Source organism: Sphaerodactylus townsendi, linkage group LG08 (assembly GCF_021028975.2).
Source record: "Sphaerodactylus townsendi isolate TG3544 linkage group LG08, MPM_Stown_v2.3, whole genome shotgun sequence".
Classification (NCBI taxonomy): Eukaryota; Metazoa; Chordata; class Lepidosauria; order Squamata; family Sphaerodactylidae; genus Sphaerodactylus; species Sphaerodactylus townsendi.
The window spans coordinates 11,261,274-11,371,930 of NC_059432.1; the positions used below are offsets into that span (position 1 = coordinate 11,261,274).

The window sequence follows — 110,657 nt, forward strand, 5'->3', positions numbered from 1 at the left end:
GATTTTTGCCTGAGTTACGCCCCTCCTCTCAGCAGTAGCGCGCAGAACTTGAAGCAGTCTAGCAGGAGGTGCACCGGCGCATGTGGCAGCCTCCGCCTGCGTGCATTTGTTTCTCGCTCAAGGACCCGGTGCAGCGGCTGCGTCCTTGCCACATCCCTGCCCAGGAATGCCCCACCCCCAGAATGCCTGGCCACACCCCCGTTGTGCCACACCCAGCCACAGTTTGAATCCCACCACCATGGGAACCTGTTACTAAATTTTTTTGATCCCACCACTGTTCGCAGGCATACAGAAATGAACCCCTGCAGTCATGCTGATTGTCCCACAATCCAATCGGCTGCACCTGTGTAACTGTGCATGTTAAACACACAAAGGGGGGGGGAAGGGACCTCCTTGCAACAGCTAGGCGTTAATGAGAGTGTAGCTGTAGATTGGTCGTACTCACTGCTACGGGGAGAAAATGTGCTTCGGGGACTTTGTACACTATCAGGTTCTCAGAGAATCCGCCCACAACCTACTGGGTGACCGACACAGAATGGCGGGTGGAGGGAGTCTCCTTGACAGTAGATGATGCGGAACCTAAAGTGCATGAGTAAAATGGAGGAAATGAAGCATCTCCTGCCTGTTGTGTTCGTGCGGGAGCGCCTCCAACTCGAGATTTTTGCAAAAGGATTGCTGGCTAGAGATTTTCAAAAATCTTGAGTTGAGAGGGGTAATACAGGCCAAACTCATTTGGGAATAGGACCGGCATGAAGACCCACCCCACCCCCGCGCAACCCCACCCCCAATTTATACAATGTCCTATACCTGTTATATTTGGCTCGTGCGGAATCCACCAATGTAGGATTATCAGACAATCAAGTGCAAGGTAAGTAGATACTTCAGGAAGTTACAGAGGTATGGCTGGGCTGATTGATATAAGTAAGATTTTCGAGATTTTAATGGCTACAGTCCATGAGCAATCCAAGGTCACTGTGAACACCTGGGAGTTAAATGACCTTAAACTTAGGAATTAATTCCACTTCATGGATTTTGTGTTTGCCTTTCCCTTTGAAGTTCCTTTGTATGTCGCAAAAGTTTATTGTTGGCCATGGGACATCACAATTCATAAAATACACCCTAAAAACCATAAGTTCGCTAAAATAATAACAATGCCAGTTTCATAATACAACCATAACATCACTCATTGTAGGAAAACAGTATCAAGGCCAGCCAAATTATAACTTTTAGATGAATGACCGAATTCCTTGGAAGATTAAGATATTCACCAGTTAGGTATAATGTGGCTTTGGTGTGAGTGGAATATTAAGCATGGATACGCAGGAGTAAATTCAGTTGAATTCAGTGTGTACTTAAGTGGAAGTTAGCCCTGCTGTTTTCATTGAAGTTTACTCCCGTGTAAGTGAACTCTTGACCATTTGATTCAGTTGAGAGACTGCAGTCCTAACACTTTTGCATTTGCATTATGCAGACATGAAATATGGCTCAACGTTGGTCAGCTAAAATAAGCTCCCTTCTTTTTTTAAAAAAATATTTATTCAGTAAGTCATCAGTTTTCTGTTGATTTAGCTTCCTAATTTAAAATTCAGTCCTATTGGCTGATGCCAAATTCTGTAATGTCTGAAACAAAATAGGCTATCTTCACTTGGTTCAAAATAAAGTCAGGCTTTCTTAAGGTCGAGTAAGAGTCCGAGGAGATAAATTGAGACACAGGGCCTTTCCCCACTTTTCCCTCGGCCGCCGTCACTGCGCGCAATTCCCAGCACGTGGCATCCCTGGCGCATGCCCGGGCGTCCCCACAACCCCACGCTCTGCGCGGGGTCATCAAAAGGCGCCCTTTGCAAGAGCGCCAGGGATGCCTCACGCTGAGGGGGCGCGACAGCGGCAGCGTTGGGGCTGCTGCGCTGTCGCCGCCCCTCTCGTGGGGAGTGCCGAGGGACCCCGCACTACTCTCCTCAAGTAGCGCGGGGCTTAAGGTAAGTGGAGAAAGGCCCAAAGATGTCTCAGTGCCTTTTAAAGGTGTATTTCAGGGGAAAAGTGAAGACATATGGAGAAAGGAGTGAAGGGAATCCAGTAGTTTTAAAAACTACTACTGGCATAACTCTTCCTCTGACTTGCCCCCTCCTTGTAAACTTTTATACTGCTGGTTTTATCAGTTATTGTTTTGCTGCCAGAAATTGTGATTAATCCTTTACAATTCCTTGAAATTAATTGTGTTATTTATTGTTCTGTTTTGTGTTGTCAACTGCTTTGGGTAGAATTTTTTTGGGGGGGGGGGGTGGCATCTGCTGTCTATTAAAGGAGCTTTTTAGCCTTGTCTGCGCTTTGCTCGTCTAATGATAAATAAATATGACAAAATTGCCATACGTCATGGGTGCTTTCTCATCCAAAAAAACCCAGACCCAATAATATTGTCTCAGAAGCTTCTCGTTGCTTGAGAAAGAGGATTCCCACAATGGTGGATTCCACACAGATCAAATATGATGGGGGGGGGGACGGGGGACACAGGTCCCATTCCCAAAATGAGTTCAGCTGGTTTTATTCCCCTCCGCCCAGGATTTTCGAACATTGCTAAACGAGTGATCGTTTTGCACAGTCCTGGATTGGAGGTGCTCCCATGTGAATGCAACAGGCAGGAGGTGTTTTATTTCCCTCCCTTCCACCTGTTCACTTTAGCTTCTGTGCTGTCCAATATCAGGGAGAATCCATCTGCCTGCCATACTGTGCAGCTCACCCAACAGGTCGCAGGCAGAATTTATTGAGTGCTCGCCAGTGTACAAAGTCCCCCAAGCACGTTATCTCCCCACGGCAGCCAGTACGCCTATCCACAGCAACACGTTCATTATTGCCCACCAGTTGCAAGGAGGTCTCTTTTTCTTTCTTTTGTGTGTTGCAGATGGGCAACTATGGGATTGTGGGACAATCAGCAGGGCTGCGGGGGTTCATTTCTTCATGCCTGCACAGCTACGCATGTGTTGCAGGAAATAAAACAAAAAGAGATGTCTCTCCAAGGTCGAATCCCCACTACCGTCTTAGCCAGGTTTCAGAACACAAACTAACCAGGTTTGAGGGACGACCTCCCCATTGCTTGCGTGGCACATTCCGTTTCTGGCGCTCGTTCTCCCCGTTAATCCCATTAACCCCCATTAACACGGTTCAGAGCTGATCCGAGGGGAGGGATGAGGGTTGCAACCCTGACTCGTTTCCCACCCTGGAGTGTGACATGGAATTCGGGCAACCAATCAGCGCTGTGATGCACGCGCAGCCTTTCCTTGGTTTCATTTCCGCTTTTGCGATCGGCCAGCAGAAGGGGAGGCAAACATTAAACAGTCAAACGCATAACTTTGAATCGTTCATGGTTTACACAGGTAACTGTTTGCACAGTTAAACAGTTAAACGTTAAACTTTTACACACTGGTTTTTTTTTAATCATAACCCAACAATGTACGTTTCCACAGTGGGAAAAGGTCCCGCCCCATCAAGGCACGCCAGCCAATCAGGGGAGTCCATTTAAAAGTCTAACTGAGGTTTTATTATCAGAAGTATTACTGAAGAGATGTGATTTGTCTCTGTGCTGCTCAGCTACTTGATTCACGTTGCCCTTTGGAGAGCAGCCATGTGTAGGAATAGCAGCTGCTGCTTGAAGCAATCCTTTCTTCTTGGCGCACCAAAATACCCTCGGGGCAGGCTAGGTGAATCTATTCGCCTCGGCAAAGGTCTGCCTTCAACTTTGCCTGTTGTAGAAGAACAGCAAAGTTGATCTTATCAGGTTTTGCCTGATATTAATGTCAGCATAAAATACGAGGAGTTAACCCACAACACAAGTCTTTCTTTGTGCCCTGTGGTCTGGGCAAGTACACTGTATTTCGTTTTGGACATGGCCCATGGCTTCACCAGGAGACAAAGGTAACACAAATAAACAGCAATTGAAAAGAAAGGTTTGTTCCAGCTCAATCCCTCATGGGTTTCATGATGACACAATCAAAGCACCACACTAAAATAATGGTTGATTTGTCAATGAAAAAAAAAACCCTTGTCAAAAGAGTTCTCCGACAACTTCAGAGAGAGTTGTGACTGGTCTAAGGTCACCCACAGGCTTCATGTTGAGTAGGGAAGTAAACTCAATTCTCCACATTAGAGTCCTGCCACTCTTAGGCCCTTTCCGCACGAGCCAAATACAGTGCCCTGGGGATGGCAAAAACGCCGTCCCCAGGGAGCTGTTCGCATGGGGGGCGCAGCTGCTTCGCAGCCGTGCTGCCCTCGCTCCTCCCCAGCGGCGTGAAGCCGCTATTTTCCCACCTCGCTCCCCGAGTGAGGTTTTTGGAAAACGGCAGCTTCCAGCCGCTGCTGTGCGAACATTATGGATTTATATGGACTTAGATATACTGACTGGGAAACTGCAACACAAGGACACACAAAAAGACTGGACATTACTGAAGCAATTCTTTGGGACAACTTTCCAAGTATATTAAAAGAACTGAGCATGAATGCATTTTCTGTATTTCTGTAAACCTATTCTTCTTTTATATTTCCTGTTCTGTAAAAAGAGTGAAAACAGTGATATGAGTTAATTAAGTATACAAAAATAGGCTAGTATTTGACATTCGATTTGTGTTTTGAGATACAAAATAACGATCGGTTGAAGCCCAAGCTTGATAGGTGGATGTTGAGTTAGTGTATTAAGACAATTCCCAAGTAGGGGAACGTATTAAAAAAACTTTTCAACTGTCTTTTTAAACAAAAATGTTACCTTTTTTCGTTTGTGTATGATATGAAAAAGTTAATAAATATTATATTTTTTTTAAAAAGAAAATGCCTTGCAAACATCTTCATTGACTTGTGCAGAAATGGCCCACAGTGTACAGTGTGCAAGGATCATTCCTCAGAGGGAATGATCAAAATCAACTACTCATGATCGGCAATCTTAGCTGCCTGCAACCTTTCATTGGATGGAAAATCTTAGCCCCGGCAGCAATAAATTGTATAGAATTTCAACTTTCATCGTCCATCAACTTTCAACTAGTTTTGATTTCAGTGGATTTAGAGCAGGGGTCTGCAACCTGCGGCTCTCCAGATATTCATGGACTACAATTCCCAATTGGCCACGGTGGCAGGGGCTGGTGGGAATTGTAGTCCATGAACATCTGGAGAGCCACAGGGTGCAGATCTCTGATTTAGAGGGTATCAGTGTTCTGCTGCAGTTTTCGTAATCCAATCATGGTTATGGGTTATACTGCCAGCTAGTGGCTAAGCTCAACTATTGCTGCTTCGGTCGCATTGGAATCATAGAGTTGGAAGAAACCCATCAAGTCCATCCCTTTGCAATGCAGGAACACACAATCAATGCACTCCCGACATATGTTCATCCAATTTCTGTTTTAAAACCTCCAAAGAAGAAGACTCCACCACTCTCTGAGGCAGTGAATTCCACTGAAAGCTGAAAGTTCTTCCTAATCCACTGAAAGTTCTTCCTAAGTTCTTCCTGAGAGCAGCAGTGGCGTAGGAGGTTAAGAGCTCGTGTATCTAATCTGGAGGAACCGGGTTTGATTCCCAGCTCTGCCGCCTGAGCTGTGGAGGCTTATCTGAGGAATTCAGATTAGCCTGTGTGCTCCCACACATGCCAGCTGGGTGACCTTGGGCTAGTCACAGCTTCTCGAAGCTCTCTCAGCCCCGCCTACCTCACAGGGTGTTTGTTGTGAGGGGGGAAGGGCAAGGAGATTGTCAGCCCCTTTGAGTCTCCTGCAGGAGAGAAAGGGGGGATATAAATCCAAACTCCTCCTCCTCCTCCTCCTCCTCTTCTTCTTCTTCTTCTTCTTCTTCTTCTTCTTCTTCTTCTTCTTCTGCTGTTTAGGTGGAATCTCTTTTTCTGCACCTTGAATCCATTACTCCGTGTCCTAGTCTCTGAGGCAGCAGAAAACAAGCTTGCTCCCTCTTCGACATGGCATCCCTTCAGATATTTAAACATAGCTATCATGTCCCCCCTTAACCGTCACTTCTCCAGACTAAACAATGTCAGTTCCTTAAGCCTCTCTTCATAGGCCATGGGATCCAGACCTTTTACCATTTTTTGTTGCCCTCCTCTGGACCCAGCCCAGCTCAGCAGTATCCTTCTTGAATTGCAGTGCCCAGAACTGTACACAATATTCCAGGTGATATTGAAACATTGGCCCGTATCCTACTACTCTGCTCAGCCAAGTTTGAAGCCTTCCTCCAACTTGATTCCTCAGAATTGCCAGTTGCTAGACATTTTGGGTGTAGCCTGTGGCAGGTGGGGTTTGGCGAGAAGAGAAACCTAAGTGGGATATACAGTCCATTCTCCAAAGCGGCCATTTCCCCCAGGGGAAGTAATCCAGGGGCGTAATGCCCATTGGGCAAGGTGGGCAGCTGCCCAGGGCACCACCTTGTGGGGGACATCAAAATGCAGGGTTCGTTTTTGGGTATTTTTAGTGGTTTTCAATTTTTGGTCTGCAGGGGGCGCATTTTTTAGGCTAGCGGCACCAAAATTTCAGCGTATCATCAGGAGACTGTCCTTATGCTGCCTCCCACGTTTGGTGATGTTTGGTTCAGGGAGTCCAAAGTTATGGACTCCCAAAGGGGGTGCCCCCATCCCCCATTGTTTCCAATGGGAGCTAATAGGATTCATCTCTGTCTTCTGGAACCAGTTGTAATTCCAGGGAATCTCCAGGTGTCACCTGTAGGCAGTGGTGGGATCCAAAAATTTTAATAACAGGTTCCGACGGTGGTGGGATTCAATCAATGGCGCCGCTGCACACACGCACCTCCAGTCCCTGTTGGGCAGGGAGGGTTGCTTTAGTAACCCCGTCTCGGCACTCAGAAAAAATTAGTAACCAGTTCTAGAGAAGTGGTAAGAACTGGTTGGATCCCACCTCTGCCTGTAGGTTGGCAACCCTTCCTCCAGAACAGCCACTTCGTGGAAGATTTGGGAGATTTGGTTCCCAGTGTGTGGGAGATTTGGTTCCAAGGAGAAGAAGAAGAGTTTGGATTTATATCCCCCCTTTCTCTCCTGTAGGAGACTCAAAGGGGCTGACAATCTCCTTGCCCTTCCCCCCTCACAATAAACACCCTGTGAGGTAGGTGGGGCTGAGAGAGCTCCGAGAAGCTGTGACTACCCCAAGGTCACCCAGCTGGCGTGTGTGGGAGTGCACAGGCTTATCTGAATTCCCCAGGTAAGCCTCCACAACTCAAGTGGCAGAGCAGGGAATCAAACCCGGTTCCTCCAGATCAGAGTGCACCTGCTCTTAGCCACTACGCCACTGCGTACTATCCTTCCCCTTCTGTAAGTGGCCCATCCATCCATCAGGGTGGGGAGTGGTTCAGGGGTAGAACATACGTTCAGAATGTTCCAAATTCAATTCCCAGCATCTCCAATCAAAAGAATTAGGCAGAATGTAATGTGAAAGATCTTTTCCTGAGACACTGGAGAACTGCAGCCAGTCTGAGGAGAATATATTGTCGAAGGCTTTCACGGCCAGATTCAACTGGTTCTGGTGGGTTTCCCGGGCTGTGTGGCCATGGTCTGGTGGATCTTGTTCCTAACGTTCGCCGGCATCTGTGGCCGGCATCTTCAGAGGTGTATCACAGAGAGAAGTTTGTTACACACTGTGTCCAGAGAGAAGTGAATGTTTGGAGTATATACGTTAGGAACAAGATCCACCAGACCATGGCCACACAGCCCGGGAAACCCACCAGAACCAGTCTGAGGAGACAGTACCAGTTTTGATAAGCCATGGATTTGACTCTGCATAAGGCAGGTGTTGGAATAATATGGACATCAGAAGGTGCAGCATTGTTCTAGATATGAATATGTGTTATCCATAGGAAAGAGGACGGCTTTGAATTTTGCTGGCCAGAGGGTCTCCGCTGGTTCGAACCCAGTGATATATGAGCACGTTCCCTGTTTACCAGAAAGATCAGATCCCACCCCACCTGCACCCTCAGAAATGCCATCAGAAAAATAGGCGGTCATCTTAAATTCACATGCAACCACAGGGACATACAGTAATATGTTTTGTGTATAATCACGGGTAAGGGGGTTTCTTGCATTCGGAACTGTCTTCCAGAAGTACGTGGTTCCATGGCTGCACAGCCATGCCTTGCATTTTAATGTGGTTTAACGATATGCATATTGGGGTGCTGTGTGGTTTCCGGGCTGTATGGCCGTGTTCTAGCAGCATTCTCTCCTGATGTTTTGCCTGCATCTGTGGCTGGCATCTTCAGAGGATATGATGGTAGGAATGGAAAGCAAGTGGAGTATATATAGCTGCATTGGCTCCCAGTAGAGTTCCGGATCATCTTCAAGGTGCTGGTGTTGACCTTTAAGGTCATACGCGGCCTGGGACCATCGTATCTTTGAGACCGCATCACCCTATTTGTCCCTACACGGCCTCTCCGATCGGCGGAGGCCAATTTACTGGTGGTCCCTGGCCCTTCAGTGATGCGGCTGGCCTCCACACAGGCCAGGACCTTTACAGCCCTGGCCCCGGCCTGGTGGAACGCTCTTCCTCCAGCTGTCTGGGCCCTGCGGAACCTTGGGGAGTTCCGCAGGGCCTGTAAGACGGAGCTGTTCCACCGGGCCTTTGGAGGAACCAGCCGCTAATAGTTTTTTTTTTAATTTTTTATTGTATCATTTGAATTTTACAATTTATGATAATAATTTCTTTCTTCATACATTTTCAAACAATACATTTTTCCCCTTTTCTCCCACCCCCCATTGCTTCTTCTTAGTTTTTTCACACAAACAGCAGTAAGTTCATTCTTTGTAGCCTCTTCTCCCATTTTCCTTCAATGACTCGAACTTCTTTCATCCAGTCCATGTATAATATCCATATTTCTTTCAAAAAATTCCCTCATCTCTGGTTTTGATCTCTTGCCGACTGCCTCCTTTATTTTTTTTTGGATTGGTATATCTAGAAAATATCCAAATGTCACTTGTTCCCAAATATATTCTAACCATTTCTGAATTGTCCATTTTTTCTTTTCTTTCCAGCCCAAGGCTATTGTTGCATGGGCTGCTTTAATCATTATTTTGTATATATAACTATATTGTTTTTCCACCCTTCTGTCTTCCATTACTCCCATAAACATTAAGTCATTATTTAAATCAATCTTTATCTTCACCAGTTTCTCGATATATATTAATACAGTTGTCCAAAATTTTTTTTACTTCTGAACATTCTATCCACATATGGCTATAATATGCCTCTTGGTCTCCACAGTGCCAGCATTTTGAACTAAGTCCTTTTATCATGTAGGCTAGTTGTTTTGGTGTTCTATACCATTTTAATATCACTTTTCTTTCTAACTCCATATAATTCTCAATCTTTATATTTTTCCAACTGTCTATTAATTTTTCAATATTTCCAGTATCTAGAGATCCTTCCTTCTCCCATTTTTGTTCCAGTGTTCTTATCATAAAATCCTTATCATCTACCATATGATTGTATATGTGCCCCAAAATTTTCCCTTTATATTTTCCATATAATTCCAAACATTTCGACATTATACATTCTCCTTTTATCCGTGAAGCCTTAATCCTTTCCCAAATGCCTCTCAAAACCAACCAGTTCTCATTTCCCCCTATCTCTATAAAATTTTGTAGTGTTATAATTTCTCCTCCTTCCCTGATTAAATTTGCCACAGTTTGAATTCCTTTTCTTTTCAATATTTTTATAACTTTTTTTCCTTCTTTGCCAACCACACTCCCCAAGGGTGCCACATCCAGGGTGCCAGGCATCCATTTACCTCTCCATTTTTCCCATATATCTAGTAAGACCTTTCTTGGTCCTATTGCTTTTTGATTTCCTTTCTTCAACTCTATATTGAAGATACCATGTACGCCAACTCCTTCATTTATTTCATTTTCAAACTTAATCCATTTTTCGACATTATCCTCGTTTATACTCATCAGACTCTTAATCTGGAACGCCTCATAGTATTCTTGCATTTTTGGGATCCCCCAACCTAGAGAATTTTTTGACATATATATAATCTTATTCATGATTCTTGGTTTTTTATTATTAAACACCCAAGCTTTCAGCTTTCTATCCCATTCCTCAAATTGTTTCCTCTTAATTTCCAATGGAAGAGTTCGAAATAAATAGAACATTTTCGGCATTATACACATTTTTAATGCTTTGATTTTCCCTGTGATCGATAAGGTCTTCTTATCCCATTCTTTTATTTGTTTTAATATTTTTTTCCACCTTACTTCATAGTTATATTTTTCATTCTGAACTTGACTAAATAATTCTTTATAAAATTCTTCAAATGTCTTTCTTATTGCTTTATTTTCTGTTATATATTTGTTACTGCCATCTTTTATCCCTTTTATTCTCTGTTTCTCTTTCCTCTTTTTCAGATAGTTAGCCAGTCTTTTCATTGAATTTATATTTGATCTTTGAAATTGGTTTTTAACCCATATTTCCTTTTTCCACATTTCTACTTTATCTAAATCATCTAGCTGTGCTTGTAACTTATTTAATTCATTTTTTATTCCTTTATCATATTTATCTTGAAGTTGAATCCTTCTAATTTTAATCCCTTCTATTAAATCTTTCCTTTCCCTGTTTATTTCTTTATTCCATCTTACTTCTCTAGCTATACAATACCCTCTAATTACTGCCTTAGATGCGTCCCAGAGAATATCGTCTTTGACTGTTCCTTTATTCTCTGAAAAATAATGTCTTATTTTTTCTTTCAAATCTTTACTATCTTTCTCATTTTTCCATACAATGTTTTTGTATCTCCATCTATATTGTTTTTCCTCTCTCTCCACCCTGAATGTGGCAACCAACGGGGCATGATCTGAAACCCATTCCTTGTGCGTCTCTATTTTCTCACTGTGAAGGTTACTCATATTTTTAATAAAAATATAGTCTATGTATGTAAATTTGCTGTGTCTATTTGAGAAGTAGGTTGGCTGTTGAGATTCATCCAGTTCACTATACATATTTGATATGTTCCATTTCTTTAACATTTCATGTCCCCTTAAATCCATATTACAATCTCCCGTAATTAACGTATCACCTGAAAATAATCCTTGACGTTTCCCAAATAGTTTTCCCAAGAACGTCTTTTGTTTTTTATTTGGGGCATACACATTCATAATTGTTAACTGAAATCCATATAAGTTCCCTTTGACAATGATCCAACGACCGTTCTGATCTCTAGTTAACTCTTCTAACTGAAAATCCACATTCTCTCGCATTAAAATGACAACTCCATTTCTTTTTGCACTGCATCTAGATTCACCTATAATTTTCCACCCTGGCACTTTTATTAAGTCTCTCTCATCTGTCTTCTTTTTGTGAGATTCTTGAAGGCAGATAATTTCTGGACGTACTTGTTTGATAAATCTGGCAAGTTTATATCTTTTCGAGTCAGAGTTTAGACCATTTACATTAATTGAAGCTATTTTTATCTTATTACCTGCCATAAGGTTTTTTGTAGACTTGATTTGTCAGAACTCTGCTGTTTGTGAAGTTTCAATTTCTTATTTCCCCTTTTCCCTTTCTTCCCCCCTCCCTTTCTCCAACTGGTCTTGTGGAGGCAAACTCCTCCCTCCATGTTGGAGTATTTCTGTTGGCCCTTACGCACCCCAATCCCTCCCAGCATACACATACATCATAATTTTTTGTAGTACATTACCAACTATATAAAAAACTTTTCTCTAGCTGTTTATTCACTAAAACCGGCCCTTGTATCAATTGTTATTGTTTACCATTATTTTATGTTTTTACAGATTATGTTATTCTTCTTTCCGAGTCTTCTGGGCAACCGGCCAATATCTATGTTTAGTCTAAACCACAGCTGGTGTTATTTTAGCAATTAATTCGTTAGAAAACATAACACACCAAGTTAGATTGTTAGACATGTCTGTTAATATAGTTTTAAGTTGTTAATAATAGAGTGAAAAAGTTAATATAGACATATATAGCTTTTAAACTAGGAAGAAGTCTTTAACTGGCTATTTCTGCTTTCTTGTTTCATCTTTTCCTTTTTCTTATCATGCCGGCCTTGATTAGTGTTGTCTATGTGACTGCTCCAGCCTCCATTGCAATACTCTGCTTCTGGATTTCTTGTATCGGAGTCTGCAATTCTGCCTTCTGTAGAAAAGTTTTTGCTTGTTCAGTCTTTTGGGTGCTTAATTTCTTTTTCTCTTTGAGATGTTCGGATCTCTCAGCTTCCCCTGTTTTCTTTATTTTTTTCAGAACTGACTTCTCAGCCAGTCCGCTTTCTGCTTGTAGGGTTTTTTGAGAGTCCCATCTCATCTTATCATCTTTTTCATTAGCTTCTCCCGGGATCTGATCCATTTGATCTCTCATCATTTCTAAGCTTTGCCCAAAAGCACTGAAATTCAAAGTTACTGTCTTTAAAAAGACCTTCATTATCTCCTTTATTTGTTTTCGGAAGTCTGCCCAGTCCCGTTAAGTGACCGGCTTGTTATTCTGCGTCATGTTCATTCTTTCTAGTTAATTGGCTTTTTAATGAATTATAAATCACTCACCGGCTTACTTCTTGCTTGGATAGATGCCCAGTGTCTTCTTGTTATTGGGGTTTCCAAGTATTTCCTTTGATTCAGCTATTTTTCCATTCTTTTTGCAATGTTTATTTTTGTTCTGCCGGGAGGATTTCGGCTTGTGACTTAATCTGAGTCACGCATGCGCAAAAGCCCACCAGCCGCTAATAGTGCCCCTTCTGCTGGCCCTTGACACCTGGGCCACCTGTCATCCAACGAGACTCGCCATGCCTCCCTCTCTGAGGGGGGAGGGATTTTTATTACTGGAATGCTGGACGCCATTTTAACTTGCTGAGTTTTTATAATTGGAATAGGAACTCATAATTTTTATCGCTGCCTTAAATGGTTACTTATATTATTTTATATTGTATTTTATATGTTGTGCACCGCCCAGAGCCCTTCGGGGATGGGGCGGTATAAAAGTCCAATAAAATAAATAAATAAAATAAATAAATAAATATACTGTGAGGTCAAAAGGTGAGGCCCTCTGAATAGAGTAGCCTGGCATGTGAGTCACAAAGAAGTCTGTAGCCTGGGAGTAACAATGAAGATAGCAAGGTCAATAGGTGAATGCATCTGAATAGAAGTATCCTGGTCTTTGTTCCCTTTGATTGCTATTGTCTATCGTTGTCCTGTGTTTGTGTGGAGCTGATTAGTCACTGTCTTGATTCTAGAGTTTTTCAACACTGGCAGCCAAATTCTGTTCATATTCATGGTTTCATGATATGCATATTGAGCAGTGGGGACAGTACAACAGATCATTCGCGTGATTTTATTTCATTTGTTTTTGAGATTGTATCAAAACAAACACCCTGTGCTGTGCGCACACAGGGGAAGCAGCGGTAGTACAATCACTTTTGCTTAGTGCAAGCAGGCAGCCAGGAGCAATTTCAGTGCTTGCCCAAGGGGTCTTCGTGCACTTGGAAATCTGCCACAATTCAGAGGTCTTAAACCAAGTGCAATTTGCCTGTGACATAAATGAGCTTCAGAGTCTGACGTTGCACGTATCCTTCCCTTCATCCATGGAACTGTAACTGAAGACACTATGTATTGTCAAAGGCTTTCACGGCCGGAATCACTGGGGTGCTGTGTGGTTTCCGGGCTGTATGGCCATGTTCTAGCTGTCAGGTCCATGCCTGTCAGTGCCTAGATGTCTTGCTGTGTGGGAATTGCAAATGTTTCCGGTAAATGCTTTCCTGTTTCCCGCTCCCCGCCCTGGCAATTCCCTGGTGCCAGCCCTCCTGCAGGAAGGTGCGAACGTTCCCAGGTTTCTTGAAGCTCTGTAGTGCAAATGTTATACACTTTGTGAAACACATTTGGTGGGAATCAAATGGGGGGGATTGAAGGATATAATCTCTGGATCTAAGCGGGAGAGCTTAGATTCAGCTTTCTCTGTTACTCTACGCGTTGTAGAAATAAACTGCTTTAGGACTTTCCTACGGTCTATGTTACTTCCACGTTCGAGAGCCTGACACTAGCAGCATTCTCTCCGGACGTTTCGCCTGCATCTGTGGCTGGCATTCAGATCCTCTGAAGATGCCAGCCATAGATGCAGGCGAAATGTCAGGAGAGAATGCTGCTAGAACACAGCCATACAGCCCAGAAACCACACAGCACCCCAGTGAAGACACTATGGATCATAAAACTGTCAATCTAACTCCAATAGGTTATAACGTCTCAGTGCTGGCTCTTTAACCAATAGATTTGCTTCTTGCCCGCAGACCAAGTTTCCAAACCACTGTTCAATCCAGGTATAAAATATGGTGGCTGGAAAACGCACTTAACCCCTTAATTTGTTCAGAGGTTTGTATTGAAACGTCACAGCAAGTTGACGTTAGACTGAAAACTTCAAAACAATTAAGTCATCCATTGCAACTCTATGAGCAGAGGTGGGAGAGAGAAGGGGAGAAGGCACAAACATAAAAATCTGCAAATCATCTGCTTCACAAATGAATTGTTCGTGACATTGGAAGGCAGTCAGATTTTGAGATGAAATTGACAGTTAACGGAATGCGTTTCATTACCGCAAAATGACATTCCAGTGTCTATCATGACGCGTTCGACTGAAATGGTTTTTCAAGCCTGCAATAACAGTGGGAGGAACGCTTTTGGTGAAGAAAAGACATTTGGCTTGCAAATGGTCGCTGTCATCACAGGAGAGAGGAGAATGGAGGACATACATGGAAGGGGGTGGGGGGAATCGTTGGAATCTGTTACAAAGAGGCGTGTGGACAAAAGGCACTGTTTGGACAACCCGTTTCCCAAGTTTGAGTTCACAATACTGAGACTAGCCCTTTCCGCAACGTTAAGTGCCAGCAGGGTATCCTGATGAATCATTTATACAGTGCCATCATTTCACGTGGTGTCCCACAGAGTAAATTCTGAGCAAAGACTCTGGCCCCTTCCGCACATGCAGAATAAAACACTTCTAATGCATTTTGCAGCTGGATTTTACTGTGCAGAATAGCAAAATCCACTTGCAAACAATTGTGAAAGTGGATTGAAAGTTAGTGTGACCAGACATCCCGCTTTTGGCGGGACAGTCCCGCTTTTGACTAATTTGTCCCGCGTGGTTTTTAAAATGTCCCGATTTTTGGAAGGCTGCCGCACTGCCTTCTGGGGCATTCCCCTTTTCCCGCACTGCCTTCTGGGGCGCTCCCCTGTAACAGGGCGGGAAACAGGGGGCGCCCCAGAAGGCAGTGCGCTCCTGCGGCTGTGTGCGCGAATGCGCATGTGTGCGCACTCCCTCCCCCCAATGGTGTCCCACTTTTAAAAGGTGAAAATCTGGTCACCTTATTGAAAGTACATTAGTCTGCATGTGCGGAAGGGGCCTTTGATATGCTGAAGTGTCAAGGCCCATTTCAGACTGTCTATGCCTCTTGAAAATGTTTGTTGTGAGAGGGGAACTGAACCCCCTCTCGCAGTGACCCAACTAAAGGCCAAAAAAATGCAGGCCTGCAACCCAAAATGTGGCTGGGAATTTCCAGTTAATGAGAAATTCAGAGCCCCGGTCACCATACTCCTCTCAGTTCTCTACCCTACTGGCACCTGGCTCACAGCCACCTATCATCTCAACCATCTCACCACCCCATGGGATTCCTGTCCAGAGACAGCAGCGATGGCTCAGTGGTCAAATCCTTGGTTATAAAACCCAATTGGGTCTCGCCACACAGGTTCAAACCCTGTTCGTTGTGCAAACTGTAGAGGTCACATTTTTGGGGAGGGGCTGTGGCTCACTGAAAGAGCATGGGCTTGGCTTGTGGAAGGCCCCAGGTCTAATCTCAGGCATCTTCAGGAAAAAGGATTAAGCAGGAAGTGATGTGAAAGACTCCAGAGAGCAACTGCCACCAGTTTGAGGAAATCGTACTGATCTTGATAGACCAATGGCCTGATACAATCTAAGGCTCATTCCGCACATGCAGAATAATGCACTTTCAAACTGCTTTCAGTGCTCTTTGAAGCTGTGTGGAATAGCAAAATCTGCTTGCAAACAGTTCTGAAAGTGGTTTGAAAACGCATTATTTTGCGTGTGTGGAAGGGGCCTAAGTCAGCTTCATATGTTTGTGTGTATTCATGTTTCCTCTATAGTCCTTTATTGGTCTGGTATTCTAGCAATTCCTTGCTCTTTTTCTTCCCCACCAACCCTATTTGTTCCCTGTTTTCCAGCTTGCTGTTTTGCATGGCCCACAGCCTTCAAATATCTGTCTCTGGACCAATCCCATTTCCCAACCCTCAGTCTCCGTAGACACCATCATTCCTCCTCGCCTATATTGTACAGATTTTCCTGCCCTCCACAGGTCGATTTTCTCCTGTCAAACTCCCCTTTCAACCCCACTCTGAGAATGTTCCAGTAATAGTGATTCGTTCTCCCTTAAACCATCAGAATGTCAGGAACGGTTCATTACATCACAGCAGCTTATCCAATAGGGGGAGGACATGTCACAGGTATGTATCACTCGCTCACCACAGGGTTTTAGCTTTTTATGCATAAGACAGACTTGTCTGGCATGGGCTCCGGCAACTTTAACAACACGCAAGCGCAAAAATAGAAGGCACCAAAAAGACGTTCCATTTTGTCACAAGACTTCAGCCTCCCCCAAAGGCTACAGAACCTGAGAGAGAAGCTTAAAAATGGGACAATTTTTGTTTTGTCAAAGATGGCAATTGGGGAGAGGTAAATACCCCTTCTCCACCCCAAGAGCCCAGCAATAATTTTCAGTACTAGTTCCCATCAGGAAACAGTACCCCAGAATTTCCCATTTATCCAGTCACAGTGAGAAAGCTTATTGAACCAAAGGGAATCCTCCTTTCCCTTGGAATATAGCCAAGTGGTTTGAAGGCAAAGGTTGTTTTCTTTGTGTTTCTCCCAAGTCGTAAGTTGTCTTGGTAAGTGGAACTCCTTCCCCACCCCCCAAAATAGCAGCAATATTTTTTTAAAAAAGAACCAGAAAAACGGTATCCAGCCTTTTTCTTTCTTCCGTTTTGTGCCGAGATGTTGAGAATACGAAATACGGTGGTTTCCATGAAAATGTCTTCTGTTCATTTTCCCAGCTGAGAGAGTGGTAAGTGGAAGCACCTTTTTGTAGTGAAATCCTGTCTCAGTCAAGCTTAAGGGGGTGTCCCAACAACGGTTAAAATACCAGTTTCTTTGGAACCTCCCAAGAGAATTCCTTTCGGCCAAAGTGGCCATAGCAGGCTGTCTTCTGGTAGATTGGCTTCTTTAAATCCAAAACCCTAATGGTTCAATGAAACAAAAGCAAAAAGGGTGTTTGTGAGTCTTTCTATATTTTTCTTTTCTTCCTAGCATAGTATAAAACTGTAACTGGCTAATGTTCTCTTTGCTAGCTCAATGCCAACAATGCTTTGTATGAAGAAGAAGAAGAAGAAGAAGAAGAAGAAGAAGAAGAAGAAGAAGAAGAAGAAGAAGAAGAAGAAGAAGAAGAAGAAGAAGAAGAAGAAGAAGAAGAAGGAGAAGGAGAAGGAGAAGGAGAAGGAGAAGGAGAAGGAGAAGGAGAAGGAGAAGGAGAAGGAGAAGGAGAAGGAGAAGGAGAAGGAGAAGGAGAAGGAGAAGGAGAAGGAGAAGGAGAAGGAGAAGGAGAAGGAGGAGAAGAAGGAGGAGAAGGAGGAGAAGGAGAAGGAGGAGTAGGAGGAGGAGGAGAAGGAGAAGGAGAAGGAGAAGAAGGAGAAGGAGAAGGAGAAGAAAAAGAAGAGGAAGAAGAAGAAGAGGAGGAGGAGGAGTTTGGATTTATATCCCATCCTCTCCTGTAAGGAGACTCAAGGTGGCTTACAAGCTGCTTTCCCTTCCTCTCCCCACAACAGACACCTTGTGAGGTAGGTGGGGCTGAGAGAGTTCCGAAGAGCTGTGACTAGCCCAAGGTCACCCAGCAGGAATGTAGGAGTGCGGAAACACATCTGGTTCACCAGATAAGCCTCTGCCAGGTGGAGGAGTGGGGAATCAAACCTGGTACTGACATATTGAGATCCTTCATGAACCACTGGAAGTTCAGATTAAAAAGAAAGCTACAAGGGTCAGTGCTATCAGTCACAGACCAGGAAAGGGATTTGGGTGTCTTAGTTGATAGTTCCATGGGAATGTCAACTCAATGCATGGCAGCTGTGAAAAAGGCAAACTCTATGCTGGGGATCATTAGGAAAGGAATTGATAATAAAACTGCAAAGATTGTCATGCCCTTATATAAAGCAGTGGTGCGACCGCACTTGGAGTACTATGTCCAGTTCTGGTCGCCGCATCTCAAAAAGGATATTGAGGAGATAGAAAAAGTGCAGAGAAGGGCAACAAGGATGACTGAGGGACTGGAGCACCTTCCCTATGAGGAGAGGCTGCAGCATTTGGGACTCTTTAGTTTGGAGAGGAGACGGCTGAGGGGGGATATGATTGAAGTCTATAAAATTATGCATGGGGTAGAAAATGTTGACAGAGAGAAATTTCTCTCTCTTTCTCACAATACTAGAACCAGGGGGCATTCATTGAAAATGCTGGGGGGAAGAATTAGGACTAATAAAAGGAAACACTTCTTCACGCAACGTGTGATTGGTGTTTGGAATATGCTGCCACAGGAGGTGGTGATGGCCACTAACCTGGATAGCTTTAAAAGGGGCTTGGACAGATTTATGGAAAAGAAGTCGATTTTGTCATTTCAGTCCAGAGGACGTGAGTAGCCCCAATTCAGCAGAAGAGTATTTACCTGACAATGACTCCCGGTCGGAGGTCAAAATTCTGGTGTACGATGTTCAGCAATTCATTCTCGGGTCTTACGCAGGTGCCATAGGTAAACAGTGAGACTGAGAGAGGCTCGGCGACGCCGATGGCATAGGAAACCTTTTTGTTTTTTTTAAAAAAGAAAAAGGCACAACATTTAGAGCCATTCACAAGTCTGTATGTCTTTACAGCGATGGCGCTCAATGACTTGGCGTGACCGAATCAGCTGGCGTGACCGAATCAGCTGACGCGCATGCCCCTTTCTGTTGGAATAGTACCAGAACTGGGGCACGTAGCCAAATATCTTGAACTATTAACTGAACCCCAACAGAGATGGATTACTACAAGGGCCAGATGCAATACTTTCCCATCGGCCATTACAAAGGGTCGCTACCTATCTATCCCTCTTTAGGATCGGGTCTGTCCACACTGTAAAAACCAAGTGGAGACTCTTGCTCACATTATTCTTGACTGTCCGAGATATGTGGGTATTAGGAATTTCTCTCCTGGGCGGATCTTAGACATATCTGAAAGAGACTCTGACAACTCTGTTGAGGAGCTTTTGTTAAATAACACAGTGGAAAAAGTAGCAAAATTTCTTTTACAAGTGACAGAATTTTCTAAGTAACGTCCAATGCTAGATATAGTTTATCTGTCTGTGTTTTGAATGTACTTTTGATTTGTACTTCAGAAATGTCTGTAACGTTCTGGAGCCTATTTTAATATGCCTAATAAAGGTTGTTGTATTGTATTGTATTGTACAAATGTGTTAAGTGCCAGCTACGTAGAAAGACAGGGCGAGGACTGTTTTAAAAGGAAAATAGGCAGACAGGAAGGTGAGTCATTTATCACGGGGAATATAATAAATCTAGGAACGAGTTAATTTTTCTGCCTATTGTAGAAATGAAAGTAATCCTATTGTTCCTCTAAACCTCACATAAGGGTTCCGTTGTTTGTAAACATTCCATATTTCTGGAGCTGTTTGATTATACAGTGTGGGAGGCAAGACAGGATCACTAATGTAAGTTCTTATGAGACTTCCATCTTTTTTAAAAAAGTTCCTAACATGCGACTGCAGAAATATGCAAAACAAAAAGTATGCCAAAATGATACAAGACAATAGTTTAAAACCCTGTATTTATTCTGTTGAGTCCTGTGTCCCCACAGCTCTATCTATATCTTCCTTTCTAAACTTGAGTATCATCAGTATTTTTGGAGGCCTGGAAAGCATGATGAAAACTATATTTCCAGATTAGCAATGCAGTAAAATAAAAGACCTGTGTGTTCAATTCATAGATATCACATGAGGCTATAGTTAAGGCAGGAAACCAAAATATGTGGATTGGAGATGGTCAATTTCCAGTTAACTGCTACACCACACTGGCTCCCAAGCTGCCTTACAATGTAAATAAAACAATTATTTGTTTAAAAAATGATATAAAATGTCTCAATTTAAAATCTCAATCAGGACTGCCAATAAATAAAAACTGAAGTAGTCAAATGTCGTCTTCAACTGCTTTCTGAAGATCAAAAGCGATGGGGTAGGTGCAGTGGTGGGATCCAAAAATTTTAGTAACAGGTTCCCATGGTGGTGGGATTCAAACAGTGGCGTAGCGCCAATAGGGCTAGGCGGGGCACGACGGGGGCGTGGCCGGCCATTCTGGAGGCGGGGCATTAATAATTTCTCTGTTACTGTAAAAAATTCTTACTGTAAAAAAAAAGTTCCTAATTTCCAGCTGGTATCTTTCTGTCCATAATTTAAACTCATCATAGCAAGTCCTATCGTCTACTGCCAACAGAAACAACTGCTTCTCCTCTAATTGACTGCCTGTCAAATACTTAATACTTTCAAATACTTCATTTTGTTTCTAGAAATCAAAAGAAGGATACTTTCCTTAAACAAGGAACTTTACCATATTTCTAAAACATGTTTTTAAAACAGCCCAACAGGGAGAATTATCCCGTTTTCTACCTTCGCTAACCAGCCACATAGGAAACAACAGGACTTTATGATTTTTGGACCTAATGGAATTTCTAACGGAAAAGCGGACCCAATTAGTAACCCCCTCTCGGCACACGCAAATAATGAGTAACCCACTCTCGGGAACTGGTGAGAACCTGCTGGATCCCACCTCTGGGTAGGTGCATCTCCCGGGGACGGGGGGAGGTTATTCCACCAAAGTGGGGTTGCCACCCATAAGGTGCTCTCTCATGTGCCCACCAGAAGAGCTTCTTTAGTTGGCGGGACAGTCAAGAGGGACTCTGTCTGAGATCTTAGCTCCCGGGCAGGAAAAACTAGAACTGGCAAAGAGTAAGGAAACGTGGCTGTTCATTTTGGCACACTCCACAGAGTCGACTCCCTGTTTATGGTTACAAGAGAACTTACCTGGACCAGAACCCGGCGGCACAGGCCTGCTTTCACCAAGGATTTGGCCACCCAGCGGGCCGCGTATGCCGCTGACCGATCCACCTTTGTGTAGTCTTTGCCTGAAAAAGCCCCACCTCCGTGAGCGCCCCATCCGCCATAAGTATCCACAATGATCTTCCGGCCGGTAACTCCAGCATCGCCCTGTGATGTCACAATAGCAAACATCACTCTTTGTGTTTTCATTGGATGTTACACTACAAAGAGCAGTAAGTGCCCTGCAAAGGTACAGAGGTACCAAAAACTTCCTTCCGTCAGTCAAGGGTACATCTTCAGTCTCACATTATGGCCCTTTCCGCAAAAGCCTTTGAAAACGTTTTGAGGTAAGAAATAAAAGGAGAGCTCCCCCTACTGGGTGGCTGCCCAATCTGCATGGCACCGACATAGTGTCTGCACAGCTTGCAGGGAACGTTACCCCAGGTTTGTTTGTTTGTTTGTTTGTTTGTTTATTGTTTAGTTTTATATACCACCCTATCCCCGAAGGGCTCTGGGCGATGTACAACAAAATCAAATCATAATACAACTAAACACAATCAAAACTAAACAATTAAATTTCAGTACAAATAAGTTACTAAATCCCCTTTTAAAAACAGTGGTTAGTACAAAATTTAAAATTGAAGTTGAAGGTTCAATTCGCAGCATCTTTAGTTTGAAGGGTGTGGCAATAGGTGATGTGAAATACCCTGGAGGACCACGGCCAGTGTGAGTAGACAATACTGACTTGTATTGTTGAAGGCTTTCACGGCCAAAATCACTAGGGTGTTGTGGGTTTTCCGGGTTGTATGGCCGTGTTCCAGTAGCATTTTTTCTTGATGTTTCACCAGCATCTGTGGCTGGCAGATCTTCTGAAGATGCCAGCCACAGATGTAGGCGAAATATCAGGAGAAACATCAGGAGAAAATGCTACTGGAACATGGCCATACAACCAGTGGTGGGATCCAAAAATTTTAGTAACAGGTTCCCATGGTGGTGGGATTCAAACTGTGGCGTAGCACCAATGGGCTGGGCGGGGAACGATGAGGGCGTGGCCAGGCATTCCAGGGTGGGGCATTCCTGGGCGGGGCTGTGGCAAAGACACTGCCACTGCACCGGTCCTTGGGCAGGAAACGGATGCACGCAGGCGCAGGCTGCCACGCACGCCGGTGCACCTCCTGCTAGACTGCTTCAAGTTCTGCGCGCTACTGCTGAGAGGAGGAGCGTAACTAAGGCAAAAATCATGTGGCAAAATCACCAATTAGTAACCCCCTCTCGGCACACACAAATAATTAGTAACCTACTCTCGGGAACCTGTGAGAACCTGCCGGATCCCACCTCTGCATACAACCCAGAAAACCCACAACATCCTAATACTGATTTGGTTGGATCTGGCTCAGGATCAGGCAGGTCCATACTTTCACACACCTGGGGGCCGCCAATGACGAACCGACCACTGGGCTGAAGATGGTAAATGGTGTCCGCATCCAAGTATTTGGCAGGAACCACAGACTTGATGATACGCTCCCGCAGAGCCTTGCGCATGGCCTCCAGAGAGATGGTTTCATCATGTTGCACAGAGATCACAATGGTGTGGACCCGAATAGGGATAACGGTGCTGTCTTTTTGGAGATACTGGACTGTGACCTAAGGACAGACAAAAGAAAACGATTAATGACCATGGGATAAGAAGGCAAGACGAGACTTTTTCCTTACTATCTACCAGAAGAGGAAGAGGAGTAATAGTTTGGATTTATACACCATCTTTCTCTCCTTTCAGAAGTCTCAAAATGGCTTACAAACTCCTTTCTCTTCCTCTTTCCACAACAGGCACCTTGTGAGGTAAAAGGGGGTCAAGAGTGTTCGGAGAGAACTGTGACTAGCCCAAGATCACCCTGCTGGCTTGACCCTGGGAAACAAATCCAGTTCACCAGATAAAAGTTGGCCGCTCATGTGGAGGAGTGGAGAATCAAGTCTGGTCCTCCAGATTAGAGTCCACCAGTGGCGTAGTGGCTAAGAGCAGTGGCTAAAAGCAGGTGCACTCTGATCTGGAGGAACCGGGTTTGATTCCCAGCTCTGCCGCTTGAGTTGTGGAGGCTTATCTGTGGAATTCAGATTAGCCTGTGCACTCCCACACACGCCAGCTGGGTGACCTTGGGCTAGTCACAGCTTCTCGGAGCTCTCTCAGCCCCACCTACCTCACAGGGTGTTTGTTGTGAGGGGGGAAGGGCAAGGAGATTGTCAGCCCCTTTGAGTCTCCTGCAGGAGAGAAAGGGGGGATATAAATCCAAACTCTTCTTCTTCTTAACGACTACGCTACACTGGCTCTCTTTTTGTTTTTGTGAAGGAGCAGGGAAACAATTCCAATTCACCAGATAAGAGTTTGTCACTTGGTTATATTGTTTCAATTGCTTGCTGGTATTGTTTTTATTGTGAGCTATTTGGTGAGGTTGTTGTTGTTGTTGTTGTTGTTGTTGTTATTATTATTATTACTATTATTATTATTATTATTATTTATTGGGTTTATAGACCGCCCTCCCCCGAAGGGTTCTTAACAATAATATCCACACAATTACTACATTGATACATCACAGTGTCCTGGGCCTCTGGGTGAGGCTCGAGTTGTAATAAAAGGCTAAAGGCTGAGCCCTCCAGGGGAGGGCGGTATATAAGCCTAATAAATGAATGAATGAATGAATGAATGAATGAATGAATGAATGAATGAATGAATGAATGAAAGCTAAAGAATTGGCAGCTGTAATAGTAAACACAATTTAATCATAATAACAACAACAACAACAACGACTGCGCGAATGCTACGCCGATACATTACAATGTCCTGGGCCTCTGGGTGAAGCTTGAATTGTAAAGAAAGGCCCACAATCAGCTAAAGAACTGGTAGCTGTGCTAGTAAACACAATAGGCACATATTTCACTGGACATCACAGTGATCAAGGACAAGAAAGTGACCATCATCAGCATAGCAATACCTGGTGACAGTAGGGTCGTTTAAATAAAGCATGAGAAGGTCACTAAATACCACAACTTGAAAATATAGATTCAGCGACTATGGCACAAACCAGCTGAGGTCATGCAAGTGGTAATTGGCACTCTGGCGCCATTCTGAAAACACTTAGGGCGGCACTTGAAACATCTTCAAATCGACAAAATCAACATCTGTCAGATTCAGAAGGCAGCCCTGCTGGGATCCGCACAAATACTACACCGACACATTACAGTGTCCTAGGCCTTTGGGTGGGGTTCAAATTGTAATGAAAGGCCAGCAACCAGCTGAAGAACTGGCAGCTGTGATGGTAATCAAAATTAAATAATAATAATAATAATGATGATGATGATGATGATGATGATGATGATGATGATGATGATGATGATGATGATGATGATGATGATGATGATGATGATGATGATGAAGGCCAACAACCAGCTAAAGATCTGGCAGCTGTGAAATCTACAATACTAATACTAATACTAATAACAACAACAACAACAACAACAACAACAACAATATAACACTAGCTTAACTAATAAGGGGTTGGCAAAAGAATCTTTATGAAAGTTACAGGGTGTCTTTTTGTTTCTAAATTTCTCTGACCTTGATGGCCCAGGCTAGCCCGATCTCATCAGATCGGGGAAACTAAGCAGGTTTGGCCGCAGTGAGCATTTGGATGGGAGACCATCAGCAAAGTCAAGGGTTGCTAAGCAGAGGCAGGCAACGGCTGACCACCTCTGTCTGTCTCTCGCCTGGAATGCCCATGGATCCATTGTGACTCAGCAGCACATTCTTCTTTATATCCTGATCTGGATGGCTCAGGTTAGCCTGACATTGTCTGATCTTGGAAGCTAAGCTGGGAAGTCCCTGGTTAATATTTGGATGGAGAGACCAGCAGGGAAGTCCAGGTTCACTACACAGAGGCAGGTAATGGCAAATCAGCTCTAATAGTTTCTTGCCTTGGAAACCCTACGGCTTGGGTGGCCAACCTATGGTGCTCCAGATGTTCATGGACTACAATTCCCATCAGCCCCTGTCAGCATGTCCAATTGGTTAATGGACATCTGGAGCACCATAGGTTGGCCACGCCTACCCTACGGGGTCATCATGAGTTACCTGAGACTTAATGGCACTTTCTGCCACCAGCATCATTTCTAAATTATAGGCATCAGGTTTGGATTCCTCCAAGACTCAGGAATAAGAGACTTGTTCTGACCACTCATCTCACAATTTTTTTGAAAAGAGGGTTTTGTTTTTACACAGACATTTTTGGCCAAGAAATTCACCATTAGTCAACTGACCAGTGTCGCAGTTATCCCGATGTAGAGCTCTAATTTCTCCACCCCTGCTGGTGACTCCCCACTTTCCCCACAATTAGGGTCCAACTCCAAACTGACCTGGGTTTTGGAGTCGGGTCTGAGCCACGGGAGTTCCCCATTGCGCCTCAGCTCGGCCAGTTTGGCATTCAGTTTGTGAGCCAATACAATGGTCAGCGGCATGCACTCTTCTGTTTCATCCGTCGCGTAGCCAAACATCAGTCCCTGCAGTGGGAAGGAAAGGATTGACGTTCATAGCATAGAGGCCTTTCTGTTCTCCATTCTCTTCCACAGGCATAGACAGCTTTAAAGGGGGATTAGACAGATTTGTGGAGGACAGGTCTACCAGTGGCTAACAGCCATGGTGGCTAAAGCTAGAAGTAAACCTCTGAATATCAGCGGCATGAGGCAATATCAGAAGAAGCCTTTGGACTCCATGCCCCGTTGTTGACCCTCCAGAAAAACTGGTTGGCCACTGTGCGAGGCAGGATACTGGAGTAGGTCTGATCCAGTAGGCCTCTTCTGATGTTCTAATGAAGGCCTCAGCATCGATGCCCCATTGTTGACCCTCCAGAAAAACTGGTTGGCCACTGTGCGAGGCAGGATACTGGGCTAGGTCTGATCCGGTAGGGCTCTTCTGATGTTCTAATGAAGGCCTCAGCATCGATGCCCTGTTGTTGGTCCTCCAGAACTAGTTGGCCACTGTGTGAATTAAGTACCTAAAAGGTCAAGAAATTGTTTAAAAGACCACAAAAATGAAACTACTAAATATCGAAAACACAGATATATTTAGTGGGCAGGAGAAGGACACACAGGTAAGTGGGAGGCAGGCAGGTAGGTATGAGTGAAGGACAGCATGTGTGGAAATCTGTTGGGGGTAGAGGAGAGGAGAGAATTATGGGAACTATTTCCCCGGGCTCCTCAAAGCCTAGAACAGGCCTTGACAAAAGCCCCCCCCCCGCCCCTCCCATAACCTGCACCTGCACATTTCTATGGGTGTGGGGTAGGAGAGAGCAGATGCATTATTCTGCTGCATGATCCGGTATCCACTGCTATGGACACCTTTGGAGTTTTGATGCAGTGTGATGGGTGTGATTGAAATATGGTCACCATGGAAGGCGGAGCCAGCCACAGAAATGGCCACTGCAGGAGGTGGAGCTATAAGCAGAGAAAGTGCAAAGGATAAAAGCAGTGATTTTTAAAAAATACACTGGGAAACAGGAGCATGAGAGAGGTTTGAGAGCTGCCGCCAAAACAATTCTATTTTAAATTGCCCAGCCAACCTGATCTCCAGGGGCCAAGCAGCAGTGGGCAAGAGCCACACTTAGCCCCACCCACTTTCTAAAAATGCTTGAGAGGGTACCATAGCACCTATAGGCATCATGTTAGAATCATAGAATCATAGAAGAAAAAGAAGAAGAAGAAGAAGAAGAAGAAGAAGAAGAAGAAGAAGAAGAAGAAGAAGAAGAAAGAAAGAAAGAAAGAAGAAGAGAAGAGAAAGAAGAAGAGAAAGAAAGAAGAAGACGAAGACAAGACTAAGAAGAAGAAGACCTAAGAAGACCTTAAGAAGACGAAGAAGACGAAGAAGACGAAGAAGAGGAGGAGGAGGAGGAGGAGGAGGAGTTTGGATTTATATCCCCCCTTTCTCTCCTGCAGGAGACTCAAAGGGGCTTACAATCTCCCTGCCCTTCCCCCCTCACAACAAACACCCTGTGAGGTAGGTGGGGCTGAGAGAGCTCCGAGAAGCTGTGACTAGCCCAAGGTCACCCAGCTGGCATGTGTGGGAGTGTACAGGCTAATCTCAACTCCCCAGATAAGCCTCCACAGCTCAGGTGGCAGAGCTAGGAATCAAACCCGGTTCTTCCAGATTAGATACACCAGCTCTTAACCTCCTATGCCCCTGCTGCTCCTAGAATCATAGAGTTGGAAGAGACCGCAAGGGCCATCAAGTCCAATCCCCTGAAATGCAGGAACACACAATCAAAGCGCTCCCGAAATATGCTGACCCAGCCTTTGTTTAAAAACCTCCAAAGAAGGAGACTCCACCACTCTCTCCGAGGCAGTGAATTCCACTGTCAAACAGCCCTGACGGTCAGGAAGTTCTTCCTAATGTTTAGGTGGAATCTCTTTTTCCTTCACCTTGAATCCATTACTCCGTGTCCCAGACTCTGAGGCTTAAAGACCCCTGAAAAACCAGTACAATGAAGACAGAATGTATTTTAAATTCTGGAGCCCTTAAAATGGTGAGGGTTTTTTGTTTTTACCTGGTCCCCAGCTCCCACTTCTTCTTCGGCCCTGTGCAGGTGAACGCCCTGAGCAATATCGGGGGATTGTTGTTCCAGTGCCACAAGAACGTTACAGGTCTTGTAGTCGAACCCTGTGGAATGGAGTTCCAAATCGTGAACGGCCTTGAGCTTATTTCCCCTTCAAATCACAATTTGCAAGACAACGGGGGACCGCTTTTATGGGATCCCCAGGATCCCAAGTCTATACAATTATGCATGGGATAGAAAACGTTGACAGAAATTTTTCTCTCTTTCTCACAATACTAGAACCAGGAGGCATCCATTGAAAATGCTGGGGGGAAGAATTAGGACTAATGAAAGGAAACACTTCTGCACGCAAGGTGTGATTGGTGTTTGGAATATGCTGCCACAGGAGGTGGTGATGGCCACTAACCTGGATAGCTTTGAAAGGGGCTTGGACAGATTTATGGAGGAGAAGTCGATGTATGGCTCCCAATCTTGATCCTCCTTGATCTCAGATTGCAAATGCCTCAGCAGACCAGGTGCTCGGGAGCAAAAGCCGCAGAAGGCCATTGCTCTCACATCCTGCAGGTGAGCTCCCAAAGGCACCTGGTGGGCCACTGCAAGTAGCAGAGAGCTGGACTAGATGGGCTCTGGTCTGATCCAGCTGGCTTGTTCTTATGTTCTTATGTTCTTACTTCTCCGGACCAGGGTTTTTGCATCTGAGTTCTTCTAGAGAAGATGTAAGAGGCCAGGAAAGGATAACAAAAGCACACTCCTCTTTCTAGGACAAGTGAAAAGTTGTGGGATTTCAGTCCACATGAGAAGAGAACTACGTATCAGGGTCACAGGGGGAGTGGAATATTTCCCAAGGGAGATGAAAACCAGTGGCGTTCCTGCCTAGGGACATGGGGTACCCTATGTCCCCGGGCGCCCCTCATTTGGTCACGTGGGGGGGCGCCAACATTTCAGGGACGTTTGTGGTTTTTTAAAAATTTTAAGTGTTTTTTCATGTTCCGGCCTGCAGGGGGCGCATTTTTAAGGCTAGCAACACCAAAATTTCAGGGTACCATCCAGAGACTGTCCTGATGATACCACCCATATTTGGAGATGTTTGGTTTAGGGGCAGCAAAGTTATAGACCCCCAAATGGAATGCCCCCATCCCCATCCCCCCCCCCCATTGTTTTCTTTAACAATGGGAGCTAACCTGAGATGGGGCTACCCATTTGAGGGACCATAACTTTGGTCCCCCTGAACATGTAACTTCACCTCAAACCTGGGTGACATCATAAGAATAGTTAACAGATGATAATTCCTGAGAATTTTGGTGTCACTTAGCTTTTAAAAAATACACACCTCTCCAGGCACCCCAAGAAATGTGCCCAAGATTCTTTTTGTTTTGGCAGTGACTTTGGCTCCATTGTAGCCAATGGGGAATTTCTGATGTGTATGGGCAGGCTGCACATTTTTTTTTAAGAACAGAGGCACCTAGACTTTCAGGGTGGCTCCAGGAGGGCAACTTCTGGCAATAGCATCCAGGTTTGGAGGCCTTTGCTTCTGGGGGGTTCAATTTGATGGGCCAGCTCCCAAAAGCGCTTATTTTGTTTCCCCGCATCTCCTGCACACATGAAAAGCCTGTAACCCGAGTTCTCTCAGAACTCTCTCTCAACTCCTGCTCCCCCCCCCCATTCCAGAAGCAAAAGCTCACCAAGCTTGGATGCTATTACCAGGAGACCCTCCCGGAGCCACCTGCAAAGTCTGGAGCCTCTATCTTCAAAAAAAATGTGCAGCCTGCCTCAGAAATTCCTCATTAGCTAGCTACAATGGAGCAAAGTCACTGCAAAAAACAAAGAATCTTGGGCAACTTTCTTTGGGTTGCCTGGAAGGGGTGTATTTTAAAGCTAGTGACACCTCAAAATTTCCACGGGGGTATCATCTGTTAACTATGTCTTATGATGCTACCCAAGTTTTTTTGGTGAAGTCATGTTCAGGGTATCCAGCATGGTCCTCAAACGGGTCCCTCAAGCCCCATCTCAGGTTAGCTCCCATTGAAAACACTAATGGGGATGGGGCATTCCATTTGGGTAATGGCTGTGAACTTTTTTCTGCCCCTGAACCAAAACATCGACGCCAAACTCAGGTGGTGGTATCATCAGAGCAGTCTCTAGATGATGCCCTTGAAATCATGGTGCCAAGCTAGCTTTAAAAATGTAACTCCCTGCAGGCTCTAAAACACCAAAAATACCCCCCCCCCCCAACCCAAAAACCTTTGCATTCTCAAGCATTTGTTCATATTTGCTAGGACGGGACCGGACAATTTTTGTCCTGAATGTGCCTAACAATTTGCCCAGATTCCAGCCGAATCTGCTATTTGTTTCATCTGAATCTCCAACCCTCAAAAGTGATGCTGTTTCAGGGTGGGGAGAATCCACCTTTTTACATCACTTTCAATTTTGTTTTAACCGGGACCCCAGATTCTCCCTTTAAGGTAGGCTCAAGAAGAATCTGAGCTCCCTAGTTTAAACACCATTGAAAGTGATGCTGTTTGGGGGTGGATTCCACTGGAGGTGTTTTGTGAGAGATGATGCTGACATTTGTTTGGTAAATGTTTTGCTGGGTGATTTGTGAGAGATTTACATGCTTAATACCCACTTGCACTGGCTTGGAGTTGTTTTCTCAAAGCTTTCAACAACTCACCTCATAGGGTTGTTGTGATTAGGAAATTAGGAAAAGAGTTGGTGGGGAGAGAGCCATGTAAGTTTTGATGGGAGTGGGAGGTGTTTTGTGAGCTGGTACAAAAAATCATTGTTTGGTCATGATGGGGGGGGGTGGCAGCCCATACGCCGGGCAGGGAGGGGGGCGCCAAACTCAGGTTTTGTCCCCGGGCGCCAGTTTGCCTAGGTACGCCCCTGATGAAAACCATGTACCTTGAGCAGACAAAAAGCTTAAAAATCATTTGTGTAACAAACTGAGAGTGAGTTGCATGGAGTGAAAATGGTCTGAGACAACAGGAATGTATGTGAGTTTATGTCACTCCCTCTACACAGTGTTCTAAAGTAAAAATTAGACCAACTCACACTTTGTATCTCTGGCCCTCTGAAGTTGTGCTAAACCTAAAATACACATTACTTTCAAATGGATTTTCACATCTTTTAAGTATGTGTGTGGAAGGGTTGCCAATTTGTGGCACAGCAGTTAGTGGGCGGGTCTAGGGTGTGTGGAAGATACAGTTTTAGATCCCCAACTCTGCCATGAAGCTCGCTGGGTGTCCTTGGCCTATTTACTTGCTCAGCTTAACCTACCTCACAACATTGTTGTGAAGGTAAAATGGGGTGAATCATGTAATTCCTTGGAAGAAGGAAGGAATGAAAATGAATTGGACTGATTGTTCCACGCAAAGGAGAGACCAAGCGGGGAAACCAGAGGAAAAAGGGGGATTCTAGAGAACATAATAGATGGCTTTAAAATGGGGTTAACAGATTCATGGAGGAGAGGTTGTCTGTCAGTGGGTGTTTCCCCACTTACCTGGGTGAGTGGTTGCTGCGCGCTACTCCCAGTGTGCGTCATTTCTGGCGTGCTCCCGGACTTTCCCACGAGCGCCGGGTCATCGTGCTACCGCTTGAGGAGCACAGAATGACGACGCTGAGGGGGGCGCTGACAGGGGAAGGCCACGGGCTGCATTGTCGCCGCCTCTGTAGTGGGAGGCCGTAGACCCGCGCTACTTGCGGACAGTAGCGTGCAGCAGCAGGTAAGTGGGGAAACGACCGGTGACTACTAGCCGTTGTGACTAAAGGGAACCTCCTCCTCGTTCAGAGGCAATCAACCTCCAAATCCCAGTGCCAGGAGGCAACATCAGGAAAAGCCCCTCCACAGAGGCAAATAATGGGCTGGCTCAACCATGTCTGGCTGAGGAGAGCTGGGCCACTTTGAAGCAGGTTTCCACCCACCTTTTGCGGAATCATCGTAGCCGATGTGACTTATCGTGTCTCGCACAACTCGCTGATAATCCACCACAGCGCGGGAGGTGATTTCTCCACAGAGTAGCACCATTCCTGTTTTGCACACGGTCTCTAAATGAAAAGAAGCGGGGAACTTATTAGCCTGACTGAAGGATTCCCTAAAAATAAGCCCGTCTCATTGTTCCCGGATACCCGTCGCTCACAAGCGCTGCTTTAAATCCCCGACAGCCCTTTCACTTTGTACGTGAAACATGTTGAGGTAACATTTTATTTCCTCTTCTTTCATCCAACTGGCAATGTACAGGTCTCCCAGAGCTAATTCTGAAGTGGGATTCCAAGTCTGAAGATAACTAAATCTGCAGACAGGGAGCACACTCACCCCTAGATCTGCAGGAAAAAAATGAACTTAAAAACGGGTTCTTAATCCACCATTCATGGCTGCCTTCAACACCCACCAACCCAGTTGGGGATGGGGAGTACAGCCATTGTATTGTTGCTTCGGCAGAGCCCAGGAGTCACTCTGGGCCAGAGGTGGGATCCAGCAGGTTCTCACCAGTTCCCAAGAGTGGGTTACTAATTCTTTGTGTGTGCCAAGAGGGGGTTACTAATTGGGTCTGCTTTTCCATTAGAAGTTCCATTAGGTCCAAAACTCAAAAAGCCCTGTTGTTTCTTATGTGGCTGGTTAGCGAAGGTAGAAAACGGGATCATTCTCCCTGTTGGGCTGTTTCAAAAACATGTTTTAGAAATATGGTAAAGTTCCTTGTTTAAGGAAAGTATCCTTCTTTTGATTTCTAGAAACAAAATTAAGTATTTGAAAGTATTAAGTATTTGACAGGCAGTCAGTTAGAGGAGAAGTAGTTGTTTCTGTTGGCAGTAGACGATAGGACTTGCTATGATGAGTTTAAATTATGGACAGAAAGATACCAGCGGGAAATTAGGAACTTTTTTTTTACAGTAACAGAGAAATTATTAATGCCAAGCCCCCGGAATGCCCGGCCACGCCCCCGTTGTGCCCCGCCCTGCCCCATTGGCTCTACGCCACTGTTTGAATCCCACCACTATGGGAACCTGTTATTAAAAGTTTTGGATCCCACCACTGCTCTGAGCCCATCTGCGGCAGCGTCCAGGACTTGCTGGCAGACTGGTCCGGATGCAGACAGGTTGGAAGGTCAGCAGGAGTGGTGGGGGGATGGGATTCTTTCCAACATTATTCAGCTCATAGAGGGTCCTTTTAAGTTCTACGGCACGGTGTAAATAAGGTGCCACAAGACATGGTTGGGAGATGTGTGAACCTTTCCCCTCACTCTCTAGATTCCTGCCAAGAATCTCAGCAGTAGACGCCTCCCTTCCAGACGTCACAATGATAGAGATTTTGCTAGGAAGTGCAAATGGCAGAATGGCTCTCGGCTGAGACGAAAAGGGGTGGATTTCTTACCACAAGCCACCTTGGCATTCGGATCTTGGCTCAGATGGGCATCGAGCACCGCATCGCTGATCTGATCGCATATCTTGTCTGAAAGAGACGACCGTGGAAACCAATGTTAGCATGTGGCACACGACCATGAAAAGGGAAAGCTGGCGTGTTTATACTTTTGAGGACATGGAAATCGATGGTCCCTCAGAAGAAGCAAGGGACCCAATGCCAAAGAGAAGCCGGACCCCAGAAAGCGAGAAAGCAAAGTCTGAATTGAATGGAAGGTTAATTGCAAGGTTTTTTAACAAGGCAACTGTGCGTGGACATCTTTTTAGATAGTTAGAAACCCCTTACAGATGCTTATCCGTAGAATTGCCACCATCGTGGCTGTATTTTTATGTCTTTTATGTTTGAGGGTTGCAATTCCTTTATATATATAGTTGCTTAAAAATAATTACTAATAATTACTACTAATAATAAAAATAATTAAAAATAATTACTAAAATAATTACTACTAATAAATAATTTCTAACTACCGTATATACTCGCGTATAAGTCGACCCGCATATAAGTCGAGGCACCTAATTTTACCACAAAAACTGGGAAAACTTATTGACTCACGTATAAGTCGAGGGTGGGAAATGCAGCTGCTGGTAAATTTCAAAAATAAAAATAGATGCCAATAAAATTACATCAATTGAGGCATCAGTAGGCTAAAATGTTTTGAATATTTATTTCAAAGAAAAAAAAACAGTAAACTGGCTCCTGTAGAGGTGGAAAAAGAGGGTCCAACAAGAAACGTAATATGGTCTCTGAACAATAACTTTAAAAGTACAAAAAACCTTTAGCTCAAATCCTTGCAGCAAACTTCAAGCTTAAAACACAAGAGTTAAAATCCTCCAAAACTGGATTCCTCATCATCATCTGTATGTCCAAATGTAACCCAACTTAGATTTTAAGAGGGATACATTATCAGAAATGGAAAATCTACAATTAGCTTCCTCATTGTAAACACAATGGGGATGGGGCATCCCCTTTGGGGGTCAATAACTTGCTGGATCCCCTGGCCCAAACTTCCGCCAGACCTGGCTGGTATCATAAAGAGATTCCTCCTGATGAGGACCAGCCAGGTTTAGGGGAAGACTTGGGTTCTAGAGGGTCCAAAGTTATGGACCCTCAAAAGGTCCCCATCTACTAATAGCTCCCATTGAAAACAATGGGGAATGGGCGCACCTCATTTGGGGGTCCATAACTTTGGACCCCCTGAACCAAACTTTACCAAACTTGGCTGGTATCATCAGGAGTGTCTTCTGAGGGTACTCTGAAATTTTGGTGCCGCCAGCATAAAAACTGCGCCCCCCTGCTGGCCGGCAAAGTAAAACACACACAAAAATTTAATGACCCGCATATAAGTCGAGGGAAGCTTTTTCAGCATTAAAAATGTGCTGAAAAATTCGACTTATACATGAGTATATACGGTATCTAAAAAGATGTCCACACACAGTTGCTTTGTTTATATACATAATATATGCTCCTCCACTGAAACTCCAATGAGGGGTCTGCCTGCTGCGTGTCGCACCAGCTTTAACTTCAGGATCAGACTCAAGGGTAGGCCCGCGTAGAGCGAGTTACAGTAATGAAAACCTAAACCAGCAGCTGAGGCTCTTGGAAATACCAGCCATTCACAAAGATGCTTGGCACCCTCCCCTTGGATCAGAGCCCTCTCCAAACACATGTGCGTGTACCCATGCTGCAGATGGTGTTACTCAAGATGATTGACCAATATTAACCACCTGACCCATGACTTCTCATCTGACTCTACGGTCAGAAATAGGAAATGCTCCTAGAAGCTACCCTTCTCCTGGGCTTCTGTTTCCCACCTGCTATGTACCACACTGGAGTGTCTACGTAATCCCCTACGTGACAACTCTGGTTCAACTCAAGTTAGTTTAACACTTGATCCCTCCAGCAAAGTTGAGCTTTGTAATGTGTTTTTTTTTCTTGTGCTGCAAATGGCCAAATGCGACTGAGCTTTCTGGCCAATGCCGTCACAGACCAATTAAAGCATAAAAGGTGTGAAATTATCCTGAGCTATTTCTTGCCATGTACTATACGGTGACCAGATGTCCCACTTTTGGAGGGACAGTCACGCTTTTGAGCAATTTGTCCCGCGGGGTTTTTTAATTTTCCCGATTTTTTTTGACTGCCTGGGCTTCCTCCCTTCCAATCCTGTCACAGAGCGGGAAACAGGGGAGTGGCCCAGAAGGCAGCGCAGCCTCCTCACGACGTACGCAGGAGCGACTGCCTTGGGGCGCTTCCCTGTTTCCCCGCCCCTGTCACCGAGCGCCAATAAAAGGCAGTGCGCCTCCCGCGGCTGTGTACTGCCTCGTCCCACGTTACAAAGGTGAAAATCTGGTCACCTTAATGTACTATCATGTACTGCCGGTCTTAGAAGAATGATTTGTTAGGTCTGTAATTCCTGCGCCTGTCAAAGTTCATGGATTCATAATTTATCAGTTCTCTGCCAGCATGGCCAATTGGCCATGCTGGCAGGGGCTGATGGGATTTGTAGTCCATGAACATCTGGAGAGCCGCAGGTTGCAGACCCCTGCACTAGATGCCAATTTGCTACTGAGCCCAATTCAAGGTTTTATCTTTGATTTATAAAGCCCTAAATGGCTTGCGTCCCAAATATCTAAAGGAACACCTTCTCCCATATCAACCAGCCCATGTCCTAAGATTAGCCCACGAAGCCCATCTGCTGGCTGCCACCACCTTCAGTGGTAAAAAAGGTGGAGACTCAAGGTAGGGCTTTTCCAGTGGAAGTCCAGTGGCTGTGAAATGATCTTCCCACCGATGTGGGTCAAGCATCTTCTCTACATGTATCTAGAAAACTAGTAAAGACGCACCTAATTTCCCTGGCCTTTTGCTGAAGAGATGGTTTCTCCCTTCTGGTGATATGAATTTCCAAATAAGTTGTATGAACGTTTAAATGGGGGTTTTTTTAAATAATTTTAATAAGTTTCATGAATTTTGATAGGTTGTAATAAGTTTTATGGATTTTAAAAGAGTTTTATTGTTATGTCATTGTACATTCCAATTGTTATACATTGTAAACATTAGGAAGAACTTCCTGACGGTAAGGGCTGTTCGACAGTGGAATACGCTACGCTACCTCGGAGGGTGGTGGAGTCGCCTTCTTTGGAGGTTTTTAAACAGAGGCTGGATGGCCATCTGTCGAGAGTGGTTCAGTTGTGTATTCCTGCATGGCAGGGGGTTGGACTCGATGGCCCTTGTGGTCTCTTCCAACTCTATGGTTGATTCCCCACTGAGGACTAGATGCGTGCTCATCACACAAAATATCCAGGTTTCCAGCAGAACTCTCCACTGCACCAGTGCCGAACATGCTTTCATCCCGTTTCTGGCACACACACACACACACACCCCTCAGCACATGTTATTTTAGAACCTGGAAGAAAGTAGATCTTTTCAAAAACGCATGGGCAATCTGGAGTGATGGGGAAGTTGTGGGGGTGAATCCGGATTCGTTTTTCCTGCTGCTGGTAGTGATGTGGAGCCTCCCATCCAATGAGAACGTAGTGAATCCAATGCAGAGAAGAGCCCTCACACTTGCTCGCTTCAATGTTTTCCCCTCCGCTTTATTGCGTGGCAGATTTAACAACTTGGAAATGAGCGAAAGGGTATGCTCTTGTGGTGAACAGCAAATTGAAACATTGGCACATCAACTGCTTTGCTGCCCTAAATTTGCTAATATCAGATCAAAATATTCCCATATTCTTTCCAGGATACCTAGTGAAATGGGAGAATCAGGTAGACTTCCTTTCCTTCTGGACAATTCTGACAATGAAACTTGTGAATTGGTAGCACGATTTTTACTGGAGGTGATGCACAATCAATAATTTATATTCTATCTTAAACCTATGCCAAATAAAGGCTTATTATTATTATTATTTCGCAGACTGGAGATCCATGTGGCTATGAAGCAACATGGGGCTGGTTTTGACTGATTGACTGAGTAGAAGGCAATACAAAGTTGTGCTACACGTCGTATCCACATGGATCCGTCTACATGGAGGTGCTCAGAAACAGGGCTTTGCTTTAATCGCCTGTTTCTTCGACTCCAGGTAGAGTCGTTCTGCGCATGCTCGCGCAGACGTGGATCCCCAAGGTTAAAAATAAAAAAATCCTGCCCCAACACAATGCAGCAGCCAATCAGGATAGCCCCTGAGCGGATCGCGTGTTCAAACCGCCTCAGTGGGGAATCCTTCATTGCTGCTGCGTTTCTGGGAACAAGGATCATTTGTGGGGAAGAAGCTGTAGTGGGGACGCTGAAGCCGTGCTCAAAAGGTCCTGGTTTTTCCCCAAACCGGTTAGTATCTACATTCATTTTTCCAGTGGGGAATCGACCAATGATTCTATGAACTCATCAGTTGTTTTTATCACGCATGTGATCTTGTTCAACAGGGAAATGACTGGCATCTCTGCTGAAATTCAGATGAAGATGAAGATCTTGAGGAGGAGGAGGAGGAGGAGGAGGAAGAGGAAGAGGAGGAGGAGATAACGATTTAAATGGAATTGTGCTAGATATTAAAACACACCAACTTGGCATCGTCAAAGCAAAAGGGGAGGGTACTGAACCGTCACTTATGGGAACTAACTTGTCTGAACTAGAATGTCTGCCCAAAACTTGTGTGCTTTTCCCAGCAGTTGCGCAACTGGGATATGTGTGAGTCAGATTCTCACACAAACCCTTCCAACTCTGAACTGTCAAAGGACTACACTATGCATGTTGGCTACTGGATGGGGGAACAAATTAATATAACCGCAAAAGCAAATGCGGATAATACGATTCTCGTGCCACACAATTATAGGTAACGAACATGGAGCCCAGATCCAACTGATGGAGGGTTTCACAAAAATGACCTATTGAGTTGTTTTGTTGTGATCCAGAAGCCTGACAACACAAATTGAGACAGGGCCGCCATGATATACAGGTAGCTAAAAGTGCCAGGTGAGGATCTGCGAAATGCAAGTTTATATCCCTGCTCTGCTTTGTGACTTTAGATCAGAGGGGAGAATGATGTGATCTGTTTTGGGTTTTCCCAACGGCCAGAAAAATAGAATAAATGTCTAAATAAACAGAGCTGGTTTCACTGGGCTGAGAGTAACTGGGGATAATTGTGTTGTAAATTGGGCTAAAGTGTGTTCGAGGCAGCATTATTCACACTGGGGTTTTATAATATAAGAACATTTTTATAATGTTCTTATATCCAACAGCAGGTTTAAATATTCCAACAGCAGGTTTAAATATTCCCCAATAGGGAAAAAGATCCTTGCACAGACTAAGGTCGTTTCCCCACTTACCTGCTGCTGCGCGCTACTCTCCCCAAGTAGAGTGGGGTCCCCCGGCACTCCCCACTACAGGGACGGCGACAACGCAGCCGCCCCGATGCTGCCGCTGTCACGCCCCCTCAGCGTGTGTCATTCCTGGCGCCCCTCGAAACGAGCACGGGGTCGTGGGGAAACCCGGGAGCGTGCCAGAAATGACGCGGGCTGGGAGTTGCGCGCAGCAACTTTGGGGCGAGGTAAGTAAGGAAACGCCCCCAAATAGCTCATTTGAGAAAAAGGGCAGGATAAAAACGTGCCACATAAATCCCACGCCACTTTCAGCCTGCCGTGGTACAGTCCAGAACTAGCTTTGCCACTCGTGTGAACTGGCCCCGAATTTGTGGTTGAAATACGTAAATTGTAAACTGGACAGTCCAGAGGGATGACTGTCCTTAGCTGTGACATCCTGATGGCTCACCATAGATTAAAAAGATTCTGGAGAAATGAAAAATGCAACTGCATGTTCCTTCTGCTTAGTGTACTGCAGAAACATAGAAATCAGCAACTGGATGTCTCTTGGACCAAATCTGGTCCCTCAAGCAACGGAGATACATGGGAGACGGGGTGGACCCAGCAATGCTTCTTGCTGGCAGTCTAGTTTAAAGCATAGGGTTACTCATATCAAGGACGTAGGTAAGGGGAGGGTTTCTCGGGTTTATTACAAGTCCGAACCTCCACCCCCCGTTTGTGGGGGGTTTTGTGTTTTTTGTGTTTTTTCAGTTTTTTGCCTGCAGGAGGCACAGTTTTTAGGCTAGCAGCACCAAACTGTCAGGGATTTGTTGGGAGACTCACCTGATGGTACCACCTAGGTTTGGTGAGGTTTGGTTCAGGGGGTCCAAAGTTATGGACTTCCAATGGGAGCTAATAGATGACGGGGGCTACACCTTTGAAAGTCCACAACTTTGGACCCCCTGAACCAAACTTCACCAAACCTGGGTGGTATCATCAGGAGAGTCTTTTAAAGATGCCCTGAAAGTTTGGTGCTGCTAGCTGAACAATTGCACCCCTGACAGCAGGCACCCTCCCAAATTTCCCCAGATTCTCCTTTTAAATCCACCTTAAAGGGAGAATCTTGATGTCCCCAGTTTAAACATTGAAAGTGATGCTGTTTCAGAGTGGGGGATAATCCACCCCAAAGCAGCATCACTTTCAATTTTGTTTTAACTGGAGACCCCAGATTTCTCCCTTTAAGGTTGATTTAAAAGGGAAATCTGGGCTGCCTAGTTTAAACACCATTGAAAGTGATGCTGTTTGGGGTGGATTCCAGCATCACAGCAGCCGCCCATGGCGGGGGGGGCACAAAATTCAGATTCTGCACCGGGCTCCATTTTCCTTAGCTACATCTCTGCCCGGAGGGGAGGGCAGAAGAGACTGCCAGCTAGAAGCCCAGCCGGTGAGGCTGACGGCGGGGCTTGGGGAGGTGTGACCACGCCCCCGGGGTGGGTGGGGCCCCACCTCCTGAACCCCCCCATAAAAATCTATACCTACGTCATGGCTCATAACCCTTCTGTTAAACCAGTTGCTAAACTGGGGGAAGCATGGAGGAATTGGCATAATACCAGGTACAGACCTTTCAGTGGTATGTCAGAGATGCCTGCAATCATGCCCTGACCTGTGTTTAAGTATGTAGAACTGGCAGGTCCTAAAGGTGGTTTTGCGTATTGCCTCACCCCGCTACATTATCACAATGTAAATGGATGTCTAGAGACATCAGTGTTTTCATAGATGGTTACCCCTCCCGCCCTTCAGGTCTGGAACGGGGTGTGTTCAGAATGCTTGGAGTTCCATTGGCTTTCCAGCTGCCAGAGTAGCCGGGGGCCACCTTTCAATCCCAACTCACAGGCAAGGCGCCTTCATTTTTGTTGCTACTGTTAAAAATCCCTTGTACATATGGCGCTCGGTCTGCCAAAGTTATGTTCATAACATAAGCGCCATCAAATCGCAGCTGACTTATGGCGATCCTAGCAAGGGGCTTTCAAGGCAAGTGAGCAGAGGTGGTTTGCCATTGCCTTCTTCTGCAGAGCCTTCCTTGGTGGTCTCCCATCCAAGTAACCCTAATTAGCCTCCAATGCATGGCGATCCTAGCAAGGGGCTTTCAAGGCAAGTGAGCAGAGGTGGTTTGCCGTTGCCCTCTTCTGCAGAGCCTTCCTTGGTGGTCTCCCATCCAAGTACTGACCCTAATTAGCCTCCAATGCATGGTGAACCTAGCTAGGGGCTTTCAAGGCAAGTGAGCAGAGGTGGTTTGCCATTGCCCTCTTCTGCAGAGTCTTCCTTGGTGGTCTCCCATCCAAGTACTGACCCCTAGTGCTTTCTCCAATGCATGGTGATCCTAGCAAAGGGGCTTTCAAAGGCAAAGTGAGAGCAGAGGTGGTTTTGCCATTGCCTTCCCTCTGCAGAGCCTTCCCTTGGTGGTCTACTTTATCCAAGTACTGACCCTAATTAGCCTCTCTGCAATGGTAATAATGGCCGGAGGCCTGGCTAGGGGCTTTCAAGGAGCAAAGAGTGAGAAGCAGAGGTGGTTTGCCGTTTCTGCCTTCTTCTGGCAGGAGTCTTCCTTGGTGGTCTCCCATCCAAGTACTGGGACCCTAATTAGCCTCCAAATGCATGGCCAGAGGAGCCCTAGTTAGAAAGGGACTTTCAGAAGTAAAGTGAGCAAAGGAGGTGGACTTTGCCATTGCCTCTTTCTTCTGCAGAAGGCTGCTTCCTTGAGTGGTCTCCCACATGCAAGTACTGAACCCTAATTAGCCTCCACGTATGCATTTGCAGATCCTAGCAAGGGGCTTTCAAGGCAAGTGAGCAGAGGTGGTTTGCCATTGCCTTCTTCTGCAGAGCCTTCCTTGGTGGTCTCCCATCCAAGTACTGACCCTAATTAGCCTCCAATGCATGGCGATCCTAGCAAGGGGCTTTCAAGGCAAGTGAGCAGAGGTGGTTTGCCATTGCCTTCTTCTGCAGAGCCTTCCTTGGTGGTCTCCCATCCAAGTACTGACCCTAATTAGCCTCCAATGCATGGCGAGCCTAGCTAGGGGCTTTCAAGGCAAGTGAGAAGCAGAGGTGGTTTGCCATTGCCTTCCTCTGCAGAGTCTTCCTTAGTGATCTCCCATCTAAGTAGTGACTCTAATTAGCTTCCAACTTATGGCAACCCCAGAAAGAGGCTTTCAAGGCAGGTGAAAAGCAGAGGTGGTTTGCCATTGCCTTCCACTGCAGAGTTTTCCTTGGTGGTCTCCCATCCAAGTACAGACCCTGCTCAGCTTCCCAGATTTGAGGAGAGTTGCCTATTCCCGTGGTGGCGTACCTTTGGCACTCCAGATGTTATGGACTACAATTCTCATCAGCCCCTGCCAGCATGGTCAATTGGCCATGCTGGCAGGGGCTGATGGGAATTGTAGTCCATAACATCTGGAGTGCCAAAGGTTCGCCATTCCATGCCACCTCCCCCCACCCCTGCAGCCAAAATTATATGTCTTGAAAAAAATGTTAATCTTGAAGGAACATTGGTCACATGCATAGCGTGGCCTACCAGATTCAGTCAGACGGCATTGGCTCAACTGACCCTCTGAGTGCTTTATCTAATCCCAAATTTCCAAGAAGAATGGAACATTTTCACTACCACATGAAAATCTACAATGGATTCAGTAAGGAAATGCGCCGGCCTGAACAATCTATATATATAAAAAGCTAACAGTGGTTTTGTTGATGATAGTATACCTCAGTAACTGCTGGGCCAATTCCTCTGAAAATTCCCAGCCCACTATAGTCAGCCAGGCGAGAGTGTTTTTAGATGTTCACATACCTGATATTTCACACCTGGCCCAGGTAAAACGCCCTTTTCCTGGCGCTCCATGGTGAAGGACATGCTGGCCTCTGCAATTGATTTGCGGCTACTGTTCCTTTCCCATTTCACCACAATAAGCCACAGCAACGCGTGGCCGGGCCCCGCTAGTCTTTTATATTATTATTATTCAATGGCTTCAGTAGTGACCGCATGTGAAATTACAGACTAATATTAACTCCTTATCTTCCTTTAAGCCCTCCCCCCCACCCGTGTGTTGGCTCTTTTACAAGATTCAGCCGCCTGTAGCAGAATAAACATCCTTAACTTTTCCACAGACGTGCCCTGCTTAGAGAGTTGGAAAAATATGTGCATCCAGTATATTCCATGCTGCGACAGCTATACATGGGGCGGGGGGGGGGGGGGATACCGGGGGAGGGAACACCCTATGGAATGAGGGGGAATGTACTAAATTAAGGCCACCCTGGGGATGCCAGGGAAGTAATTGGATCTTTAGAGAAGCATGTGGATTCGGAGAACGGACAAGAGAGCGGCGCAGTTCTTTGGCCAAGCCAAGGAGCTGACCGGAGCGGTTCCGCTATGAAAATAAAGGCTGTTATCCGTGTGTAAATGGACTGGTCAGAGATCTCGTGCTAGAGGTAAAACTTCACTCTCCCCTCATCCCCTGCCCACTTGCCTGTTCAATTAATTGCCACGAAATCAAGGTTTGCACAACTAAACCGGGATTGAATCACAGACTTGGTATGCCCCCCAGACTTGGCATGTCCCCTTTTGAGACAGAAGCTCTGTTTAACAAGACACTTTTTAATTTGCACAGTCCCTGCCCTCATTGTCAAAATACTTGGTGGGCACCAAGAAAAGTGACAAGCGCCGTGATGCCCAGGGGCATAGTGCTATGGACCTGTTGTCTGCAGCCCTTTAGGGATCGGGCGGTATAAAAATCGAAGAAATGAATGAATGAATGAATGAATGAATGAATGAATGAATGAATGAATGAATGAATGAATGAATGAATGAATGAATGAATGAATGAATGAAGTCAGCATCTTGGCACCCAGACCCCAGAATAAAACCACTGATGGAAGCACTGTGAACTGCCTTAGCCTAAGACCTCAGAAGAGTTTTGGATTTATATCTCCCCCTTTCTCTCCTTGGATTTATATCTCCCCCTTTCTCTCTTTCTTCTCTTACAATCTCCTTTCCCTCCCCTCCTCACAACAAACACCCTGTGAGGTAGGTGGGGCTGAGAGAGCTCCAAATAACTGTGACCAGCCCAACGTCACCCAGCTGGCATGTGTTGGGGTGCACAAGCTAATCTAGTTCCCCAGATCAGCTGCCACAGCTCGAGTGGCAGAGCGGGGGCATCAAACCTGGTTCCCTCGATTAGGGTGCACCTGCTTTTAACCACGACACCACACTCAGCTGCTCCAGACCCACTTAGCACAAAGTGCACAACAGGAACACCATGATGACCTCACTGTGGTCTGGGACAGGATTCCAAGCTGCAGTGAGCAGCAGTGGCATAGTGGTTAAGAGCAGGTGTACTCTAATCCGGAGGAACCGGGTTTGATTCCCCGCTCTGCTGCTTGAGCTGTGGAGGCTTATCTGGGGAATTCAGATTAGCCTGTGCACTCCCACACACGCCAGCTGGGTGACCTTGGGCTAGTCACAGCTTCTCGGAGCTCTCTCAGCCCCACCTACCTCACAGGGTGTTTGTTGTGAGGGGGGAAGGGCAAGGAGATTGTCAGCCCCTTTGAGTCTCCTACAGGAGAGAAAGGGGGGATATCAATCCAAACTCTTCTTCTTCAGAGTACATGAGAAAGTCAAGGATAGGGATCAAAATGTGTATTGTAGAGAGAAACAAGACAAGGCCCAAAGCCACAGAGGAATCATTTCCACAGCTTTACTTCCCATCCTGCCGCTCTTCTGAGCACACATGCAAAGAAACACAGGAGGTGGGGCAGCCACCTCCTTTTCACGTGTGCACATTAACAATGTGGAGTCTCCAAAAAGCAGGAGAAGAGCAGTGGTGTAGTGGCTAAGAGCAGGTGCACTCTGATCTGGAGGAACCGGGTTTGATTCCCCACTCTGCCGCCTGAGCTGTGGAGGCTTATCTGGGGAGTTCAGATTAGCCTATGCACTCCCACACACGCCAGCTGGGTGACCTTGGGCTAGTCACAGCTTCTCGGAGCTCTCTCAGCCCCACCTACCTCACAGGGTGTTTGTTGTGAGGGGGGAAGGGCAAGGAGATTGTAAGCCCCTTTGAGCCTCCTATAGGAGAGAAAGGGGGGATATAAATCCAAACTCTTCTTCTTCTTCTCTATCATCTGTGGCAAAGCGGTTAAGGCAGTGGTCGCGAACCTATGGCACGGGTGCCAGAGGTGGCACTCAGAGCCCTTTCTGTGGGCACACAAGCACAGAGTTCATCATGTGGGGGTGGTGTGGAAAATTACCCCACAATAATAATAACACAATAACATCTAGGCTAGCCTGGACACTCGATCCTTTACCTGGGGAGTAAAGAAGCTCAGTTGCTGGCAATGGCTGCTTGCTTCTGAGTAAACCCCCTCTAGAATTAAGTCGAATTACCCATTCGAAGCTGGTTGCACAGGTTGCTTCCACCATAAGCTTTACTCCCGAGTAACGCAAGTGGGCAGCTGGAAGGGAAGCCAACCGTTTTTTCTAACCTAAAACCTCAGTATTCAGGTTAAATTGCCGTGTTGGCACTTTGCGATAAATCAGTGGGTTTGGGGTTGCAATTTGGGCACTCGGTCTTGAAAAGGTTCGCCATCGCTGGGTTAAGGTGTCAGACTAGGATTTGGGAGACTCAGGTGCGAATCCCCACTCCGCCACGAAAACTTGCTTGGGTGACCCTGGGCCAGCCATGTGCTTTCAGCGTCAGCCCTGGGATGTATTTAAATGGGAGGCCCCCAAGTAATACATGGGGCATGATGCAGAGGCAGGCAATGGCAAACCGCTTCCGAATGTCTCGTGCCTCGAAAACTCCACGGGGTTACCTTAAGCCAGCTGTGACTTGATGGCAAAAAAAAAAATATTTCAGCGGTGGTCCTATGAGACAAGAACATGGTCCAAAGCAGTGATTCCCAACCAGGGTTCCGTGGTACCCTGAGTTACCATGAGCACGTCCCAGGGGTAACCATGACAATGCTACCACCTGCCCCCCCCCGGAATCAAATGGATTTTGAAGGGGGGGGGGGTGGAAGCCTCATGGGCTCCCTTTAAACAACACTGAAAAACAGCATTGTTTTATTTGCCTACATTTGGTGTGGATTGGGAAGGGGGTTAGTTTTAAAGGGAGGTCTCCCTTTAAACCCCCCCCCCATCCATGCCAAATTTAGGCAAATAAAACAATGCGGCTGTCAACTCTGCTTTCCCCCTCCCCCCTCCCCTCCCCCTGCTTGCCACTCCCCCCCACCTACAGGCCAAAAACGGAAAACCCCTACAAAATGTACAAAGAAAATCAAACAAACCTCAAAGGGTACCCTGGGATATGAAGAGCGAGGTCAAGGGTGCCGCGATGTTGAAAAGGTTGGGAAACACTGGTCCAAAGACTGGATTGTAACATGGCACCATAATATCATCTGCTATTAACTGGGGAGGGGGGGGCTCTTCTATTTGGTGGAGTGCGATAGGTTTATCCTAAAGGGCAAATGTCACGCAGCCTTCAGTTAATGCCTTGGAAAGAGGGTGCCAAGTTAAACTATGCACAAACACCGGCATGACCTTCCCTGAGCAACAAGATTCAGTTTTACTTTCTAATAGCTCAGGGGTAGGGAACCTGCGGCTCGAGAGCCGCATGCGGCTCTTCTGCCCTTGCACTGCGGCTCCACGAGCCGAGCCGCCAGCTTCATCCTTGCCCGCCCTACAGGCAGCAGGGCGGGCGCACCAATTGCCCGCAGCCGGCTGGGCCGCGCCATGCCGCGGGCTTCCCCTCTCGCCCGCCCCGTTGGAGCGGGGCGGGCGCTTTCCCAGCATCCGGCGAGGCTGAGCCGCCGGCTTCATCCTTGCCCACCCTGCAGGCAGCAGGGCAGGCGCACCAAATGCCCGCGGCCGGCTGGGCCGCACCGTGGGCTTCGCCTCTCTCCCACCCCATTTGAGGCCGAGCTGCTGGCCCCATCCTTGCCCGCCCTGCAGGCAGCAGACAGACGCATCCATGCGCTTCTCTGAATGAGCGGAGTAAAAGGTAAAAAAACCCCCAATATATACAGTATTATCTTTATTTTAAATGTCAAAAATTATTTGCGGCTGCAAGTGTTTCTTTTCCCGTGGAAAACGGGTCCAAATGGCTCTTTGAGTGGTAAAGGTTCCCTACCCCTGTAATAGCTAAACCTGTCCTCTTTTTTAAACAAATCTGCTCGCTGTTACACAACATGATGCAATCTTTCCAGATGCTCAGAACACAACTGGGCCCATCAGAACAGCTCTAACAGTCCCTCCGGCCTTGTCCAAAAGAACGTTTGTCTCTCTCCACCTGCTGGGAATATGCAACTTGTGTTCAGGTAAGGACCAGGTAAAATTAACCTGCCCTGTGTCAACAGCACACAGAACCTCTCTAATAGCTGTCACGTCGCCTGGTTAAGCAACACCACGCTTAACCCTTTCTTTTGCTGATGAAATTCAGGAAATAAAATTGCTGTGCTGACATATGGCTGCCTCCCAGCCCTGTGCGGTTTCCCCAGAACCGGGAGACAGGGTATCTCCTCGTAACTGCTAGGCCCAGCTGTTACGAGCGATGATTTACCGTTTTGTGATATAGATAGCAGGCGGATGAATTCCAGAAGGGGAGCCTGGCATGCATCTCAGAAGATAAATGCGGCCCTCCTCCAAAACTCCAAAAGGAAGCCAGACCTCTGAACGAGCTCGGTTTTGAATGGAGAGAAACATGCAGGCTTCTGAGTTATGCAGGAATTTTCGTCAGGAAGGGCTTTGACCGATGAAGGGTTCTGTGTCACTCAAAAGCTTGCAGGCTCCTGATAAAAGGCATCATTTAACCAATTTAAAATACCCCCCCCACACACACACTCACACAAATATCTATCTGTTTTTTGGTTCTCTAAGATTTGTTGCAACAAATCCAGCTATTACATGTGTCAATTGCCATCAAGTCGCGGGCAACTTATGTTGACCTCGGCAAGGGGCTTTCGAGGCACGTGAGAAGCAGAGGTGGTTTGCCATTGCCTTCCTCCACAGAGTCTCCCTCGTTGGTCTCCCTTCTGAGCATGGAACCCACTTCGCTCCTGAGATCCGACGAGATCAGCCTCTTTCATACCACTCCATATGCCAATCCGGCCATTATCCACAACTTTAAACAAACAAAAAAACTCCCGGGCTGCTTTCCTCATCATCAGCGCCAGCTTACGGACCCAACCGCACGCCAGTGCTACGGTCGTGAAAACGTTTACGAAAGCCACTAGCTCGGCAACTGACGCTCACTTCTTGTTTCGGCTGGCACTACTTCTGATGCCCCCCCAGCTTCGACGGGTGAGGGGATTCAGTCACATGTACTCGGGCTGCGATTCAACACATATGGCGTGGGGACCAAGCTCCTCTGAACTCACTGGGGACTCTGGCTAACAGAGGGGTGTCCAACTCTGGCTCCCCAGATATTCATGGACTACGATTCCCATCAGTCCCTGCCAGCATGGCCAATTGGCAGGGGCTGATTGGTAGTCCATGAACATCTGGGGTGCCAGAGTTGGACGCCCCTGGGCTAGCAGATACACTGTTGGGCTTAATGGGATCAAGAGCAGCCCCTTGTCTGGATCCTGCCCACCAGGGCCAAACCCAGAGCGCTCAGATCTTCTCCAAACCATGTTTCTAATAATGCACCATTGGAAGGGGGGGGGTCTTACCGGCGCCCATGGATCTGGGGGAAGGTCCCGATCCTTCGGCCGCGCAGCGTTTGGCTGGGCTGAGACCCCGGGGCTTTGAATCCCGCCCTCCAGGTGCCCAGAGTTGGGACCACCCTCTGCGCCCCCAGATCACCCCTCTCCAAGGCGCCTACCTGGGTGCCCTTCTCCCACCGACTCCGAAGTAAACATGAACACCGATCCGTCATTCAGCGCCTGGCCGCACAGGCTCTCCGGCGTCCCGTTCATGGCTCCCGAGCCCTCTTGAGCCGCAGCCTCCCGAGGGCGATCCCCTTTTCCTCCGCCCCGAAAAGGCTCCGCGTCTGGGCCAAGATTGCGCGCCGCAGCCGTGCGCAACGAGAACGCACCAGCCGCTGCCTCTGCCCGGCGCCGACACTCGGCCGGGAGGCCTTTATATGGCAAGGCGCAAGTGCCTCCGGGACCGGGGGAGGCCGGGGGAAGAGGCCGGCCCCGCACAGGAGCGGGGGGAAGAGCCTGCGATGCAAACGAGGAGGGCATTCAACCCCCCCCCCCCGCCCCTTCGCCTGGTGGGACCGGCGCCATAAACGCAGCCCGGCTCACCCAGTGCTTTCCCTTGGCAAGAGTCTTGATTCGGTTTCCTCGCAGGCCGGCGGGCCTGACCAGATTTCACCGTGTATGTTCCCATTACGGCCCTTTAAAAAAAATTTCATTTATCTAATGAATAAACCCTTTGGGGGTGAGCGGTATAAAAGTCTATTAAATAATAATAAATAATAATAATAACATTTTTAGCAAAAAAAGCAGTTCATTTCTTTTTTTATCATCTATCTATCTATCTATCTATCTATCTATCTATCTATCTATCTATCTATCTATCTATCTATCTATCTATCTATCTATCCCTATCCTATCATCTATATCTATCCGGTATCTATATCCAGTGGCATTGTTAGGAGGGTGAAGAGCAGGTTATTGCTCTAATCTGGGAAGAACCGGGTTTGGGATTCCCAGCTCTGCGCCCGCTACAGGCTGTGGGAGGCTTCTCTGGGGAATTCAGATTAGCCTGTGCACTCCCACACACGCCAGCTGGGTGACCTTGGGCTAGTCACAGCTTCTCGGAGCTCTCAGCCCCACCTACCTCACAGGGTGTTTGTTGTGAGGGGGGAAGGGCAAGGAGATTGTAAGCCCCTTGGAGTCTCCTGCAGGAGAGAAAGGGGGGCTAAAAATCGAAACTCCTCCTCCTCCTCCTCTTCTTCTTCTTCTTCTTCTTCTTCATCTATCTATCTATCTATCTATCTATCTATCTATCTATCTATCTATCTATCTATCTATCTATCTATCTATCTATCTATCTATCTATCTATCTATCTATCTATCTATCTAATTCCACCCTATCCCCTATTTTTGCTATAAAGGGTAGGTTACAACATTAAAACTGAAAACAATCAATTCAGCTTTAAGATGCAACATTCCGATATAAAACAGTTAAAACCAGTTCAACAACAGTACTGAATGCAAAACACGAATAGAAGAAGAGGAGGAGGAGGAGAAGTTTGGATTTACATCCCCTCTTTCTCTTCTGTAGGAGACTCCAAAGGGCTTACAATCTCCTTGCCCTTCCCCCCTCACAACAAACACCCTGGGAGCTAGATGGGACTGAGAAAGCTCCGAAGAACTGTGACTAGCCCAAGGTCACCCAGCTGGCGTGTGTGGGAGTGCACAGGCTAATCTCAACTCTCCAGATAAGCCTCCACAGCTCAAGCGGCAGAGCGGGGAATCAAACCCAGTTCCTCCAGATTAGAATGCACCTGCTCTTAACCACTATGCCACTGCTGCTCCTCGGAGACCTAAACAAATAAGAACATAAGAACAAGCCAGCTGGATCAGACCAGAGTCCATCAAGTCCAGCTCTCTGCTACTTGCAGTGGCCCACCAGGTGCCTTTGGGAGCTCACATGCAGGAGGTAAAAGCAAGGGCCTTCTGCGGCTGTTGCTCCCGAGCACCCGGTCTGTTAAGGCATTTGCAATCTCAGATCAAACAGGATCAAGATTGGCAGCCATAAATCGACTTCTCCATAAATCTATCCAAGCCCCTTTTAAAGCTATCCAGGTTAGTGGCCATCACCACCACCTGTGGCAGCATATTCCAAACACCAATCACACGTTGCATGAAGAAGTGTTTCCTTTTATTAGTCCTAATTCTTCCCCCCAGCATTTTCAATGGATGCCCCCTGGTTCTAGTATTGTGATCTGTAACAGTCAATCTTGTAGCTAGGATTGGGCAATAGACAAATGCAATTTTTCAGTCACATGTTAAATGACCACAAGGGAACGATGCACGTTAAAAATGTTCAACCTCATTGTTTCAAATGTTTCAGGTGAGAATGTTTTTCTGATTTTTTGTCTTTTTTTTGCCACGGTGCCCTTTTTTCACTTGCCCGGGCCCTGCCCTTTCCCCTCGGTGCCAGAAAGCACGTGCTTGTTATGCTTAATGGTTAACGGTTAATCCACAGCCCCTTCAACGTACAGCTTGTGGATTCACGACGACGACAACAACAAAAATAGCTCTAACCTGAATGCAGTGCAACTATATTGAAACAAAAGCCATAGGGTGCGGGTGCGCAAGTACACAATAAATCTTGTTGACTGAGTTGATTCACAAATCGTACAATCTGCGATGGCTAGCCACGTTGTGTGCAAATATTTGCTTGTATGATTAATCTAGGGCTGCCCCAGCAGGCCCACAACCGCAGTGGGGCAAAGGGGGCATCTAGCCCCACCAATCATTGGCCATGCACCTCCAACCAGCACTAGGTGTGAAACCCGTCACGAGTCTCTCATACAAAAATTCTCCATGTGAACAAAAAAGGAAAGAGCTCAGGGAAAAGGTGTGAATCCGATCACAAATCTTCCAAATGTGAATTTTCTATTCAATTGGCTACAAAAGAATTAGTGTCCTAATTTTAAAAGCTGGAGGGGGGGGGGCACAACATAGGGCACCTGAAACTTTTTTTTGCTTTCCTAATTTTTGCAATCCTAATTCTATTGCATTGCTTATTAGATCTCTCATGCTATTCAATGACGTTGCTTTGCCGGATGTTTCCACCTTGGGTGAAAAAATAATAAAACATAAAGAATAAAGAAAAAAATGATGGCTTGTTCCTGCATTGCAGGGGGTTGGACTTGATGCCCCTTGGGGTCTCTTCCAACTCAATCATTTTATACATAGTTGAAGCAGAATGAGAGGAAAGATTTTGGACAATAACAGGACATACCACTTGCCTTGAAGTCTTGTCCAAAGTCGGTTTACATCTAAACACCAGCTAGGTTTAGTGGGTGCGCCTATCTGTAAAGAGAAAATAATCCTTAATGAGGAATTTTCATCACCTTAGAATTTGTCCAGTGTACTGAGTTTCTTGAACAGGTTGCTTGAAAGAGTAGGATTTTCAGACAGCACCATTAGTACGCTTTTGAAGCTTTTGTGCATATGTCTGTAAATATATTATATGGCCCCCAAGAATGTTTGGGTCTTGTCTGTATACTTTTAAAACTTTTCTCACCTGATAAACATTTCTCAGCTGACACAGCTATTGCTGCTAGCCGTGCTCTGTGCACTTTCTCTGTTTGCATTTCCTTCTACCTGGAATTTGGCAACTCTAGATCCATACATGACTGATAACCTGACATGTGCACCACAGACTCTCCAATCAAATTTTGTGAACTTGAGCCTCCCATAGCAAAAGCCGACTGACCTCCAACCGGGTACAATAATAAAACCAGCCCACTGGTTCGGGAGAAGTTTCATGGGCACAGACTAGTTTGGCATGATCATTTGTTGCTGACTCAGAAGCTAGGTAACAAAATGTTTACTTTGGCCTGGACTGTTCCATTTGTAAAATGGGTCAAGTCGGCATTCCCCCACGATGTTAATTGTCATGGTCATTCCTGAAGATGCAGGCTCTGATATTGGAATAATCTTATTGCTGCCTTTTTAGTCTGCGATCCTCCAAAGGAGTCAGAGCAGTTGTACAACTTTCTCTGCTCGATTTTATCTTCGCAGTGCTCCTGGAATTTCTTCCATGGAACAACAACCCTGTAAGGTTGGTTAGGCCAAAAGAGCATGTCAGTCCCAAAGGAGCAGCAGTGGCGTAGGAGGTTAAGAGCTCGTGTATCTAAACTGGAGGAACCGGGTTTGATTGTCTGCTCTGCCCTCTGAGCTGTGGAGGCTTATCTGGGGAGTTGAGATTAGCCTGTCACTCCCACACATGCCAGCTGGGTGACCTTGGGCTAGTCACAGCTTCTCAGAGCTCTCTCAGCCCCACCTACCTCACAGGGTGTTTGTTGTGAGGGGGGAAGGGCAAGGAGATTGTAAGCCCATTTGAGGCTCCTGCAGGAGAGAAAGGGGGGATATCAATCCAAACTCCTCCTCCTCCTCCTCCTCCTCCTCCTCCTCCTCCTCCTCTTCTTCTTCTTCTTCTTCTTCTTCTTCTTCTTCTTCTTCTTCTTCTTCTTCTTCTTCTTTATTGCCCAGTGAAGAATAAAATTTGTGTTTCCTCCAGTTAGAAACTGAAGTCTTCTGGGAGCTCTGCTAAGTGTACTTTCTTTCCTTTAAAGTAACCTGCTACATGTGACCATCTGTTTTCCCCCACGGGACAAATAACAGTAGGGTGGAGCGATTTAAATAGGAGGAAATGATTGGGGAAGGAAGGGCCAAATGTCAACACTGTGGTTCCAACCATGAATGCCCCCACAGCTTTTCTGGCTGAACAAAAGTGTCAGTAGGGCTGATATATAAGGGAGAGCTGGGTGGTACCAATCTCTACCAACTTCTCCTTCAGGACTTGGGAAGCTCCTCCCTCCCCATCGAAGTGCTTGCACTGCCACTCACACGGGTCAGGAGTTCAAGCCTAGGCTGACCAGACGTCCCGCTTTTGGCGGGACAGTCCCACCTTAAAACAACTTGTCCCGCGTCCCGCGGGTTTTTTCAAGTGTCCCGGTTTTGGGAAGGCTGCCGCACTGCCTTCTGGGGCGCAAGGCAGTGCGGCAGCCTCCCGCGCGCGGCCGCAGGAGTGCATGGCCTTCTGGGGTGCTCCCTGTGACCCTAACCCTGTGACAGGGTGGGAAACGGGAGCGCCCCAGAAGGCAGTGCGCTCCTGCGGCTGCACATGCATGTCCGTGCGCGCAGCCGCCCGCCCATCCCGGTTCACAAAGGTGACCATCTGGTCACCTTATTCAAGCCCCCTGTGGGTCAGATATCCTGGCAGCTGGCTCATGGTCAACTCAGCCATCCATCCATTCTTTGGTCGGTAAATGAGTACCTAGCACACAGCTAGGGGGTAAAGAACAGCCGGGGAAAGCAATGGCAAACTACCCCACAAAAACGGCTTGCCTATTAAATCACTGCTTGCAGTGGTACCCCAGGGTCGGACACGACTGAAGGGGAAACTTGACTTTACTAGTACTTTCACCAAAAAAGCTATGGATCTTCACCTGTCTGCCCACCCACACGCTCTACCACTAGCACTGCTGATTAACTCCTGCAGAAGGCCTTGATACTTCGTCGCTGTGAATGTCATATTATTATTGCAAATGTAATATGCTAAATGCAGAATTCAGTGCAGACTAGCCCTATAGTTCTGCTTTCGTCCAATTTGTCTTTTCAGACAACTCCTGGAGTTTGGGTCTTACCTTTAACATTTCTCTTTGCTTTGGTCCACATTACTGCTCCGGCTAAAGTGCTAAATGACTCCTTTTTATGCGCAGATTGAGCTTAAAAAATTGTTTCTGAATGTCTGATTCAGCTTAGAAAGGGCACATGGCCCCCTTCCGCACAGGCAGAATAATGCATTTTCAATTCACTTTCAATGCACTTTATAGCTGGATTTTACTGTTCAAAATAGCAAAATCCACTTGGAAACAATTGCGAAAGTGGATTGAAAGCAGTGGTGGGATCCAAAAATTTTAGTAACAAGTTCCCTCGCCAGCCCCCCCCCCCGCCTCAGCAAAGGGGGCAGAGGCGTACCGAGGCAAACCTGAGCCCTGGGCAAAACCTGAGTTGGATAATCCCCCCCATGGGCAGCCACCCCACCACGACCCCAAAAAATTTTTTTGCACCAGGTCATTTCTAAACCATCATCCCATTATAGAAAATGCCCCAACTCACAAATCTGAACACAGCAATGGTGAAACACACAGGTTCTTTGATAGAGACTGGTGAGATAAAAGGTACGAAAGGCTGAGAATCAATGAATTGTGGTACCTGAAAGGGATTAACCCAGTTCAGGGAGTGACATTATTAGTCGCAATTGCTATATGGAACCTTCACGTTCAAAGGCAGTGTGCCTCTCGGGGAGGCATGGAAAAGCGGACCCAATTAGTAACCCCCTCTCGGCACACACAAATAATTAGTAACCCACTCTCGGGAACTGGTGAGAACCTGCTGGATCCCACCTCTGATTGAAAGTGCATTATTCTGCATGTGCGGAAGGGGCCTTGGTCTGCCACACATTTGCCTACTATGTTTTTATACCACCCTCTCTTCCAAGGAGTGGAAGGCGGCATACGTGGTTCTCCCTCTTCCATTTTATTCTGACAACAGCCCTCCAAGGTAAGAGTAGGCTGAGAAAAAGCGACCAGCCCAACATCACTCAGCAAGCTTCATGGCAGTCAGGATTTGAACCGGGGTCTCATTAATCCAACACTAACCGTTGCTCAATTATTCCACCAGGCATTTGGAGGGGGGTAGCCGTTGACAGTGCGCCACCCCTGTAATTCTGTTTTATCCTGCCCTTATTGTATTCTGGGGTTGTTCCACCTGGACTAGCCCCGTGGAACGAAATGCTGTTCGCCATCGGAAGACTTTGTGCCCTGTTTTACTATACAAATAGAAGAAGAAGAAGAAGAAGAAGAAGAAGAAGAAGAAGAAGAAGAAGAAGAAGAAGAGGAGGAGGAGGAGGAGGAGGAGGAGTTTGGATTTATATCCCCCCTTTCTCTCCTGCAGGAGACTCAAAGGGGCTTACAATCTCCTTGCCCTTCCCCCCTCACAACAAACACCCTGTGAGGTGGGTGGGGCTGAGAGAGCTCCGAGAAGCTGTGACTCGCCCAAGATCACCCAGCTGGCATGTGTGGGAGTGTACAGGCTAACCTGAATTCCCCAGATAAACCTCCACAGCTCAGGCGGCAGAGCTGGGAATCAAACCCGGTTCCTCCAGATTAGATACACGAGCTCTTAACCTCCTACGCCACTGCTGCTCCAGTGGAACAGTTTTATGCTATTTTATAAGGTTTTATATTATGATGTTTTAGTATACTATTGTACACCGCCCAGAGCCCTTCGGGGGTGGACTGTCTAGTAAATAGAACGAATAAATAAATAAATAACTATCGGCCTTTCTGTCCTGCATGCACCTAACTCACTGTTGCGTGAAACTCTCCCAGTCAGGTATTTGCCCGGCTTCCTCTTTGTCCCACTGTAGGAAATGATTAAACTCATTTTCTTGCTTTTTTCCCCTTGTAACTTGCCCATCAGTCACCATGTAGGATTCATTCCACTTTGGTTGGTGCCAATGAGTTTTGGGATAACCCTTCCAACTGTAAGAGCCGTATTTAGGCAGGTGCGGATGTTGGGGGTGGGATAGCGGAAGATGGGGGGGGGGATTTCAGAGGATAACCCTGCCGGTCTATGGTAAAACTGTTAGATTTGAATCCAATAACACCTTCGAAATCAACAAAAAGTTTCGGTGGGGCAGGGGGAAGGGAGAGAGAAGCTTACTTAGAGGTGGGATCCAGCAGGTTCTCACCAGTTCCCAAGAGTGGGTTACTACTTATTTGTGTGTGCTGAGAGGGGGTTACTAATTGGGTCCGCTTTTCCATTAGAAATCCCATTAGGTCCAAAAATCGTAAAGTCCTGTTGTTTCCTATGTGGCTGGTTAGCGAAGGTAGAAAACAGGATCATTCTCCCTGTTGGGCTGTTTTAAAAACATGTTTTAGAAATATGGTAAAATCCCTTGTTTAAGGAAAGTCTCCTTCTTTTGATTTCTAGAAACAAAATTGAGTATTTGAAAGTATTAAGTATTTGACAGGCAGTCAATTAGAGGAGAAGTAGTTGTTTCTGTTGGCTGTAGACGATGGGACTTGCTATAATGAGTTTAAATTATGGACGGAAAGATACCAGCTGGAAATTAGGAACTGGTTTTTTTACAGTAACAGAGAAATTATTAATGCCTCGCCCCCAGAATGCCCGGCCACGCCTCCATCGTGCCCCGCCCAGCCCCATTGTCGCTACGCCACTGTTTGAATCCCACCACCATGGGAACCTGTTACTAAAATTTTTGGATCCCACCACTGAGCTTACTGGATAGTAAACAGGCAGCCAGGCAGTAAGGAGGCCGAAACAGGTGTGTGTAAGAGGGCAATTGATCTCTAGGCAACCAAGTCAGTTCCCGTGGAAGAAATGGCTGCTTTGGTGAGTTGGTTCTAGGGCAGTGGTGGCAAACCTATGGCACGGGTGCCAGAGGTGGCACTCAGAGCCCTCTCTGTGGGCACACGCAAACAGAGTCGCTCCCACCCCCCCACACACATCTAGGCTGGCCTGGGGCACTGGGCTCGATTATTAGCATTAAACCTAAGACCTATTTTGGAGAAGCAGTGTAGGCAACCCTGTTAAGCGCTGTTAAAACCCCCTGATTTTCATGCGAAGAACTAAAGCGTGATCCTTTATCTGGGAGTAAGCTCGGTTGCTGGCAATGCGGCTCGCTTCTGAGTAAACCCTCGTAGGGTCGTGATTCACCTGTTGGAAGAGTTGCACGGTTGCTTCAAAACAAAGCCACCAACTACCACCAAGCCTACTCTTGAGTAACGCACGCCTCGGAGCCAAATGTTTTTTTCTAAACTAAAACTTCAGTATTTGGATTAAATTGCTGTGTTGGCACTTTGTGATAAAGAAGTGGGTTTTGGGTTGCAGTTTGGGCACTCGGTCTCGAAAAGGTTCGCTATCACTGCTCTAGGACATTATATCCTTGCTGAGGCTCCTCCCCAGAGGTGGGATCCAGCAGGTTCTCACAGGTTCCCGAGAGTAGGTTACTAATTATTTGTGTGTGCCGAGAGGGGGTTACTAATTGGTGATTTTGCCACATGATTTTTGCCTTAGCTACGCCCCTCCTCTCAGCAGTAGCACGCAGAACTTGAAGCAGCCTAGCAGGAGGTGCACCAGCGTGTGTGGCAGCCTGCGCCAGCATGTATTCGTTTCCCGCCCAAGGACCGGCGCAGTGGCTGTGTCCTTGCCACAGCCCCTCCCAGCAATGCCCCGCCCCAGAATGCCTGGTCACGCCCCCGTCGTGCCCCGCCCAGCCCCATTGGTGCTATGCCACAGTTTGAATCCCACCACCATGGGAACCTGTTACTAAAAATTTTGGATCCCACCACTGCTCTTCCCCTTCCCAAACTCTCACCTCCCCAGGCCCCACCCCCAACATCTCAAAGCATTTCCCGAACGAAAGTTGGAGGAGGTTAACGCCATGGAAGGCAACAGAAGGAAGCGTGGGATGAAGCTTCTCCTTTGCCTGTGTCGTAGTCCTAAACTGCATCATGGAAAGAGAGTGAGGAAAAGCCCTCAACTTGGAGTTCTGCTCTCTCTCCCAAAAGGTGGGAACCCTCAGATGTAGCCTGTCAATCTTCAGTGTGTGAATCAATGTCCCGTTGGGCAAGGAGGCATGGCCTAGAGGGTCACATGAATTCATGAAGCTGTCTTAGACCAAATCAGACTCTTGGGGCATGGAGGCCCATCCCGTCCACTCAGACGGGCACCGTCTCAGGCAGAGCTTTTTAACTGGAGATGCTGGGGCCTGAACCAGCGATCTTCCTGCGTGCCACATGAATGCTTTCACTAATGAGTCACAGTCCCCTCCGCTTTTCTCCCCCTGTGCCACCTGATGTTTCATGCTCCCCGCTTGCTTATTTATTATTCAGCAGGAGAATAAGAGATTTCAAATATCCAGCATGCAACTAAACATAAGAACATAAGAACAAGCCAGCTGGATCACACCAGAGTCCATCTAGTCCAGCTCTCTGCTACTCGCAGTGGCCCACCAGGTGCCTTTGGGAGCTCACATGCAGGATGTAAAATGGCCTTCTGCGGCTGTTGCTCCCGAGCACGTGGACTGTTAAGGCATTTGCAATCTCAGATCAAAGAGGATCAAGATTGGTCGCCATAAACCGACTTCTCCTCCATAAATCTGCCCAAGCCCCTTTGAAAGCTATCCAGGTGAGTGGCCATCACCCCCTCCTGTGGCAGCATATTCCAAACGCCAATCACACGTTGCGTGAAGAAGTGTTTCCTTTTATTAGTCCCAATTCTTCCCCCCAGTATTTTCAATGTGTGCCCCCTGGTTCTAGTATTGTGAGAAGGAGAGAAGAATTTCTCTCTGTCCAAATTTTCTACCCCATGCATAATTTTATAGACTTCAATCATATCCCCCCTCAGAAGGTGGACGGTCGTTCTGTGGGGTGTCTTTAATCCCCTAAATGACCCCTTGCGTTGGCTTACAGCTGCTGCTAGACATCATCCTCCCCTTCGACCTAACTTGTATGTTCTGCCGGGGGAACTTGAGTATCCTCCAAAACAAGCCAGGGCATTGAGAAACAGCTGGCAAAGAGCTCTGGAGGAGGGCACAGTTATCACCTAAGTAAAGAAATCCACCCACGGTGTTCTGGTATGGGTGCAGGTCTCTCCACCGCACATGTCCGAGTGGCAAAAAACAACAACTGTTGAAGAAAAGAATGAACCCAAGAGGTGTGTCTGCCCTGCAGCCAATCATCTCAGTGCGAGAGAGACTGCTCGGGAGGTGGGGAAAAGCGGAGGGGCGTGATTGGGTAGCCAATTGCCACACGCCCAGAAAACGTTTATGAGACACAGCTGCAGGGAATGGGCATTGCTTAGCGTCAAGATGCCAATTAATTCAGCACGATCAGCGTTTCCAGCTCGCCTGGGGCCCTGCATTCCCCTGGCAGTGTCTCCTTGGCACATCTGCCCTCGATCAAAGTCTCCTGCCTCCACCCTGGCACACGTCGCTTCTTAAAACAGAAGCCTGGCGGCCTCTTTGAGGCTAACAAAATTGATTCCGGGCTGAGGTTCCAGATGCCTTTACATTCACAGTGTCCTGACGGATGTATGCTGTAGTGCGTTTGATCAGCAGAGCTAGATCTACACTTTTTTATTTGTTTATTTTATTTTATTTATTTATTGTTTAGTTTTATATACCGCCCTATCCCCGAAGGGCTCTGGGGGATATAAGTAACAAGAGATGTGGCCCCCATATATTACATACATTTTTTTCTTTATATGTACATACATAATCAACATACATGTTCAACAACTCCTTTAAACAATAGAATAAATTGTGCTGATGGCTATGGGCTGTGAATTAATAATTACCGGTACACTTCCACATTATTTAATTTATCTGTAATGTTTGAATATTCCCTCAACCCCTCTGCGCACATAAGAACAACAAGACACAAGAAGAAAGTGTTTCAGTCCAGCCTTTTCTCAGAATCTTTTTTTAAAAAAATATGACGCGCAAAATTTTGACATGGGAAACACCAAATATGCTTCGTGCTCCTTTGCAGCATGATGAACTACAGCCCAAGAAAAGTTTTGGTTGGAAATTATGCTGCTAGAAGCTAGAATGATTATAAGAAGAGGAAGAGTTTGGATTTTTACCCACCTTTCTCTCTTGTAAGGAGAGTCAAGGAGGCTTACAAACTCCTTTTCCTACCTCTCCCCACAACAGACACCTTGTGAGGTGGGTGGGACTGAGAGAGTTCTGAGAGAACTGCGACTAGCCCAAGGTTACCCCACTCAGAGTTCGTCATGTGGGGGGCGGAAAATCACTCTCCCCCCACACACGTCTAGGCTGGCCTGGGCCACTGAGTACGACATGTGTGCATCGGGGTGAGCAGGGAGGACTCGGCTGGTGGGCCTGGTGCCTGTGCTCCGGGTTGCTGCTGCCCGGGGGTGGGAGGGCAGAGGAGGCAGAGATGCTAGAGAGGCATAGAGCGGTGTGCGCAGGACTTACTGGAGGCTAGAGCAGGCTTTTTTCTAAACCAAAACCTCAGCATTCAGGTTAAATTTCTGGGTTGGCACTTTGCAATAAATAAGTGGGGTTTGGGTTGCAATTTGGGCACTCGGTCTCAAAAAGGTTCGCCATCACTGTCATAGAACCCAGCCTACAAATAAGCCCAGAGGTGGGATCCAGCAGGTTCTCACAGGTTCCCGAGAGTAGGTTACTAATTATTTGTGTGTGCCGAGAGGGGGTCACTAATTGGTGATTTTGCCACGTGATTTTTGCCTTAGTTATGCCCCTCCTCTCAGCAGTAGCACGCAGAACTTGAAGCAGTCTAGCAGGAGGTGCACCGGCGTGCGTGGCAGCCTGCACCTGCGTGCATTCGTTTCCCGCCCAAGGACCGGCGCAGCAGCTGCGTCCTTGCCACAGTCCTGCCCAGGAATGCCCTGCCCCCGGAATGCCCAGCCACACCCCCATCGTGCCCCACCCAGCCCTGTTGGCGCTACGCCACAGCTTGAATCCCACCACTATGGGAACCTGTTACTAAAATTTTTGGATCCCACCACTGTATTTGAGCCAACACACCAGTGTAATAAGAAAATTGTGCAATCTTGATTTTTAAAAAAGCCTTACATTGTTTAACTCTTTGGTGGCAACAATAACCCCCCATATCTAAGGGGGTTAAGGTGATGAGGGGCACAAGCTTAAAGGAAGGTAACGAGATTGCGGTCAGAAAATACATATATACGTTGTCGAAGGCTTTCACAGCCGGAATCACTGCCCGGAAACCGCACAGCACATATATACGTTGTTTTCTCCGCTCCTTTTTCTCTGGAACGGTTTGGGCAAGTCAAAGTGGCCAAACCGGAGACCCCCCACACAGAAGAAGAAGAAGAAGAAGAAGAAGAAGAAGAAGAAGAAGAAGAAGAAGAAGAAGAAGAAGAAGAAGAAGAAGAAGAAGAAGAAGAAGAAGAAGAAGAAGAAGAAGAAGAAGAAGAGGAGGAGGAGGAGGAGGAGGAGCAGGAGCAGGAGGAGCAGGAGGAGCAGGAGGAGTTTGGATTTATATCCCCCCTTTCTCTCCTGCAGGAGACTCAAAGGGGCTTACAATCTCCTTGCCCTCCCCCCCTCACAACAAACACCCTGTGAGGTAGGTGGGGCTGAGAGAGCTCTGAGAAGCTGTGACTAGCCCAAGGTCACCCAGCTGGCATGTGTGGCAGTGTACAGGCTAATCTGAATTCCCCAGATCAGCCTCCACAGCTCAGGCGGCAGAGCTGGGAATCAAACCCGGTTCCTCCAGATTAGATACACGAGCTCTTAACCTCCTACGCCACTGCTGCTCCTGTAAAGAATGTGCCGACCACAAGATGCCCCCGGCCCTCACAGCTGTTGTCATTCTGCCAGAACTGAAGGGAGGGTCAGGGTGAAAATAGATATGAGCCCCCCCTCTGGAGTGGTGCGGGACTCAGGTCAAACTGAAGGAAGCAGCCTGAAGTCACAGCACGGTCACAGCACGGAGCAAAATCCTCCTTTTCTAGGGAAGCTAACCCTTTTTTCTTCTGCTAGCCAGTCGTCCTTTTTGCCATCTGAGTTGATTCCCCCACCCCTCATAGGGCCTTTCCCCACTTACCTTAAGCCCTGCGCTACTCTCTTCAAGTAGCGCGGGGTTCTCGGGCACTCCCCACGACAGGGGCAGCCACAGCGAAGCCACCCTGACACTGCCACGGTCACGCCCCCTCAGCGCGCGGCATCCCTGGCTCTGGAGAAAACGGCACCTTTTGATGACCCTGCGCAGAGCGCGGGGTCATGGGGACATCCCGGCGCGCGGCATAGGGGGGATCACTTCGAGTGGGGAAAGGCCCAGTGTTTCAAGGGTATAATCTTGCTTCCCATTATTAAGAGACTAGGATGTCCCCTCACTACTACCGATAGGAATGACATGTGTAAATGTCTGACATGCCCAGTTGTCACTGTACTCTCATGAGCCTTGAACAGACACACGAGACCTTCTTTCCCACTTAGGGTTGCCAACCTCCAGGTGAGGCCTGGAGATTTCTTGGAATTCCATCTGGTCTCCATGGTGAGATGATCTCCATGGTGATGATCTCCATGGTGGGCTTTATGGCATCATACCCTGCTGAGGTCTCTCTCCAAGCTTCAACCCCAAATCTCCAAGAATTTCCCAATCCTCAATTGGCCACCCTATTTCTTTTTTAAAAAATAATTCATCCCTGTGAGATAGGCTGGGCTGAAGGAAAATGATTGACTTGGAGAGCTTCGTGTCTGAAGGTGATGGGTTTGATCAGTTACATTCCAGTGACCCTTCAGGAATTTTATTTTATTTTATTTTAAAAATTATTGTATCATTTGAATATTCCATTTTATATTAATACTCTTCTTCATTCGTTTTCAAACAATACGTTTTCCCCTCTTTCCCCCTCCCCCTGTATTTTCTTCATAGTTTTATCAAACAAACAGCAGTAAGTTCATTCTTTGTAATCTCTTCTCCCATATCTCCTCATGGACTCCAGCTTCTTTCATCCAGTCTGCATATATGGTCCATATCTTCAAAATTTCTCTCTGCTTATCTTGCCACAGTTTAGTTTTTGTTGTTATTTCGAAAATGTCCAGTGTCACTTATTCCCAGATGTATTCCAACCATTTCTGGATTGTCCATTTTTTCTTTTCTTTCCAGCCTAAAGCTATGGCCACCCTATTTCCACTTGTTGCTTGCTGTAGATCTGGGCTAAGAATTCATGAAATAAATTAAATGAACAGCCTATCTCACAGGATAAATCTGAGGATACAGTTACTGTGCAGGCTAACCATAGTCATTGTTCAAGCCTACTACCCTGTTTCCCCGAATATAAGACATCCCCTGAAAATAAGACGTAGTAGAGGTTTTGCTGAAGTGCGAAATATAAGGCATCCCCCGAAAGTAAGACGTAGCAAAGTTTTTGTTTGGAAGCATGCCCGACGAACAGAACACAGAAAAAGAAGACATCCCCTGAAAATAAGACATAGCACATCTTTGGGAGCAAAAATTAATATAAGACACTGTCTTATTTTCGGGGAAACACAGTATATCTGCGATCTACTGGGCCTTTCCCCACTTTTGTCCTTCCCCTCTATGCCGCGCGCTGCTCTCAGCGTGCAGCATCCCAGGCGCACGCCCGGCCATCCCCACGACCCCGCGCTCTGTGGGGGGGCCATCAAAAGGCGCCGTTGAGAAGAGCGCCTGGGATGCTGCGCGCTGAGGGGCGCAACAGCAGCAGCTTCGGGGCGGCTGTGCTGTCGCCGCCCCTCTCAGTGGGGAGTGCCGAGGGACCCCGCACTACTCTCCTCGAGTAGCGCGGGGCTTAAGGGAAGTGGGGAAAGGCCCTATTGACTATGTTTCGTACCCTTTTCTGCTTCCCTGAACTTCCTACTCGGTGCCATTTTCTGAGCGTTCCCCCTTCCACACAGCTGTTTATTTGCAGCATTTCTCTGTTCTTTTATTTGGAGGGGGCAATCTTTGAAGCATTGAGCATGTGAGGAGTATATAATGTAGCACGAGGCTGTGAAGCGCTGAAGCATCGAATCAACACAGAACTCCAAAAAAAAAAAGAAGGGACAAATCCTGTCATGGCGGCCAGGAATCATTCTGAGGGCGTGAGTACAGACATACATCGTTGTAAAGAAGGGGAAATTGAAAACATTTTAGAAACTTTTTAGGGGATTTAGGGCCTAAGATTTTCAAGATTTAAGCAGAGGTGGTTTGCCATTGCCCCCTACTGCATAACAACCCTGGCCTTCCTTGGTGGTATCTCATAGACAAACAAACCAGGGATCACCCTGCTTAGCCTCTGAGGTTTGATGAGACTAGACCAGAGGTGTCCAACTCTGGCGCTTCAGATGTTCATGGACTACAATGCCCATCAGTCCTTGCTGGCATGGCTGATGGGGATTGTAGTCCATGAACATCTGAAGCGCCAGAGTTGGACACTCCTGAATTAGACCATCCAGACTGCCCGTCTCCAAGTGGTGACTGGCGATCACTTGAGATGACAACTGATCTCCAGAGATCAGTAACACTGGATAAAATGGCCGCTTTGGAGGGCGGAGTCTACGGCATTATACCTGTCCGAAATCTTTTCCCTCATTAAGCCCTGCCCTCCTGAGGATCCACCCCCCAAAAAACGCCAGGTATTTCCCCACTTGGACATGACAACCCTACATCCCTGTCAGGAATTCATACTCATCAGAATTCCACCTAGTTGTTTATGGATTAGTGCAGACCTGGGCATTATACGGCCCGCGTGCCACATCCGGCCCGCCAGATGACCCTGACTGGCCCGTATGACAGACCTGGCCCTGGCCTAAGAGAACCTGTTTAGAACCGCGCTGCTCATTCTTCCGCTAACCCTCCCCCTTCCCCCCTCACCTTGCCACTGCGCCGGAAAGGGCCTCTGAGAAAGGCCACTCCCCTCGCGCAGTGGCTTCTGGGGCGTTCCCCTCCTTTGAGAGCCCTGCAGAAGCCGGTTGCCTTGGCTGCCGGCTTCTGCAGGGCTTTCAAAAGGGCCTCTCAAAAGCGCCTCCCCTCCCCCCCCGCCTTGCTGGGGAGCGAGGCGCTTTTGAAAGCCCCACAGAAGCCGGCAACCAAGGCAACAGGCTTCTGCGGGGCATTCAAAAGCACCAGTCGATGAAAAAAGTAGGTCAAGGGACTTAAGTCTCCCCACTTGCTTGATTGTCACAGTGGACAACTATGCAGGTAGGTTAAGCCTGTGATTCTTTGTGCCAAATAGTGTTGCATGCAGAACTGTTGCCACTGATTCCAAGTTGATCTGTGCACCTGTCTGTCACTTATCAGCCCCTATTATGCAGAATTGAGTTCAGCCTTTTGGCCCGGCCCTCCACAATATTTTCTGTTTCTTTTGCGGCCCCAGGGAAAAAATAATTGCCCACCCCTGGATTAGTGTTTCCAACAAGTAATGGAGAAACCTCCTTTATTTATTTGTCTTTCTAAAGAAGGGGGGGAAATCCACTTGTCAGCTTCGCAAATCGCCATCTTCTCCGCGGGTCCTTTCCAGAGAGCTCTGAAGTTCTCAGCATCCAGGGAAACAGGTGGAGGTGTGGCAAAAATGCACAAACCTTTACTCCAACACTGTGTCTTCTTCCTCTGACTCGGCAATAGTTGGCAGGGCATGCTGAAAGCAAAGGCAAAGACAAAACAAGGGAGCAGTTAATGGCGGTGGTCACTGGAGCTTACGAAGTGAACCGCAAACAAAGAGTAAATGTTTAAATGGACTTCGGGGCAGCCGATCAATGGACCAATAGGGGCTGCTGTTCCGGAAACAAAGGGGGGGGTGTTTACTTTTTACTTGGATGTTAATCAATCGATCGGGTTGCCGAGCATGTATGTGACATTCGGAAGGGTCTAAATTCTCGTGCTAGGACACAGTCAAGGTTACATTTTGAAGGGGGGAGGGGGGAAATCTTCATGTATTTTAGCCCTGGTTAGCTCCATGATGATATGATCATACTCAGATCTCAGAAACTCAGCTGGGTTGACCCTGGTGAGCTACCGTGTTTCTCCCAAAGATGTGCTTTGTCTTATTTTCAGGGGATATCTTATTTTTCTGTGTTCTGTTCATCGGGCATGCTTCCAAACAAAAACTTTGCTATGTCTTACTTTTGGGGGATGCCTTATATTTCGCACTTCAGCAAAACCTCTACTATGTCTTATTTTTCGGGGATGTCTTATATTAGGGGAAACAGGGTATTTGGGTGGGAAACCTCCAAAGAATACATCTCTTGTCTTGAAAATCCTTCAGGGTCGTCGTAAGTTAACTGTAACGATGGCCGAAAAATTATTTCAAAGATATTTTGTGTTCTTGTTTATATCTCGCACATCTGTAGTAAAATTAGTAACTAATAAATGTATTGTATATAGCCAAAGGCTGTTAATAATATAAAATAAGAAAACAGCAATAAAAATATACAATAAACAATAAAACATCATAAATCAATCACTAGGTAATAGAGTTGCTAAAATTTTTGGATCCCACCACTGAGGTAAAGGTGAATCTTTTGTATACAACCCCCTTTGGGATGGCATTATAATTGAGGCTCTCCTTCATTCCCACTCCTTGGAGGTTTTATGTGAAGATAGGAAGGAGGAGGCAAGTTAAGCCCCAAGGAACCCTGCAATTTTGCTTCACATTTTTGTTGCCTATCTTAGCAATTCACGTCCTCCACTGGCGTATTATGATATCATAATGAAAGAATTTACAATTTAAAGATATTCCCTTATATTTGACAGTGTTAATTTGTGAGCCATAAAACCGCACAACCTGAGCTTTAGAATACAACTGGAGTACAAGACGTTTTCATTGTTCCTTATACACTGAAATTACTTTAAACCATTCCTCAGTCTGATTTTCTGTATGCACGGCCCCAGGAATAGTACACATATTGGGAAGGTTTTTTGTATAAATCTGAGGAAAATTCAAATCATAAACCAGACTCTTGTTAGACTCAAACAGATGTTGTATCTATAATAAGGTGACCAGATTGTCACTTTTGTAAATCAGGACCCGGGTGGGGGGCCGCGCGTGCACATGCGCATGCGCAGCCGCAGGAATGCACTGCCTTCTGGGGCGCTCCCGTTTCCTGCCCTGTCACAAGGCGGGAAACGGGAGCGCCCCAGAAGGCAGTGCGACAGCCTTCCAAAAATCGGGACGGTTCAAAAAACCTGCGGGACGTGGGACAATTTGGTTTAAGGCGGGACTGTCCCGCCAAAAGCGGGACGTCTGGTCACCTTAATCTATAATAAACATGTCTTCCAGGTGAATATCTTTCCACGGGTCCTTTTTCTTCTGGGGTGGTGTTTGTGTTTGTGTTGAGGACTTGTTCCAATCTGTTGATCAACAATGAATAAAGCCCCACCTTACCCCGGAGCAAAGAGTATGCTGGCTTCGGCATCTCAGGGAAAGGGCAAGATAAACAAAATATACGTACAGGTAAGTAACAGTGCCAAGCCCTGCCTTTCATGAGCAATAGTAAATATAACATTGTCTGCCAAGTGTTGGAATGAGTGACTCGGCATGCCTGGACACTGAGGGATGCTGTACCTTTTTAAGTTGCTACCTCTTGGGGATTAGTCTCTTTGTCTGGGCCTGCGGACTGCCCACTAACGTCTTTCTTCCTCTGTAGCCATTCATTCTCCTTTTGTTTTCTAAGCACATGGACATGCCATAATGGCATCTTGCTACTGTGGGTCTTTCTTGCAGAAGCAATTCATACAGAGGTGGGATCCAGCAGGTTCTCACAGGTTCCCGAGAGTAAGTTACTAATTATTTGCGTGTGCCGAGAGGGGGTTACTAATTGGTGATTTTGCCATGTGATTTTTGCCTTAGTTACGCCCCTCCTCTCAGCAGTAGCGCGCAGAACTTGAAGCAGTCTAGCAGGAGGTGCACCGGCGTGCGTGGCAGCCTGCGCCTGCGTGCATTCGTTTCCTGCCCAAGGACCGGCGCAGCGGCTGCGTCCTTGCCACAGCCTCGGCCAGGAATGCCCCACCCCCGGAATGCCCAGCCACGTCCCCATCGTGCCCCGCCCAGCCCCATTGGCGCTATGCCACAGTTTGAATCCCACCCCCATGGGAACCTGTTACTAAAATTTTTGGATCCTACCACTGGTGAGTTTACTTTGGACCTTTCTCTCAGCCCAACTGACCAAGCAAGGTTGCTGTAAGGGTAAATGAAGGGAGAGGGATGCACGCCACCCTGCAGTCCTTTGTTTGTTTGCTTCATGAGATGTTGATAGTGGCCTTCCCCTTTTAGGATCACAGCAGTTTCCAGCCTTCATAAATGGCTTGGATTTAAAGTACGTGCAACATAAATAAATACACTTCAGGCTCAAACTTTTACGTCAGGTAATCTACCCATGTAAACAAGAGGCGTTGAAAAGCCTTGGTCCGAACCAGTCTAAACCAGGCCTGCTTAATCTAATGAAAGACAGTATAGTGTAGTGGTTAGAGCATCAGACTAGGAACAGTGAGAACCTGGTTCAAATCCCCATTCTGCACGGAAGCTTTCTGGGTGACCGTGTGCCAGTCACACACTCTCTGCTTAACCTACCTGTTTTTGGAAGTGAAGGACTTTGCGGCGTCTCCTGCCTCAATGACAAGAGGGTGACTTGACTAGAGCAGTGGTTCTCAACTTCCTAATGCCGCGACCCTTTAATACAGTTCCTCATGTTGTGGTGACCCCCAACCCTAACATTTGTCCATTTGACAGATGGAGAACACTGATGCAGAGAGTCTTAGGCAGTGGTTCTCAACCTTCCTAATGCCGCGACCCTTTAATACAGTTCCTCATGTTGTGGTGACCCCCAACCCTAACATTTATCCATTTGACAGATGGAGAACACTGATGCAGAGAGTCTTAGGCAGTGGTTCTCAACCTTCCTAATGCCGTGACCTTTTAATACAGTTCCTCATGTTGTGGTGACCCCCCAACCCTAACATTTATCCATTTTACAGATGGAGAGCACTGATGCAGAGAGTCTTAGGCAGTGGTTCTCAACCTTCCTAATGCTGCAACCCTTTAATACAGTTCCTCATGTTGTGGTGACCCCCAACCCTAACACTTATCCATTTGACAGATGGAGAACACTGATGCAGAGAGTCTAAGGCAGTGGTTCTCAACCTTCCTCATGCCGCGACCCTTTAATACAGTTCCTCATGTTGTGGTGACCCACAACACATGTATCCACCTTACAGATTGAGAACACTGATGCAGAGAGTCTTAGGCGACCCCTGTGAAAGGGTTCTTCGACCCCCAAAGGGGTCCCGACCCCCAGGTTGAGAACCACTGGGCTAGATAGATTAGACTAGAAAACCTCTCTCTCCACTTTTCCATCCAGAATGGAGTTCGCTAATAAAGACTCCTCTTAAGAAATTATGAATTGGCTCCAAGTTTCCTTTTGTCACCGGCACACCCCCGCTGTGTTTTGCCTCAGGGCGCTCCGCTGTAATGAAAAGGTATCTCTTACCAGAGGGGATTACCGGCAGTGTGTACCTATGTTAACATTCCTTCGTCGATTTTATACAACCTCGGGTTCCCAGCACCAGGTTGAGAAGCTGCTGGCGCTTAGGGGTGGCACTCAAAGAGGGCAGGGCTTCGGGAAAGTGAGACGCCTCCGCAGGGCACGATGCCACGAATCCACCCGCCAAGGCAGCCGTTTTTACCAGGGGAACCGATCTCCGTAAGCAGGAGATCAGTTGTAATTCTGGGAGATCCCCAGCCCTCACCTGCAAATCGGCAACACTAAAACAAAGCACACTGCGGTCGTACCCGTACTTCAAAAAGGAAGGCCCGTTCTCCATCCTGGAAAACCTGGGGGTCGTTACTGGCAGACCCATCGCAAGGACATTTTCTTGGGGGAGGGCAAATGAGTACCATGGGGATCAGCCATTGTTATTCATTTTCTTTGAGCAGCAGTGGCGTAGGAGGTTAAGAGCTCGTGTATCTAATCTGGAGGAACCGGGTTTGCTTCTCCGCTCTGCCGCCTGAGCTGTGGAGGCTTACCTGGGGAATTCAGATTAGCCTGCCCACACACGCCAGCTGGGTGACCTTGGGCTAGTCACAGCTTCTCGGAGCCCTCTCAGCCCCACCTACCTCACAGGGTGTTTGTTGTGAGGGGGGAAGGGCAAGGAGATTGTAAGCCCCTTTGAGTCTCCTGCAGGAGAGAAAGGGGGGATATAAATCCAAACTCTTTTCTTCTTCTTCTTCTTCTTCTTCTTCTTCTTCTTCTTCTTCTTCTTCTTCTTCTTCTTCTTCTTCTTCTTCTTCTTCTTCTTCTTCTTCTTCTTCTTCTTCTTCTTCATTATGTATTTATTTGTGCTTGATGATCTATTTACCAATTTTATACTTGGAACTCAAGGCGGATACATGGCATACAGCAACGTAACTGAATACCACATGGGAACTCATAAACCAGGGGTCTGCAACCTGCGGCTCTCCAGATGTTCATGGACTACAATTCCCATCAGCCCCTGTCATAAACGATGGAATAGATCTAGGAATTGGTTTTTGGAATATGCTGCCATAGGAGGTGGTGATGGCCACTAACCTGGATAGCTTTAAAAAGGGCTTGGATAGATTTACGGAGGAGAAGTCGATAGTTTTGACCTTTTATACTCAGATGACTTATGGACTCAGGATAAAGAGCCATCAGCCCCTTCCAGCATGGCCAATTGGCCATGCTGGAAGCGGCTGATGGGAATTGTAGTCCATAACATCTGGAGTGCCAAAGGTTCGCCACCACTGATCTATGGCTACCAATCTTGATCCTCCTTGATCTCAGATTGCAAATGCCTTAGCAGACCAGGTGCTCAGGAGCAGCAGCAGCAGCAGAAGGCCATTGCTTTCACATCCTGCATGTGAGCTCCCAAAGGCACCTGGTGGGCCACTGCGAGTAGCAGAGTGCTGGACTAGATGGACTCTGGTCTGATCCAGCAGGCTAGTTCTTATGTTCTTATGTTCTTAACCCTACTGCTGATTGGAGGGGCATGGCGAATGATTGATGGAGTACCGCCCCCTTTTGCCCTGCTGTGGCTATGGGCCTGGTTACTGGTCCTGCAGCTAAGAGATTGAATGGTCACCTGGCAAAACAGGCGTCCGAACAGCAGCAACCGGAACACAGTGACTGGCTTGCAGCAGAAAAAGGATACTTCTAGCTATGTCATGCTAAGCCCAGCCGTTCTGAGGTTTCATAACACTAGTTAGTTGCAAAGGTCAGTGCTGATTAATCATTTACAGCAATGCCAGAAGAAGTCCACCGCAGGCAGGTACAGCGCAGGCAGCTCACGACACTAAAATCAAGCCTCCAGTTATGAACTTTCCAGTCAAGCCCTGGAATTTCCGACGGCCTTTCCGTTGCCCTCGAGCCCCATGTCTGAGTCCTTTATGTCTTTGTTTGCTTGTTTGTTGGTTTGCTTGCTTTCTGGTTGCCTTTGTATCTCACATGCTACATTAATTCTCGTCTCCTCCAGTTCAACCTCACAAGGGTTGGTATTTCTCTCTGGGAAGAGATCAGGGGCGTAATACCCATTGGGCAAGGTAGGCAGCTGCCCAGGGCACCACCTTGGGGGGGCGGCATCAAAATGCAGGGTTCGTTTTTGGGTATTTTAGTGGTTTTCCATTTCTGGCCTGCAGGGGGCGCGGTTTTAAGGCTAGCAGCACCAAAATTTCAGCATATCATCAGGAGACTGCCCTTATGCTACCTCCCAAGTTTGGTGAGGTTTGGTTCAGGGAGTCCAAAGTTATGGACTCCCAAAGGGGGTGCCCCCATCCCCCATTGTTTCCAATGGGAGCTAATAGGAGATGGGGGCTACAGTTTTGAGGGTCCATAACTTTGGCCCCCCTGAACCAAACTGCACCAAACCAGGGGGGTATCATTAGGGAAGTCTCCTGATGAGACCATGAAAGTTTTGAGACTGTGCCTTCAGAAATGTGCCCCCCTCCAGCCTGCAACCCCCATTGACAGCAATTCAGAAAACTCAATGCAGAACAAAGATTCTTGGGCAAATTTCTGGGATGTTCCTGAAGGGGGCGCATTTTTGGATGTATTGGCACCAAAATTTCAGGGTATCATCTGTAAACTGTCCTTATGGGACCCCCCAGGTTTGGTGCAGTTTGGTTTAGGGGGTCACAAGTTATGGACCCTCGAAGGGGGTGCCCCATCCCCCATTATTTGCTAAGGAGATGGGGGCTACCAGCAGAGCTTACTCAGGCGCGTGTGTGTGTGCTGAAAGCAAAATAAACTCAGTTTGGGAGTTTCTACCTAATGTGAGGAGTCTTTATTAGATAACACTCTAGATAGGAAAGTGAAGAGAGAGGTTCTCTATTCTAATCTAACTAGCTGCAGGGGGAGAAAGGCTGTCGGCACCTCTTCGCATGCTGATGTGTGCTCACAAGAAAGATGGTGTGTGGAAGAGAAGCAGGAAGGAAGGAAGTTTCCCTGAGAGTAACAGTCTACACAAAAAGGGGATAGTGTCAGAGCAGTAGAGAAAAGGTGTCCAGGGTCTTGACCCCTCTAGATATCTGACTCTCTAGTTGTGGTTCTCAACCTGGAGGTTGGGACCCCTTTGGGGGTCGAACGACACTTTCTCAGGGGTCGCCTAAGACTCTCTGCATCAGTGTTCTCCATCTGTAAAATGGATAAATGTTAAAGTTGGGGGCAGTGGTGGAATCCAAAAATTTTGGTAACAGGTTCCCATGGTGGTGGGATTCATACTGTGGCGTAGCGCCAATGAGGCTGGGCGGGGCACGACAGGGGCGTGGCCGGGCATTCCGGGGGTGGGGCATTCCTGGGCGAGGCTGTGGCAAGGACACAGCTGCTGCGCCGGTCCTTGGGCGGGAAATGAATGCACACAGGCGCAGGCTGCCACGCATGCCGGTGCACTTCCTGCTAGACTGCTTCAAGTTCTGCGCGCTACTGCTGAAAGGAGGAGCAACTAAGGCAAAAATCACATGGCAAAATCAATTAGTAACCCCCTGTCAGCACACACAAATAATTAGTAACCTACTCTCGGGAACCTGTGAGAACCTGCTGGATCCCACCTCTGGTTGGGGGTCACCACAACATGAGGAACTGTTTTAAAGGGTCGCAGCATTAGGAAGGTTGAGAACAACTGCCAGCCTTAGCAACAAAAGGAAAATCCAGGACACTGCTAGCCAACAAATATTAAATAGGAAGACTGTGACAAAAGAAACACCATGAGAACATGCCATAAATATGGATTTACATGGTGGTATCTCATATGCCAATATTACTGCTTCATTGGCTTTTTGTACTTCTGATTTGTGCTCATGCAAGGTGGATTCCGCACCGCACAAATATAACATCCTTAGGACGCTATATATAGTGTTTTGGGGAAGAACTTTGCACAGCTCTCTTCCCCAAAATGACTTTGGTTTCGTTGCATTTCTCTCAACCTGGGTTTTTCAAAGATTGCTAAACTAGCGACCTTTTCCCCCCAACCCAAGTTGAGGACGATTCCTGCCTGCTGAGTGAACGCCAGCAGGAAGGAAACACTTCACTTCTCTCGCCCAATCCTCTTACTTTCGTTCCTGCCACTTGTGGCCGCCACTGAGTGCACTGCAGGAGAATTTCTGTGGAGATTCCCCACGGAGGTTTCCTCTGCTTGCAGCTCATCCAGTGGCATAACTAGGCAAACTGGTGTCAGGCTCCCGAACGTGGAAATAACAGAGACCGTAGGAAAGTCCTAAAGCAGTTTATTTCTACAACGCGTAGAGTAACAGAGAAAGCTGAATCTAAGCTCTCCCGCTTAGATCCAGAGATTATATCCTTCAGCCCCCCCCCCCGGTTGATTCCCACCAAATGTGTTTCACAAAGAGTATACCATTTGCACTACAGAGCTTCAAGAAACCTGGGAACGTTCGCACCTTCCCACAGGAGGGCTGGCACCAGGGAATTGCCAGGAAGGGGAGAGGGAAACAGGAAAGCATTTACGGGAAACATTTGCAACTCCCACACAGCAAGACATCTAAGCACTGACAGGCATGGACCTGACACTGGAGCCCTGGGCAAAACCTGTATTCGACTATGAGTTTGATGCCCCCCAGGTGTGTGCCCGGTGCAACGTGCCCCCCTGGACCCCTTGTAGCTACGCCCAGTGGCGTATCTAGGCAAACTGGAGTTTGGCGCCCCCCCATGGGCAGCCGCCCTCCCCCACCATGACCAAGCAATGATTTTTTTACACCAGGTCATTTCGAAGTCACCATCACATTGTAGAACATGCCCCAACTCACAAATCTGAACAGAGCAATCGGCCATGCCACACAGCAGAAATAATTTGTTTTGAAAACATTTTCAAAAGGCTTTCAAAATGTTTTATTACTGCTGTGAAAACATTTTATGGTGCTGTATCCAGCCCCCCCCCCCCAACTGGGGGAAACAGCATCACTTTCAATGTTATTTAAACTAGGGAGCCCAGATTCTCCTTTTAAATCCACCTTAAAGGGAGAATCTGGGGTTCCCAGTTTAAACAACATTGAAAGTGATGCTATTTTGGGGTGGATTCTCCCCTACCCTGAAACAGCATCACTTTCAATGTTTAAACTGGGGACCTCAGATTCTCCCTTTAAATCCATGCCGAAGGGGTGGGGGGATTTAAAAGGAAAATCTGGGGGAAATTGAGGGGTGCCTGCTGTCAGGGGTGCAATTGTGTAAGCTAGCAGCACCAAACTTTAGGAGACTCTCCTGATGATACCTCCCAGGTTTGGTGAAGTTTGGTTCAGGGGGTCCAAAGTTATCAACTCTCAAAGTGTAGCCCCCATCTCCTATTAGCTCCCATTGGAAACAATGGAGGATGGGGCACCACCTTTGGGAGTCCAAAACTTTGGACTCCCTAAACCAAACCTCACCAAACCCAGACGATAGCATCAGGAGAGTCTCTTGAAATGTCCCTGAAATTTTGGTGCTGCTAGCCTAAAAACTGTACCCTCTGCAGGCCAAAAACGGAAAACCCACTAAAATACAAAAAAAACCCCACAAACGAACCCTGCATTTTTGGTGCCCGCCACAAGGGGGCGCCCTGGGCAACTGCCCACTTTGCCCAATGGGCATTACGCCCCTGAGATCATCCATTTGCTATTTCACTGTACAAAGTAGATGACTAAAGTTTGTTCAGCCCAGTGCTCCTGTGCACATGTTGTTTTCCTTTCTTTTTTTGAGCGGGCTGTCTGCAAAGTTACAGCAACAGAAAAAACGCACATATTGCAGCTTTTCTAGTCATGTCGCTGTAGCTTCGCAGACAGCCCCCTCAAAACAAAACAAAAGGAAAAACAACATGTGCGCAGGATAGCTGGGCTAAACAAACTTTAGTCACCTGCTTTTGACAGAGAAATAGCAAATGGATGAGCTGCAAGCAGAGGAAACCTCCACAGGGAATCTTCATGGAAAATCTCCTGCAGCAAATAAAATGGCAGGCACACTGTGAAATTGACAAGAGCTCCGTGCAACAGGCAGGGGGAAAAAATCAGTTTTGGCTGACGACGTTTGTGTTCTCCCATTCTGTGAGAACACAAAATATCAAAACTGATCTTTTTATAATGTCCTAAAGACGTTATATTGATGCTGTGCGGAATCCACCAAACTTCAAGAACAGGTTGTGAGTGGTACGTAAAAATGTTGTTTGTAAGCTGTACCCTCGAGGGAAAGGTGTGGCTCAAAAACACCTGGCATTTCATAAATGATGCATGCATCTTATTCCCTCCCTTTTTCTGTTACGGTGTTTACCTGTTGGCATCTTCACTGGTCGGGATTCTGAGACCTTTCTCACCTGCTTCAGTTACTCCTTTTTTGCTTGAGTTACTTTTTATTTGTTTGTTTAAATATATGTATACCCTGCTTTTCTCCCCAGCTGGGATCCAAAGTAGCTGACAACATTCCCCTCTCCTCCCTTTTAAAATATCTGCTGTTGTAAGAAAATAGCCCAAACTGACTATCTCGAACGTCACAATAGGCTAGCAGCAATGGTGCACTGGAACCTTTGCAAAAAGTATGACCTGCCCTGTAGCAAGACCTGGTACGAGCACAAGCCAGAGGAGACCACAGAAAATGAAGAAGCAAAAATACTCTGGGACTTTAGAATACAGACAGACAGACACCTGGCACACAACACCCCAGACATAACAGTGATAGAGAAAAAACATGTTTGGATCATAGATGTTGCTGTGCCAGTTGACAGCAGGGTAGAGGACAAAGATCTGGAAAAGATCACAAAATACAAGGACCTACAAATTGAAGTTGAACGATTGTGGCAAAAAAGAACAACAATAATCCCACTAGTAGTTGGTGCTCTAGGAGGAATCCCAAGAAATCTTGAAAAACATCTGGAAAGCCTAAACTTGGACAGAACATCAGTCCACCTGCTGCAGAAAGCAGCACTTCTAGGAACTGCACATATTCTACGCAAATACCTCTAGTATCCTAGGTCCTTGGGAAGGACTCGATATTCAGAGATGAATTCCAGACACTTGTGCTGTGCTGTTATGTGTATAATAATAATAATAATAATAATAATAATAATAATAATAATAATAATAATAATAATAATAATAATAATAATAATAATAATAATATGGAAAAACTTACACGATACGAGGATTTAAGGATTGAACTACAAAGACTCTGGCACAAACCAGTAAAGGTGGTCCCAGTGGTGATCGGCACACTGGGTGCAGTGCCTAAAGATCTTGATTGGCACTTAAAAACAATTGGCGCTGACAAAATCACCATATGTCAGCTGCAAAAGGCCACCCTACTCGGCTCTGCACGCATTATTCGTCGATACATCACACAGTCCTAGATGCTTGGGAAGTGTCCGACGTGTGATGTAATACAAAATCCAGCATATTGATCTTGCTTGCTGTGTGTAACTGTTTTGTATCAATAATAATAATAATAATAATAATAATAATAATAATAATAATAATAATAATAATAATAATAATAATAATAATAATAATAATAAATTTATTTATTTGACTTAATAAACCACTCTCTCCCAAAGGGCTCAGATTTTGGGAGACATTTTAGGCTGTTGTGGGATGGGGGAAGTGAGTTGTGCCTGAGGAGTTGAAGTCCTTCCATCTGTGAAAGAGCTCCCAATGATCCAACCCGCCAACTATATATATAAAAAGCAAACCGTGAGTTTGTTCCTGATGGTCTAGCACAGGAACTGCTGGGCCAATTCCTCTGAAAATTTCCAGCCACTGTAGTCAGCCAGGCAAGACACCTGGCCCAGGTAAAACTCCTTTTTCCTGGCGATCCATGGTGAAGGACATGAAGATGGCTGTGTGTAACTGTCTCCCTTAGGATGTTCATGCCCTTAGAATGTTCGCTCAGATGGCCAGATATGAGCAGTGAAAACAGTACATAGGTAACAACTCGAGTGGAAATGAAACACATACACACTTTGCCGTGTGAGACGTCAGGTGGGGTTCCCTCCCCTCACACGCAGGTACCTTTCACTCTCTGTGCCTCACCCACTACTACCACACAACACACATACTCTCATACACATTCAGCTCATCCTCACACTCCTCACTCTGCCCTCCCTCACATCCAACCACCACTTAACTACTTCCTCACCCATATTCCACACCCACATTGAACAAGCTTGAATGTAAAAGACAGCTGGAGGGAGGGAGGGAGAGGGAAGGGACGGAGGGGGAGGCGTGCAAGGGAAGAGAAGGGAGGGAGGGGAAAGAGTGAGGGGTGGCACGCATTTCACCACAATAACCCACAGCAACGCGTGGCCGGGTACCGCTAGTATTCTTATGAATATCTGCTCGGCGTCTATAGTTTGTACTTACGTCAGATTGCTCCATTTCATCTATCTCCTCGACACGGGTCAAATGGGGAGCGCCATATTTATCCGTTAGCTCAGCCAAGGTTTTGGACTGTGCATCCTTTTCAGCTGCTAACTTGGCCTGCAATTCAACATTCAATTTCAAGATAGCTGTGAGTAGCTGACAGACATGCTCAGGACTTAATTCCCATATGTGCACAATCTGCACCAGGCCATACGTCCCACTTGAAATGGCCCCTAGAGCCAGCATTTGCCCTGTTGTGGAAATTTACTTGTAGATAGGATTCCCCTTTGCCTGCTTCTGGCCTCCAACCAATTGAAGCCCCCACGCACCAAGGCTTAGCTAATAGTCAGTCAGTCAGTCAGTCAGTCAGTCAGTCAAGTATTTATTGTTTGAGCCATTGGCTATAACAATACAGAAATACATGCAGTTAAAACAGTAACTTAGTTAAAACAATAATTTAAATTAAAACAATAATTTAGTTTTACATTAAAATATAAATTATTAGTGTTCGCAATCTCTAAATTAAAATGCCCCATCAAATACGTCAGATGTTTTTGCAGCTTCTTCAGCTAGTCTAAGTTAATCTCCAGTACTTTGGAACATCAGTTCAAACAGCGCTTTAAATACTTTGCTCGTAATTTCCTAGCCGCCAGGGCAAAGAGAGCCATCTTATAAGAATCATAGGAATCAATATCAGATAATAAGAAAATCAGTTTCTCATCATCGGACAAAAAAGCTGTCCTAGGTAGTATTGGCTCCAAAAACCTTTTCCTTATTTCAGAATATAAAGGACAGGAGAGTATGTAATGAAAGAGATCCTCAGGCTCTTGTTTTCCACAGATACAAAAGCACTGAGAAAATGGTACTCGTGTGTATCTGCCACTAAGCACTGCTGAAGGCATTGATTGAAATCTAATAGAAGTATAAGCTATTCTAATAGGTAGGCAGTAACTGGAGCTGGGATGGGCAGATGGAGGCAAAAATTAAACAGAAAATTAAGGCCTCAGCTATTACTGGAAGTTCCAACCATAGAGTTCCCAGCGATTCCTAGAGCTACCTAGAACTGTCGAAGTACTTCTATGTGTTTCCACTAAAAGATCCAAGAGTGGCTGTGCGTTCTTCGGTGGAAGTTAAAGCAGCATGTTTCCGCATTTACAAAAAGTCCAGGGGTTTTTTTTAGCATTTAAGAATATTATATCAGCGCCGCCTTCATCAAAACCAAAGAAAATGGTGGGCGCAGCTATCGAAAATGGCAAATCTTGCTGCTGAGGCAATATAAATGCTCTTTTGTTGTTGTATGCGTAACAGTGCAGAGAATAACAGTTTTGACTAAGACGGTGCTTAAATAAGATTCTTAAATGCTAAATGAGAATTGAGGTGGGGGGAGAGAGATGGAACTGGGCAGGTTTCTTGGTGGAGCATTCCTTGGACCCTGGCAGAGCATTCCACCACAAAGAAGGTCCAGGAAGATGCGGTGGATTAATTCACACATCTCCTGTGATCTTTTTGTGGGAAAAGGTGTAGCAATTGCCAGGAACTCTATGGTAATCTTCGAGAGACACAGAAAAGTTGACAAGTGTAACTAATACGGATGCTATGCTACTTTTTCAATAAAGTATTTATGACCAGCACCGTCACAGGAGGAAGAGAAAGCAATTAGAAACTCTGCCACCATGGTTATTTACGACAACCTCTTGAAGAACTGGTTGATCAATGCATACTCTAAGAATGACGCAAATGTTCTGGGAAATCTGTTGTTTCGCTTTTTTAAAAAAAGGTGTTTCACTCACACTCAAAGGGGCTGATGCAACTTTTGGACAAACTGTTTCTGGTTGATTCCGCACTTGCGTTATCGACCTAAGTTCGAGCTGCGTTCGACCTAAGTGCTTCGCACAACCACTGGGATCGATGTGGTTTTGTACCAGCTTCGTCCCGTGTAACGGTCAGATTTCCGACTCCAGTTGGGAACTACTACTTTTTCAGGGAACCACGCTCACACTCAGCTCAATTCCAGTAAAGTGCGGAATCTCTGGTGCCAGGAGTCCCCCATTCAGCCAATCACAGCTGAGTGTTTCGGGCATGCGTACAGCTGGCCAATCAAAAAACGCCACCTTTGTCCCTCCATTCCTGTGGCAGTTTTTTTATAACGTGTGTGGGGATAGACAGAACATGGCCGTAGAACAGTGGCCAATCGGAACGGAGCGGCGAAGAGGCACAGGATGATCCCACCCTCAGAGCTGGGATCAAACTGGTTGCAGTGTGGAACAACAATGGCTTCTCAGGGAACTGGGTCAAACCTATTTTACTCATGTGCGGAATCGCCCTCTAAGTAAAATTCCTGAAGGGTCACTGGAATGTAACTGATCAAACCCAGCACCTTCAGACACGAAGCTCTCCAAGTCAATCATTTTCCTTCAGCCCAGCCTACCTCACAGGGATGTTTTTTACAGGATAAAATAGGAGGAACTAATACGTGCTCTAAAGGAAGAGCAGTATACAAATATCATGCCCAAACAAAGGCCAAGACAGGTAGGTCAGATCTGAATTGCCTTCCCAGTTGCCTTGTAGGGGCAGAGGATTCCATGCCCTCCAGATCCCATCACCCACCGCTGCTCTGAGTGGCGGCAAAAGAAAAAAAAATTAAAAACCCAGTGGCATCACATGGACTATTATGTCATCTCTAATGAAAACAGAGTTTTACCATAGAGTTCCTGGCATTTCCTAGAGCCACGCATTATCGACATGACGTTGCATGAGATGCCATGTTCCTCCTCCCACGTTCCCACCTCCAAACCTGCCACTGAGCTCGAGCAGGCAGGTCCTCAACCGGGAACTGCAAGCTCGGAGGGGAAGGCAGATGGATTCCCGATGCTCGTGACAGTGCTTCTCTCACCTCCATCTCTTCGATCCGCTTCTGCTCTAAGATGAGCATCTCTGCCTGCTCTTTCTCCAGCCTCTCCAGCTCCTCGCGTTCTCGTTCCAGCTCCGCCTGCAAGCATCAACACGGGTTAACATGGAACTAATGAAAAGGTCTGTCACTTCAGGGCGGGGCCCCCAAAAAGGCACCCATGCACCCTGCCGACCCTTTTCTGAATCTCCAGCCCCCGGCCCACCCCGTTCCCATGGCTTGCTACTGCTCAGAGTGGCACCGTACAAAAAAAAAATTTAAAATAAAACACAGTACTTTGTGTAGGGCCACTTAAACATTGCGAAACAGGGTAGTTCTAGGAATCCCCCGAAACTTGCTGGTTTTTACCATCGAGCGTCTGGGAATTGTTAGAGCTCTCCGGTGTCACTTCCCCAGAAGGGATGCGATACTGCAGCCAGCATTGCAGGCACCTCATATCCCCAGCCACAGCCCTCCCGCCAGCTGCCACCGTGTTTCCCCGAAAATAAGACAGTGTCAATGCATGGCAGCTGTGAAAAAGGCAAACTCTATGCTGGGGATCATTAGGAAAGGAGTTGATAATAAAACTGCAAGGATTGTCATGCCCTTATAGAAAGCAGTGGTGCGACCGCGCTTGGAGGGCTGTGTTCAGTTCTGGTCGCCGCATCTCAAAAAGGATATTGAGGAGATAGAAAAAGTGCAGAGAAGGGCAACGAGGATGATTGAGGGACTGGAGCACCTTCCCTATGAGGAGAGGCTGCAGCGTTTGGGACTCTTTGGTTTGGAGAGGAGACGGCTGAGGGGGGATATGATTGAAGTCTATGAAATTATGCATGGGGTAGAAAATGTTGACAGAGAGAAATTTTTCTCTCTTTCTCACAATACTAGAACCAGGGGGCATCCATTGAAAATGCTGGGGGGAAGAATTTGGACTAATAAAAGGAAACACTTCTTCACGCAACGTGTGATTGGTGTTTGGAATATGCTGCCACAGGAGGTGGTGATGGCCACTAACCTGGATAGCTTTAAAAGGGGTTTGGACAGATTTATGGAGGAGAAGTCGATTTATGGCTCCCAATCTTGATCCTCTTTGATCTGAGATTGCAAATGTCTTAGCAGTCCAGGTGATCGGGAGCAACAGTCGCAGAAGGCCATTGCTTTCACATCCTGCATGTGAGCTCCCAAAGGCACCTGGTGGGCCACTGCGAGTAGCAGAGAGCTGGACTAGATGGACTCTGGTCTGATCCAGCTAGCTTGTTCTTATGTTCTTATGTCTTATATTAATTTTTGCTCCCAAAGATGCGCTATGTCTTATTTTCAGGGGATGTCTTATTTTTCTGTGTTCTGTTTGTCGGGCATGCTTCCAAACAAAAACGTTGCTACGTCTTACTTTCGGGGGATGTCTTATATTTCGCACTTCAGCAAAACCTCTACTACGTCTTATTTTCAGGGGATGTCTTATATTCGGGGAAACAGGGTAAGCACTGTTTGCCAACCTGTGTTCAACAACCCACATCTTTGCAATGTCTGGAACCTGAAGAATCCACTGTAAGGGAGGAGAGGCGTCTACCCCCTTTTTGTGGCTGGGTCCTACCTGTCTCTCTTCTTGGAGCTTCTGTTGGATTAAAAGTTCTTCTTCTTTCATTTTCTCTAACGTTTCCAATTCCTTTCGGGCTTCCTCGCACTGACGCTCCAGGTCCTCCCTTTCCCTTTTCCTCTGACCATGCGAAGAAAACAAAACACAAGTAAGAAAGTGTATACCATTTTGTGCTCGCCACTTCTTGGAGTAGCAGGAACATCTGGAGGCAGTGGTGGGATCCAAAAATTTTAGTAACAGGTTCCCTTGGTGATGAGATTCAAACAGTAGCGTAGTGCCAATGGGGCTGGGCGGGGCACGACGGGGGCGTGCCTGGGCATTCCGGGGACGGGGCATTGCTGGGCGGGGCTGTGTCAAGGACGCAGCCGCTGCGCTGGTCCTTGGGCGGGAAACGAATGCACGCAGGCGCAGGCTGCCACCCACGCCGGTGCACCTCCTGATAGACTGCTTCAAGTTCTGTGCGCTACTGCTGAGGAGCGGAGGAGGGGCATAACTAAGGCAAAAATCACGTGGCAAAATCACCAATTAGTAACCCCCTCTCGGCACACACAAATAATTAGTAACCTACTCTCGGGAACCTGTGAGAACCTGCTGGATCCCACCTCTGTCTGGAGGCCACCTTCTGCCGTGGTCTGGTGGATCTTGTTCCTAACGTTTCGCCTGCATCTGTGGCTGGCTTCTTCAGAGGTGTATCACAGAGAGAAGTCTGTTTCACACCATGTTTAATGATGGACATTAAAAACATTTACATAAAATGTCTAGACACAGTGTGAAACAGACTTCTCTCTGTGATACACCTCTGAAGATGCCAGCCACAGATGCAGGCGAAACGTTAGGAACAAGATCTACCAGACCACGGCCACACAGCCCGGAAAACCCACCACAACCAGTCCCCCTTTTAATTCTTCTCCCTACTGAGGTAAAGATTCCACCCTTCATAAGCATAAGCATTTTATCGTCATTGTGCACGCACAACGAAATTTACAGCAGCATTCCTCGATGCACACAATTCCAGACTCATACCCCATCCTCACTTTCCCCTTCCTCCACCCATCCCTACACAGCCCCAAACACATCAACATGAAGCCACAGAGTTTAGCATAGCCACAGCTCTAGAGTAGAAGCTGTCTCTAGGCCTCTTTGTCCTAGTTTTGATGGACCTGTATCGTCTGCCGGATGGTAACAGTTCAAAAAGAGAGTGTGCTGGATGCGACGGGTCTCTCAGAATATTTTGGGCTTTCTTTATAGAATTATAGAGTTCTTCCAAGGAGGGGAGAGGGCAGCCGATAATCCTCTGGGCAGTAGTGATCACCCTTTGGAGCGCCTTCCTATCTGCCACTGTGCAACTGGAGAACCATACCCAGATGCAGTAGGTTAAGACACTCTCTATAGCACAGCGGTAAAAGGACACCAGGAGTTTTCCATCCAGTTGTTGTTTCCTTAAAAGTCTCAGATAGTACAGTCTTTGCTGGGCCTTCTTAACCACTGCGGCAGTCTGTACGCCCCAGGTCAGGTCCTCTTTAATCATCAGATTAATGGTCAGATCTCTCTCTCACATGTCCCCCCCACCCCCACCCCAGAGCCATGCCACATGGGTTCTCCTGGCGTGCAGCATCTGAAGGGTTTTTTTGATACTCATCTATCAGCCTGCCTTGGGTAAGTACGCCAAATATTGGGGGGAGTTTCGGACTAAACCAGGTCCCTGTGTCTCATGGCTTGGGAAAATAAACAGTTTGTCACGGGTTCAGGAACCCCTGACCAGAGCAGACCCGTTCAAGATTAAAGGTTAACATTAGAGGTTCGTCTTATTAGGGAAATTTGTGATTTTTAGAAGCTCACCAGGAAGTCTTCATCCAAATTCTTCCTGTATTTGTAAATCCAGAAGGCCAAGTACTCTATTGGGTCCGGTGGCCGACGTTCGGCCACTTCGGCGAGACCTTCTGCTAAGCATATCCCCAGGCATCTCTTCAGATACGCAGTCTCCATTTCCTGCTTCGGCACCAAAGATTACTCTGTAGGGAGCTGAAATTAAAACAAATATATATTTATTTACTGTATTTCTACGCCGCTTCGGCCAGCCGCTCACTGCAGTTCAAAATAAAAGTGAATGAAAACAGACCGGAAATCTGACATATTAAAAACATTTACAATTTCAATAAGCCTTTATTGGCATACAGAACATACAATATAAATACAGTTAAAATTACTAGATCAAACTTCACTCTGGATCATAAGTTCAGTTCGCAAACCTCAGCCAGAAACTTTGCCACTGCGAGACAACAGTCAAGGTCATTACAGTTTAAGAGCATATTTCCTTTATCAAGCTCCGTCAGGGTTTTCATAGAGTCAATGATTTGTACTAATAAGCTGGATCTTGGATTCTGGTAAAGTGGGCAGTGGCGGAGAATGTGCGCAATGGAATCCAGCTGCCCTGGACTGCAGGGGGCAAAGCCTCTTATCGTTTGGTAGATCCTTGAGTCTTCCTCTATGGAGCGGGGATGGCATAATATTACATCTAGCCAGCGCTTACCAACCCTATATATAGGGTTGGTAAGCGCTGCAATATAGTAGGCTGGGTTTCCCTGCACAAATGGAATTGCCACGTTCATTGGCGAGCAGGATTTGTTGGCCAAGCTCTGCAGTTGTTGATAATCCATTGCTAGTAGCCGCTCTTTGACATTTACATAAAATGAGAACTTAGGAAAAGTTGTATACAATGCACCCTTACACTGTATTGTCGGAGGCTTTCACGTCGGGACAGGTTGTAGGCTGGGATAGATGGTTGCAGTTCTAGCAGCTTTTGCATCTGGTTGGCATCTTCAGAGGATCTTTTACAGTTAAAAGAGCAGCCTGCTCCATTCCGCACACGCACACACACCTGCACCTGGGGGGGGGGGGACACACAAATGCCCCAGGTGCAGGTGTGTGTGAGTGTGTGGAAAATTGCTCCCTTCACCCCTCCCCAAGCTGCCTCCATGGCCCGGAGCAGCCCCCACGGAATGGAGCAGGCCGCTCTTTTAACTGTAAAAGATCCTCTGAAGATGCCAGCCACAGATGCAGGCGAAACGTCAGGAGAGAATGCTGCTAGAACACGGCCATACAGCCCAGAAACCACACAGCACCCCATCCTTACACTGTTGCATAGGTGAGACAAGAGACAGACCTTTCTTCAACAATTCATGTATTCTAGCAGGACAGGGCTACAGAAGAATATGTTATTGTCACAGATCTCACCATCTTAATAAGAGGCCAAGCCTTGTTGGGAACATCTTGAGGAGCATTCTTGATCAAAAACTGGTTGAGATATTTAAGAAGAAGAAGAGTTTGGATTTATATCCCCCCTTTCTCTCCTGCAGGAGACTCAAAGGGGCTGACAATCTCCTTGCCCTTCCCCCCTCACAACAAACACCCTGTGAGGTGGGTGGGGCTGAGAGAGCTCCGAGAAGCTGTGACTAGCCCAAGGTCACCCAGCTGGCGTGTGTGGGAGTGTACAGGCTAATCTGAATTCCCCAGATGAATTCTCCACAGCTCAGGTGGCAGAGCTGGGAATCAAACCCGGTTCCTCCAGATTAGATACATGAGGTCTTAACCTCCTACGCCACTGCAGCTTTAAAACAAAGAACCACAGAATGTACTAACTATGAGCACCTAGCAAGTGGGGTGACCTACACAGTTCAGGGCTTGTTTTCAAAACCAAAGAGTGCTAATATTTTTCCATGCTAAAAAATTACACCTGAGCAGTGGTGGGATCCAAACATTTTAGTAACAGGTTCCCAGGGTGGTGGGATTCAAACTGTGGCGTAGCGCCAATGGGGCTGGGCGGGGCACGACAGGGGCATGGCCGGGCATTCCGGAGGCGGGGCATTCCTGGGTGGGGCCGTGGCAAGGACGCAGCCGCTGCGCTGGTCCTTGCACAGGAAACAAATGCACATAGGCACAGGCTGCCACGCACGCCGGTGCACCTCCGGCTAGACTGCTTCAAGTTCTGTGCGCTACTGCTGAGAGGAGGGGCGTAACTAAGGCAAAAATCACGTGGCAAAATCACCAATGAGTAACCCCCTCTCGGCACACACAAACAATTAGTAACCTACTCTCGGGAACCTGTGAGGACCTGCTGGATCCCACCTCTGCACCTGAGTCAAGGAGCAAAGCATGGTGAGAGTTAGCATGGTGTAGTGCTTAAGAGCAGTGGACTCTGATCTTGAGAACTGGGTTTGATTCCCCACTCCTCCACACGAGTGGTAGACTCTTATCTGGTGAACTGGATTTTTTCCACATGCATGCAGCCTTCTGGGTGACCTTGGGCCAATCACAGTTCTCTCAGGACTCTCTCAGTCCCACCTACCTGTCAAGGTGTCTATTGTGGGGAGAGGAAGGGAAAGGAGTTTGCAAGCCCCTTTTGAGTCTCCTTACAGGAGAGAAAGGTAGGGTATAACTCCAAACTCCTCTTCTTCGAAGTGGGATATTCATACTGGTGCTATCTACTGAAAGAAAAGTAAGCTGAGTGCTACCAATGGTAGAATGTGTTCACCAGTCCTTTGCTCAGTCCTGGTGGACTGAGCCCATGGTGATTTTATCCCATCAAAACATTAAATGCATTTCGTCAACATTCAGGAAGCCTCTTCCAACTAGATCCATGGTTCTCAACCTTCCTAATGCCACGACCCTTTAATACAGTTCCTCATGTTGTGGTGACCCCCAACCCTAACATTTATCCATTTTACAGATGGAGAACACTGATGCAGAGAGTCTTAGGCGACCCCTGTGAAAGGGTCGTTCGACCCCCAAAGGGGTCCCGACCCCCAGATTGAGAACCACCGAACTAGATGCTCCTCAGCTGCCAATCCAGACGAAAAGGTGAATTTAGGAACATGAAGTGGTGTGTGGGGAGGGGGGGGGATATTTATCCAAAGACTACTCACATTCCTCAATGGTCTTTCCTTCTCTCCTCAACCCTCCCTGTGAATCAAGCTCTGTTGGTACCCAAACTGTTCAGTCTGGATGTTTTGCTCTGGTATCCTAGCAACGGACCGGTATTCTCTCCACCTCTGTAGGCAACTGTCTCCCTGAAGAATCTTCATCTTCCTTCCCTTCCCTTCCACAGACATGATCACAGCCTTATTCTGTTCATCAGGAAATTCCTCCTGTCTAGAAACAGAAATATTTATGTCTTACTAGAGGTCTGTCAAGGAGCTGCGTAGTTAATACAGCGTATACTTGCTGTTCATTTCCATTTCTGGATGCAACACCACTGTGGTTTTTTCACCTATCCATTATTTTTGTCTGGGGCAGGGGAGGAATAGGGTTGCCAGCTTTCGGTTGGGAAATTCCTGGAGATTTCTGGGGTACAGCCTGAGGAAGACAGCACCTCAGCGTTATTCCACTCTCCAAGACAGCCATTTTCTGCGAGGGGAATTTTTTCTGCAGCATGGAGATCAGTTGTAGTGGTGTAGGCGCAGAAGAAAGAAAGAGAAAAGAAGTAAAGACAGAGGGAAAGAGAAAGTAGAAAGACAGAAAGAGAAAAGGGTTTTAGATTTAACAAGAAAGTTTATTTTTTCCTTCCCTCCATTATTTTTCCTATAATGGAGAGATGGCAACCATAAAGCTGCTGACCAAAGAAATCATGCAGGCCTTAAACCGATTCTTTTACTGTTGCTAGCTTAGCATAATAACTTCAAAAATGCTCCATTGTTCACAGTTATACAAAATGTGCAAGCTAAACTGTTTTTAAGATCCCGTTGTACTCAAAAGATACCTTTAAAGCTGCCCCTTTGTTTTCCTTAATGACAAATAGGGGAGGCTTCTCTTAAGTGAGAAAAGATCACCAGGCTCTTCTGCCTAAAAAAAACATAGGGCAACTTGAAACATTAATGACAAGCAGAAACAAGGGTTTTTGATTCATATAACGTCAAAGAGTGAAATGCTGGCATCTTCCAATGGGGATTTTGGACAACCCCAAAGTGCTGTGGGAACAGGGAAAATCTCCACCTTTTGTGTGATTGATTGATGATGTGGGCATTTCGGGGTGTATTCTTTGCTGCCATTTTGATATAGCTTGTCATTAATACTATAAAAGTGAGAACACACCGCCATTTTGGTGTGGCTCCCCTGATATTGCCTTGCCCGCAGTTGGCCGAATAAAGATCTCTCTGATTTTATTCTGTATCGGCTTGATCTTCTTTGAGCTTATTTAGTTTAAACTCGTTACGTCTTTGTAACAGTGGCAGGATATCCAGCAGGTGCCGCCTGCAGGTTGGCAACCCTAGAAATGAATCAAGTTTTTTTAAGTAATTTTTTTCATTTATTTTATAGAACTTTTGCCCACAGAGAATTGGGGGGGGGGGGGGAATCCTCTATGTAATACTGAATTTGAACAAAATAACTTGAACGGCTTCCTTCTTCTTCCACGGCTTCAAAACTGGGGTGAGCGCTTCCAGTTGGAGCTTCTAACTGACATGCTAAAATCCTCCCATTGCCAGCTTTTCCAGTCTTCAATATGTCGTTCCCCAACCTGTTTTACTTTAATCTTTGCAGGTAGAACACAGTCTAACATTTGTTATTTCCCGGTCCAGAAGGAATGGCGTGTATTTTTCTGCCCTGCCGCACCGTTTTCCCATTTACTTAAGGGGCCACTCCCCACTTACCTCTTCTGATTGCAACCCCGCAGCGACCCTGCGTAGGAAAGCCTCCGTGGCTTTTGACCACGGAGACATTTGTTTCCCACACTCAGGCTAGAGGGGCGGCAGGCAAATCTCAGAACAATTAGAGTAAGCTGACACGTTTTCCTCAGAGCTCAAAAGCGTATGGAGCACACACAGAGGATCGTTCCCAAAGCCCTCCCCTCCCCTCCTCCCGCATCGTATCCTGAATCAGCCTGCAGTGCTAGGAGAAAAGCGCGGGAGATGAGCCTGATTGGAAGACGAGACCCCCCCTCACAGCTGATAGCCTTAGATGGGGAGAATCTCTCCGGAGGGGCGCCGAGGTAGAAGCGCTCCCCCAGACCTGCTCTTGCGGCCGCGCGCACCCGCCCCCAGCCCGGCCCTCACCTGCCCGCCCGCCCACCCTCTTGCTCTCGCAGCTCCAGCAGCGCCCAGAATTTGCCGCTCTCCGACCTCCTTGCCGCGGGGTTTTTGAAAATGCTGCTCTTTCTTGAGGACCTAATTTGCCACGAGGCAAGGAGGTGGGAGAGCGGCAAATTCCGGGCAGCTGCGCAGTGGGCGCTGATGACATGGGGAACGTCCAGGATCCCCGTGTCTTTTAAAGAGGTGACCCCGCGGCTTATGGGGAGTGGGGAGTGGCCCAAGGTTGCCAACTCTGGCTTGGGAAATTCCTGGAGATTTTTAGAGCTGGAGCCTGGGGGGTGGGGAGGTAACTCAGTGGGAAATAATGGCACAAAGTCCACCCTCCAAAGCAGCCATTTTCTCCAGTGGAATTGATTTCTATCATATGGAGACCAGTTGTCATTGTGGGAGGTGTTCAGGCCTCACCTAGGTCGAATCCCCACTACCGTCTTAGCCAGGTTTCAGAACACAAACTAACCAGGTTTGAGGGACGACCTCCCCATTGCTTGCGTGGCAGATTCCGTTTCTGGCGCTCGTTCTCCTTGTTAATCCGCGTTCCGGCAGGACCTGGTTGCAAGTGGCATAGACCCCATTAACACGGTTCAGAGCTGATCTGAGCAGAGGGATGAGGGTTGAAACCCTGACTCGTTTCCCTCCCTGGAGTGTGATGTGGAATTCGGGCAACCAATCAGCACTGCAATGCGCGCACAGCCTATCCTTCGTTTCGTTTCCGCTTTTGCGATTGGCCAGCAGAAGGGGACACAAGCATTAAACAGTCAAACGTGTAACTTTGAATCGTTAATGGTTTGCACAGGTAATGATTGACTGTTTGCACAGTTAAAGATTTAAACGTTAAACTTTTACACACTGTTTTTTTTTTTATCACGCCCCTACAATGTACGTTTCTGCAGTGGGAAAAGGTCCCGCCCCATCAAGGCACGCCAGCCAATCAGGGGAGACCGGCGAAGCAAGCTTGCCTGGTAGTGGGGATTGCTAAGAGTTCTGCAACCGGGTGTGTCTGCTGTGTGCTCGCTGTGGTGGGGAGGGAGAAACTCTGATGAAGAGGTTTCACAACGAACAGGTTTGGATCTGCGTGCAAATTTCAAATGGGGATTCGACCCTAGAGTCTGATAACCCTGATTTGCAGTTTTGCACGAAGCAACGCAGGGACAAATTGATCACCCAGGTATTGCTGACTATTTGGTTCTAAGGATTCTCATAAGTTCTCCTCAGCAGTGGCAAGAACAGCTGGGTAGGGGGCTTTTTTCAGTGAGAAAAGCATCAAGTCCCCCTTTCCGATTGCTGGCCCCTTCTTTGAAAAAGCAAGGCAGGCAACTAGATTTGCAAAAGCAAGCAAAAAAATCATTTAAAATGGGGTGGGGATTAATGTGCCTTCTGATCCTATAAATTTACACACAGAAAGGAAGAAAACCTGTTTTGCTTTTGATCTGTCCAGACACGACCTTGATAGCAGGTGTCCACCCAAATACAGGTACTTGAGTTAGCAAATAGGAAAAAATTCACCTGCTATAATCTGAAGGTGAAGTACAAGACAATTCTATACCATTGCCTTTTGGGGGCACAATTTCAACCTCCGGGTGAGGCCTGAAGCTCTGTAGGCGCAGAGTGTAGTCTACTAACCAGAACTGTAACAGCCTTGATGAATACCCCTTTGTTCTAGTTTACCCCTTAGAATCAAGAATATTTCAATTATGTTGTCTCTAAGGTCTTCTCGTCCTTACTGGCACCATAAGTCTGTCTTTTTCCTGATACAAAGTAAAACATAGCCAAATGTTTAGGCTCATTGGTCAGATAAGTAGGGCAACTAAGAACCTGCTATAACCTGCTCCAAGACAGGGAAACATCTGCGTACCATCCCTGCTGCTGCTGACACAAAGAATACCAGGCCGAGGGTACCAAGGACAGCTCTCTTTTGATGTTGCTGCTAGGCATTAATTGTCCAAAATGTCGGGCAACATGCGACACCTTTGGAAATACCAAAAAACAAAAATGTGTTGAGGAAAGAATATCAAATGGGAAACACGTCCTCAATAGTCAAACCTGCATTTTAATTATATTATTTCTATACAGTTACAGCTACATATGTTATATAAATTTTTCAAATTATGAAAACCTTGTTGGTTAACAATTTGCAGTATTTTAAAGACTATAATACAAAATCTTCTTGTTTGTTAACAACATTTTGGCAATTACTATGAACCTATTTTGGAAGCTGTCTTATTGTATCGGGCCCTTAGAAGCTGCTTTGATCTTGGTCTGATTTTATTACACACATGCTTATTGACTGTTGATATTTAATGGCTGATTTTGAAAAATTCCATACTACAGGGGTTCAAACCTGGGCCTCTGAGATTCTAGTCTGGCCCTCTGAGCACTACACGTCGGTATTAGCATAGTTCAGTGATGGCAAACCTATGGCCCGGGTGCCAGAGGTGGCACTTGGAGCCCTCTCTGTGGGCACGGACACACAGAGTTCACCATGTGGGGATGGAAAATCACCCCACACACATACACACACATCTAGGCTGGCCTGGGCCACTGAGCACAATGTGCGTGCACCACAGTGAGCAGGGAGGACTCGGCTGGTGGGCCTGGTGCTTGTGCTCCAGGTGGCTGCTGCCCGAGGGGGGGGGGGGTCGCAGAAGAGGCAGAAATGCTAGAGAGGCACAGAGATGGTACCCAGAAGACAGAGCCCAAACTGTCTCAGGTTAAATTGCCGGGTTGGCACTTTGTGATAAATAAGTGGTGTTTGGGTTGCAATTTGGGCACTCGGTCTCAAAAAGGTTCGCCATCACTGAACTAGATACTTCTCTCTTCCAAGAAAATGAATGGTATAGAAAAGAGACTCTCCTTAGTTTGGGCAATGAATTGCAAGACCAGCTGGGAAATATCGAGATCAAGTAAACATTATTTTGATGCTTCTTCCCACCAGCATAAAACTTCCTTTTGTGATTTATATTTTTTATTAATGTATTGGAAAGGCAGTATTAGATTACATGAGCAATTCCCAGATACATCTGCGTGCATTTTTTTTTAAAAAAAACTATTTTAAAAATTGGTTGTGGTGGGTTTTTCGGGCTGTGTGGCCATGGTCTGGCGGATCTTGTTCCTAACGTTTCGCCTGCATCTGTGGCTGGCATCTTCAGAGGTGTATCACAGAGAAAAGTCTGTTTCACACTGTGTCTAGTGAGAAGGGAAAGTTTAGTGGAGAATATTGTCCATGTCCCAGGGTGGGGAACCAATCAGTAAGTGTTTGGGTGGAACTTGCTATGCAAAGGTGTGGTTGAGTGCATTGTATTGCGGGTGGGGTCGTCAGTCTATTTTTTAAGTACTGGGAGCCAAGCTTTGCTAATTTTCAGAGTCTCTTCTTTCTTGTTGAAGTTGTCTTGGTGTTTATGAATTTCAATGGCCTTCCTGTGCAGTCTGATATAGTAACCTTCTGAAGCGCCAGAACCAGGTTGAGACCCCCTTTGTCGCTCAGGCAGTGGAGAGGCATGCCCAGAGGTGGGATCCAGCAGGTTCTCACCAGTTCCCGAGAGTGGGTTACTAATTATTTGTGTGTGCCGAGAGGGGGTTACTAATTGGGTCTGCTTTTCCGTTCGAAATTCCATTAGGTCAAAAAATCATAAAGTCCTGTTGTTTCCTATGAGGCTGGTTAGCGAAGGTAGAAAACGGGATAATTCTCCCTGTTGGGCTGTTTTAAAAACATGTTTTAGAAATTTGGTAAAGTTCCTTGTTTAAGGAAAGTATCCTTCTTTTGATTTCTAGAAACAAAATTAAGTATTTGAAAGTATTATTTGTCAGGCAGTCAATTAGAGGAGTTGTTTCTGTTGGCCATAGACGATAGGACTTGCTATAATGAGTTTAAATTATGGACAGAAATATACCAGCTGGATATTAGGAACTTTTTTTTTCAGTAAGAGTTTTTTACAATAACGGAGAAATTATTAATGCCCCGCCTCCAGAATGCCCGGCCACGCCCCCGTCGTGCCCCACCCAGCCCCTTTGGCGCTACGCCACTGTTTGAATCCCACCACCATGGGAACCTGTTACTAAAATTTTTGGATCCCATCTTGTTTTGGATCCCACCTGAAACCTTGTTTTTTTGCGTTATTACCACACAACTAACTGAACATGGAGAATCGACCACAGATATACTAAAAACGGGGGGAAAGTAACTTTGTAGATCATTTAAAAATTATCAATCATCTAATAAACTAAATATTGCTTATCTAAAGCCATCTATGCATTAGTTAAGTATTTGGAATAATAACAGGCATCTTATTTAAAAATACAATTAAAGAGACAGTAGTACGGCCCAAAAGCATTTTTCTAATGTAATTAATAAAATAATATACCTGCTTATTTTCCTATTCATAGATGGCAAAAATATTCAATAATATCAGTAGTGTGGAAATAGTCTCATAAATTCCCTCAGAGTGGATATTAAGGCAAAAAAAAAATCCAAAAAAATGCATTTGCAAATCATTTCAATAGGACATATTATCTAAGCATTATTTCTTAATACAGAGAGTATAACCCCCACTTCTCATTAAACTCATGTTTTTGGTCCTCTATTTATTTACAAAACTAGATAGTTGGGTCAAATCCAATTATTCTCTCATCTTGTCTTCCCAACTGTCTTGATTAAGGTATTCGCATGTTCGGAACATCGATCCAAGACGAAGAGTTCTAGGGAATCCAGAAGCTTGCAGAGCGTTTCTTGTCCATTTCATTGGTGCATTATTTTAAAAAAGCTATTACAAGACTGCTGCTTTTAGCAGTTTAGGATTCAGCGCTTGTTCAAATGTGGTATTATTGACTGCTCACTCAGCAGTTCGATCCTGGGCACCGTCATTCAGAACAAACCCCGTTTTAGTCCGGTGCGTTTGCTCCGGCGCAACACCTCGATCCCGACGGCAACATCGTGGCCAAACCGTGGAAAACTGCACAAGGGAACGTTGGCAAAACAGGAGCCTCATGCAAAAAGCCTATTGGTGGAGACGGGCAACGCAAAGGAGGCATTCAGCCAATCGGACCCTCCCGTTCAGTCAGCTGAATTGTGACGCAACACCTGGAGGGGGAAATGTGTATCTGGTTGCTAAGCGACGATGCGAAGTCGAATTCAGGCGTAAGTTTGCACGCCAGGGGGTTGCAAAAAAGACAGATCAGGGATGGGGGGTGGGGGTGGGGGTGGTACGGGAGGGAGAAAAAGACCCTCCCCATTTCCCTTTGCTCCCCCCTGCCCGTGCTGGAGTTCAGCGGACAAACAGTGAGTGTTTGCCCAGTGGGAGGAATTGCATGAAACAAGCTTTTCCTGGGGTTGCCAACTCCAGGTTGGGAAATTCCTGGAGATTTGGGGGTGGAACCTGGGGAGGGATCTCTGCAGGGATCCACCTTCCAGGGCCACCGTTTTATTTAGGGAAGCTCATCTCTAGTGTCTGGAGTCCATTGCAATTCCAGGAGATCTCCTGGCCCTACCTGGAGGTTGGCAAGACTCTAGGACAGGGGTAGGGAACCTGCGGCTCAAGAGCCGCATGCGGCTCTTCTGCCCTTGCACTGCGGCTCCATGAGTAGAGCCGCCGGCCGCATCCTTGCCCGCCCTGCAGGCAGCAGGTCAGGCGCACCAATGGCCCGCAGCTGGCTGGACCGCGCCGCAGGCTTCCCCTCTCGCCCGCCCCGTTCGAGCGAGGTGGGTGCTTTCCCGGTGGCCGGCGAGGCCGAGCCGCTGGCCCCATCCTTGCCCGCCCTGCAGGCAGCAGGGCGGACACATCCATGCGCTTCTCAAAATGAGCGGAGTAAAAGGTAGAAAAAACCCTATATATATAGTGTTATCTTTATTTTAAATGTCAAAAATTATTTGCAGCTCCAAGTGTTTTCTTTTCCCGTGGAAAACGGGTCCAAATGGCTCTTTGAGTGTTAAAGGTTCCCTACCCCTGCTCTAGGAGGTGAGATCTGTAAATGGCATTGACAGTTGTCAGCGGTATTTATTCTTCACTTCAATGGCCGACACACCATTGGGTCTAGATAAATGTTAAGGTCTAGGAGCTTTGGGCAGAGAGAGTGGCTTGTTTCGTTGACGGATTTTTGTTGTTGTTCTTTGTCTTTTCCTGCAAAGGACCTCTTCTCTCCCAAGGTGATCAGATCTTCTGTGTGAATTGCAACCTTGCAAGTTTGGTCCCCTAAAGGTAAGGTTGGTGCCTGTTTTGAGTGTCCTGATCTCTGGCACCCATAAATCGAGGTGTCCTGCTGGATCCGACTGGTGGTCTGTCTAGTACAGCATCATGTTTCACACAGTGGCCCAACATTTACCCTAGTGTGTAACAGACTTCCCTCTGTGATACACCCCTGAAGATGCCAGCCACAGATGCAGGTGAAACGTTAGGAACAAGATCCACCAGACCACGGCCACACAGCCGGAAAACCCACCACAAACAGTTACCCTAGAGGTCAAGTAAACAGGGCATAGATGTTGCCCCCGGCATGCCTGTTTGGAGGTGTACATCCTCTGGATGTAGACATTCCCTTTTGTCATTGTGGATTACAGTGATGGATGGATCTTTCTTCTGTGAATATAAGTCAATTTTAAAGCCATCTATGCTTGTGGCTAGCATGACAATGTTTATTCCCGAAGCCTAAAAAAAGCCCAAAATATTCTGAGAGACCCGTCTCATCCAGCACACTCTCTTTTTGAACTGTTACCATCCGGCAGATGATACAGGTCTATCAAAACTAGGACAAAGAGGCTTAGAGACAGCTTCTATAGAGCTGTGGCTATGCTAAACTCTGTCGTGTTGATGTGTTTGGGGCTGTGTAGGGATGGGTGGAGGAAAGGGGAAGGTGAGGATGGGGTATGAGTCTGAAATTGTGTGCATTGAGGAATGCTGCTGTAAATTTCATTGTGCGTGCACAATGACAATAAATGCTTATGCTTATTCAAAATCTTTTTTAAAAATGATTTTGTTGTAAACTGAAGTTTTGGTTCCCTGCTCTGCCGGGAGGGGCAATGTCTACTTACTATAAAAGGTCATTATGAGGATTAATGAGAATGCAGAAGAAGAGTTTGTATTTATACCCCGCCTTTCTCCCCAGAAAGGAGTCTCCGGGTGGCTTACAAACTCCTTTCCTTTTCTCTCCCCACAACAGACACTTTGTGAGGCAGGTGAGGCTGAGAGAGTTTTGAGAGAACTGTGACTGGCCCCAGGTCACCGAGCAGGCTTCATGCATAGGAGCGTGGAAACAAATCCAATTCACTGGGGTGCTGTGTGGTTTCCGGGCTGTATGGCCGTGTTCTAGCAACATTCTCTCCTGACGTTCCGCCTGCATCTGTGGCTGGCCTCTTCAGAGGATCTGATAGTAGGAATGGAAAGCAAGTGGAGTATATATACTGTGAGGTGAAAAGGTGAGGCCATCTGAATAGAGTAGCCTGGCATGTGAGTCACAGAGAAGTCTGTAGAGAATGTCAGGAGAGAATGTTGCTAGAACACGGCCATACAGCCGGAAACCACACAGCACCCCAGTGATTCCGGCTGTGAAAGCCTTCGACAATACAAATCCAATTCACCAGATCAGAGTCTGCCGCCCGTGTGGAGGAGTGGGGAATCAAACTTAGTTTTCCAGATTAGAGTCCACATGCTCTTAACTGTTTTACCACACTGGCTTATATATGAGAAGCCGTATGTAAATAGGAAGGAACCAATGCAGTCTGTATCTCCCCCCACCCAGGAAAATAGCCTTCCTTCCATTTCTTCATGCACAACTTCATAAACATTTTTGGTGACTCTTTTGCATAACCCCAAGAACGTACATAAGCAATGCGACGGGATTGACTCCTAAAGCAGCAGTGGCGTAGCGGTTAAGAGCAGGTGCACTCTAATCTGGAGAACTGGGTTTGATTCCCCACTCTGCCTCTTGTGCTGTGGAGGCTTATCTGGTGAACCAGATTAGCTTGTGCACTCCAACACACGCCAGCTGGGTGACCTTGGGTTAGTCACAGTTCTTTGGAGCTCTCTTAGCCCCACCCACCTCACAGGGTGTTTGTTGTGTGGGGTGGGGGGGGAGGGAAAGGAGATTGTAAACCCCTTTGAGTCTCCTTATAGGAGAGAAAGGTGGGATATAAATCCAAACTCTTCTCTTCTTCTAAATATGATGGTAATTGTGGGTTTTTAAAAAAATGCCATTTTATCTTATTTTTTAAAAATGCTATTTCATTATCTTGTTAGGAATTAGTCTAATAAAGTGGGAGCTAATTCAGCGCATTCTATCAGTGCAGTGTTTGGTCCAAGATGGATGTACAGTATCTCAAGGAATGCCTTGGGCAATGCTTAGTGGAGGGACTTGCGAAAGTGGTAGAACGGCAGCCGGTGGACCCAATCAATTTCCTGGCATGCTGGATTTACAGATACAAGACACGTTTAAATGAAGACGAAAAGGTACCACAGTTCTTGAACAAATAATAATCAATAGAGTGATGAAATCAACTTTCTTAAACTTAAGTTTACCTTTTGCCTGATCTGTCGGGGTCACGCGTTGTTACAGCGGAAAACAGAGAGGGTCCAATTGGAGCAGGAACGGGAAGAAGTCCTGGCGGAAATAGAGAGGATTGAAAAGATGAAAGCAGAAGAAATCCAAATAGCCCGGAAACATGAACAGCAGCAGAAGGTTGGAACATCAAACTGAATTTGCAACTTTTAAAAAAGTCATTGTCATTATTTTATGAAATCACATCCACCAGATCTTCAACTGGTGTTGGCCTTCGTACACATCAGGTTCTTCCTAACAACCTAGGATGTTGTAATATATGGGTCATATATAACTTCACATAACACTACACTATTATAACTTCACATACACACTACAAGGGTCAGTGCTATCAGTCACAGACCAGGAAAGGGATTTGGGCATCTTAGTTGATAGTTCCATGGGAATGTCAGCTCAATGCATGGCAGCTGTGAAAAAGGCAAACTCTATGCTGGGGATCATTAGGAAAGGAGTTGATAATAAAACTGCAAGGATTGTCATGCCCTTATATAAAGCCGTGGTGCGACCGCACTTGGAGTACTGTGTTCAGTTCTGGTCACCACATCTCAAAAAGGATATCGAAGAGATAGAAAAAGTGCAGAGAAGGGCAACGGGGATGATTGAAGGATTGGAGCACCTTCCTTATGAGGAGAGGCTGCAGTGTTTGGGACTCTTTAGCTTGGAGAGGAGACGTCTGGGGGGGGATTTGATTGAAGTCTATAAAATTATGCATGGGGTAGAAAATGTTGACAGAGAGAAATTTTTCTCTCTTTCTCTCAATACTAGAACCAGGGGGCATTCATTGAAAATGCTGGGGGGAAGAATTAGGACTAATAAAAGGAAACATTTCTTAACGCAATGCATGATTGGTGTTTGGAATATGCTGCCACAGGAGGTGGTGATGGCCACTAACCTGGATAGTTTTAAAAGGGGTTTGGACAGATTTATGGAGGAGAAGTCGATCTATGGCTACCAATCTTGATCCTCCTTGATCTGAGGTTGCAAATGCCTTAACAGACCAGGTGCTCGGGAGCAGCAGCAGCAGCAGCAGGCCATTGCTTTCACCTCCTGCATGTTGGAGCACATTGCCTAATCGGGACAATGGCATAAGCCCGGCGGGACGCGGGACACACTACGCAAAAGTGTGAGTGTCCCACGAAAATCGGGACGCCTGGTCACCTTACTTTTGTGGGTATGAATTTGCATAGTATGCCTATATTTCAAATTCAGTTAGGGGCGTAGTATATGTGCTGATCCAAGCAATGTGGCTTTTTGTATTTGACAGGTGGAGATTTTATCAATATGTAGTTAATTCATACGACATTCAAGGTTTTTTGGCTCGGCACCCAGTGTGCCGATAATCACTGGAACCAACAGCTGCTCGACCAGTTGTTGCTGTTGTTATTTTCAATTATGGGCCTTTCTGAAGCAGTATTCATCGCACTGTTTGAATAGATTGGGCAAATTATTAGAATGGCAGTGTTCTGAGCGTGCCAGAAAACCCCCGAGATCTGTCTCTTTCCGTGACCATTAAAACCAAGAAGGCAAAGTGTGGTTGACTTCCATTCATTCGAGTCTAAAATTTTGTTTGGCAAAGGCCTTTGCAGAGCGACATGCTGAGAAAAAGTCCACTGAGAAGGGTGGGGCCCCAAATTTGCCGACTGTTGTGGAAATCGAGGAAAGCCATTTAAAGAAGGTACACAACAAACTTAGCGGCATGTCTGTCTCTCCTTCTCTGTGTACACGTAATATTTTAAGTATTACATTCTCTCTGGCCCCCTGGCAGGTAACATTCTTCCACAGCTTGAGATTTCCGGTTTCATTGTTCCTATCGTATGCATGTAGCTATCTTCTGGTCTGTCCAAATTCACTAGCAAGCCACCTCCAGGGAAATAATGCTTGACGTTAACTGATGCCGGTGAGGCATTTCAAAGACTCAAGGCAATCCGACCTTCTGTTCTTTCTTTCCACATTTCTTGGCCGACACTCATCTGAAATGTGTCCACAGACAAGAGGTCTCTTGATCTGGAAGAACAGCAGTCAGCGCATGATGCAGGAGAATAATCAACCATAATATTGGCCTGAAATTTCTCATTTGCAGATTTGAACCGACTTTCTCTACAGGCACAACCGTTCCACCCACTCTTTTCCTCTCCTTTTCCATGTGTTCTGCCTCCTCAATCTTTCCTTTCATTTTTAATACCCATGTCTCATTTTTTAAGTTTTGAGCTGTCTCTTGGATATGTTTGTGGCATGGATACCATTCCAAGATGTGGGGGTCACAATATTATCATCATCATCATCATCATCATCATCATCATCATCATCATCATCATCATCATCATCATCATCATTATCTTTCTTTCTTTCAGCAGCAGTGGCGTAGGAGGTTAAGAGCTCGTGTATCTAATCTGGAGGAACCGGGTTTGATTCCCAGCTCTGCCCCCTGAGCTGTGGAGGCTTCTCTGGGGAATTCAGATTAGCCTGTGCACTCCCACACACGCCAGCTGGGTGACCTTGGGCTAGTCACAGCTTCTCGGAGCTCTCTCAGCCCCACCTATCTCACAGGGTGTTTGTTGTGAGGGGGGAAGGGCAAGGAGATTGTAAGCCCCTTTGAGTCTCCTGCAGGAGAGAAAGGGGGGATATAAATCCAAACTCTTCTTCTTCTTCTTCTTCTTTCTTTCTTTCTTTCTTTATTTGATTTAATATACCGCCCTATCCCCGAAGGACTCAGGGACGTGCACAACATAAAAGCATCATATACAAGCCTTTCCTAGCCTTTCCTCTTCCTGTCACGTGATTCTGATGACCCATGACAGGCTAACCATCATGTCAAGCAATCTGTTTCTGTAGAGCCAAACGTCTTAATTTTTGTTAGAAAGAAACTAGTCCTGTTTCCTTGGCTGTCAAGGGTTTGCATTCTTGTACCAGGTGACTAAGCGCTCTAGTACAATAGTAGTTGTTCATTTTCCTTTTATCCTGGCAAGATCCCCAAAGGATTAATTTTAAATCAGAAATGCTCCTTTATCAAAGTAGGATGAGTCGTCTTTGTTTCCCCACTCTATTCTAACTGTATTGATTTGTATGAAATAAGATGGGGCAGTGGCGTAGCGCCAAGGGGACAGAGGCATGATGCACCGGGCGTGTGCCGGTACATGGGCGTGGCGGGGGCATTCTGGGTGGGCAGGGGCATGGCAGGGGCGCAGTTCCCCCTCGCTACGGCCTTGAGGTGGGGCCAATATTACAATAATTTACGTGATTTTTAATTTTGTGCCAACTTCTCCAGTTTATCTCGGCAACAGCTGAACTGCTTCCGCAAGCGTTAATTAAGTCCCCCGTAGCCACACCTATTTTCCAAAAATGATATTTTTGTAGCGGTGTGCTCAGGTTTTCTTTCCATCGGTAGAAAGTGACAGAAGAGAAAGACGGGAACCTTCCTGAAGAAAAGGAAACAACTGAATTGAAGCAAAAGGCGCGGGCAGACGTACAGGATCCAGGGGAGTTGAACACTGCAGAGGATGAATTGCAGGAGACGTTCCGGGAGATAAGCAGGGCCATCGGTCTCCGGGAAGCTCTGACTGAGCCCATCCCAGAGGACGATCTTGACCAGATTTCAGATGACGAAGCAGCAACCCAGTCAGAACACTCCGAAGAAAGCGAGAACGAACCTGGTGACGTTCCAGATGAGGAATACAAATCCAGTCAGGATCTGAATGCAGAATAACTGTATGGTCCCACCCCTGTTCACTCAGTGAGGCTTACGTCGAAGCAAAACAGTGTTCATAGGATTGCAGCCCAAAACTGAGGAGCAGTGCTTATGATTAGATTAGGTTTTCCTGGCCATTTCATTTTCTAACATGTGTGAGGAAGGGATCTCTTTGCTGCTTAGCTGCTCCAGCAATATTGTACTGAAATTTGACTGAGGGGACAATACAGTTGTTCACCTTAACGTCCTAGAACAGTGGTGGCGAACCTATGGCACAGGTACCAGAGGTGGCACTCAGAGCCCTCTCTGTGGGCACGCGCAAGCAGAGTCGCCCCCCGACCCCCATACACACATCTAGGCTGGCCTGGGCCACTGGGCTCGATTATTAGCATTAAACCTAAGACCTAGTTTTGGGGAAGCAGTGTAGGTAACCCTATTAAGCGCTGTTAAACCCCACTGATTTTCATGCAAAGAACTAAAGTGCGATCCTTTACCTGGGAGTAAGCTTGGTTGCTGGCAATGGGGCTTGCTTTTGAGTAAATCCTCCTCGGGTCGTGATTCACCCGTTGGAAGAGTTGCACGGTTGCTTCAAAGCAAAGCCACCGACTACCACCAAGCTTACTCCCAAGCAACGCACGCCTTGGAGCCAACCGTTTTTTGTAAACTAAAACCTCAGTATTCAGGTTAAATTGCCGTGTTGGCACTTTGCGATAAATCAGTGGGTTTTGGGTTGCAATTTGGGCACTCGGTTTCGAAAAGGTTCGCCATCACTGTCCTAGAACATGTTCTGTTCTTGTGCTCTTGGATTTCCGTGCTGCCTCTAGTCCAAAGGATCCCACTAAATTTATATTGGAGAAACCCCTCTCAGCGGAAAGGGCAGGCCAGTGTGTCTTTTCAGACCAGCTGCAAGCAGTGGTGGGATTCAAATAATTTAACAACCAGTTCCGGTGGTGGGACTCAAATAATTTAACAACTGGTTGTTTACAAGCACCATTTTAACAACTGGTTCTGCCAAAGTGGTGCAAACCTGCTGAATCCCACCACTGGCTGCAAGTATATTTTGCCTTTTTTAAAGTGACCTGTGAAACAGATGGAAGGTGACCGGTGGGTATTGTGACTTACAAATTAGCATGGTTGTTCTTTGCTTCCAGTGATGTTGTGATTTGAATTTGGAGGCTTTGAATTGAATAAATGTGTCTGGGTAGGATGAGCAGATAGATGTATGAGTTGGGTTATTTCCTGATCTCGTTTGTGGGGATTGTCTGTTCCAACCATATTAACCGGCTAGATGTACATGTTAGACACAATCTTTAGACACTTCCGTTGGATTGCCACCTGTTCCTTAGCCTTGCTTCTGTGCCTCTAACAGCAGCTTGCTACTCAGAAATTAGGTAGATGAAGCTTTTCCCGGCCAAGTCATTCAAATCCACAATTGCTGCACCAGATTTCAGATAAGAGCAGAGGAGTAGGGACAGTAATGAAGTTGGCAACCAGCTGTTGTGAGTTTTCTGGATTGTATGGCCGTGGTCTGGTAAGTTTTGCTCCAAACATTTTACTTGTATCTGTAGCTGGCATTTTCAGAGGCACGTCACGTTAAGGTGTGTTTCTCTCTGTGGCAATGTGGAGTGATTGTGTGTGGGGGGGGGGTGTTATGTTTAGCAACACTGCAAAATCCAGCTGCCAGTGTAATGATGGCATCTATACGATAGAATTGATTTCACAATGGATCATGTGGAATGTATTCTTGGCTTACCAAAATCTGATCACTGGGTGCTTGGTTGATTGACAGTCACTGTGAAAATCAGGAATTGCAAAAATAAATTGCGACTTGCTCTAAATTGTGAGTCCTTCCCCTAGAACAGTGATGGCGAACCTTTTCAAGACCGAGTGCCCAAATTGCAACCCCAAACCCACTTATTTATCGCAAAGTGCCAACACGGCAATTTAACCTGAATACTGAGGTTTTAGGTGAGAAAAAACGGTTGGCTCCGAGGTGCACGTTACTCGGGAGTAAGCTTGGTGAAGCAACCGTGCAACGCTTCGAATGGGTGAATCACGACCCTAGGAGGGCTTACTCAGAAGCCAGCACCATTGCCAGCAACCGAGCTTACTCCCAGGTAAAGGCTCGTGCCCAGGCTAGCCTAGATGTGTGTGTGCGTGGGTGGGTAATTTTCCACACCATTTTTGTAAAAAGCCAAGACTGTTTGTTTGATCTTTCTTGCGAGATTTTTGTTTTGATCATTAAAAAGCGTTTGTATCTTTTTAGAAAACATTTTGGATACCTCTATTGGCTATCTCTTTATATTTAGAATTGAAATTAAATTCTCTGTGGTCATTCTTTTGTTTGTTTTAATATTGTTTTTGAGAATATGTGTGTGTGTGTGTGAATATACATGTGTGTGAGTTTATGTGTGGGGGGGAGGAGATCTAACAATGAAAAAAAAACCAGTTTGTGATTGTTTCTAATCATTCAGTTTGGGGTTTGGAGGAAACCACCTTAAATGCAGAGAGGAAGAGAGTCTGCTTTAAAAAGGATCAGGTATTAATCATGCAGAAAAATCGAAGTTCCTTGGCCTGGATAACCCTTTATAGCTGGATCTCCTGGGATCTCAGAAGCCCAGGATCAGCCCTGGGTAGTACTTGGTTGGGAGACTGGACTGCCAAGGAAGGCTATGGTTGGTTCTTAGAGGCAGGTAAACTACTTCTGTTAATCTCTTGCCTGGAAAATCCTATGGGCTTGCCATAAATCACCTGTGACCTGAGGGCACTTTCCACCACCATAACTGAAGCAGCTGAAGCGTCTCCTTACTGTAAGCTTATAAACTCCATGGACATTATCTCCAGAGTTCATCCAAGACTCTATGAATCATAGAACTGGAAGGGGTCGTATAGGTCATCTAGTCCAACCCCCTGCTCAGCGGAGGATCAACTTGGAGCATTCCTGGGCCTTTCTGCATAAACCTTTTAAGACATTTTCAGGCAGGAAAAATGTTTCCTCTGTGGAACTTGGCACTGTTTCCCACCTCCGCCCCCCTCCCCAATTCCATAAGTGTTTTGTTTATAGCCTGGAAACATGAGCCAGCATGATGTAGTGGTTAAGAGCAGGTGCAATCTAATCTGGAGAACCAGGTTTGATTCCCCACAGCTTGAGCTGTGGAGGCTTATCCGGTGAACTGGATTAGCTTGTGCACTCCGATACATGCCAGTTGGGGAACCTTGGGCTAGTCACAGTTCTTTGGTTCTCCCAGCCCCACCCACCTCGCAGGGTGTTTGTTATGAGGGGGGAAAGGAGTTTGTAAGCCCCTTTGAGTCTCCTTACAGGAGAGGAAGGGGGATATAAATCCAACTCTTCTTCTTCTACATTTGGGTTGTGTTTTGGGCAGTCCCTTCTTCACACTTGCAATGACTTCTATAAGCCAGTAGCCCAGAGTAGTACTTTAGTGCTCATCTTGCATTGAGGATACAATCCCAGATCTTAGATTTTATCTTTTAAAAAGTTGCACCAGATAGTGATAGTGGATTTGTGTATTTTATTTTACCACTGCCAGCCAGATGGTGTCGCCACAGCTTAATAAACCCGGGGCTGATCCAAGATGGCGACACTGGGGAAAGACGCTAGCTGTGCTGCTACGAAAAAAACGTAAATTTATCTTGATTCTGCTGCTGTTATATATGGTTTTAAATAATTCTGACTGTGTAGTTAACAAGTGCCTGCAGTTGTGAACTGCTTGAATCTGTGTCAAGGACAACTGTGGAATTTTGGAGCCTAATTGAGTGTCTGTCTTCAGATTACTGTGTGGGCAGCCTGTTAGTGATTTACGCTTGAGACCCCCACACTTTGCTCTCTTGGTCTCTAGACAGGCGGGGTGTTTAAAGCAATTACTCAACAACTAACAGGATTTCCATCTACCTAGTGGGAGCTTATCGTGACTGGGCTTAATGGCAGCTAGGAAACGCCTGAGAAATACACCACAGAGGAGCTTCCCAGAGCCCTCCTGGCGTCCAAGCAACAAAAAAAATACGACGATTTTCTGTTATTATTTACCTCCAGGGTGAGACTCCTCAAGTAAAGCATTTACTATTTCAACTTATACCAAAATCGGTTCTCCCCTTTGACTCCTGGAGTGCGAAAACACACCCCTTGCCCCTCTCTGAAATGATGAAAGGTGGAACAGTGGGGAGTCACTAACAATGCTGTCTTCAAGCTTGAGCTTACTCCACGAGGAGCCCCATTAACTTAGACTCAGAGGAGCTGGCTACGTCATCACAACCCACCTCCAGGGAAGGAGATATAACATGCAAGGCATGTCTGAGAAGTGTGTCTGACACTGCCTCTCTTTGCAATCTTGTTGCTAGAACTCTTAGCAACATTTACAGTGAAATTAAAAAGATCCAAATGAACTTAGACTCATTGTGTAAACAATCTTCTGAGCAACATGCTATGGATTCAGCTCACAGAACAGAGAACAAGGGTGAACTAAAGTTGACAGCTTAATAAACCAAGGACCTAGGCCAGTGATGGTGAACCTTTTCGAGACCGCCCAAATTGCAACCCCAAACCCATGTATTTAAAACTCTATTTTAGGTGGCTGAGGTACACCACACTTGAAGTTACAACTGCCCCAATTTATAGGCAATATAATGCAATGCACAACTTTCAGACAACTCATGTACACCTGCAATCCTTTACTGCAGCCACAGCGGTGTGATGTCTTCATACACAACAGCCAGAGCAACGATTCAGCAGGAATGTTTTATAGACTTGACTTTTCCAGTTCTGAAGATGGGCCAAGGTAATGTTCAGCAAGTGTCAAGCAAAGGAAAACTCTGTTTGGTCAGCAACTTCCTTCCTGTGCCGCAAAAATCCAGTGCTTGCCACTTAAACCCCAATGCTGACGTACGTTTGCGTGGAACCAAACTTTTTTCAGTTCAGGCTTGCAGACGTCCACTTGGACACCCTTCCCCCCCCCCCCCCCGCCATCTTTAATATTTATTACATTTAAAAATTTTTCTTTTGTGGGGTTTATATGGAAACATTTAAAATATTGTTATTTTACATAATGTGCATAAGCCACCCTGAGGCCAGCTTTGGCTGGGAAGAGCCGGGTATCACATATATAAAAATAAAATTTTCATGCAACTGTAACAGCCAGGTTTTGATAGAAGTTGTTCTGCCATGCAACGAAATACACAAATGAAGGAATTCAATGTAAAACACCTTTCTGCCTCTCAATTATATACATATATACGAACACACCCCATTATAGATGGTAACTGGGCAACTCTGAACGGGGGGGGGGGGAGAACAAGAGAATCCTGCTTCACGCATGCGCTGTTAAGCGTTCAGAGGCTGGCAAACTCCTGGCAACGAAGCCGCAGCGGATCGCACGCATGCGCACACTGCACAAAGCCGCTAAGGACAAAATGGCGGCGAGCACGCCGCGTCTAGCCGAGGAGTGTGTCGGCCGGGTGGTGCTGCCCGGGGATGTGCTGCTTCTTCCCGCCCACCCTGAGGAGGACGGCGAGCGGCTGCGTCTCACGCCCAGCGGTCCTCAGAAAGGGCGGATGATCTGCGGGCCGGGGCTGCGGCGCGGTGGGGAAGGCCTGCTGGCCACCAAGTGCGGCCTCCTGCGGTATCGGGGTCCATCCGGGCAACCAGGGGGCGTGATCGGAAGTGGCTCTGGGGGAACGTATTGGGTGGACTCCCAGCAGAAGAGGGTAAGGGAAAAGGGCTGTAGGATGTGCGCATGCTTACTTGAGCAGACGGCTGAGCCTGTAGGTTGTGCGCATGCGTACTTGAGCAGACCACTTTGCGCATGGGTGCTTGAGTAGACGGCTGAGACTGCATTTATCTATTTATTATGTGGTTTTTGTTCCCCGTTCAGGCTCAGAGCGGTTTCCAGATCTCAATAAAACAAAACCGTCCATAATAAATACACTAGTTTTGACGTGTCTCGATATTCCCATGTGTGAGTTGAAGCGCTGCATCTTTGCCCTCCTTCCGCTGTAACAAAAAGGGCTCACTTGAGCGGAGTGCAACCCCCCCCCCCCCTCATTCTGCACCACCTTGTTTGGACCTTTGTAATTCTGCCTTGGTCTTTCTATGCAGGCTTGCTGCTGCCGTGGTCATTTAATTTTATATTATGACTCCTGGTGCTATGTTGTTCGTTCTCAGTTTTGTACTTGTATTTCTATTAGGGTTGCCAGCTCCAGGCAGAGGAAACCCTGCAGTGTTGGAGACAGTGCCTGTAGCAGGGGAAATTTGGGGAGGGATTTGCCCCTGGAAAATGCCCTAGAGCAGTGGTGGCGAACCTATGGCACTCCAGATGTTCATGGACTACAATTCCCATCAGCCTCTGCCAGCATGGCCTAATCTCTGCCCAATTGGCCATGCTGGCAGGGGCTGATGGGAATTGTAGTCCATGAACATCTGGAGTGCCATAGGTTCGCCATCACTGTCCTAGAGTCTGCCCTTTGAAGCAGCTGTTTTCCACAATTAAGCTGGTCTCTGTAGTCTGGACATTCGTTGTAATTCAGGGAGAACTCCAGGCCCCATCTGGAGGTTGGCAACCATATATCTTATGTGGTAGTCACTTTTGTGCTTGCATTCTGTTGTATTGACAGCCTTTCCTTCTTGCCTTTTTGAGTCTCAAGTGAGAAAGGCTGTCATGATGTAGTACACAATATGAAACATGCAATTACTTCATTTTTACTTAGTTCATTTGTACTCAGCCTTTCTCACTGATAGGGATCCGAGGTGGGTTACATCACTCTCCTCTCCTCCATTTTATCCTCTTGTTGGGAGGGCGTGACTGGCCCAAGATAACCCATGAGTGGGGATTCAAACCTAGATCTTCCAGATACTAGTCCAACACTTTTAACCATTACACTACACTGGCTGTCTAAGCGTAAATAGATAATGTCCGTTTTTTTCATAAGCGTTTTATTTGGAACAAGAGAGGAATGTGATCCATTTACCTTTGAGGGCTGGAAAGATTATGGGCCATTCTGTCTACTGTGAGTTCTATTACACAACCCTAAATGACAAATGACTTGCCTGTATTTTGAGAGTGTCACCACCGGTCTGTGCAGTTTGATCCCCTTCTGCTGACCATCTGATTTAGTTCCCTGCCTTGGAAGTATGTAGAACTTGTTTTTGCTTCCCCCGAGGTATTTCAAACCGGCAAAGTCATGTAAAAATAATCTCTCATAGCACTTCTAGGAAAATGCTTAATATTTCCAAGTGTTGGCACTGAACTTAAAGGCATTTGGGGCTTTCACAACCCAGAGTTATAGGCTTGTACCCGATATCTTGCGGTTACTCTGTTGCATCATCGACCATTGTGATCAGTAACATATTATTACTCTCCTGCATCCTAGAGACAAGAAATGTGGCCACAATCCAGCTGTTACTCATTCATATAGGAAAGTTTTAAGCATGTCAGCTCGTGTTGAAATCCATGTGACCTAAGAGAGCTTAACATGGGCTTAATGTTTTACTATTATTTATTTATTTTTATTTATTTGATTTGATATACCGCCCTATCCCCAAAGGGCTCTAAATGTTGCCTTCTTCTTGCATTATATGAAGCCTTTGTAGAAGAACATTTCATACCCTTTTTTCACATGTAGCATGTGGACCTTATCTGTCTCTCTCACGTTTGATTTTGGGTTTTACGATTTTCCTTCTGCTATTGGAAATGGTAAGAATCGGGAAAACACTCATACCTTCTTTTCAGATTTCTCTTGTTTTTAGTCAATGATTCCCAAAGTGGATGTTGTGTTGGTTCTGTTAACCTTTGTCATGCCCTTATATAAAGCAGTGGTGTGACCGCACTTGGAGTACTGTGTCCAGTTCTGGTCACCGCATCTCAAAAAGGATATTGAGAGATAGAAAAAGTGCAGAGAAGGGCAACGAGGATGATTGAGGGACTGGAGCACCTTCCTTGTGAGGAGAGGCTGCAGCGTTTGGGACTCTTTAGTTTGGAGAGGAGACGGCTGAGGGGGGATATGATTGAAGTCTATAAAATTATGCATGGGGTAGAAAATGTTGACAGAGAGAAATTTTTCTCTCTTTCTCACAATACTAGAACCAGGAGGCATACATTGAAAATGCTGGGGGGAAGAATTCAGACTAATAAAAGGAAACACCTTTCTTTAAAATGCAATAGCGCAGATTGGAGTGTTTGGAATTATGCTGCCACAGAAGGAGGTGAGTGATGGCCACTAACCTGGATAGCTTTAAAAGGGGCTTGGACAGATTTATGGAGGAGACATCGATCTCTGGCTACCAATCTTGATCCTCTTTGATCTGAGATTGCAAATGCCTTAACAGACCAGGTGCTCGGGAGCAACAGCCGCAGAAGGCCATTGCTTTCACATCCTGCATGTGAGCTCCCAATGGCATCTGGTGGACCATTGTGAGCTGGACTAGATGGACTCTGGTCTGATCCAGCTGGCTTGTTCTTATGTTCTTTATCTGACAATTTTGTCTGCTCTTAGGTAAATAAACCATTTGAACGTACTTCCTATTACATGTTCTGAGAGGGAGGGAGCAAGCATTGCCAAAGATTTTAATACTCATGTTATGCACAAAAACAATAGCAAACCACCTCTGCTTTCTTGCCTTGAAAACCCCATGAGGTGGACCACTGAAAAGACACTTGTGACTTGACAGCACATAATTGTTGATGCACCTGCAATGGCATTCAAGTTTACTATTTAAATGCAGTTTCAGAGAAGTTGGCATTTTTGTTCTGGGGTGCTGTGCTTATACCTGTGGTCAGTTTGAAAAATGAGTTGTCCAGTTTCCTGCAGGTTTATGATGGTGGGTGCCCTGGCTGGGTGGGGTTGGTGTGCTGCCACAGCAGTGGTACTGAGGAAGCTCAGGGCTGGGCTGCTAGCAGTTCAACAAAGAATAAAGTCCGAGGTTACCAAGTCTGTGGGAGAGTCCAAAGAGACGTCAATCAAATGCTAGGAATACATACAGCAACTGGGGGAATCCAGGAATCGAGGTCAGAAGCCGGTCCATAATCAGTCAGGTCCAGAGGTGGGATCCAGCAGGTTCTCACCAGTTCCCGAGAGTGGGTTACTAATTATTTGTGTGTGCCGAGAGGGGGTTACTACCCTGTTTCCCCGAATATAAGACATCCCCTAAAAATAAGACATAGTAGAGGTTTTGCTGAAGTGTGAAATATAAGGCATCCCCCAAAAGTAAGACATAGCAAAGTTTTTGTTTAGAAGCATGCCTGACGAACAGAACACAGA

General features: G+C 46.5%; 4 protein-coding genes across 13 annotated transcripts in view; 2 read left to right on the forward strand and 2 right to left on the reverse strand.

Moving 5' to 3' along the window:
• Positions 1–16,505: 16,505 nt before the first annotated feature.
• MAT1A (methionine adenosyltransferase 1A) lies at positions 16,506–48,705 on the reverse strand. The gene is made up of 9 exons (XM_048506074.1): positions 48,327–48,705; positions 33,124–33,201; positions 31,677–31,799; positions 27,747–27,859; positions 25,564–25,707; positions 22,585–22,803; positions 21,145–21,327; positions 18,745–18,878; positions 16,506–17,272 (listed from the first exon to the last, which is right to left on the reverse strand). Exons 1-9 carry the CDS (start codon positions 48,688–48,690, stop codon positions 17,170–17,172), a joined length of 1,461 nt encoding a protein of 486 aa, XP_048362031.1. The 5' UTR covers positions 48,691–48,705; the 3' UTR covers positions 16,506–17,169.
• A 16,528-nt stretch (positions 48,706–65,233) lies between these two features.
• Positions 65,234–87,103, reverse strand: LOC125438340 (DPY30 domain-containing protein 1-like). The gene is made up of 6 exons (XM_048506726.1): positions 87,005–87,103; positions 83,922–84,104; positions 82,080–82,202; positions 80,492–80,587; positions 77,599–77,715; positions 65,234–65,397 (listed from the first exon to the last, which is right to left on the reverse strand). The coding sequence occupies exons 2-6, from the start codon at positions 84,066–84,068 to the stop codon at positions 65,344–65,346; spliced, it is 537 nt and encodes a 178-aa protein (XP_048362683.1). The 5' UTR covers positions 84,069–84,104; positions 87,005–87,103; the 3' UTR covers positions 65,234–65,343.
• Positions 87,104–93,851: 6,748 nt separating this feature from the next.
• LOC125438051 (DPY30 domain-containing protein 1-like) lies at positions 93,852–101,758 on the forward strand. Of its 10 annotated transcripts, none has more exons than XM_048506205.1 (6): positions 93,852–94,295; positions 95,283–95,352; positions 97,437–97,596; positions 97,703–97,825; positions 99,282–99,380; positions 101,091–101,758. In XM_048506205.1, the coding sequence occupies exons 3-6, from the start codon at positions 97,450–97,452 to the stop codon at positions 101,406–101,408; spliced, it is 687 nt and encodes a 228-aa protein (XP_048362162.1). In that variant the 5' UTR covers positions 93,852–94,295; positions 95,283–95,352; positions 97,437–97,449; the 3' UTR covers positions 101,409–101,758. The 10 variants fall into 10 exon arrangements, with proteins under 10 accessions (XP_048362162.1, XP_048362165.1, XP_048362166.1 ...); XM_048506208.1 differs by having other exon boundaries at positions 95,301–95,352; positions 97,432–97,596; XM_048506209.1 differs by having other exon boundaries at positions 95,301–95,352.
• A 5,044-nt stretch (positions 101,759–106,802) lies between these two features.
• Positions 106,803–110,657, forward strand: part of EXOSC3 (exosome component 3) — a 12,455-nt gene continuing 8,600 nt past the window's right edge. The window contains exon 1 of the mRNA XM_048504860.1: positions 106,803–107,108. Coding sequence (XP_048360817.1) covers positions 106,815–107,108 — 294 coding nt within the window. The 5' untranslated portion in view covers positions 106,803–106,814. The remainder of the gene's footprint in view (positions 107,109–110,657) is intronic.

Bases quoted from the DNA above. Each gene is read 5' to 3' on its own strand.
- MAT1A (XM_048506074.1), bottom strand. From the start codon at position 48,690: ATGCCCTCCTCGTTTGCATCGCAGGCTCTTCCCCCCGCTCCTGTGCGG. The intron at 21,328-22,584 runs GTGTGTGAAAGT...GTGACATCACAG, and splicing joins TCGTCATTGGCGGCCCCCAG to GGCGATGCTGGAGTTACCGG. The intron at 18,879-21,144 runs GTAAGTTCTCTT...AAAAACAAAAAG, and splicing joins GCCGCCGGGTTCTGGTCCAG to GTTTCCTATGCCATCGGCGT.
- LOC125438340 (XM_048506726.1), bottom strand. From the start codon at position 84,068: ATGGAGACTGCGTATCTGAAGAGATGCCTGGGGATATGCTTAGCAGAA. The intron at 80,588-82,079 runs GTAGGACCCAGC...TGATGCTTGCAG, and splicing joins AGCTCCAAGAAGAGAGACAG to GCGGAGCTGGAACGAGAACG. The intron at 77,716-80,491 runs GTGAGAGAAGCA...GTTGAATTGCAG, and splicing joins AGCGGATCGAAGAGATGGAG to GCCAAGTTAGCAGCTGAAAA.
- LOC125438051 (XM_048506205.1), top strand. From the start codon at position 97,450: ATGGATGTACAGTATCTCAAGGAATGCCTTGGGCAATGCTTAGTGGAG. The intron at 97,597-97,702 runs GTACCACAGTTC...GCGTTGTTACAG, and splicing joins GTTTAAATGAAGACGAAAAG to CGGAAAACAGAGAGGGTCCA. The intron at 99,381-101,090 runs GTACACAACAAA...TTCCATCGGTAG, and splicing joins AGGAAAGCCATTTAAAGAAG to AAAGTGACAGAAGAGAAAGA.